This window comes from Sus scrofa, chromosome 6 (assembly GCF_054392235.1).
Source record: "Sus scrofa isolate SSC_HxYL_T2T_F1_AM1 chromosome 6, Sscrofa_HxYL_maternal_Yorkshire_Landrace_v2.0, whole genome shotgun sequence".
In the NCBI taxonomy this organism is placed as follows: Eukaryota; Metazoa; Chordata; class Mammalia; order Artiodactyla; family Suidae; genus Sus; species Sus scrofa.
Window position 1 is genome coordinate 89,687,307 of NC_139388.1, and position 130,118 is coordinate 89,817,424.

Consider the following 130,118-nt stretch of genomic DNA (forward strand, 5'->3'; position numbering starts at 1 on the left):
AGTGGGAGGGATTGGGAGCTTGGGCTTATCAGACACAACCTGGAATAGATTTACAAGAAGATCCTGCTGAATAGCATTGAGAACTATGTCTAGATACTCATGTTGCAACAGAAGAAAGGGTGGGGGAAAAACTGTAATCGTAATGTATACATGTAAGGATAACCCGACCCCCTTGCTATACAGTGGGAAAATTAAAAAAAATAAAAAAATAAAAATAAATAAAATAAAATATCAGGAACAAAAAAAAAAAAGAAAGAAAAAGAAAAGTCTTCTTTTTCTTTTTCTTTTTCTTCTTTTGCGGAACCAGAGAATGCAGAAGTTCAAGGGATCTTGGGCCAGGGATCCAATCCAAGCCACAGCAGTGACAGCACCAAATCCTTAACCGCTAGGCCACCAGAGAACTCCCTGAGCAAGGTCTTAAAAGAGATGAGGGCATGAGTCATATGGATATTGGGGCCAGGGGGGAACAACCCAGGCAGAGGAAAGAGTCAGCTCTATCTATAGGTAATGACGTGAGGTCCCCTCCACTCAGCGACTGTTAACTACCCACTCCCCCCTTTCCTTCCTCTGGCAGAAATGTCAGGATCCAGGTGACCACTTAATATACCCTCTAGCTTCAGCAACAATGACAGTCTGGCTTCAGAAGTTCAGAAGTTCTTTGTTCACGTACACCTGCCACCTGCAGGAGTGCCTTCCCTAACTCATCATAGGAGCCTCAGCCTTCGAAAATCATTGCTGCTGTGGCTTTGGCCCACATGGGGAGCACAGGAGCCCTCAGAGAGCAAGATGGGGCTCTCACTAACTGCTATGCCTCTCAAGGAACCCCTACCCCAGCACACATCATAGCTAGGATGGTGCCTAGGGTGCAGTTACATGGGGAGAGGAGAGAAGGGAAGGGTGCAGTTACATGGGGAGAGGAGAGAAGGGAAGGGACCCATTTTTACTAAGGCAAATCTGGGTTCAAATATTATTCTGCCACTAACTAGCTCACGTACCCTTAGAAATCACTGAAGCCCTCTGAGCCTCAATTTTCCCATCTGTAAAATGAGCATGAAAATATCAATTCTGCACAGTGGCTGTGAGAGCTCAATGAGATAAGATTCGTGAAAGTGGCAGCAAACATCTGGGGCTTACCAAAAAGTAGGCCCCTTTCCCTCTGTACCAAGAATGTGGGAGGCATTCACATTCTTAGTTCAGGTCCTAATTATTTTATTCACTTTGATGGGGACTGAATCTCCTTTCAAGGAGGTTATGAGGTTATAGTGAGACAGCAGGTAAAAATTATGCTTAGCATAGTTGCTGAACCAAAACAGGTTCTCCCTAGGTGTTTGGATACCTGGATGGATGGGGGAGAGAGGGAGGGAGGGAAGGAGGGATGGATGACTGGGTAGACGGGAAGATGATTGCTGCTAGGATATCAGGGGAAACATGATTTGTATTACAGAAATACCAAGTCTGCCCAAAAATCGAATCTTTCAACAAGAGGGTTTTATTGTATCTGTTTGTGGCCTTGAGTCTCAAGCACAGATATAAGATAAATGAGGAAAAACAGGCACAAACGTGCCCAGTTCTAGTCAACCACGGCCTATACATTCTACTCTTGTGTTTATGACTCACCTTGATGAGGTAAGGGGCCAGGTCCTCCCTGAGCCAATGTCCTCTAAGTGGGATCACTGGTAGTTCCCTGGGTCACGGCTGAGATCAGGAAGAAATGCAGGGGGAGGACTTCTTGATATGCAAGACGGCTTGAAAATCCTGACTGGTGATGCTTCATAGAAAGAATTACAGCGCAACCTTTCCCATAATCCTGTCTCCATTGCAAGAAGGGAGAAGCACAGCCAGCTCTGTGCTCACTGCAGCTCTGCACTATGTAATTTCTGCAATCACAGAGCCCCTCTGAGTCCCGTATTTCTAATAGCAAGATGAAGGGATTGGATCCTCCCAGCTCCAGAATGTTCTGATCCTCTAAAAATCCCTAACATCTTCCTTTAAAATATTACATGGATCTTTGGAAGAATACACCTTAAAGTCTTTCTGCATCCGTCCCTAAAGAGTCTCCTTAAACCCCTTCAAGTAAGTGCATGTATATGTCAATGAGTCTGTTTATGCATTACCTTGGGGGAACAGCAAGCTTTGAGACACACACAGCTCAATTCTAGGCCTTGCGTGGATACATTGATAATTACGATTCAATTCCTTCAACTACACTTCAAAAAAAAAAAAAAAAAAAGATTCGGTTCCTATCCCCAGGAAAGACAGATGTTGAAATGGATAAACTTCAGTAACCATAGCAATTATGCTATAAAAAAGTTGCACCTTCCCAGACCTAAAATGTTATTAGGAGACAGCCAATTACCCTGTTTGGAGGAATCCAGGAAGGCTGCCTGGAGGAGGTATACTAGGCTAAGTCAAAAAGAAGAGGAAGCATCCGAGAAAGTCACAGCCAGGCAGATGTCACAGGGGGAGTAAAGCTGGTTGTGTTCATAGTGGTACGGAGACCAAAAGGGCCCTAGCATGGGCTACAACCTAAAATACTTCTCCCACCCATCTGGGCCCTGGGTGGGAGTGAGACCCTGGCCTGTGTGCTGGGGCAACCTTCTGGGAGAAGCAAGGGGGCCATCACAAGTCACTATCTCAGAACTGCCTTTTTATTGAGCCCTTACTGAATGCAGACTCTTTGTGCTTTATCTCCATCACAGCCATGTTCCCTGAAGTGTGCTGTGCAAGTCTATAGGGCAGGTGAGGTGACAGTAGCCAGGACACCAAGAACACTATGACTTTAACACTTATGCATTATGTTTATGTTTACCGTCTATGTGTGGCAGGTGGCACTCATTTTCATTTACAATTTAGTTCTAAAGCATCCTTTAAAACAGGTTTAAATTTTAAAAAGTGGCTTGAATTAGAGATAAATATTTATTGAATCAAAATACAGATGGAACATTGCAAAAATTACAAGGGGGATACACAAACAGCTGAAATTCCAGAATCACCGCACTTTAATATATAAGCATTTATCTCCTTCAGAGATCTTTTGCTTGTAAGAAATAGATACTCAAATCAGCATAAGCAAAATAAGAGAATATATCCTAACAAGGGAATCTCACAAGAATCCAAAGGAGGCAGTGCATGAGTTTTGGGAAGGGCTGGGCCTGGAGGAAAGGAGCCAGCAGGCCCTGGAAGTGCCACCACCTTCTCTCTCCAGGCCCTACAGTGCCCCCTGCCCACCCCCACTCCGCTTTTCTCTGCACATCTACCTCCATCTCCTTTCTGAGCAGAGCTGTTTTCTCTACAAAGTTCAGGCAAGTGCCTCCCCTACCAGCCACAAACACACACACACACACACACTCACAGCTCAAGAGTTTATATATCTTCAGGTAAGTGGCCCACGGAGCCTGAAAGAGCATCCCTTGGAGTTCCCGTCGTGGTGCAGCGGAAACGAATCCGACTAGGGACCATAGGGTTGCAGGTTCAATTCCCGGCCTTGCTCAGTGGGTTAAGGATGCGGAGTCGCTGTGAGCTGTGGTGTATGTCGCAGACACGGCTCGGATCTGATGTTGCTGTGGCTATGGTGTAGGCCGATGGCTATAGCTCAGATTAGATCCCTAGCCTGGGTACCTCCATGTGCCACAGGTGCGGCCCTCAAAAGACAAAAAGAAAGAAAGATAGAAAGAAAGAAAGAGAAAAGGAGAGAGAGGGAGAGAGAGGGAGGGAGGAGGGAAGGAAGAAAGAAAAGAAAGAAAGCATCCCTGAATCTTGCCACTTATTCCTGAGAGAGAACACGACTGGCCCCACTAGAGCCAGGAGCTCACCCTTCAGCTGCCCTCAGAGGATTAGGGGGAACAAATTCTCAAAAAAAGGGAAAATGTGGGATGAGCACTCACCCTGAGCAAGAAGTGTCTGCTCCTCGTAACAACTCTATGAGGTAGGAAATTCAGCTCACAGTCCCTGGGCAGGAAGTGGCAAAGCCCTGACGTGAAGCTTGGTCTCTGTGATACCAAAGTTCAAGTACTCGGCTCGGTCCCTCTAGTCCCTGTCTGCTCCATCCCGCGGGCAGCTCCCATCCCAGACTCAAGCAGGTCTCTGGGAGGCAGTTATGATGATCAGTGCAGTATCCAGGAAACAAGGATCCTGGCTTTGTGGGGACACTGGCTGGAAGGGGGGAAGCGTTCTCAAAAGGACCACAGGGCTCTGGAAACCAGGAAAGCCTCCTCTCAGCCCCTGGTCTGGTCTGTGCCCAGAATTCAGAGCGCCTGCCTGCCCTCGGGATCATAACTGCCCCCTCACCCCCTGGAAGCTAAGGCAAGAGGGACACCCCCCCCCCCCCCCGCAGAAAGTAAGGTAGGGAGAAGAGCTGACCGGCTCCTTCCACTCTGGAGGCCCCACCCACCCGAGATACTTCTCCGCCCAAGCGCCCTTCCCCTTGGAAGCCTACGTGCACTGCGGAGGTCTGGATGGCCCATTTGGTTTTGAGGAAGCTATGCTCACCCACAGTGGGTGGCTGCCCCACAGGAGCTATTTCATCAGAGTCCCTTGTCGAGATGAAAAAACGGATGTGGTGGTTTTATCTCTTCCACTGCCCCAGAGCTGACCCAGGCCTGTGCAGAAAGACACACCTGCCTCAGGAAACAGGCTCCCTCCCCGTCCTAACTTTCCGCCTACGTGTGGTTTATCTTCCCTGGTTGCCATGCAGGGAAGGTGAGTCAGGAGCAGGTCCCCCTAAGAAGTGTCCCAAAGACCTTGCGTGGCACCATTCTAGCTCAAAAGTCTGTCCCAAAGATAGTGCCACACCGCCTGGGGAGCACCCGTTCCATAACCCCTGATCTGTCTTGAGAGTGATAAAAGGAGTAGCTGCCCAAAATGTTAGGCTAGACTCCCAGATGAGTCTGGGACTGCTGCGCCGTTGGGGTCAACTGGGTGGCTCAGGGTCTGTACCCACGGATGCTCCTGGTCCTGAAATTCCTCCCAGTGCCATCAGACTCAGGCACTCAGGATGAGGTTACCCGCCAAGGTTATTAGGGCAAGTGCCCAAGGTGGCTGAATGGGGCTCATTCAAGCTCTGGATGTCCCAGCAGTCCGGCTCTGCCTTTGTCTCCACATCAATGAGGCAGCCTCCATACCGAAAAGGCCACCGGTGCCCAGGGAGGAGGTGCCAGGACCACAGCGGACAGCCCTTTTTTCTCCCAGATCAGTCCGTGATGTCCATGAAGGAGAAGCCTCTGGGCCTGCTACTTTTTGAGGGAATTGACAGGGACCTGGCTGAGTGGCACGACCACTTCCGTGCCCGTCTCTGTGGTGACCCGGGAGCATTTCCGGCTGCCACGCAGACTGTAGAACTTCTCGGAAAGGTGCTTGCGGAACTTCTTGGTGAGGAAACAGTAGATGATGGGGTCTAAGACACAGTTGGTACTGAGGAGGCAGAGAGTGATCTGATGCGCGTCGTTAATAGCCTGATGGAAGTTGCCGCTCTGGAAGCCCAGCTCGGCCAGGGTCCAGGGCAGCTGCACGATGTGGTGGGGGACGAAGCAGATGATGAACACAGCCAAGACCGTGCAGACCATCCAGAGTGCCCGGCGCTTGACCTCTGCATTGCGCTGCATCTGCACAGACTGTGTGAGCAGCGTGCGGATGATGACCAGGTTGCAGAAGAGAATGACGAGGAAGACGAGGAAGAAGCTGAACACGAGGAAGATGTGGATGATGAGTACGGGCATGCTGCCCTTCTCGTAATGCTCAAAGCAGCGAGTGAGGTTCCCCGCGCCGGTCTTGCTGAGCTCGATGTTGGTGGAGTCCAGGACGAAGAAGTAGGAGGCGGCGGCCACCATGGCCACCCAGATGATCAGGGACAAAGAGATGCCACGCTTGCGGGTGGTGGCCTGAGCGGTCTTGATGGGCCGTGTCACGGCCTGGAAGCGGTTGTAAGTGATGACAGCCAGGAAGGACACTGAGCAGTAGGTGTTAATGAAGAAGAAGCAGCCAGCCAGGTTGCACAGGAATTTGGGAAGAATCCAGTTGCCCTCATGGTAGTAGTAGATGATCCACAGGGGCAGAGTGACCAGGAAGAGCAGGTCTGCCATGGTGAGGTTCAACATAAAGATCTTTATCTCATTCAACTTCTTGGAGGGGTACACGCGGGCAAAGACCCACAGCACGTAACTGTTGGCAATGACCCCCAGCACAAAGATGATGCTGTAAAAAATCGGGAAGAGTGTGTATCGGAACTCAGAGTCCACACGCCAGGAATCATTTGGCTCCATCCTTATGGGCTGGAGGGGGCAGCTGGTCATAGGATCCTTCCTGTGCCTGGAAGACCCACAGGAATTCTGGTTAATTAAGGGCCAATAAGGAACTCTTATTTACTCAATTCCAAGACTCTCATTTTGCACATTTTATTTCTCTTTTTTGTTGTTGTTATTGTTGTTGTTGTTGTTGTTGTTGTTGCTATTTCTTGGGCCGCACCCGCAGCATATGGAGGTTCCCAGGCTAGGGGTCTAATCGGAGCCGTAGCCACCGGCCTACGCCAGAGCCACAGCAACTCGGGATCCGAGCCACGTCTGCAACCTACACCACAGCTCACGGCAACGCCGGATCGTTAACCCACTGAGCAAGGGCAGGGACCGAACCCACAACTTCATGGTTCCCAGTCGGATTCGTTAACCACTGCGCCACAACAGGAACTCCTCATTTTGCACATTTTAAAAACTCTAATATTGTTGGCCTCTTCCAATTAATTGGCAATTTTTTCCTTCCTACATAAAATAATGATGTTTTTAAAATAAATGGCATCAGAGATTCAGTAAAATCAGTGGCAGTTTATTTTCTTTTCTCTTGTCCCATTTAAAAATATACCTTTTTAGGAGTTGCTGTCATGGCACGGTGGTTAACAAATCTGACTAAGAACAATGAGGTTGCGGGTTCGATCCCTGGCCTCGCTCAGTGGGTTAACGATACGGTGTGGCCATGAGCTGTGGTGTAGGTTGCAGACTCAGCTCGGATCCCGCGTTGCTGTGGTTGTGGCGTAGGCTGGTGGCTACAGCTCCGATTCGACCCCTAGCCTGGGAACCTCCATATGCCGCGGGAGTGACCCAAGAAATGGCAAGCAGACAAAAAATAAAAATAAAAAATAAAAAAATAATTAAAATATACCTTTTTATTCTTGCTTTTGTTTTGGAGCCGCACCTGCAGCATATGGAAGTTCCCAGGCTAGGGGTCGAATCGGAGCTACAGCTGCAGGCCTACACCACAGCCACAGCAATGCCAGATCCTCGAGCCATATCTTTGACTTAGCACCACAGCTGATGGCAACACTGGATCCTTAACCCACAGAGCAAGGCCAGGGATCGAACCCACGTCCTCCTGGATCCTAGTCGGGTTCATTAACTGCTGAGCCACAATGGAAACGCCTAACTTTTTATTCTTTAGGTGATTTTAACTTGAAGTTTTGGATAATATATTTCTGGTGATGAAATATATGAAAATCTATATTATAAAATTTTTAATTTTCTTACAAAATTTGAATATTTTTCTTTTGAAATTTGATTTTTTTTTTCATTTTTGGGCCATACCTTCGGCATATGGAAGTTCCCAGGTTAGGGGTTGAATCAGAGCTGCAGCTGCCAGCCCATGCCACAGCCAGAGCCATGCCAGATCCAAGTCACATCTGTGACCTACACCACAGCTTGCAGCAATGCTGGATCCTTAACCCACTGAGTAAGGTCAGGGATCGAACCTTCATCCTCGTGAATACTAGTCAGCTTCATTACCACTGAGCCACATCAGAACTCCCCGAAATAAAAATTTGGATGGTACAGAGTTTCTATCATGGCTCAGCGGTTAACAAACCCAACTAGTATCCATGAGGATGCGGGTTCAATCCCTGGCCTTGCTCTGTGGGTTAAGGATCCAGCATTGCCGTGAATTGTGGTGAAGGTCAAAGATGCAGCTTGGATCCCATGTTGCTGTGGCTGTGGTGTAGGACGGCAGTTTCAGCTCTGATTCAACCCCTAGCCTGGGAACCTCCATGTGCTGCGGGTGTGGCCCTAAAATAGACAAAAAATGAAAGAAGGAAGGAAGGGAAGAAAACAAAGAAAGAAAGAAAGAAAGAAAGAAAGAAAGAAAGAAAGAAAGAAAGAAAGAAAGAAAAGAAAAGAAAGAAAGGAAGGAAGGAAGGAAGGAAGAAAGGAAGGAAGAAAGGAAGAAAGAAAGAAAATGTTGATGGTAAAATGTTCCATGTTAAAAAATAATTTTTGTGTTCATAAATCTGGAAAATACAGAGAAGTATATTCGGGTCACCCAGGCAATGAAATAATAGCCATTCATTAGAAAGAATGAGATCTGATTGTACTGACATGGAAAGTTATCCCTGGATAATATTGTTACTTAAAACAAAACAAAAAAGTTGGCATGACCCCATTACATATGTGTATATGATATGGAAAATGATCTAGGAGGATACATCTCAAAGAGTTGACAGTGGTGAGTAACCTCTGGGAAGATGAGGAGGGCTTGGTGAGAAGTTTATGTACTTTATACTTTTTGTTTGTTTGAACTTTTTAGGAGCATTTATTGGTTGAGTAATTTAGTTTTTAAATATAATTTTAAAAGAAAACTATACAGGGGTTCCCTTTGTGGCTCAGTGGGCTAAGGATCCAGAATTATCACAGCTGTAATGTGTGTCTGGTTCCTGGCCCAGGAACTTCTGCAATCTGAGGGCATGGCCAAAAAGAAAAAAAAAAGGGGGGGGGGAGTATACAGTGGAAAAACCCAGTAGACAACATTTTCACCAAGAGTAGCATCGTCATTAAGACGTGTCAACATCAGACTTTCCCACTGTGGATCAACAGTGCCTCTGCAGATTTGATCCCTGGCCCAGCACAGTAGACTAAGGATCCAGCATTGCACAGCTGTGGCATAGGTCACAGCTCCAACTTGGATTTGATCTCTGGCCAAGGAATCCATATGGCCAAATAAGGGGGGAAAAAAAGGCATGTCAACATCACATACCCTGATACGATGTACTGAAAAGGACACATCACTTCTGTGATATTCTTGCCAAAAATGCATACTCTCAATTCAGTCATAAGAAAACATCAGACAAACTCGAACTGTGAGACATTCTACAAGATGACTGATCAAAACTGACAAGGTCATGAAGGACTGAGGAATCATCTAAGATCAGAGGATTTGAAGGAGATGTGGGAAAGCTTAGTGCAATGTGGGATCCTGCGTTGTATCTGGGAACAGAAAAAATCATTAAAGGAAAAACTGGTGAAGTTCAAATAAGGTCTATAATTTAGATAGTACTGTATCCATGCTCATTTCCTAGTTTTGATCATTGTATTTTGGTTTTATAAATCAAGAATGTTGGGAGAAGAGCAGACATAAACTCTTTGTATTACTTTGCAACTTTTGAGGCCTAAAATTATTTCAGAGCAAAAGGTTTAAGTACAGTGGACCCTTAAACAACATAGGTTTGAATTGTGTGGGTCCATTTATACATGGATTTTTAAAAACTAAATGCACACTACGATACTACATGACCCATGGTTGGTCGAATTCACAGGCATGGAGCCAACTGTAAGTTAGAAGCAGATTTTCAACTGCTTGGAGGGTTGGCACCCCCCCCCACTCCTAAGTTGCTCAAGATTCAAATATATATATATGCTTTTCTTTTGTTTTTAGGGCTGCATCTGCAGCATATGGAATTTCCCAGGCTATGGGTCTAATCGGAGCTACAGCTGCCGCCCTACACCACAGCCACAGCAACACAGGATCCAAGCCACATCTGCAACCTACACCACAGCTCACGGCAACACCGTATCCTTAACCTACTGAGCGAGGCCAGGGATCGAACCCACAACCTCACGGTTCCTAGTCGGATTTGTTTCCCCTGCACCACGATGGGAACTCTAATTCCAACATATATTAAAGATTAAAACTAGTCATAATCCTGCTACTTAAAGTCTGGTCCATTCTCAACAGTTCTTCATCTCCATCCACTCTCCTTCAAAACCAGTTTTTCCCTTCCTCCCCCTTGTTCTTCCCACTATGTTGCCATACAAGAGCCTGGAAGCCCCTCTGATGTCTGTGTTGGAGCTGGAGGGAACAGGATGGCAGAGGCTCAGCTGGGATGAAGCAAAATTCAACGCTCACCATATATCCTAGTACAGTGAAAAGAGCAGGGAATTGGGAGTGAGAAGCAAGGAAGACAATCAACACTCTGGGGCACCTCTTTTGGAGCCAGGTACCCATGCCCTACCTCACCTGAGTCCCACAAAAGTCCTTTTGAGATAAAAGGTAAAATCCCCATTTACAGAACAGGAAGCTATAGAGTGCCATCCTATCTAGTGCCACCTTCTCACTAAGGCTCCAGCCAAAATGGACTTCCCACCCAGAATTTTCTTGTCTCAGCCTCCACCCATACCCCATGCCCCTGCCTTAAACATCCTTCCCCAGCCACACCCCGCTTCCACCTGGCCAACTCATGCTTCGGACCTTAGCTGAATTTCACCTCTTCAGGGAGATCTTCAGTGACCTCCAGGTCAGGTCAAGTCCCATCTCAAAGCTCCCTGTACTTGTGCGGCTTGAAGTGGGATCTCAGTTCCCAGACCAGGGATTGATCCCAGACCACAGCGGTGAGAGTGCTGAGTTCCAACCACTAGAACACCAGGGAACTCCCTCCCTGAACTTCTTAAATCTTAGTACAATTGTAATCATATTCGTGTTTGTATGATTGTTTCGTGCTCTCCCACTTAACTGTGAGCAAGATCAAGGACCTTGTCTGTCTATTCAACACTATTCCAGCACCATGAACCAATAAATAAAAGGAATGGGTAATAAGCTTTGTTAATTACACCCATCCCTTAGGAAGCCCAAGAGCAGTGAAAATACTTGGTGAAGTCTATAGATACTTACAGATGAGTTTAAAGAAAGCACTGGCTGTAATTGGAATTCTATTGATTCACAAAAATTTTGTTCTTTGCTCCATTTACTGTGGTGGTGGTTTGTCTATGTTAATTGAATAAATTCCAATTATTGCTATAAGCCATTGGGATTCCTTTAAAAACAAAAAACACTCTCAAGTCACCTTGTGAATTACATAGCTGATTTAAATTACATAGTGGTGTTTTTGGGGTTTTTTGTTTTTCCTTTTCCAGAGGTGGCATATGGAAGCCCCAAGTCTGGGGATCAAATCCAAGCTGGAGCTTCTTAACCCACTATGCCACAGTGGGAGCTCCTGAATTACAGTTTTATGCTCCTTCTCCAGAAGTAAAATTGCTAAATTCTTCTCAGCTGGGAACTTTTCCACTCCTAAAGCTGGAACTTTTCCACTGCCATCTGATCCCCAAAGTGTAGGATAATTCTCAAAGTGTAGACCACGTAAATGAGGAATGAGAGAGGTCTATCTCTGAAATTTTTCAGGGGAACTATGAGGTCAAAACTATCATAATCATAATACCAAGACATTATTTACCCTTTCACTGTGTTGACATTCATGCTGATGGTACAAAATGGTAAGCCCAACATCTGGCTCATTGGCACAAATCAAGGCAGAGACACCAGGCTATTATAAGAGTCATATTCTTCACAACCATGTACTCAGTACAAAAAAATTTTTAAAAAGCCAATTTTAGGAGTTCCCATCGTGGTTCAGTGATTAACGAATCCGACTAGGAAACATGAGGTTGCAGGTTCGTTCCCTGGCCTCGCTCAGTGGGTTAAGGATCCGGCATTGCCGTGAGCTGTGGTGTAAGGTCGCAGACACCGCTCGGATCCTGCGTTGCTGTGGCTCTGACGTAGGCCAGCAGCAACAGCTCCGATTAGACCCCTAGCCTGGGAACCTCCATATGCTGCAGGTGTGGCCCTAAAAAGACAAAAAGATGAAAAAAAAAAAAAGCCATTTTCAGGGGTTCCTGATATGGTGCAATGGGATCAGTGGCATCTCGGGAGCACTGGGACGCAGATTCAATCCCTGGTGCGGCGCAGTGGGTTAAGGACCCGGTTTGCCCCAGCTGCAGCTTAGGTTACAACCTCATATCTGATCTGATCCCTGGCCTGGGAACTCCATATGCTGTGGGGCAGCCAAAAGAGAGAGAAAACAAAAAGCCAATTTTTTTTTTTTTTTTTTTTTTTTTTTGTCTTTTTAGGACTTCATCCAGGGCATATGGAGATTCCCAGACTAGGGTCGAATCAGAGCTGTAGCCGCTGGCCTATGCCACAGCCACAGCAACACAGGATCCAAACCTCATCTGTGAGCCACCACGGAACTCCAGACCCCCCTAACCCACTGAGCAAGGCCAGGGATCGAACCTGCATCCTCATGGATACTAGTCGGATTTGTTTCTGTTGTGTCACAACGGGAATGCCCAATATCTTGTGATGAAAGGTCAATATTTGGAAGAACTGTTTATCTCAGTGAACCATTGTTTTCCAAAGAAGGAAAGTATGATGTTTCGAAATTACAGAGAGGAAAAGGATTCAAAGGGAAACAGACCAATACATTACAGTGTTAACAGATGACAAAAAGTTCATTGATATGATTCAGATTCCACACTGCAACTAACCTTTAAGAAACTACCATTTGTGGAGTGCTGATCAAAGAAGAGTATCACCAATTATACGAAAAAGCCACTAAAATAGTCCTCCCTTTACAAATACACATCTGTGTGAGGGCAGATTTCTTTCATAAACTTCAACCAAAACAACACATCATATAGACTCAAGGCAGAAGTGGGTATGAGAACGCAGCTGTCTTCTATTAAACTGAACATTAAAGAGACACACGAAATTAAATGCTACTCTTCTCCCTAAATTGTTTACGTTTTTAAATTTTCAGCTATTTTCCACAAAAAAAAATGTTATTTATGTTAACAAGAAATGAGTTTATTATCGGTCTTTATATTTTAAAACAAAACATTTTAGAATGGATAGTTTTCATTTCGAACGTGGTAAAACTTGGTGGCTATAACCCATGTAAACAAAAGCTGTCTGGGACCCTCCTTAAGTCCTGAGACCGGAAGATTTGCAAATGAATGATCCATAACCTCAGCTCACTGCCCCTCCCTCCATTTCCCTTGCACCTAAGAGGATGGTTCATTTGGGGCCGGCCCTGATTCTTTCTCCTGCCGGTCTCATGCCTTAGGGGATTGCGTTCCCAGGGCCTGAGAGGCAGGGAGGCAGCCCACAGCTGGGCAGTGTGTGATGCTCACTCCAGGTCTGTGAGGAAGTCACGTCTCTATCCATCCCCCACCCCACCCCTCACCCCCAACCATAAGTAAATGCCTTCCTCTTCTTGGGTTTAGGCTTCAGCTCAGTGAGGGCAGGGACAACTATCCTCAGAGATTAGCCATCAGGGGCTCTCAGGCCATTTTGTTTGCTTGCTTTGTTTGTCTTTTGTCTTGGTTTGGTTTTTTGGTCTTTTTAGGGCCATACCCATGGCATATGGAAGTTCCCAGGCTAGGGGTCGAATCAGAGCTGTTGCTGCCAGCCTGCACCACAGCCACAGCCACGTGGGATCCTACCCACGTCTGCGACCTACACCACAGCTCCCAGCCACGCTGGATTCTTAACCCACTGAGCGAAGCCAGGGTTGGAACCTGAGTCCTCATGGATGCTAGTCAACATCGTTTCTGCTAAGCCACCATGGGAACTCCTCTCAGGCCTTTTTGCAAGAAAGACTCAGAAATAGAAAAGTAGTAAGTGTTATAATGGTCAAGGTTGTAGCTGTCAGGGTGGTTCTGAGCGGGGCATGCAGCCCAGAGTTGAGGGTCGGGAACAACTCCTGCTGATTCTGAAGGAAGAGAAGGAGTTAGCCTGATGTAGCCGGGAGACAGAAGAACCCTGGAAGAATAGGAGAGGATGTCCCCTGTTCTCAGGGAACTTGAGACGTTTGGTTTGGCTAAAACTTAAAGGTAGGCATGGGGTGAGGAAACATAAGGCCTACCCAGTAAGCATCAGCCAACTGAAGCAGGGTCTTAAATCCTATGCTAAAGGACTTTGTACTGGATTCTGCAGAAAATGAAGAATCATTGTGAGAGTTTAGAGTTTGTGGAAGATGGCTTTGACTGCTGTGTGCAGAATAAACGGGAGGGGCATCAGATCAGCGGCAGGGAGAGAGCAAAGAGATCATTGCAACTGTCCAGTGAGTCACAGGAGGCTTGGACTGTGGCAGAGCAGATGGAAATGGATGCTTGTGAGAATGATTTGGGAGATCAAAGGGACAGAACATAGTGAGAGAAAGGGAGGAGTCAGGACTGCCGGGTTTCCGGCCCAGATGATGGAGCTGGGTGGTATCTGTCTTCACGGAGATTACACTGAGAAGGAAGCATGTGGGGTGAGGAGGATGAATTCCCTGGGAGACATACAAGAATGTTTTCCTCTGAAACATCCAAGAGGACCCAGGGTTAAACACTGAAAACTGGTGGCGAAGCAGTGGTGCACCCAACGAGCATCCATAAGGACACAAGTTCGATCCCTGGCCTCGCTCAGTGGGTTAAGGATCTGGCATGGCCATGAGCTGTGGTGTAGGTTGCAGATGAGGCTCAGATCCCTCTCGTTGCTATGGCTGTGGCGTAGGCCAGCAGCTACAGCTCCAATTGGATCCCTAGGCTGGGAACTTCCATAGGCCACAGGTGTGGCCCTAAAAAGAGAAAAAATAAATAAGTAAAAGAGAGGTCAGAGGAGAAGGAGACAGTTTGGGTCAAGCAGCAAGAGGAGAACCCGGAGAGTGTCACGCTGGAGACCCAACAGAAGAAAGTTTCACAAGCATGGAAGCAAGTGGCCAACAGTGTGAAAAGCCACCGGGAGATCCAATACAATGCAGACAGAAAAGCAAACTTTGCCCAGGGCCTTTTGGGAATCCATCTCCTGTGAAAAGAGGGAGAACAGTTTCTGAAAGCATGAGTTGAGGAATGAATGAAGGGCAAGGAAGTGGAACATCAAATTCTCATTCAGGAGGCCCAGTTGAGCAAATAAATGCTGTGTATGGATCTTGTGTGTATCCTGAGCCAAAGAAACTGTGAAAACCATTTGTTAGCCAACTGGGAGAACGCAAACACAAAGGAATAGATGGAATTAGGGAATGGATGCAAATTTTGTGAGGTGGTGATCACGATTATATATGTTTTTATATTTTAAATTCCTTATCTATTATATACACATACTGAAGTATGTCTAGGTGAGATCATACCGTATCTGGGTTTTACTTTAAAATATCCCAGGAAAGGAGTTCCCATCACGGCTCAGTGGTTAACGACTGGGAACCGACTAGGAACCATGAGATTACGAGTTTGATCCCTGGCCTCACTCAGTGGGTTAAGGATCTGGCGTTGCTGTGGCTGTGGTGTAGGCTGGTGGCATCAGCTCTGATTAGACCACTAGCCTGGGAACCTCTATATGCCACAGATGCAGCCCTAGAAAAGACAAAAAGACAAAATAAAATAAAAATATCCCAGGAAAAACATGCCTTGAGGCAGGTTCCCAGGAACCCAACCTGTGATGATATGTACTCAGGCCTCCCCCGTCCACTGGGTCCACACAGGAGGCCCAGCAGAGGTAGGCATCTTCCTTCTAAATGTAGGACCAGAATCAGTTCCTTGGGCAGAACCTCTGCCCTTGCCCAGAGCCTAGTCCTTGGTGCCTCTGGTACCTATTACCCAGGCTCTTCCTGCTTCTGCTGCCTTCCATCCAGTCATAGGTCCACATGTAACTCCCACTCCCTCGGCCTTCATCCCAAACTTAGTACCCAGATGTCCCCTGAAATCCCCCAATATGTAATCAGCCGAGTCTGCTCTGGATCCTGGGGCTCATTTACCTGCCTTCGTTCATGCTTCCCTCCCCCTCTCTGCCTGGCTAACTAGTGATCATCCTTTAAGGCTGCTCAGGCCTCTTTGCACCAAGGTAGATCTTCCTCAGCTCCCTGACTCTTTCATATCCTGCTCTCTCTCCTCAGGCCTGCTGAAGTGCCCACCCTCTGGGCTCTCAAAGCTCACTGAAACTGCCTGTGTGCACCCTCCTGCCACTAGAGCGTAACTGCTGGAGGGCAGAGACCATGTCCATCCATTCCCCTGACATCCTGCTGGGCACGGGCCCTGTGTTGGGGACACTGCAAAATAAAACAGACAAGATCCTGCCCTTAAGGAGGTTATACTCTAGTCATGGAAAACAGACAAAAATAAGCAGAGAGAGGAGTTCCTGCTGGGGGCAGTGGGTTAAGAATCTGATAGCAGTGGCTCTGATCACTGTGGAGGCACAGGTTTGATCCCCAGCCCAGCACAATAGATTAAAGAATCCAGCCTTGGGTTTCCTGTGGTGCAGCGGAAATGAACCTAACTAGTATCCATGAGGATGCGGGTTTGATCCCTGGCCTTGCTCAGTGAGTCAGGGATCCAGGGTTGCCAGGAGCTATGGTGTGGGCCGAAGACACGGCTTGGATCCCGAGTTGCTGTGGCTGTGGTTTCAGCCACAGCCTGGGAACTTCCATGTGCCCCAAGTACGGCCCTAAAAAGCAAAAAAAAAAAAAAAGAGAGAGAGAGAGAGTAGAGCGATAAATGAACAAAGTAATTTCAAATTGTGGTGAATTCAATAATAGCAATAAAAATAGTGACATGATGCTGATTGGATAGGGGGCTGCTTAAAACAGAGTGACCAAGGAAGGGTTCCCAGAGGAGGTGACATATAAATGAAATCAGAGGCAGATTTACCATCAAGTCAATGATGACAAAGCTTCGAGATCCCCTCCTGGGCCTTGCTTCTAGATGTATATTTATAATTTGGTGTCTTTTCTTCAAAGAGGGGCCCCCAAAGGGTACAAGCTTTAGGATCCTGCAAAACCTGAGTCTTCCTCTGGCTAGGATCTAAAAGGTGAGAAGGAACAAATCAAGAGAAAAATCCAGCAGTGTATTCCAGGCAAAGGACAGCATGTGCTAAGGGCCTGCAGTGGGATTAAGCTCATGACATTTTGAGCTATAAATAAATGTGTCATTTTCAAGGAACTTCTGAAGGTCATTTCCCCAGAGAAATGGAAAGAGTAAGATGAGATCATGGGGCAACAGATGCCAAATGACTCTGATGCCATGGTAAGGGGGTGGACTTTATTTTATAAACCCCAAAGGGTTGCTGGAGTGTGTCAAGCATATGAATAATGTGATGGGACTCTCAGCAGCTACTGGGCAGAGAAGGGATGGTAGGGGACAAAAATGGAAACAAAGAGACTATTTCGGAGGCAAAAGATGATGGTGACATGAACCAGAAGGTAGCATTTCCAATTCCCCTCTCCAGACCCAATTCCCAGCACAACTTTGGCTAGAATAGGAGCTTGATAAACACTTGTCTAGTGAACAAACATCTAACAGCCACCAAGATGGACCTTTTGGAATTCCCTGGTGGCCTAGCTGGGGAATTCCCGTCATAGCTCAGTGGTTCAGCGAAACTGACTGGCATCCATGAGGACATGGCTTCAATCCCTGGCCTTGATCAGTGGGTTAAAGATCTGGCGTAGCTGTGAGCTGTGGTACAAGTCGCAGACGCGGCTCAGATCTTGTGTTGCTGTGGCTGTGGCGTAAGCCAGCAGCTACAGCTCTGATCTGACCTCTAGCCTGGGAAGCTCCATATGCCTCGGGAGCAGCCCTAAAAAAAAAAAAATCCAGTGTTGTCACTGCTATGGCACGGGTTCGATCCCTGGCCCAAGAACTTCTGCAGGCCTCAGGTGCAGCTGAAAAAAGAAGACTGACCCTTTTGTGAGAGCTGCGAGAGGGCTGATCCAGGAAGAAGTAGAGGTCTGATCTCTCCAATGATGTAAAAGCACCAATGACTGCCTGCTCCCCAGAGCAGCCTCCAAACAAGGCAGAGTGAACCCTCTACAACCTCACTCCTCCAGCTGTGGAGCTTGGACCAGCAGCAGCAGCAGCATCACTTGGGAGGCTCTTGGAAATGCAGAACCTACTAACTACTGCATTTGGAATGGATAAGCAGTGAGGTCCTGCTGTACAATACAGGGAACTACATCCAATCACTTGTGATGGAACATGATGGAGGATAATGTGAGAAAAAGAATGTATAATTGGGGCACTTTGCCGTACAGCAGAAATTGACAGAACATTGTAAATCAATTATAATTTTTTTTAATTTTAAAATAAATTTTTAAAAAATTTTGAAATGCAGAACCTCAAACTCTACCCCAGACCTTCTGTATCAGAATCTGTAATGGAAGAAGAGTCCCAGGTGATTCACTTGCACATAGAAGTGTGAGCAGTGCTGGGCCTCAACACAGTGCTGGCCACATGCTTGCCTATTCTAACACCTTCTACGGCCCCCCCATGGCCCAGGACCAAGTGCAAGCCCCTTTCCCACCTTAACTCCCACCAGCCTCTACTGCCGCTTGCCCTCTACTCCAGCTACACCGAATTTGCTGCTTCTCTGAAAACTCTATTTCTCCTCAAACCTCTGTGCCTTGCACATACTGTGGCTCCTACTGAGAATGCATTTTGCCTATTGCTTTACCCAGAAAAATCTCACTCATCTTTTAAGATCTAATCTAAAGAGTGCTTTCTCTGGGACGCCTTCCCTGATTGCCCCAGGCAGAATGAGTAACCTTCTCTGGGTTGCCGTGGTACTGGGCACATCCCTCAGCAGAGCACTTGATACAGTATGTTGTAAATACTGATTTCTCTTTTTTTTTTTTTTTGGCTGTGCAACCACCCGCGGCATATGGAGTTTCCCAGGCTAGGGGTCTAATCGGAGCTACAGCTGCCAGCCTACACCACAGCCACAGCAACACCAGATCCGAGCTGCGTCTGTGACCTACACTACAGCTCACAGCAACGCCAGATCCTTAACCCATTGAGAGAGGCCAGGGATTGAACCTGCGACCTCATGGTTCCTACCCGGGATTTGTTTCCACTACGCCATGATGGGAACTCCTATAAATACCGATTTCTGTGGCTGTTTCCTCACCAGGTTGAGAGCTTCTTGAGGGCAGGGACGAGACCCTTTTTAATCTCTTTATCCTTCATGTCAGATACTGGGGATGAATGAACAAATGAATGACCAGACCACTAACAATTACTCAGAGGGAACCGGCATGAAGCAAAGTTGACCAGTCTCTCTGGGGAAGCCATGGCGGGGTAGGGAGAAGGACTTTGGAGTCAGAAAGACCTGGATTCTTACCTGGCTCTGCCATTTACTTGCTATGTGACCTTGGGCAAGTGACTTCACCTCTCTGAGTCTCAATTTCTTCATCTGTAAAATCTTATAACCCTAACAATGGTTCCCAAGATAAGCATGCGAAGTGGCCACAAATGGCCAGGCCTTCATCTCACCAGTGGCCCAGGCACTTGGACCCAGGGAAGGGGACTATGGGTCCCCCGTGACCCCAGGGGTTGTAACTCACATACTGGCTTTCCTGCCAGCTCCAGACAGGGCATCAGGCTAATGCCAATAAAGCTCTCAGCAGGTCAGGAAGGCAATGAACATTTGGAAGGAGAAGGAGGAGGCGGCTCAAACCGCTTAACATGTGAGCTGGGCTCCCTGATGGATCAAGGCTGCGCAGCAGGCCCAGGCTTAGCACTTACGCTGGGTGGGCTAGGGGGTGGGCCAGGGGGCCATAAATATTCACAGAGACATGAGAATCCTGCCATCTGGATCTCCCACCCTCTGCCCTGCAGTGTTCAGTCCCAGCCCTGACTCTGACTCCAATTCCCATCCTGTCTGGAAACAATCCCAGTCCCTAATGGACCTGGAGAAAGGGCTAGACAGTCAGAGGGGAACGACCACTGAAATCTGGGCAGAAGGACATCTGAGTGACTGATTACTTTACCAGTGCGGACCACGGATTGGGAAGTTGGGTTTACCAGTCAGACTGGCCCCTAATATTTGCGGAGCTATTTGGGGTCATGAGCGCAACTGTGTAAATATTTATAAGCTATAAATCAGTTGCATTCGAGTTCAAGCCTATTTCAAGCACCAACAGCTCCTTGCAGTGTGGGGGTGTGGGAGGGGCATAGGCTGCAAGTGGGAACTCCCCCACCTGGATCCAAGGAGGAGGGCAGGACTGGAGGGGAGCCAGAGCCAGTCCTAAGTGCAGGGCACTGGGCATCATTTACTAATTAAATCTACAAACACTTCTTACTCATGATCCTATTTCTTCCTCAAATCAGACTTGCAAGGTGAGTTTTACAAAATGCCAATTTTTCCAAGATAGAAAATGAGGTCAGAGAGGGAAACAGACTTGTCTACAGTCACACAGCTGGGAAGTGGTGGATGAAATTTTGAACTTCAGGGTCTATCCCATCTCTCCCAAGCCAAGCTGTGACCCCTGCTGGAAGCAGACCACTCCCTGGGCAACTAACTCATCCATTCACAGACCTGTCCTATGGCCTGAGGCCAGGGGCTTCAGCGGCTGCGGTTTCCCAGGAAGAGATGCCTTTGACCTGGGGCCCTCCTTTTATCTTTGCCCCCCAAAGTTGGGAATTGAATGGAGCAAAGGGAGGCGAAGGGCTGCTCTATGTCCATCTCACTCCTGGAGGCAGCATTAAAACTGGAATCAAATCCTGGTTCAAACTCTAAATTCACCCCATGACTCTGAGTCTCTGATTCCTCATTGGTAAAATGAAGATTTTAAAGTGGGCCTAATGAGTTCCTGCTGTCATGCTATAGGATCAGTTGTGTCTCTGAATCACCAGGACAGAGGTTTGATCCCAGCCCAGCACAGTGGGTTAAAGGATCTGGGGTTGCTGCAGCGGTAGAATAGGTCGAAACAGTGGCTCAGATATGACCCCTGTACCAGGAACTCCATATGCTTCAGGTGGCCAAAAAAGAAAAAAAAAAATTTTTTTAGGGCCACACCCAAGGCATATGGAGGTTCCCAGGCTAGGGGTCGAATAGGAGTTGTAGCTGCTGGCCTTCACCACAGCCACAGCAATGCGAGATCCAAGCCATGTCTGCAACCTACACCACAGCTCACAGCAACACTGGATCCTTAACCCATTGACCAAAGCCAGGGTTTGAACCTGCATCCTCATGGATGCTAGTCAGATTCATTTCCCCTGAGCCATGATGGGAACTCCTGAAAAAAAAATTTAATAAATAAATAAAAACAAAATGGGCATAAAAGGAGTTCCCACTGTGGCACAGTAGGTTAAGAACCAGACTGCAACAGCTTGGGTTGCTGTGGAGGCACAAGTTTGATCTCTAGCCAGGCACGGCAGGTTAAAGGATCCAGTGTTTCCACAGCCACTGCATAGGTCACTGCTGCCACTTGGATTCAGCCCCTGGCCTGGAAACTTCTGTATGCTGCGGGTGGGCCATGAAAAAAAAAAAAGTGTGGGGGGGTGCTAAGAGAAAAGGAAATTAAGAAAATAATCCCACTTGCAACACCATCAAAAAGAATAAAATACTTAGGAATAAACTTAACCAAGGAAGCAAAAGACTTGTACACTGAAAACTACAAAACATTGCTGGAAGGAATTAAGACACAAATAAATGGAAAGAACTGCTGTGTTCATGGATTAGAAGACTTATTATTATTTAAATGTCCATAGTACCCAAAGTGATCTATAGATTCAATGCCCTATTAAAATCCCAAGGGAATTTTTTGTAGAAATAGAAAAAAAAAAAAATCCTAGAATTCATACGGAATCACAGAGCACCCTCAAGAGTCAAAACGACCTTGGAGTTCCCATGATAGCACAGCAGAAACAAATCCGACTAGGAACCATGAGGTTGCAGGTTCGATCCCTGGCCTCACTCAGTGGGTTAAGGATCCGGCTTTGCCATGAGCTGTGGTGTAGTTTGCAGACGCAGCTCAGATCTGGCATTGCTGTGGCTGTGGCGTAGGCCAGCAGCTGTAGCTCTGATTGGACCCCTAGCCTGGGAACCTCCATATGCTGCAGGTGCAACCCTAGAAAAGGCAAAAGACACACACAAAAGAAGAGTCAAAACAATCTTGAGAAAAAAGAGCAAAGCTGGAGGCCTCACACTTTCTGAATTCAAAACATATTGCAAAGTACAATAGTCAAACAGTTTGGTATTGGCATCAAGATAGACATGCAGACCAATGGAACAGAATAGAGAGCCCAGAAATGAATCCTCACGTATATGGTCAAGTGAGCTTTGACAAGAGTACCAAGACTACACAATGAGGAAAGGGCAGTCTCTTCAACAAACAGCATTTGGAAAACTGGATGTCCCCATGCAAAAGCATGAAAATGGACCCTTACCTTAAACCACATACAAAAATTAACTTGAAATGGATTAAAGTCCTAAACGTAAGACTGGAAACTATGTTGTAAAACAACTATCTTTTAATTTTTAAAAAAGATTTTAAAAAAGAGACTGGAAACTATAAAACTCCTAGAGGAAAACACAGAGGGAAAGCTTCATGACATTGGAATAGGCAATGATAACTGGGGTAGATAACAAAAGCATAGGTAACAAAAGAAAAAAAAAAAATAGACATTTGGAACAATATCAAACTTAAAACCTTCTGAATATCCAAGGAAACAACAGAGTAAAAGGCAACCGATAGGATTGTAGAAAATATTTGCAAATCATATATTGGATAAAGGGTTAATATCCAGAATATATAAAGAACTCTTTCAGCTTAATAACAACAAAAAGCAACGAAAAAATGGGCAAGGGGCTTAAATGGACATTTCTCCAAAGAAGAAATACAACAAGCATATGGAAAGCTGCTCAGCATTGATAATCAGGGAAATGCAAATCACCACAATGAGACATCACCTCACACCCATTAGGATGGCCTCAATTGTAATGGCAGGAAATAGTTAAGTGTTAGCAGGATGTGTACAGACTGGAACACTTGCGCCCTGTTGGTGGGAATATAAAAGGATGAAGCCACTAGGGAAAACTATACCGTCATTCTTCAAAAAATTAAAAACAGAACTACTATATAATCTAGAAATCTTACACCTGATTTTGAAATTGAAAACATCCCCCAAAATTGAAAACAGGATCTTGAAGAAGTATTTGTACTCCCATATTCACAGCAGCACTATTTACAATAGCCAGGAGGTAGAAGCAACCTGAATATCCATCAAGAGATGAACAAATAAACAAAATGTGGTGTATATATATAATGGAATACTATGCAGCCTTTAAAAGGAAGGGAATCCTGGAGTTCCCATCATGGCTCAGCAGAAATTAATCCATGAGGTTGTGGGTTCGATCCCCAGCCACGCTCAATGGCTTAAGGATCCGGCATTGCCGTGAGCTGTGGTGTAGGCCAGCAGCTACAGTTCTGATTTGACCCCTAGCCTGGGAACCTCCATATGCAGTGGGTGCAGCCCTAAAATGATGGAAGACCAAAAAAAAAATTCTGCCTCTGCCACATCCTGGCCTCATGACCGTGGTTGAGCATATCATTCTCAGAGCCTCAGGTCCTTTGCCTATAAACAGAGCTGAAAATATTTCAAACACATGTCTCCCTGCATGGTATGAAGATTCGATGAATAATGTATGGAAAGTTCTCAGCACAATCCCAGGTATTCATGGTCAACAGCTCTAAAAAGCTGTATCTACAGGAAATCCAGACAATCTGCTGATCAGATTAGGCCAAATGTCTCTCAAAATAACACCAGTGTCATTGCAACGATTCACATCAAGCTCCCAGCTTGAAGACACCCATATCAGGCTTCTTGATCTATCATTAACCCTGAAAGCTTCCAGGAACCCGTCATCTTCTTATGGCAGCTGGGGACAGTTGGCAAAATACTATCAGCCAATTTGTGCCCAAGACAATTTCACCTCCAGGAGCCTCTGTTTACTGGTCTTTATAAAAAAACCAAACCAAAACAAACAAACAAAAACGACACAACAAATAATAATATTGCCTACCTCCTAGGGTTATGGAAAGAATTAAATAGAAAATACCTGATCCATAAAAAGAGCTCAGTGAATATTGGCTACCATTAGTCTTACTTCTCTACCAAAGAAAGAGTTAGAGGTTGGTCCTGTGACGTAACACATTACACTGCATCATAATGGTTATTGATTTCTCTTTCCTTCTGGTCTGGGAACGCCCTGTGTACAGGGCCTCAGGTCTCTCTCTCTCTCTCTCTCTCTCTCTCACACACACACACACACACACACCGTCCCTCATCCACCACTTCCGACCTCTCTCGCACCAGCCTCAGCTTAGATTCCCAGCCCTTAGATTCCCAGGGGCCATTAAAACACCATAGTTTAATCATTTCCCTCTGTGCATCTTAGCATTTATAACATAGAAACAATACCAACATTGATCTCACGGTACAGCTCTGAGGTTGAAGGCAGTTAAAGCTCTAAAATGCTTGCATATCTTTGAGGCTCAATAAATGAGTTACCTCCTCTTCTGATCTCATCTGTTGCTTGACCTGTTGCCCTGGCCTTCCCGCACCAAGTCCCCTCATGGAATGGTTTCATTACCATTTGTCCAGGGAGCAGAGGGATATAAGGGATGTTTTTTGGCGGGGGTGGGGGGAGTTTTGTGGGGTTTTTTGTGGTTTGTGTGTGTGTGTGTTTGCTTTTTTTTTTTTTTTTTTTTGCTTTTTAGGGCTGCACCTACGGCATATGGAGGTTCCAAGGTGAGGGGTCCAATCAGTACAGCTGCTGGCCTATTCCACAGCCACAGCAATGCAGGATCTGAGCCGCATCTGTGACCTACACCACAGCTCATGGCAACGCCGGATCCTTAACCCACTGAGCGAGGCCAGGGATCAAACCTGCATCCTCATGGATCCTAGTTGGGTTGTTAACCGCCAAGCCACAAAGGGAAGTCCATGAAGGGCATTTTAAGGGAGCAAGTATCCTGATCTCTGCACTAGGCTCCTCATGGTTTCCGGAACAAGGAGGCTAGCATCACGCCGGATGCATTTATTGGCAGATGAGTGGAGCTCTTTGTCTGGGGAGAGGTCAGGGACAGGGTTTAGGGCCCCAGAGATGGGGTGGCCTGGGTGCCAGAGTTTCCCAACTTTCTTTCTCACACAGGGCCCACCTGATCCCAGGTATGTGTATTACACTGATGAAACTCAAGTCTTGGCTCAGCTGGCCAAGCACATTCCCATGGAATTGGAGGAGCTGGAGCCTGGTGTGAGCCTCCTTCTGACTCCCAGATACCAAGACAGTATCTGTCTGTGAGTCACCCTCCCCCTTCCTGGCCTCCTGGAAGTCAGCCAGGGCAGGGAGGAGGGAGCAAGGAGGCACTTCTTCCTCTGGGCTTCCCCAGAAAGGGCACAACCCCCGTTATGCCAGGAACCACTCTGACATCTTTTGGGCGTAGTCCAAGGGAAGATGATGGGTAAAGGGCACAGGTCCGGATCTGCACCCGGCTCTGCTCTTTCCTCGCTGATCTTTGGCCCTCAGCCTCTCGTTCTTTAGCTGCAAAATGGTGATAATAAAACTTTCCTCACAGGGTAGCGATAAGTAAAATGAAGCAATGTATACATGTGATTCTTGCTCAATAACTGTGGCTCCTCTCTCCCTCTCAGAAAACGTTTGTTGAATGAATGAATGATCAAACAAATCAGCTGTATACACAGGCAGCTACATGACCTTCTTTGGAAGCTACAGCCAAGGGTGGCCGAAGAGAAATCATAGGAATTGCAATCAGAGGATCTGAGCTCTGGCCTCAGCCACGCCACCTATCACCTTGAGTGAGTCTCTTCCCAGCTGTGAGCCTTGGGACCTTTGTTTACTCGATGCCCCCAACCCCAGCTTCAAACACTGTTGTGAAAAGGAAGATTGTTGGGAGTGATAAAGGGTTTGGGAAACTGGGACTTGGGAAATTGAAATGGACTTTATAGACTGTAAAGGGATCTGCACAAAGATGTGACTTTCTTCTCTCTTTGAGCCATGAGCTCAACTCCAAACTCAGGCCCTGATTGTCTCCCACTTGTTGAATTAAGGTGGGGAGGGACAGCTCAGTGGTGGTCCTCTCTCCTCTGTCTCCGTCTCTCTCTCTCTCTCTCTCTCTCTCACGCACACACACATACACACACAAATTGGCTCTGGATTCTCTTTGGCTGAAGACACATGGGAAGAAGGGTTACCAACCTCTCGGCTGGTTTTGTTGAAGAGCATGCTTCTGAGAAGTGTTGGGCTATACCAGGCTGGTTGTACTCCAGGCACACGAGGATTTAGCCAGAGCCAAATCCCCAATCTACCCCCACACAACCTCAAGCACACATGCGCACGCGCACATGAAGTTACCCCAGAGACTTCTCTCCCCTCCAGCCAGGCTGCAAAGGAACCAAGAGCAGCTGGTCAGAAACGGGGGTCCCAAGGTTTGCCTTTCTGGAAACAGGCTCCACTCTGAAGCCGGACACACTCTTCCGGGACCTGTCAGGAAGTGCTTCCTGGCTATAAGTCAGCTATTGCCCGCTCCTGGACTGACCTGTGGAGAGCAGGGGAGGCCAGTATGGGAAAGGAGGGGCTGCCCCGGGAAAAGAGAGGCACCCCCTTCCCCTCAACAAGGGCATGTTCACAGGCCTGGGATAGGGAGGAGGAGGTCTCTCCATAAAAGTCTCCCTATAGGAGTTCCCATAGTGGCACAGTGGTTAACGAATCCGACTAGGAACCATGAGGTTGAGGGTTCAATCCCTGGCTTTGCTCAGTGGGTTAAGGATCCAGCATTGCCCTGAGCAGTGGTGTAGATTGCAGATGCGGCTCGGATCCCACATTGCTGTGGCTGTAGTGTAGGCTGGTGGCTATAGCTCTGATTAGACCCCTAGCCTGGGAACTCCATATACCGCGGGAGCGGCCCTAAAAAAGGCAAAAAAAAAAAAAAAAAGTCTCCCTATAAAGGGATAAGTAGGATCCCAGCCTCTTATCACACACACACATACACACACACAAACACACACTGGCAGTCAGGAGCAGAAACTCAACCCTGGAGGCACATTTTGTCATTAGAGCCATACTGTGACTCTCTTATTCAAATCTTCATTGGGCAGATGAGGAAATTGAGGCCCAGAGGAGAGAAAGGATTAGGGCAAGGTGACAACAGTATTGAAGGCAGAGCTGGGCTCAGATGCTGAGCCTCTGGCTCGCTGTTCATCTTCTTCTAAGTACAACATCCTACTTTACCATTTACTATTCATTTCATATCGCAAGATTATATGACATGCCAAACTCTGAGCAAGGATGAGGCTGAGACAAGGAACAAAAAACTCCTCCTCCTTGAGGCAATGACGGTAAGAACTGTAGTGTTAGTATCAGCAGTAAGACACTGACTCCCGCTCTTGCAGCATCCTACAATTGACGAAGCATTTTCTCATCCTCTTAATTCACCCTCCCTATAAACCCACAGTTCTGTTTTGTTTTTTCCTCTTTTTTGGCTGCCCCATGGCATATGGAGTTCCCAGACCAGGGATCAGATAGGAGCCAAAGTTGGCCTTACCTATACCACAGCTGTAGCTACAGCAACGCTGGATCCTTTAACCCACTGTGCTGGGCCGGGGATGGAAACTGCGTCCTGGCACTGCAGAGATGCCACTGATCCTGTTGCACCACAGCAGGGACTCCACAAACCCACAATTTATTTTTTTTTCTTTTTTTTATAGGGGAAAGAGCGAACGCAGTCCCCCACTACCACAAATTATGCAGTCGAGTTTCCCACATGTGGGGAAATCGCAGGGGTCAGCACATCCGAGGTGCAATGGATGAGCCTCGCCCTGGGAAAACCACCTACTCGATCATGGTATCTCCCCCGCCAGGTAAGTATACAAACCCACAATTTAAAGGAAGAAAGTGAGGATCCTGAGTGGCTCAAAGTCCCAGCTTATAAGCAAAAGCTGACACTAAAACCCAGTGCCCACCTCAGGCCCAGGGCTATCTCTTCACCTTTGGAGCCGACTTCTTTCCTTGGCTGGGTTGTTAGTACCTAAAAGCAAGGTGCTTTTGCTTCCCTAGCACCTCACCTCCCAACTCACACAAACACACACACACACACACAAAGCACTTGGAACACAGTTGCATATGCAGTCAGAACTAAATCAGAGCTGCCTGAGTGCTTGAGAAGAGGCTCTGCTGGTTCCCTCATTCTTTACAGTGAGCCAGTGTCGGGGCAGCAGCCACACCCTGCACATCTGGACCTCCTGCCCTTGACAGACAAGGTACCAGCCTGTGTTCTGTCCCTACCACCTCACGGGGGAAGCAGGTTTGGGGCCAGCCCTTTGTGCCAGCAACCTGAGTATCTTCATTAGCACCACCGCCACTGCCACCACCCCACAACTCCCAGGAAAACCCAGTATCTAGTGAATTCCTAAGTACCCAGCCCTGTACCAGACTTTTTACCTCTCCTGACCATCCTGCTTGGGAGATGACATTGTCCTCATTTGACAGTTTAGGAAACTGAGGTGCAGACCTGGGGGTGTGACATGGCCACAGTAGATGATAAAGTAGATGCCGATAAAGCAGATGCATCCAGCTCCCTGAGTTCTAGGTAGCACCCTCTCATCACCATCACCCACTCACAGGGAAGTCTGAGGTCACTTCAGTACGGCCTTGGCCTCAGAAAATCAGAGAAGGGAACAGTGAGACCCTGGGAACCTTTGGTCACTTGGACCCAAGGAAGATGCCAAACAAGCTCTTAAAAATAGAAGGACTTGTCTGCTTAGGCACAGTCTAGAGACATGAACTTGGCCTCCTGAGGATGTTTTCACATGCCTCCCCCTTGCCCGGCAGGGTGGGGACCCCTCCTTACCTGTCTAGAGGCAGCAGCTGCCACTGCGAGGTCTGAGTTTCTGTGTCCGCAGCCCCTGGCTCCGTGCTGCTGTCCGGAATTGCAGAAGTGAGGAAAGAGCACAGCACTGCCAAGTCACCCCCTGGAGGAAATGCTGTGACCCCAGCCCCCCCCAACAGATGCCACAGGAACCTCAGAGTTGTGTCACCCAGGCACCAGGCTCCGAGGGCTCTTGAAGAGCCAGGGGCACAGTGGGGTGTGGACAGTTGGCCACCCAGCAGGCTGAAGAGCTGGGAGGAGACAGAGAAGAGCAGAGAGGGAGAAAGAGGGGAGAGAGGTGTCCTCGAGAAAGAGAGAGAGGTGCAGAGTGAGGATGAGGAGAGAGGAGGTGTGGGTGAGAAAAGAGAATAAGAGTCAGGGGGAAACGAGAGCTGGAGGGAGAGAGACCCAGGGAGAGACAGACGGAGATAAACTCAGAGAGACAGCATGAGAGGAAGGAGGTGAGGATGAAAACCAAGAGCGTTACAGAGAGAAAGATGCGATTGACAGTGAGAGTGCCTGTGTGTGCATGTGTGTCTGTGCGTGTGTGTGTCTGTGCAGGAGGGTGAGAGCGAAAATGAAAGGGAGAAACAGAAGGAAGGAAGAGGCAGCTGGAATATAAAAGCATGAGAAGGGAGGAGCTCAGAAGAGCTGTTCTGGTCAGCGGCTCCCCTGGTGAGCAAGGAGCACCAAGCCCATGGAACCGATGGGGACAGAGCTATGCAGCGCTGGCACTGCAGAGGAGGAACGGTCATAAGACCCTGGGCGGGAATTTGGCAGTGATTGAGTTAGTAGGAATAAGTGGGGGTGAGTAGGTGTGGGCAACTGAGAGGGTGAACACAGGTGAGAGATGGGCCCAGTCCTTTTACCCACTCATTCATTCAGCCAATAAATGTTTACTGAGCCCCCTCTGGGCACGACAGTGACCACTAAGGAAGCAGGTCCCTCAGCGGTCAGCCAATCCAACAGCCTCCTACACAGGGCGGGAAGCAGGCCCAGATAGGACCAGGGCCCCACAGCAGGCAGGCGCAGAGCAGAGCTGCGAGTACAGGCTCCTGCTCCCCTTGCAGGGTCTGACCTCAGCCCCACCCTGGGTGTCTGGACTAGTTCCCTCCGGCTCCCTGGGACCTCACTGCTCTTCCTTGCCAAAGCCAAAAATAAGGAGTTGTGGCTCAGCAGTAATGAACCTGACTAGTAACCATGAGGATGGGGGTTCCATCCCTGGCCTTGCTCAATGGGTTAAGGATGTTGCCACGAGCTGTGGTGTAGGTCACAGATGCAGCTCTGATTCAACCCCTAGCCTGGGAACTTCCATATGCCCCAGGTACAGCCCTAAAAAGAAAAAAAAAAAAAAAAAAAAAAAAAAAAGCCAAAAATGGTTCTCAAAGGACAAACTACCCTTAACATGTCCTGAAAAACTAGAGCCAAATATCTGCCCCCTCTCCCAGCTCCACCCATCACACACAGGCTGACACACTCAGACCACTTATGCACATGACTTTTGCATGCTCACGCACACTCAGTACACACCATCATGCAGAGACACGCAGTCACAACTGCATGCCCTCACTCACCTGCACGCCCTCACTCACCTGCACACTCGCAAGCTCAAGTGCTACAACCGTCACCCCCTCACTCATACCTGCCCAGGGTCACATCCTTCCTCCTGCTCATTCATACACTCTTCTCAGATCCCAACATGTGGCTCGAGCCTCCTGGAAGGGACTTTGAAAAGGCCCAGGGTGGTCCTTCCCCTCATCTCCCTTGGAGGTCTTTTGAGACTTGAGCCCCTTGAGATCCGAGAGAACATGGTGGTCCGTTCATCACATTTAACCTTCGTGCAAACCGGCCACCTGAGCCGATGCCCTAGCTCTGCTCCCCAACCCAAAGCCTCTTTCCCCAAAGTGGCTTCACCTTCGGGACATGGCGGGACCTTGACCACAGACCTGAGGACACCTGGCTCAACTTCAGGCTCACACCAGATTGTTTGTTTGGTTTTCATTTTTGGCTGCCCCGCGGCATATGGAGTTCCTGGGCCAGGGATCATATCCGAGCCACAGTTTCAACCTAAGCCACAGCTGCAACAATGCCAGGTCCTTAACCCACTGTATCAGGCCAAGGCTTGAAATTTTGACCCAGCACTCCCAAGACACCGCTGATCCTGTTGTACCACAGCAGGACTCCTCACGCCTGCTTTTCATTCGTCCCTTACGTACGTGCAGGAAGCAGTTATATATATAGTTCGGCACCTCTTTGAGATTATCGATAAGCAGGGCAGGTAGTCAGGCATTATTATCTACATTTTACAGATGAGGAAACTGAGGTTGAGTGCCCCCTCTCACGCCCACATCCATTCTGTTAGCAACTCCGTCGGTTCTACTTTAAAATATATCCAAGTCTGAATCTAGTCAAGCCTTTAGATCCAACCTTCAGTTTGCAGGAAACACAGATGACAGAGGAACAAATGAAAGAACTTTTCAAGAAAGTGATGAGCAATATCCAGAGTGCAAGACAAGGACATTTCGACAGGACGACGGATCCAGTTCCTTCAACAGATCAATCACATGGGGGAGAAGTGGGGAAGGGATTGTAATCTAGGAATCTCTAGATAAAGAGAGATGTAAGAGATGAAAATTAAACGCAACCTGTGTGGCACCTGGATCAATCAAATCAGCTGTAAAAAGGCATATGTGTCAGTCAGGGTCCTGGAAACGTGAGCAATCTGAGGATGGAGGAACTCCTTAAAGAGATGTGGGCAGGGCCAGAGGACCAAAAGGAACAACGAAGTAGGCCAACACTGCCAAGAATGGGATGTCCTTTTCATCTGGGGCTGAGGAGAGGGAGCAGTTACTGGAACCCAAAGAGGGTAGCCATCTGGAGAGGGCTGCCTGGCAAGAGCTGTGACCTTAGGTAGGAAATTGCAGCTGATCCTCCATGACCAGGCAGAGAGGGAACCAGGAAATAAATACCCACATCTCTCTCTTCCTCTACCCTCTAATGTCTTACCAGTTCCTCCCACTGGCTGAGCCCAACCAGAGGAAGGGGAGATGGATAATGCAGTCCAGACAGATCAGTGCCCAGTGAGCACAGAGTACCCCCTGGAGAAGGGTGGAGAGTGGATCTGGAGGGGAGACAGTTTTCCTGGACAGACATTGGAGAAAGTGAGGGAGAATTTATTATGGACAGGCTTTGAGATGGTTCTAAGGAATTTTACTAGGTTAATTACCTAAATTAATTGTACTAGGTGATAATAGTGGTGTGGTTATATAAGAAAATGTTCATATATAGAGAAATATTTAGGGATGAAATTGCAGGGAACTGCTTTAAAATATTACAGTAAACTAAGGAGAGAGAGGAGAAAGAGAAGGGAGGAGAAATGAACGATTGAAGGAAGAAAGAGAGAGGCAAAATACTGAATCTAGGGAACAGGTATTGCATAGGCTGAAAAATGGCCCTCAAAAATATCAGGTCCCAGGAGTTCCTGTCACAGCTCAGTGGTAACGAACCTGACTAGAATCCACAAGAACGCAGTCTCAATCCCTGGCCTCCCTCAGTGGGTTAAGGATTCGATGCTGCCATGAGCTGTGGTGTAGGTTGCAGACGTGGCTCAAATCTGGCGTTGCTGTGGCTGTGGCATGGGCTGGCAGATGTGGCTCTGATTCAACCCCTAGACTGGGAACTTCCATATGCTACAGGTGAGACATTAAAAAGAAAAAAAAAAAGTTGATATGATATTGGAATTCTGGCCTCCAGAAGTGTTAAGAAAATAGATGTGTGTTGTTTTAAGCTGTCAAGCTTGTGGTCATTTGTTACAGGAGCTATAGGAAACTAATACCAGGATTTATAATACTGTTCCCTCTGTTTTTTGTGTGTTTGGAAACTTTTCTGATGAAATTGCACGTGCTCAATTCACAACACTACCTATGTAATAGTCTTGCTAAGTAAAGAGAAACAGAATCTGCAAGTTAAGCTACCAGTTTACAGGAAATGTAGAAGAGGAACAGATCATAGGAATACACTCAGCAAACTCAGACCAGAGTAAATGCACAGAACAAACAAACTGGTTCCTTCAAAAAATAAATTATAAGGGAGGAAGATGATGATGGAAGAACCTACAGATTAAATGAGAATTAAGAGGCACAGCCACCCAATTGTTATGTAGGGGCCTTTTTTGGATCCCGACCTGACCTCATCCCTGACTTCTTACCCTCCGATGCCCGTTCTAGTCACACCAGCTCTCCTGTTCTCCCGCAACACACCAGACATGCTCCTGCCTCAAGCTTCTCCACCTGCTGTCCTCTCTGCCTGGAACACTCTTCCCCAGACACCCAGGGTTCAGGTCTTGACTCAAAGCTATTTTCTCAGTGCCATCTTTCCTAATAATCCAAACAAACTGCAGCTATCTCCTGACATGACCCAGGCCCCTACCTTGCTTGATATTTCTCCACAGCAAATATCACTACCTTGTGATATTCGTTATTACATCTGATATACCACACATTTTATTTTCTTGCTTTGCTCATTATCTGTTCCTTGAGAGCAGGGATTTGTTTGTTGACTACTGTATCCCACTACCTGGAGCACTGTCCAGCACATTGTAGGTGCCCGTTGATAAAGGTTTTTTTATTATTATTATTGTTATTTGTCTTTTTCCCTTTTCTAGGGCTGCTCCCGCGGCATATGGAGGTTCCCAGGCTAGGTATCTAATCAGAGCTGTAGCCACCGGCCTACACCACAGCTCACGGTAACGCCGGATCCTTAACCCACTGAGCAAGGCCAGGGGTCGAACCCTCAACCTCATGGTTCCTAGTCGGATTCGTTAACCACTGCACCACGACGGGAACTCTGATAAAGTTTATTGAATGAATGAGTGAGGTTAGAAGAAAGGAAGTGACTTATCCAAGATAACAAAGCCGGTAGGTGGCAGAACCGGAATTAGGGTCCAGATGCCCTAAACGCTAGTTCAGTCCTGCACAGCTGTTATAAAGGCTTTGGTAAATTTCAGCCCTGGAGCTGTCCTTCACTCAGAGGGACGTGGATGCTTCACTTCTGTGATCGGTCCTTTTCTCATCTATAAATAGAGGGTAATTCAGGAGGAGGAGTATCAGAGAGTAAAGAGCGTGGGTTTAGGATCAAAGAGACTCGAATTCAAATCTCGACTGCCACCAATGCTCTGTGTGAATCTGGAAAAGCCAATTTACCTCTTCAAGCCTCAGTTTCATAATCTGCAGACTGTGACTACCATAAGTACGTCATTCTGTTGGGAGGAATGTGAGGCCCCAAAAGGTTATGAAGATTGGAGAGGAAAAGCAAAACTGTCACCTTCACTTGCAATATGATTGTTTACATAGAAAAATGAAAGCAATTCCATGGACAAATTATTAGAACCAGTAAAAGACTTCAAGATTTCTTGTTTGTTCGTTTAATGGAAGTTCCCAGGGCTAGGAGTCGAATTGGAACTAAAGCTGCTGGCCTACGCCACAGCCACAGCCACACTGGATCCAAGCCACATCGGTGACCTACGCTGCAGCTTGGGGCAATGCCGGATCCTTAACCACTGAGTGAAGCCAGGGATTGAACTAGAATCTTCACAGATGCTATGTCAGGTTCTTAACCTGCTGAGCCACAACAGGAACTCCAAGATTTCTGACTATAAAATCAATGTATAGGAGTTCCCACTGTGGCGCAGTGGTTAATGAATCCAACTAGAAACCATGAGGTTGCGGGTTCGATCCCTGCCCTTCCTCAGTGGGTTAAGGATCTGGCGTTGCTGTGAGCTGTGGTGTAGGTCACAGACACAGCTCGTATCCTGCGTTGCTGTGGCTCTGTCGAAGGCTGGCGGCTATAGCTCCAATTAGACCCCTAGCCTACTGTGGCATATGGGAACCTCCATATGCCGCAGGTGCAGCCCTGGAAAAAGACAAAAAGACTAAAAATAACTAAATAAATAAAATCAATGTATAAAAAATCAATCATCTTCCTATAAACAAGAAATAAACAGAAAATGTCATTTTAAAGACACAATTTACAATACCAAGAAAACTATTTTGGCAAATTTTTTTTTCCAAAGATGTGCAAAGTCTTGATGGAGGAAACTATAAAATCATTGAAAAATAATTAAGGAGTTCCCACTGTGGCACGAGGTCAGTGGTGTCTTGGGAGCACTGGGATGAAAGCTCAATCCCTGGCCCTGTAGAGTGGGTTAAGGATCTGGTGTTGCCGCAGCGGTCACAACTGTGGCTCAGATCTGATCCCTGGCCTGGGCACTCCATATGCTGCTAGGTGGCCAAAAAAGAAAAAGAAAGAAAAGTAATTAAAGAACTAGATAAATGGGTAGATGTAATATATTCATGCATGAGACTGTCAATATCATAAAGGTACAAATTCTCGCCAATTTAATCTATAAATTCAGTGCCAGTCCAATCAAAATCCCAATAGAGGTGTTCCCATCGCTCAGCGGTTAGCGAACCCAACCAGCATCCATGAGGATGCAGGTTTGATCCCTAGCCTCGCTCAGTGGGTTAAGGATCCAGCGTTGCTGTGAGCTATGGTGTAGGTCACAGACATGGCTCGGATCTGGTGTTGCTGTGGCTCTGGCATAGGGCAGTGGCTACAGCTCCGACTAGACCCCTAGCCTGGGAACCTCCATGTGCCGTGGGTGCGGCCCTAAAAAGACAAAAAATCAAACAAAAAAATTCCAGCTGGTGTAAAGACCTAACTATGAAAAGTGAAATAGAAAAAAATTGGGGGAGAAAATAGAGGACAAAATCTTTACAATCTAAGCATCAGGGAAATTTTCTTAAATTAAGACACAGAAATTGTAAGTAACAAAGAAAAGTTGGATAAATAATACCATATAAATTTTAAATCGTATACATTGGAAGTTCCCTGGTGGTCTAGTGGTTAGGACTTGATGCTTTCACCACTGTGGCCCAAGTTCAGTTTCTGGTCTGGGAACTAAGATCTCACATCAAGCCCCTGCATGCCTTAGCCAAAAAAAAAGAACTGTGTGCATCAAAAGATACTTGAGTTTTTAGGGAGTTCCTGATGTGGCACAGTGGGTTAAGGATCTGCAGCCGCTCCAGTCCTGCACTGGGTTAAGGATCCAGGATTGTCACTTCAGTGGCTCAGGTCTCTGCTATGGCATGGGTTTCATCCCTGGCCTGTGAAATTCCACATGTCTTGAGTGTGGCTGAAAAAACAGAAAAACAGATACAGAAAGAAGTAGCCAATTTACAAAAGAAAAAGCCTGAAGGCCAAGAAACAAAAATCCGGGCAACATTTCAGAAAATCAAGGGTTCCAGTTAAAACAGCCAATCACTAGACTGGAAAAAAATGAAAGTCTGCCAGTTCCAAGTACTAGGAAGGATGTAGAACAATGGAAACTCTCATCACACTGCTAAAAAGAGACTACAACAATGGAAACTCTCATCGCACTGCTAAAAAGAGACTACAAATGCACCACCATTTTCAAAGTTAATTCCAATAAAGTTGAAAATGTGCATTCTTCTTAGGTACACACTGGAAATACTAATATTTGTATGTTTCAGAATCCCTGGTGGCCTAGTGGTTAAGGACTCTGCATTGTCACTGCTGTGGCTTAGGTTCAGTCCCTGGCCTGGAAACTTTTGCATGCTGTAGACAGGCAAGAAAAAGAAAAGAGGGGTTGGGGGAGTTTCCATTGTGGCTCAGCAGAAACAATCCAACTAGCATCCATGAGGTTGTGGGTTCAATCCCTGGCCTCGCTCAGTGGGTTAAGAATCCAGCATTGCCATGAGCTGTGGTATAGGTCGAAGATGCAGCTCAGATCCTGCATTGCTGTAGCTGTGGTTTAGACTGGAAGCTGCAGCTCCAATTTGACCCCTAGCCTGGGAACCTCCGTATGCTGAGGGTGCAGCCGTAAAGGTGCGGCCCTAAAAAGCCAAAAAAAAAAAAAAAAAAAGTAAAAAGTATATACCTACAACATAATCCTGTACATATGTTAAAATGAACAGAGCTACATGTAATTATATAGACAGTAAACATAATGCTAAACTAAAAAAGCAAGTTTCAGGAGGATAAATATAGCATGATATTTTTAAATACGATTAAAATTTTTAAATATTATTATTATTGGTAGACACAATACATAGGCATCAATATGTAACGACAAAGATTTGGATCATGATTAATTACCTCTGGAGAGACAGGGAGGGAACAGGATTAGTGAGGATACACGGGAGACTTCTATTATATCTGTAATATTCTACTTCACTCAGAGCAGGTGCATTGGAATTTATAATACATTTTTATATATGTAAAACCTGAGCCTGAGATTTGGCAAGATAATTTGGAGAATGAGAAGTCAAGAAAGTGCCACATCATAGATCAAGATTTGCTATAAAGCAGTTCCCACAGTGGCTCAGCAGAAACGAATCCAACTAGTATCCATGAAGATGAAGGTTTGAACCCTGGCCCGAATTTCCATGAGCTGTGGTGTAGGTCACAGATGCGGCTTGGATCCTGCATTGCTGCAGCTGTGGCTTAGGCCAGCAGCTACAGCTCCGATTCAACCCCTAGCCTGGGAACCTCCACATGCTTTGGGTGTGGCCCTAAAAAGACAAAAATAAAAATAAAAAAATTTTTTTAATTAGAAAAAAAGATTTACTGTAAAGTCACAGTAATTAAGATAGGATGGTGAGGAGTTCCCCGGTGGCCTATCAGGTTGAGGATCCAGCACCACCATAGCTCAGGTCTCCAATGTGGCACAGGTTCGATCCCTGGCCCAGGAAGTTCTGCATGCCATGGGCACTACCAAAAAAAAAGATAGGATGGTATAAGCACAAGAATAGCCAAACAGTGCGAATGAACAGAATAGAAAAAGAATCACTGGAGGAGGGGGATTACTACAAAAGCACAGACCTCAGAGCCCCCAAGTCACTCGGGCAGCAGCTTCATTCTGACAGCCGAGACTGAGGTGGCCCTGATGCTCAGCTATCCTAAATCCTCTCTTAATCCTCCTCCTCAAAACCTCAGTTTCTCTCTCTGACTCTCTCTCTTTCTCATTTCCTTTTCCTCCCTCAGATTCTAGGGATCAGAATCCCAAATCTGCCACTTAACAACGGGGGCCCCTGGAGCCTCAGATTCTTCCTCTGTAAAGCAGGGATGACACCTCCAACCTTACCAGGGAATTAGGTCTAAGGACAGTGCCAGCGGCTCCTCCTCATTCTCCTCCCCTCTCCTTCACGTCCTCTGGTTCGGGCTGAGTCCCACCTGCCTCCCGTCTCCAGCCTGGGCACACCTGAGACAGCAAAGTGAGAAGCTCTCCCCTTCCTGGGCTGGATCCTGAAAGGAAGCCTCAGGAGTGTGGTGGGGCCCCCAGGGGGTATGAGATTGGGGACAGAAAATCCAGGTCCAGGGGACTCAGGGCAGGGGGTCTCCCTGAGGATTTAGGGCAAAAGAGGATTTAGGTTGGAAGGAGCCCTAGACTCTCCAGCCCGCCCCTCACCTGGGCAGACAGGCAACTGCCTGTGTGTCCAGGCAGGGGGAGGGGACAGGATGCCCCCAGAGCCTGCACACTGCACTTGGAAGCTCGGTAGTTTTCTTTTTCTTTTTTTTTTTTTTTTCTTTTTTAGGGCTGCACACGTGGCATATGGAGGTTCCCAGATCGAATCCGATCTGCAGCATAGCCACAGCAACTTGGGATCCAAGTCATATCTGCGACCTACACCACAGTTCACGGCTACGCCGGATCCTTAACCCACTGAGAGAGGCCAGGGATCAAACATGCGTCCTCATGGATGCTAGTTGGGGTTGTTACCGCTGAGCCACTTGGAAGCCTGGAATGCTTACTGCTAGAGTTCCCTGTGGCAGTTGTTACAAGAGAGACCTCCAAGGGGTAATCCAGGTCCCTCCAGAGAGCGAGACTAAGGATCAGAGAGCGTCTTTTCACCAGGCATTCTTTTACATCTACTGAATCTTTAACTTGTTCATTGGTTACCTCTTTAAAAAAATAAAATATTAATAAATAAATAAGAGATGGAATCTGAGGTCAGACTTACCTAGGTCTAAATCCCACTGCTCTCTCCTGGCTGTGGCATATCAGGCAAGTTTGTTAACCTCTCTGAGCCTGTATCGAAACAGCTCTATTTTATAGTTGTAAAATGACTCATAAAATGTATCATATAATAAAATAAGGCTTACAAAAGCATTGAGCTTGATGTCTGACCCACGGCAGCCATGTGATGTGTAGTTAGCTTTTTTATTATTATTATCAGCTTTTGTGGAGTCCCAGAGCCATTAGAAATCAGCACTCAGACAGCTAGGAGAGGGGACCCTCCCTCTGTGATGTGGCCAGGACCCCCAGCTCTGCTCCTGGCTGACCCCCCATGCACAAGCAGGATCCAGAGGGAAGGGTGAGAAGTGGGGATGGTGCCACTGACTGGGTCCCAGCCCCTGCCCAGGCTGAGTACCACCCAAGGGTCCTGGGGACGTGTGTATGTGTGTGTGTGTGTGTGTGTGTGTGTGTGTGCGCGTGTGTGTGTGTGTGTGTGTGTGTGTGTGTGTAGACATATGTTAGTGTGTCTTTGTAGAGTAGGTTTGTTTGCTGTGAGTGGAGGGTCTTCATGCCTGTGCCTGTTGTGTCCTGCAAGGGTTCATGTGGTATGTGTTTCAACACTATTGTACACGTTGTTTGTCTGTAAAGATGTGTGTTTCGTCCTGTGGGTAACAATATCCATCCCATGAAGGGATATTGTGTCAACTGTGACACATGTGTATTGTAGGTAGTGCGGGCTCATGGGTTGGATCAGTGGAGGTCAAGCTCTGTTGTACAATGGGGAAGGGCTGTGAACCATGAACTGTGTTTGTGGGAGATGTGTGAAGGAACGCCAGGTCTGTCGGTGACCATATGTGTTAACTGTGAGGGGTGAACGGATGTGTGCTGTGTCTGTGAGAGAGGAAAGGGGTTGTGTGTATGCGAGGAGGTGCTGATGGGAGGGAATCAGGCATAACCGAGCTCTGCGCACCCCTCCAGAGCCGGACCAGCCCCAAGGATCCTGCAGAGCAGCCAGACAAAGCAGCCGAACCTGGCCTTCTCACCCAGGCCGCTAGCCTCTTACCTGAGAAATTGCAGGGACAGTGGTCCAGGAGGTGACAAAGAGGCTGAGGTCGGGGCCGCTGAGAGCATGTTTCCTGGATGGTTCCTTCGGAGAACTCAGGAAGTGGGGCTGGGAATGGGGAGGAGGCAGAAGGCAGAAGGCAGGCCCAGACCCAGGTGTGTGACTCACTTCAGCTCCAATCCCCGGTGAGCAGTGACGGATAAAGAACTAGGGGAGGGCTGCCTGCAGGGTGGGCCAGGCACCAGGCCAGGAAGCCAGCTCCTTGGGTGGGGCCCCAAACACAAGATCACCAGGAATACTCACATCCAGCAGGGAGTGTCTCTCTCTCTCTCTCTGCACGTTAGCTCGGCCAGTAACACAGGGCTGATCCATCCAAGGCAAAGCCCCTCTGAGAGGAAGGGCTGGGCCTGGGCTGGCAGAGGAGGGAGGAGTGGGTCCCTGGTCTGAGGGAAAAAGGGCCCTGACCTAGGGAAGGTCCCAGCCCTGTCCTCAGGAGCCCCCAGTCTAGAGAGATGGGAAAGGGACACAGCCCTATCAGGAGCCTGAGCATCTGGGGATGCTGTCCCAACTCCAGTGAGCTCCATGCTGCTGGACAAGACCCAAAGCTGGGAGTTCCCATGGTGGCTCAGCAGGTTAAGACCCTAACTAGTATCCAGGAGGATGCAGGTTTGATCCCTGGCCTCACTCAGTGGGTTAATAAGGATCTGGCATTGCCATGAGCTGTGGTGTAAGTTGAAGATGTGACTTGGATCCCGCGTTGCTGTGGCTATGATGTAGGCCAGCAGCTGTAGCTCCAATTCGATCCCTAGCCTGGGAACTTCCATATGCCATGGGTGTGGCTCTAAAACAAACAAACAAACAAAAAACCCAAAGCAGCTTTCAGAAGATTCCCATCTGAGGGGACACACAGCCAGTCTTGCCCACAGGAAGCTTCTGCCCCATGGGTATGAGATAGCCTGTCCTGCCCACAATTGCCCCCAACCAAGGAGGAGCCTGTCTTGAGGGATAAGAAGTCTATTAGGAAAGAGAAAATTCTGGCTCTGGAAGCCAGCCCCTTGTGAGGGGAGATACAGCATCCCGGCCCTCAGGAGCCCCCTGTCTGAGGGAGAGGACAGCCCACTCTGACGAGTGCCCACTCTGACCATGGCGAAGCACCATAGTTCTCTCAAAGCCTAGGACAGTGCCTGGGCTCCAGCTTCGTGGGTTCTGGGCTGAGAGCTACTCCTTGTCTCCACCTCCCCCCACCACCCGACCTCCAGGACATAGCGAATTGGGCTTAGCAGGAAACAGAGAAAAGCAAGCTGGGCCCTGACATAGGTGGACATTCTCAAATACCAGCTCTAAGAACCCACAAGACCGAGGTCTGACCACCGCCTCTGATCTTCAGCTAGAGCGCGCCATTGAGCATCTTGGAGCCTCGGGTTCATTTCCGGGTCAGAAACAGGCGCTCATACTCCCTCCGTTATGCCTGGCGTGACATCGGCGCATATTAGGAACTCAGTAAGTGAAAATCGCTCTATTTACCCAAATTCCTACCTCCTGTTCCAGAAGTGGGGGTCAAATTCTTTCTCCATATGAGACTCAGTTGGAGAACTTGTTTAAAATGTGCATTTAAAAAAAAAAAAAGTAGTTCCCCTTGCCACTCAGCGGTAATGAACCCAACTAGTATCCATGAGAACTTGGTTTAGATCCCTGGCCCCACTGAGTGGGTGAAGGACCCGGCGTTGCCATGAGCAGCGGTGTAGGTCGCAGACGCAGCTTGGATCCCGAGTTGCGATGGCTGTGGCGTAGGCAGGCAGCTGCAGCTCTGATTCAACCTCTAGCCTAGGAACCGCCATACGCTGCGGGTGTGCCCCACCCCTCCCCCCCCCAAAAAAAAACGGGTTCTCAGATTCCACTCCAAGTGACAATCAGTGCTGGTGATAGGGCCCAGGAAGTGAATAAGCACCAGGTGATTCCAAGGTAGGAGGCCCATGTTGCAGAGCAGACTTGGAGGGAGGCCAGAGGAAGCCAGGGACTGGGCAAAGGGAAGCCCATTACCTAAAGGCTCCTTAGCTACGCTCACCTGCCCTGAGTCACAAGTGAAGGGTGAGGATTTGGGCATCTCTGGTAGAATTCCAAGCTCTACCCAGCCCATTCGTGCCTGCCTGATGTTCCAGAGCTGGCTGGGTTAACCCAGGACCTTGTTAAAGATGCAGACATCTGTCTCTTCCAGCCTGAATCCTAAATCAGAACCTTCAGAGACCAGAGAAATGTTTTTCTACAAGTTTCCCAAATGTCCTCAATCTTCTGCTCTTCCACCCAGTTCTTGGAGCAGGAACCACCCTGCTGGAGGAGAAGCAGGGAGGGAGAAATACCCACTCTGTACCCTGCTAAGGGTTTCCCTCATCCCCTTAACCCTCAGGGAAACGGATTTAAGAAATAAGGAAGCTGAGGCTCAGAGAAGTTTCAAGACTCCAGACTGCCTGACGCCAAAGGCCTGTTGACTCCATTTGCAAGGTTTGTTCTTTGTACAATAAACGGAATCTCACTTGGGTTCACAGAACAGGGACAAAGGAGGTATTTTTACCCTCATTTTACCAAAGAAGAGGCAGCTAAAACCCAGAGAGGCAAAATGACTCACCAGGACTACAAAGCTAGCAAGGGGCAGAGCAGGCGCTCTGTGAGGGGACTCCGAGCCTCTTCTGAGCTCTTTCCTGGACACTCAGGGCTGGAAGTCCCCATTGGTCCCAGATCTGAGGATGAGAAGTGCACACGGGAGTTCCCGTCGTGGCACAGTGGTTAACGAATCTGACTAGGAACCATGAGGTTGCGGGTTCGATCCCTGGCCTTGCTCAGTGGGTTAAGGATGTGGCGTTGCCATGAGCTGTGGTATAGGTCGCAGACGCGGCTCGGATCCCGTGTTGCTGTGGCTCTGGCTCTGGCCAGTGGTTACACATCAGATTAGACCCCTAGCCTGGGAACCTCCATAAGCTGCGGGAGCGGCCCTAGAAAAGACAAAAAGACAGGAAAAGGAAAAAAAAAAGAAGGGTGCATGACCTCCAGCAAGGGGGCAGATGAAACAGAAGAGCTAGGATGGATAGAGGGTGGGGAGAAAATGGGGAGGGGCAAACCCTGCCTCACTTGCGGTTCCACCCAGCATAGGCCCGGACTCATCCGCAGCCTCCCACGCACACATGCACCCTCACGGCTCCACCAGCCCGAAAGAGGACCCAGAAATGGGGGCCCAGCTGTAACCACTGAGAGGCCACAGCCATCCACAGGGGAAGGGAGGAAGGGGTGGTTGAGGGGGTTAGGGGGGCGTCTGCACAGTCAAAGGCAATGACTGATGCTTTTGGGATTTATAACCTCATTTTCAAGGGTCCAGTTCCCACTATACATGTGAGGAAGCTGAGGCTGAATTGAGGTCACTGGCCCAAATGACAGGATTCTTTTTTTTTTTTTTTTTTTTTTTTTTTGGCTTTTTAGAGTCCCACTTGCATCATATGGAGGATCCCAGGCTAGGGGTCAAATTGGAGCTATAGCTGCCAGCCTATACCACACCCACACCAACTCAGGATCCAAGCCGCCATCTGCAACCTACACCACAGCTCACAGCAACGCTGGATCCTTAACCCACTGATCGAGGCCAAGGATTGAACCTGCATCATCATGGATACAAGTTGCGCCGCAACTCGAACTCCCTAAATGGATTCTGACCCAACCCATCTGGCTGGGCCCACGGTAGCCCCCAGGCAACAATGAGCTCTGGGGGGAGGTGTGGGGGTGGTACGATCTGCTCCATTCTTCATAGCAAACTGCAGGAAGAGGAGTGAAGTGGCTCATCCAGCCTTTCATTCGCTCTGGGCCCTGGCACACCTCCAGCGAGCCTTTCCTGCCTGAGATGCTGCTTTAACCTATTCACGGATGGAGGGGCCGGACAAGCTGCACAGACACAGCCCTGGCCAGAAAGCGTGTTGAGTAATAAGGCCTCAGTTCACTGCCCAAAGCACACCTCTCTCACAGGCCAGGTCATCACTGAAAACATTGCTCTGAGCAGGGTTATGGGAATGGGCTGGTACCTCTGCTGACCTTCCAGGTGAGTCTGTGGCAAATGTGTGCCAGAAAGGAAATGGGAAGCCTTAGTTCGGTGGGGCAATGATGTCATGGCTGAAAGTCAAATTGCTTAATACGAGTTTCTCATCTGCCTGGTCTCACCTCACCCCACTTCTCAGCTCCAGGCAAGACACAGGGCATTCAGCTCTACAAACAACCTATGCTCTTATTTCTGGGTCTTTGCACACCGTCCCCTCTGATGGAAATATCTCCCCTGAAGTCCTACCCGACCTATGCCAGTAAGTCTTCCCTTCCTCCTTCCTCACCCATAAGACTTTACTGGAAACAGAAGGTGTTCAGGCCCAAGGGATAAGTCCTGGTCTATTTCCCGGGCCCACTGTCATTTGCTGTTTTCCTAAAGTTACAGCTAAAATGGCCATGTCACACATTTTCTGGCCAATGGCACCTTTGGGGGTTAATTTTTCCTCCTGGAAGGCTTCTGTTTGGCAATTGGCACGAGGTGTGGTGCTGCCACAACTTTCTCTGAGACTGTGCAACTCTAAGACGACAAGTCCTGGGAGAATGGAGAGGAGGGAAAGTAAGAGCCTGGTTCCTGGGTGGTATGGTTGATGCCACGAACAACACTTGATACTGCCTGTCACCAGACTGCTTATGTGAGAAAATAGGCCCCCATTTGTTTATGCTAGTTATTCCTTGCAGCTAAAAACATTCCTAACAGATCCATCAGCCTCTGGGTTCTAACTTTTAATAGGCCACCTTCTCCAGGAAAGCTCCTGGCAGCTAAGAACAGATCAAAGGCCCCCTCCTCGTTGCAATGGATGCATCGTGCCTTTAGTGATCTTTGTACTGGTTCACCAGCCACGTGCCCCAGGAGGATGAGGCAGGCAGCAGGGGCCCCATGAGGTTCACCAATTTATTCCTAAGCCAGTGAGGTTCACCAATTTATTCCTAAGCCAGTGTATCTGTTGAGCACACAAGCATACCCATAGCTGACTACGGGCACAACCTCCTTGAAGGCAAAGACAGGGCCTGGCCCTCATGAGCCTGCAGACAGTTGAACTGTGACCACATGACCTCCAAGGAAGGGATGGGTGTGTGTGAGGTGGGCGTCACTCTCCGCACTAGAACACAGCTCGGCTGCTTCCTGCACAGGATGGCCTGCATCACCTCAGATGGGTATCATTCCGCTGGGTGACAGTTCCCTCTCTCTGCGAGAGCCCCACCCACCCCTGTGGTCTCAGTCATCTGCGGTTTGGACGTGCCAAGCTGCACACAGGACAGTACGACAACCAAACTTCTGTCCCCTCCCAGAGCAGATGGTCAAAGTTTCAGATCTCTTGATGCAAGACACTGTGCCTTTGTGATTATTGTACCTCTTCACTCATCTGCGAAACAGTGCCAAGTCTAGCTTCAAGCCACCCGGCTTCTCCTAGCTTCCCATTTTAGGTGTCTCCTTCCTATGTCTCACCTGATGTCCCTCCCAAAGGCTGGTCCTGTCTGCCACAGCCAGCAAGACACTGGAATACGTGTCATAAGTGGGGTGCTTCCACCCATTATTTCATTTAATCCTCAAAATAATCAGTATCTTCATTTCACACAGAAATAACATTGGCAACACCCGCTGAGCACTATGGTCCCTACCTTTTAAGTGCCACAGCTACTCCTCCCTAAAAGCTGCTAGTGATCTGTGTTCCCATTTGTGGATGAAGAAACGAAGGTTTGGCAAATAAGTGGTCAAGGAGCCAGGGCTGTCCACCTCCAAAGCATTCTGCGCGTGGCCAAGACCGACAGGAGACCCACCCTTGGAACAATACCAAACGTCGGTGGTTAGGGTATAAAAATTTATTACACATACAGAATATTACCACTAACAAATGCAGACAGGCTAGGACACAACGGTACACGATGGAGAATGGCCAGCTCTTTGGAAAGTGAACAGGTTTGGGTGGCTTGCAGCCTCGTGCCACGCAGACTGGCCGGATAGGAAAGCACATGCCAAACTCCAGGGGACGTCAGGGCATCGAGTGGCTGCTCTGTGTGCCCACTGCCTTCCCCGTCTGATCTGGGGCTTGGAAGGATGCCACACCCAGAAGCAAGCAACTGAAGCAAAGGGGCTTCCTAAGGTGGCCCGGGCTTGTCTCTGAAGTCAAGGCAACACCATTTTAAGCAACGTGTTTAATTAACTGGATGATTTCCACAAACTATACACAAAGTTTCTAACCATCACAATTGAGTGGAGTACAAAACATTAAGTTACAGGCTGTGGGAGGAGAAGGCAGCACCAACGGCGGCACCTTCTGATCCTGGTTGGTCTGGGGTAGGGGTGGGGGAGGTTTCTTTTTAAACCGAGCCCCTCATTTCAATGTACAAAAGAATTACTCTGATCGATATTAAATTGTATTGAAAACAAAATGGACTAAAAAGCAAAGACTACTCTATGTTGGGGTGAAAATGGGAAAAAGAATGAGTCCTTCAGAGCAGGAAGGGGAGAGCCGAAGGAAGGTTCTGTGGCAGTGACCTCAGGTCACTCACGCTGTTCCATTTTTACTTTTGGTGGTCTCAGGAAGGTCCGGTTCTTCTTCTCTTTCTTCCCCTTGGTATTAGCTTGGAAGTTTCGCCAGCTGTCCACACGACCATCTCGACTTTCCTAAGCACAAAAGAGGTTCGAGGTGAGGAACCAGTTAAGGATGGGGGGGCCTGAGGCTGCTCTGCCATCTGGCCAGAGCCCAGCCCAGCCCTCCCCTCAGAATAATCCAAGAGCAGAGCTTTTCTCCCACTTATACGGGCCTAAGAAAGGGTCGCACTACCCCTAGAAGGCAGGATAGGCCACAGGCTGGAAAAGAGGACAAAATGAGTAATACTCATCATGACGAGGCCACCATTTGCTGGGGATCTCTGAACTAGACATTGAACACATGCTATTTCTAACCCTCCCAAAAAGCTGACTGCAGTGTGTTGTGCCACTGGCATTTCACAAATGAAGACACCAGGGCTCAGAAAGGTTGCATCCTTTTCTCAGAGCCAGCCAGCAGTATAGACGCTCTTCCCCCAACTCCTGGCACCTCCCTTCTGGCCCCTAAAACCTGGAGGGAGGCACAAAGCCAGCACAATTCCTGGCCAGCTGTGCTGGGAGGGCCATGAGGATCCCACCCCCTTACTGAGGGGACTACTCATTTTCTCTCTTTGCATACAGGCAGTGGGACAGAAACAAAGCCAGCAGCTCTGGTTAACCAATCCTTACCCTGAGTCCTAAATTTTACAGAGGACAAGACCAAATGTTGCTCAATTCAGGAAAATGGCTGAGCAACTGAAGGATGTAATGAAGATATCAAAGAGGAATCAAGTTCAAAAGCCTTGAGTCTCTCTGCAGGCAGGACTCCAGGGTAACAAAAACCTTGGTTTCTATTAACTAGAACGCTAAGGGCCCAACTCCACGTTCACCCCCTCAGTTAAATGTGCAGGCTATTTTTCTTGAGTCCACGTGGCAGCTGTGCCCATCACACCCTTGCCAAGGCTACAGAGCACAGAGGCAGCTAGGCCAGGACTCATTCCCCAGAGCCCCCACTCTTCCCCACATAAGCCATTTCCCTGACTGGCTGGCCCCTTCAGGACTGGGAATGCCAGGAACCAAGGTTCTAGGCTGGCAAGTTTTCTTACTCTGGAGTGAGAGTCCCTGGCCACCCTAGAAATGTACCTCAAAATTTTTCTGCCACTCCCTTTCTCGTTTGGCTTTTTCTTGAGCTTCAATCTCTTCTTCCCTTTGTCGCTTCCTAGGAAGAAAACCAGCCCATGGGATTTACATGATGCTTAGAGACTGTTAACCATATAAGTTAGGTATCTCCCCACAGAAGCAAGCACAGAAAGTTCCCTAGGGTTCTCCAAAGACGGCCCTCTGGAAAGGGCTCAAAGCACTTCAGGAATGTGTCATCCCAAAGCACGCAGAGGAGACCATGGGGCCAGATACAAATACTTCCTTTACAGAGAGAAACAGATGAAGTCGTCAAAGCCTAGCCAACACTAATCGGAGGTTCTGGGCTCAGTCCATGATGAAACTAATTTCCCTGCAGTTGAATGACCATTACCACAGTACAGGTTCTTATTCAAGAGGCTCTTGGGACAAAACACTCTCCCCAAACAAGGACACTTCACACAACCCCAACTAACAAAACCTACTTACTGTTAAACACCAATAAACAATACAAAATACATAAACTAAATTCATCTCAAGATTTCTGAGAAACAAAGGAAATCATATTTGTAGGACAAAAAAACATTTTGTAAGTGATTACATTCACCACACTACATACTCACCCAAACTGCAGCCGGGAGCCACACAAAACACTCTGGCCTCAATAAGCCTACTTCATTCCCAGAAATTGGGAAGAAAACACACAGCACTCTTGATTATAAACTCCCTAGGGACAGACCTATTCAATATTTTCCAAAAGTCAGAGAAAATTCCTTGCCCAGTGATTCACAAGTTTGACTACGTCAGATAACTATTTTAAACGGTCTCTTAAATTATGTACTACGTGGAGTTCCCGTCATGGCTCAGTGGTTAACGAATCTGACTAGGAACCATGAGGCTGAGGGTTCGATCCCTGGCCTCACTCAGTGGGTTAAGGATCCGGCGTTGCCGTGAGCTGTGGTGTAGGTTGCAGACGCGGCTCAGATCCTGAGTTGCTGTGGCTGTGGCACAGACTGGCAGCTACAGCTCCAACTGGACTCCTAGCCTGGGAACCTCCAAAATGCCACAGGTGTGGTCCTAGAAAAGCCAAAAAAAAAAAAAAAAAAAAAAAAAGATGTACTACATAAATTCTCATCAGGAAAATCCCCAAAGACTGCCTTGGTTAATCCAGGTATTTACATATGGCTTAAACAAATATACAGATATATACCTTTCATGCATCTCCTTGGCTTCTCTTTCTTTCCTTTTAATTTCCAGCTCAGCAAAGAGTTTCATGGTCTGTTTGTATACTGCTTGTTTAAACTAAAAAAAAAAAAAAAAAAAAAAAAAGATTAAGAACAAAAGAAAAGTAAATATTCACCAGCAACCTGAATCAAATACTTTTAGATGGAGCCCAAAACGAAATCAAATTCAACCACCAAAGAAAAAAAGATTCTTCAGAGAGAAGCACTTAATGATGCTGGCTCTCTCCTGGGAGATAAATAAGACAACCGCCAATGAGATCTTTCCATTTTCGCCACGCAGCTGATATAGAGGAAAAAGGCACCAATACAAAAAAAAAAAAAAAAAAAAAAAAAAAAACTATGCATTTATCACAACCATTGAAATTTTGGAGGGCCCATCCTCCAAAGAATTTCGAAAAATAACTTTCCTTCTTTCTTTTCACGGACACTTCATATTTACTGTGAGCTAGACACCAAGCTCGGCACTAGAGATGTTCAGGTGCCGTCAGGCACATGAGCCTCAGGAGTCCACTAACTGTGGCAGAGCTACTACTTGTCCCCACTATCTGTTCACCCTTCTGGTAAAATCCTTTATCTGTTCTCCCTTCTGGTAAAATCCTTTATCTTAAAGCACACGGCCACCCAGTATAAAAGCCTGTATTTCCCAGACTTCTTTGTAGTTAGATGTGGCCCTGTAACTTAAGCTTTAGCCAACTGGTTATAAGGAAAAGTGAGGTAGCAACTTCCTGTAATGTTTTCTTTTGTTTTGTTGTCTTTTTAGGGCCACACCTCAGGGTGCCCAGGCTAGGAGTTTAACTGGAGCTGCAGCTGACAGCCTAGGCCACAGTCACAGCAACGCAGGATCTGAGCCACGTCTGCGACCTACACCACAGCCCACAGCAATACCAGATCCTTAACCCACTGAGCAAGGCCAGGGATTGAACCCACATCCTCACGGATACCAGTCAGGTTCACTACCACTGAGCCACGACGGGAAGTCCCAAAATGTTCTTAAGAGGAAGCACTTAAGAGGGAAGCTTATCCCTTCCTGCTCCCTTCCTCTAACCTGCTGTTTGTACATGGTGCGGTGACAACACATCCTGGACTGTGAGGATGGAAACAACACTTGCTGGCAGAGCTACAGAAAGGAGGACAATGAGTCCTTGAATGACACAAGATCCAGCAGCCATCTTCCCAAAGACTGTTACACAGGAGAGAAAAAAAGGCATTAACTTGTTCAAACCACTGTCATTTGGAGCCTCAGTTGCACACAGTTGAACTTATATTCTTACTCATACACTGACAGAAAGAGCTAACCACAATATTAGGTAGAAAATAAAACTCTTATCTTTTTCTTTTTTATTTATTTATTTATTTTTTTTGTCTTTTTGCCTTTTCTTGAGCCGCTCCCACGGCATATGGAGGTTCCCAGGCTAGGGGTCGAATCGGAGCTGTAGCCACTGGCCTACGCCAGAGCCACAGCAACACAGGATCCGAGCCACGTCTGCGACCTATACCACAGCTCATGGCAACGCCAGATCCTTAACCCACTGAGCAAGGCCAGGGATCAAACCTGAAACCTCATGGTTCCTAGTCGGATTCATTAACCACTGAGCCACGACAGGAACTCCAACAAAACTTTTACCTTTAAAAAAAAACTCCCCCAGGAGTTCCCATTTTGGCTCAGTGGGCTAAGAACCTGAAATAGTATCCATGAGGATTTGGATTCGATCCCTGGCCTCACTCAATGGGTTTAAGGATCCAGGGCTGCCACAAGCTCACAGATGCAGCTCGGATCCCGTGTTGCTGTGACTGTGGCACAGGCCCCAGCTACAGCTCCGATTTGACCCCTAGTCTAGGAATTTCCATGTGCCACAGGAGCGGCCATAAAAAGAAAAAAAAAATTTCCCCCAAACATACAATATTTTAAATATATAAAAAAACATAAAAGATAACCCATCATGTGGATTTCAATGGGTTTATATCCTAAAACCAGAAACAATGGAACAAACCAGAAACATTGGAACATTTGTTCCAATGTTTCTGGTTTTAGGATATAAAAACTAAACTAAACAAACTAAAAACTAAAACTGCAGTTGACCAAGAGTCATCTGTGGTTGCTCCCAAAGCTGTCCATCCCAGTTGCAGAAAAAGGGAAATAAAGGAATCTCAAAATTACTCTCACTTCTCTTTAATACTGTTACCTGCCAGGCACTGGCTCAGTGAAAGCAATGCTGACAAATTCCAGTCCTTAGCAAGGACAAACATTGCAAAGCTGAACTGCTAGATGAACAGCTACTAGTGATTTTAAAATTTTTACATTTTCCTGCCTTTTCCAAATCATTAGCACATGTTCCTTTATAATCAGGAAGAAAGTTAAGGTTTTTAACAACTTAGGAGAACCAAGGAGTATTTATAAGAAGGTCTTCAGAAAAGTCTAAAAGGATAATTAAAGGGAAGGGAAAGTAGGACTGAGGAGAAAAAAACTAAAATACTGAAGTGGAATAAACCCCAAACAGGTGACCAGGAGAAAAGATAACCTAATAGTTCTCAAGCACTGTTACCACACAGAAGAGGGAACCAGGTGCTGTTAGTAAAACTACCAAAGGAAGAAGTTTACAGGAAGTTTCCCTAGTGGGACAGCCTCTCCACTAAATCTTTAAAAATAAGCACATGGATAAGTTACTTATTCACCTTATTTGAGGCAAAATTAAGATGACTAAATTTTTCATGCTAGGAGTTACCATCGTGGCTCAGCATAAACAAATCTGATTAGTATCCACAAGGACATAGGTTCAAATCCCGGCCTCACTCAGTGGGTTAAGGATCCGGCATTGCTGTGGCTGTGGTGCAGGCCAACCACTAAGGCTCCAATTCAACTCCTAGCCTGGAACCTCCATATACCATGGGTGTAGCCCTGAAAAAGACCAAAAAAAAAAAAAAAAAAAAAAAATTTTTTTTTCATGCTAGTGAGGCCACTGGACACAAATATTTAAGAGAACCTCTCTCTTAATCAGTCTCCACTAAAGAACCCACGGGATTAACCGATGTCCTCCACTGCTCTGGAAACACATTCCTACCGGGAGCACAATGAGTACAGGCGGCTAGGAGACTGCAGTTGACCAAGAGTCATCTGTGGTTGCTCCCAAAGCTGTCCATCCCAGTTGCAGTTACTACTGTATTTACGTGATTTAAACATCATAGAAATTGATGAACATGGCTATAAAAATAGATGCCTGCTGGTTCTTTTAAAACTAAGTGGAGAGAGATCCCATCATGGTGCAGCGGAAACGAATCCAACTAGGAACCATGAGGTTGCCGGTTCAATCTCTGGCCTCGGTCAGTGGGTTAAGGATCCGGGGTTGCCATGAGCTGTGCTATAGGTCGCAGATGCGGCTCAGATCCCATGTTGCTGTGGCTGTGGTGTAGGCCGGCGGGTATAACTCCGATTAGTCCCCTGGCCTTGCAACCTCCATATGCTGTGGGTTCGGCCCTAAAGAGACCAAAATAAAACAAAACAAAACAAAACAAAAAAATACTAAGTGGAATGCTTTAGAAAGAGCCAATAAACGTAAGTCCCTAAAAATAACTGCCGTTGAAGGTACAGGTGAGAGAGCTAGATAAGACAAAAAACAATCTAGGACTTGGCCCTTGGTTTGCTTCACAGGTACCAACAATGTCAATGTACCTCAAAAGAAATTAAAGTTGAAGTTCCCGTCCTGGCTCAGTGGTTAATGAATCCAACTAGGAACCATGAGGTTGCGGGTTCGATCCCTGCCCTTGCTCAGTGGGTTAAGGATGCGGCATTGCCGTGAGCTATGGTGTAGGTCACAGACACGGCTGAGATCCCGCATTGCTGTGGCTCTGGTGTAGGCCAGCAGCTACAGCTCCGATTAGACCCCTAGCCTGGGAACCTCCATGTGCCGTGGGAGCGGCCCTAGAAGAGGTTTAAAAAAAAAAAAAAGGAAAGAAAAAGAAATTAAAGTTCCCGTCTTGGCTTGGCAGAAACGAATATGACTAGCATCCATGAAGACGCAGGTTCAATCCTTGGCCTTGCTCAGCAGGTTAAGGATCCAGCATTGCCATGAGCTGTGGTGTAGGTCGAAGATGTGGCTCGGATCTGTGGCTGTGATGTAGGCTGGCAGCGGCAGCTCAGATTTGACCCCTAGCCTGGGAACCTCCATATGCTGTGGGAGCGGCCCTAGTAAAGACAAACAAAAAAAAGTAGACATTGTGGATAATGCTTTGTGCGTATGTTTTATAAAGTCAACTGCAAGCTCCAATGAGCAGACACACCTTCAAAGCCCAAAGCTCTGTATCAAAAAAATAAGGTGGATTTTTCAAAAATGTTAATGAATATACATTTAAATATTTTCATTAAAATGTTTCTAGCATGTATGTACCATTCTTTAGGCTTCTCTCTCCTTGACTAGCCAGTGAGTGAACTCAATCACACAAGCTGAGGTGTCTTTTCCCGTATTTAACTTACCAGCTCAGGATCATCTTCCTCCACATTTGTAGGCTTTCCTTCCTTCTTTAATTGCTTTTTTCGCTCTTTCACCTAAAAAGAATTTTTTCCCATCAAAAAGTGAGCACTCATACTTTGAGAATATTCAATAAGCTGCACATATATAATATGTACACTCTTCTATAACAAAAAAAGTTTGCATTTAAAAAAGCTGAGCCTCTCCCCTCCCTTCCAAAATAATGATGCAATCAAAGAAAACTAGGAACCAGGGGGTCTTTTCTCCAACCTCATCTAAAATCCAACACAAGGGGACCAGCAGGGGAACTGCCCCCAACTCATCAGATCCTAGGCCAGATCCAAGCAGCCTTTGATACACTGGACAGATTATGCATTTATGTTTCATGGCCCATGGTTATGTGTTAATAGCAAAAAAAGTATATCTGTCAAGTTTCAGAAGAAGCTACAGAATTTGTGGCATCAAATATAATCGTTTTCAGGCATTTCTACAACTGCATTCTGGATGACTTTCACTGTGAAACCTCCTTAAACCAATAATTTTCACATCACATTAACTGCTGTTTTTTATCACTTTGGGGCACCATTGAGATTACCCCCACAAAAAAATAAATATACCCATTCACATAAGAATGATATTACTCCATTAAACTACCATTTAATCCAGAAAAAAGTCAAGTGCCTTAAGCTCAGAAAGGCCCTACTGCCACCCTGTGGTCAGAAAGCCTGAGGATGGCTCCTTTACAGGCTAAACACAAAAGGGTAATGACCACAATTCATGGTCAGGTTCTTTTCAGGTTTCTAACAGAATTTGGCCCATAGGTGCCATTTCCAACAAAACCAGCAAGACACAGTTATGGCAGTCTGTGCCCTCTTTTTCCTCATCTAAACTGGATTCATTACTACTATTGGTTATATTGTTGTTTCAGATTCCAAAGCTCTCCAAAGAGAAGGTCACATCCATATTCACTCCCAATTGAAACAGCTCTTTTTAATTTTTTTTTTTTTTTTTGTCTTTTTGCCATTTCTTGGGCCGCTCCCATGGCATATGGAGGTTCCCAGGCTAGGGGTCGAATCGGAGCCGTAGCTGCCAGCCTACGCTAGAGCCACAGCAACGCGGGATCCGAGCCGCGTCTGCAACCTACACCACAGCTCACGGCAATGCTGGATCCTCAACCCACTGAGCAAGGCCAGGGACTGAACCCGCAACCTCATGGTTCCTAGTCAGATTCATTAACCACTGCGCCATGACGGGAACTCCTGAAATAGCTCTTATAAATGGCCTCAAGATTCTTGTCCCAACAAGTAAAAAAAAACAAAACAAAGACTTTTTCTTACCTCAAGGAAGCTATTTTAATATTTTTCACCACTCAGGAGATTTAGGTAATGCAAAAAAAATAAAGCCAGCTATAACTGAATTTATTTCAATTGAGTCTTCCCAACCCTGTTATTAATACAGACATTTACCTCCTATTTTAATTTTTTGTTAATTTACTCATATCCCCTTGTCAGCCTTTCTCAAGCCCATGTTTCAACCCTTTCACAGAGATAATAAAAATCCAGGGTCAAGCATCAGCATGGCTGCTCCACTTTTCCACTCTCTCTAAGGCAGTGTGACAACATGTGATGAAAAGGCAAGAAAAGCCTTCTTTCCACTACACGGGACTGGTAAGGCAAGAGTTAGGAGTGTTCGGGCCACAACTCATCCTGAGCTCTAGAGCTGAGTGCCGGCTCTAGGCACACACTACTCATGACACCACAGCACAGTGGTGGAGACCAGAGGAGTGGTCCCGCCAGTCAGACATTGCCATGTTAACGTTTACCCTCCTGCAAGGCTCCCAACCTTACTAATACTTCCTGTAAACACAGCAGCACTATAAATACTTACGGTGTGTTCCACGTATTCTTTTCCTGCCTGAATTACATCCAGGGCCCTCTTCTTTTGTTCCTGATCCAGTAGCAACTTGTAAGCTTTGTCCACAGCTAATGCAAAACATTGAAATTAACTGTTTCTGCAAACACCCTCTAAAAGTCTGAACTATACTCAGGCAGTGTAAATGGACTTGTGCCATCTAAAAACATTCCCTACTTTGTTAAATTATTTACTGTTGTTACACTCATTTAAAAACATACAGCTAAAGCATTGACTTTCCTTGAGAGCCTTGGGAAAAAATTAAATATACACTCAAGGCTAAATATACCACATCCAAATTTAATTCAGTGATCAAATGCTTCCAACTAACTATTTTTTTTATGTTCAAAGGAAGAAAAAAATGATCCTATACAATAACAGTCTCTGTTGGCACATAAAAGTTTTAACAAGGCAAAGTTAAGGTCTATTTCAAAACAGAAACATTTTGCTTAGGAATGACAACTGTTCTACTGAAGGCCTCAGCTTCTTCATGACCAGAAGACAAAACTAAAACATTCTTTTCTTGATCCAGGACTAGGAACAGTTAGTCCCTAGCATTGCTAATACATTACTCAGAAGCAGGTAAATTTACAAATACCTTCAAAAGCCTTTTGTGCTCTGTCAGCATCATCTTGATTTTTGTCAGGATGCACCAGTATGGATAGCTATAAGAGAAAGGTTTGTCAATAAGAACATGCAGTAATTCTGCGCCTGCACTGTCTCTTTACAATCAAAAGCCCTAGGTATTCTGACAAGCATTTTAAAAAATTAGTATCATAAAATGCCCAGAATTATTAGCCCTTAATAAAATTCAAGTACCGAAAGGTAAACGTACAAGTAGAAAACCTTTAGTTGAGAAAAAATGTAAGCCTAGCAATCAGGAGGATGTTGGGATAATTGGGGGGAGGGAGGGGAACAGAAAGTACCAAGTTCCTTTTATGTTTCTTATACTGAGCACTAAAGAGGATTAAACAGGTATGAGACAGCATCTCTCTCCTCAAAGAACTTCTGACATAAAGCAGTGGCTCTCAGTTCTGGCTCCAACCCTGTGAAGATTTTTAGGAATACAGAGGTCTACTTTCCAGCTTGAGACCTTCTGAATCAATCTCTAGCATCTGTACTTTTTAAGCCTCTACTAGACTTCATATCAGATGATAGTAAGGAATTAGTGTTAATTTGTTAGGTGTGACGAGTAATTATACAAGGAAATGTCCTTTTTTGTCCCCCCTTTATACGTAGGGTATAAGGAAGGTCCCAGCCGAGGAGTCAAATCAGAGCAGCAGCTGCAGGTTTAGGCCACAGCCAAGGCAATGCCGGACCCGAGCTGCATCTGTAACCTATGCAGCTTGCAGCAACACTGGATCCTTAACTGATTGAGCAAGGGCAGGGATTGAACTTGCATCCTCACAGACACTATGTTGGCTTCTTAACCTGCTGAGCTACAACAGGAATGCCAAGAAAATGTCCATTTTTACCTTGGCAGGATAACTGCTTAAGTATTTAGAGATAGAGAATCATGGTATCTGTAATTTATATTATAATGATTAATTGGCTACAAAAATTTATCAGTAATGAGCAGCGGAAACAAATCTGACTAGAAACCATGAGGTTGCGGGTTTAGTCCCTGGCCTCGCTCAGTGGGTTAAGGATCCGGTGTTGCCGGGAGCTGTAGTGCAGGTCACAGACACAGCTGGGATCCTGCATTGCTGTGGCTGTGGTGTAGGCCAGCAGCGATAACTCCAATTTGACCCCTAGCCTGGGAATCTCCACATGGCGCAGGTGCAGCCCTAAAATGCAAAAAAATATATATATAAATAATGAAGTAAACCATTGCATACAGATGAATATATGGGCATTCACTGATTTCTTCTTTCTTCGTTTTTTTTTGGCTGTGCCCACAGCATGCAGAAATTCCCAGGCCAAGGATCAAACCCATGGCACAGCAATGACAACATTGGATCCTTGACCAAGGAATCCCATTTTATTCTTTCTTTTTAAAATGTAATTAAAATTTCTTGGATTTCCCATCGTGGCACAGTAGAAACGAATCCAACTAGGAACCATGAGGTTGTGGGTTCAACCCCTGGCCTCACTCAGTGGGTTAAGGATCCAGCGGTGCCATGAGCTGTGGTGTAGGTCACAGATGGGGCTCGGATCTGGCGTTGCTGTGGCTATGGCTTAGGCCGGCAGCTATGGCTCTGATTAGACCCTTAGCCTGGGAACCTCCATGTGCCACAGGTGTGGCCCTAAAAAGAAAAAATAAAATAAATAAAATAAACTAAAATAAAATAAAATTTCTATCATAAAAAATTTTAAAAACAAAAACCCCCAAGGTAACTCTTTCAGACAGCCTGGGTTAAGACCACAGGTGACTCTTTCAGACAGCCTAGGTTAAGAACCACTGACCTACTCTCACCGATAAAAACAGTGCGAAAAGAGGGACTACGTTCGGGGAGGACAGCAAGTGGGAATCTAAGGCTAAATCCAGCATGACTAGAGCCTGAATCCTGGGTTCTAATTCCAACTTCAATCACCTACTAGCTGTGAGACCTCAAGCAATTCACTTAATCTAGCTCTGCCCCAGTTTCCTCCTTTGTAAATGGGACAATACTATATACCTATATCTCACTGTGTTGTTACAAGGACGAAACAAGATAATGCAAGTAAAGAACTTACTGTCTAACACGCACTAACAATAGCACATGAAACGGACATACCATATGCCAAGACCTAGTATAAGTGCGGTATGTGCGCTACACCTCATGCAAATCCTTACACCAACCCTAGATGGAGTCACCATCATCATGTGCATTTTACAAATAAGTGCATTTTACAGGGCACAGAAAGGTTAAGAGTAACTTGCCAAAGCTCACACTGCCTGTAAGATGTACAGCCAAGACTGACACTCAAGCCATACAGCTCTAGCACCCACGTTCTTAACTACCTGGCCGGATTAATGACTAAATAAGAACGTAGTTACTGAGTTATTTGTATGATTACATAAAGATCTTAAAAGTTTTGACTATGAATTTGAATGATTGCTCATTTAATTGGGAAAGACCTCTAATACATTATATTTGAAAACCTGAAATTTCAGGAAAAGGTAAAAAAGTTAAACACAAGTCCAGAGTGTAACTCAGGAAGAAAAAAAGCTATCAAGTTATATAATGGGAAATGATTGAGTAGGCAAAGATAAAAAACACCTTGGCTTAATAGTAGATCAGAAGTGATTATGAGTCAGCAATGTGGGGGCAATGACTGTACTGAACGAGCAACCACCAACACTGGATATTAACAAGTCTGTCATGCAGGCGCTGAGAATTAGAGTCAGCACTGGTCAGGCCCTATTAAAATAGGAAGTACATAAGAGATATGCTAAGGAAAAAAATTTTTTTAAAGACATGAAATACAGAGAAAATCCAATTTGCAAAGGGCTAGGGGGTTGCTCAGCTATCAAAACTGAAAGAGTGTTTTTAAAAAGGCTACTGGGAGTTCCCAGCATGATGCTGCAGAAAGAAATCTGACTAGGAACCATGAGGTTTGCAGGTTCAATCCCTGGCCTTGCTCAGTGGGTTAAGGATCTGGCGTTGCCATGAGATGTGGCATAGGCCGGCAGCTACAGCTCTGATTAGACCCCTAGCCTGGGAACCTCCATATGCCCCGGGTACAAAAGACAAAAATAAATAAATAAAAGTAAAAAAGGCTACTAATATGTAAACCAGCTATAATGAAAAAAAAATAATTATATAAAAAATGAAAAAAAAAGGCTACCATAAAACTTTATAGCATGAGTTATTAAATATTAGAAAAGGCAAGAATCAGAGGTTATAGATCTCCTTTCCTAGAAAATTTTCAGAAAGCATTCTTTATATTAAACCAAGTATCTTCTGAGTATTCATATGTAAGTTTGCAGAGGACAGAATTATTGAGGAATGAGATCTCAAAACCAGAAAACTATTATGAATTGTTTAACATGTTCTCCCCTAGAAGCTAGGGCATTTGCTAAGAATGATTCCATGTAAGCTCTATTATTCCACTTTGTACTTCTCCCACAATTAAGGGGATGGAAAGATTCTATTTGGATATAAAATTCATCCTTTTCACAGGTAAGCTATAGTCATTAAATTGTTTAAGATTTTTACACCACTGTAGACTTTTTAAAGAGTTACATAGCCTTTAAAAAAAAGGGGAGGGGGTTAAATTTTGGCCAAAAAGTCATAATAGCAAGTCCTAAGAGAATCACATGCTTAGTACATTTTCAAAAGGTTCAAACTCCATCTATTACAGGAACATAGTACCATACCTGCCGAAACCTCTTTTTTATTTCTTCATCTGTCACTTCAGGATCTATCTGAAGAACCTGGAAGAATCAAAATCAAAACTGTAAAAGAGATTTTAAAAATTTATAAACTTAAGACATGCTCAATAATTATACACATTATAATTAGTATCTAGAACAGTACTCAGCCTTCTAGAATAATGCCTGGCATATAGTTCTAAAAAATGTTTAAGAAATATAAATGAGTAAGCCAATAACAAAATAGTAGCTATAGTGTTTTAGGGTTTTCTATTAATACAGTGGTTATATTTACTCCATCAGAAAAATAATATACTACCCTACACCCAGGGATATGTTTCCAGACCATGAGAAAAATGTTCCATTCTCCTTCATTCATTAAGAAAAGTACCCACCCCCCACTTATCTTTGTATATGCAGACAACGCATAGCAACTCAACAGGGAAATAATTAGGCTGGCAACCTTTCGTCTCAATCCAAAAATGCCCACTTGGCTCCACTTTATATCTATAACTTACATGGCCCAATGGTTCCCAACCCAGAGTAGGAATCTGAGAGCAATGCCTGGGGCTCACTGTAGGAAAGTCTAATTCCACTACAGCCATGCAACTCTGAACACGCCAGATCTCATCTGATCTTGGAAGCTAAGCAGGGTTGGGCCTGGTTACTACTTGGATTGGAGGAAAATCTGATTCCAGCTCAGTAAAATTGGGGTACAACCAAATGGCAGGAAAGTCTGTATTTTTTAGCAACACTGTTTTAAAAATAATTTCATCATTCTTCTCCAAACCTGGATATCCTAGTGTTGATATTCCTCATCAAGGATTCTGATCACAGCACCAACAAACACGTTAATTCAAACATTTATACAGTAGCTACTACTTGCTGAACATGCTGCTATGCACAAGAAATGCAAAGACAAGTAAACATGGGCAACACTTTTTTAAATTACTAAATAGCAAGAATTTTTTTAAAGAAAGGATTATCGGAGTTCCCTTCGTGGTGCAGAGGAAACGAATCCAACTAGGAACCATGAGGTTGTGGGTTCAATCCCTGGCCTTGCCTCATGGGTTAAGGATCTGGTCCTGCCGGGAGCTGTGGTGTAGGTTGAAGGCACGGTTCAGATCCCGAGTTGCTGTGGCTGTGGCTGTGGCTGATTAGACCCCTAGCCCGGGAACTTCCATATGTCTCAGGTGTGGCCCTAAGAAGCAAAAATAATAATAATAACAATAATAATAATAATAATAATAATAATAATAATAAAGAAGGGATTATTATAAACTATACATTTAAACCACATGGTTTCATAGCGTAGTCCACAATTCAACCTAACGCCAATTATTTATTTACTTAGTATTCAAGGTGCAAGGAAGGCAAAGAAGGGCAAAGGGTGAGAAGGCCTGTTAGAAATTTAGATGAGTGAGTAAACCAGCTATAATGAAAAAAAATTTTTTTAATTAAAAAATAAAAGAAATTCAGATGTGCAGGCCTCATTTCAGTGTGACTAAATCAGAACCAACATTTCAACAAGATCCCCAGATGATATGAATCCTGCTAAAGTTTGAGACGCACTGCTAAGGCATGATGAGGTCAGAAATAAGTGCATTTGGGAGTTCCCGTGATGGCTCAGAGGAAATGAATCTAGTAACCATGAGGTTTCCGGTTCGATCCCTGGCCTCGCTCAGTGGGTTAAGGATCTAGCGTTGCCGTGAGCTGTGGTATAGGTTGCAGACACGGCTCAGATCTGGTGTTGCCGTGGCTGTGGTACAGGCCGGCAGCTATAGCTCCGATTAGACCCCTAGCCTGGGAACCTCCATATGCCCCGAGTGCAGCCCTAAAAAGACAAGAGACAAAAAAAAAGAAAGAAAGAAAGAAGTGCATTTGAGGTTAGCAGAACTGACCATCAGTAATTAAGGGGCACAAAGAAAAAAAAAGAAATCTTGAAATGAAAAATACATACCAAGTACAGCAGAAATTTGCACAACATTGTAAATCAACTTAATAAAAAATTTTTTTAAAGAAAAATACATACCAAAGAAATTAAAACTCAAAAGTAATCAGCCAAGCTTACTCAGATGTCACAGGCTTAGAAAAACTTGACAAGTAATGTCAAGATTTATAGCAAGCTTTTACCACATTCAAACAGCAATAGAGTTACTGGTAGGCAATGAATCTGAATCATCCCTGCAGTCAGTAGACTTTTGAAGGTTATTACAAGAGCACACCCATTCTCAAATGCCAGCCATATAATTGGGAATGAGGGAAAAGGAAGAAAAATTTTAGAACAAAGACTTTTCAAAAGTCAGTGCACCCCCTCAAACCTTCCCAAGGGAGAAAGGATTTGGGAAAAAGTCACTCAAGAGGAAAAACACAGCCATGTAAGATGTGTAGACAAAGGAAGTAAATGTATAAACACAAATATTCAGAAAACCTTCTTTCCTTGGTCCTGGGGAAAAGGAATGTCCTGGAGCAAACCAAAGTCCAGGAAACTGAACAAGATGTTCAAAATCAATGTGAAAGGATGGAAAGTTCCACTTTCACAAAAAAAAAAACACAATACCTCAGTAAAGCTATAACCTAGAACTAATCAAGCTAAATGTAGTTCATAAACCTGGACTGGTTCCCAAGTTCAAAAATAAAACAAACAAACAAAAAAAGGAAAGAAAAGGAGTTCCTGTCTTGGCACAGTGGTGAACGAATGAGACTAGGAACCTTGAGGTTGCGGGTTCGGTCCCTGCCCTTGCTCAGTGGGTTAACGATCCGGCGTTGCCGTGAGCTGTGGTGTAGGTTGCAGACGCGGCTCGGATCCCACGTTGCTGTGGCTCTGGTGTAGACCTTCAGCTGTGGCTCCGATTCCACCCCTAGCCTGGGAACCTCCATGTGCTGCAGGAGCGGCCCAAGAAATAGCAAAAAGACAAAAATAAATAAATAAATAAAATAAAATAAAATAAAATAAAACAGCTATAATTGGAGTTCCCATCGTGGCTCAATGGTTAACGAATCCAACTAGGAACCATGAGGTTGCGGGTTTGGTCCCTGGCCTTGCTCAGTGGGTTAAGGATCCAGCATTGCCATGAGCTGTGGTGTAGGTCACAGACGAAGCTTGGATCCCACACTGCTGTGGCTCTGGCAAAGGCCGGCAAAGCTTCAATTCGATCCCTAACCTGAGAACCTCCATATGCTGCAGGTGCAGCCCTAGAAAAGATAGAAAGACAAAAAAAAAAAAAAAAAAAAAAAAAAAAAAGCTATAGTTGAGATTTGTTTAAGATAACTGGAGCCATTTGAGTGTGAACTCTGTGCCAAATGTTAGTGAATTGCAGTAATGTTGTCTTCCCTAGGTGCAGCAATGGTGCTGTGATTACATGGAAATTTGTTCTTATTTTGAGGCGATCCATGGTAAGCAGTTAGTCATGAAGCATCAATGTCTGTAGCTTACTTCCAAATGATTTGGCAAAAATGAAGAGGGTATATATACAAACAAACACATACACTAAAAGTTATTTTTCCAAGAGTACACATATATATCATACGTGTACTGATCACTGGCAACAAATACTCACTGACTGCCTTCAAAGCTAGCTAATCCAACTTCTTTTCCATCTTTAAGAGCTGGAGGTGCCAGAGAGTTTCCACTGTGGCTCAGCAGGTTACACACCCAACTAGTATCCATGAGGATGAGGATTCGATGCCTGGCCTGGCTCAGTGGGTTAAGGAGCTGGTGTTGCCATGACCTGTGGTGTAGGGTGCAGATGTGGCTCAGATCCCAAGTTGCTGCGGCTGTGGCATAGGCTGGCAGCTGCAGTTTTGATTCGACTCCTAGCCTGGGAACTTTCATATGCGGTAGATGTGGCCCTAAAAAGCAGAAAAAAAAGAGTTGGAGGCGCCATATATGGCCCTGAAACACAGTAAAGACAATGGGTCTATACCTGTGGCCCAAACCTCTCTGCAGCCAGCTTTATTCATTCAGTACAAACTTGAGGAGCACCTGGGATCACTAGATACTGTGCTCACAACCATTCTCATGGAATTTAATGTCCACAAGGGAAGGAACAGATAAGTCACAAGTAATTCTCACCAAAATGATAAACATATGGCTCTAAGGAAGCACACAGGTCTATTCGATTCTTGGAAGATTTTTTTCCTGAATTCCTGCTATGTCTCAGGCTTTGGGGATACTGCAATAAAAACCCACAATCTTGGACCTCAGAAAATTAACTAATTATCACATGGAAACAAAAATGCTTGACTGTGGCATTTATATAAGTTCCTAAACTCGAACTGCAATAGTCTCCTTTGGGATCTGCAGTTTGAAAGAGGAATCCAGTCTTAGGTCACACCTGAATTCTCTGACCTGTTAATAATGTGCAAGTTCCAGAGTCCTTTGGGATGAATATCTTTCTTTCCAACGTGCTGTTTTAAACAAGATACAGAAAACAAAGTCTGTGGTGCTGCATTCTGGGGCTTTAAAGTTAAATAGAAAAAAAAGGAACAGGAAAAAGACTAAGCAAGGGCACAGGTTCACCTAAGCTTATGGAAGGAAGTGGGGGAGAACAATTTTAGAATGCCTAAGAAACATGCTTGCTTAATGGCTGAAGGTTAGAAATGTGTCCAAATAGGGAGCTGTAGAGATGGCAGGAAGAGGGGGGAAAAATGCCCCTAGATTAGGATTCCTGTAATAAGACCCCTTAGAGTCCCATTCTAATTTCTCCCTTTTCTACCTGCTGCTCAGTAAATCAGTACATAGGAACAGGACTACTCACATTTCAATTTATAGCTGAGAGGACAGCTATTACTGTATCACTTCTCCTTACTAGAAAAAGACCAGTCTGCTTACCTCTGCAGAAAAATCTGATTCATTCAGAGGTCTTGATAGTAGTACATGAAAAAACAGAAGTTAATGATTTCTTAAATTGCTAGGATCACCTAATTCTGACTTAAAAGCCAAAAAGCAACTTTTTAAGAAGACAATGACGTTGGGAGAGGAAGGAATAAATTAGGAATTTGGGGTTACTACTACTATATATTAGATATAGAAAACAGATAACCAACAAGAACCTACTTTATAGCACAAGGAACTACAGTCAATACTTGTATAATGGAAATGAATCCACAAAAGAACATACAGGAGTTCACTGTGCTCAGCAGGTTAAGGATCCAGCGTTGTCACTGCTGTGGTGTGGGAATCTGCCTGGGAATCTCTGCATGTCAAGGGCATGGCCAAAAAAAAGAATTTATGTGTACACACAAACACACAGTTCTGATCTGATCCCTGGCCTGGGAATTCCATATGCAATAAGGCAGCCAAAAAAAAAAGTATGACTTGAAGTTCCCATCATGGCTTGGCAGAAACAAATCTGACTAGCCTCCATGAGGACAGAGGTTTGATCCCTGGCCTTGCTCGGTGGGTTAAGGATCCGGCATTGTTGTGAGCTGTGGTGTAGGTTGCAGATGTGGCCTGGATCCTGTGTTGCTGTGGCAGTGGCGTAGGCCAGCACCTACAGCTCTGATTCGACCCCTACCCTGAGAATTTACATATGCTGAGGGTGCGGCCCTAAAAACACATGTGCGCGCGTGCACACACACACACACACACACACACACAAAGTACAACTAAATGGAAAGAACATGCCATCAAATTCTGTATCACCTTTCAGACATATTATCTCCCTCTATGCCCTCCCCAAATCATAGCAAAATACTCTTAAGCTTTTCACCTCCTTCTTCCCTTTCAAATACATTAGGTGGGGCAGGGCAAAGTACACATCTATTTTGGGTGGAGAGTCAAGATGGCCTAGAATAGAGAGCCCAATTGGGACAAAGACAGTAACCACATGGGAACACTGGCCAGTCACACAGTGCTGGAGCCCAAACGAGGTGAGAAAAGCATTCACAGAAGGGTAACCTAACACTGTGCCAAAACGGTTGAGGAGGACATCTCCTTGGACAGGTAGCTCGCCATAGGTTGTTAGAACCTAAGCAGGTGAAACTGTCAATATGGGAGGATAGCCCAGTGCAAGGTCTCGAAGCCCAAGAGGGATGAAGAAGGCATTTCCACGGAGGTAGAGCCCAACACAGGGTGGCTGAGACCAAGCAGGGTAAGGAGAATGTTCACAAGGGAAGATGGCCTGGCAGAGGGTACAGGAGTCCAAGCAAGGACATCTCCACAAAGGGGTGGCCCAGCATGTGATGTGGAAGCCTGTGCATGGAGAGGTTGGTGAGGTGAATGCCCGTGTAGGAGGGCATCCAGTGTAACAGGGCAGCCCAACTCAAGGTAGAGGAGCCCAAGTACAACTGGCAAAGAGAGGTGGAACCTGAACAGAGAGAAGGGGACCTCCGGGCAGGGAGGTGACCCAGAGTGTGGAATCAGAGCCCAAGTAAGATGAGGTGGGTGTACCCAGAAGAAAGTGGCCTGACACAGGATGTCAAAGCCAGAGCAGGGTAGGAAGCATGCCTGCTTGGTGGGGAGATTGCTGGAGCCCAAGAGCAATGACGAGAGCTCCCAGGGACTGAAGGGTAGGCACAGGCAGCCAAAGGCAGGTGAAAAACATATCCACAATGAAGGAAGACCTGGAAGCGGAGTTTAGAGCTCAGGATGGGGAGAAGGATTTCTGCACAGTGAGGCAACCCAGTGTTAGTGTCTGAAAGCAGCAGAATGAGGACGGCATTCACATGAGGGAAGGAGTGGCAATGGGAGATCAGCTGCATACAGGAGGATCGATTAAATATATATTACAGATAGTGGGAACCAGATTTCTCACTATCAGACAAGGGAGCTATGAACATGGAAAGTAAAAAAAAAACCTACAATAAACCCTGTTGGGGAGTTCCTGTTGTGGCTCAGTGAACCCGACTAGCATCCATGAGGATGCAGGTTCGATCCCTGGCCTCGCTCAGTGGGTTAGGATCTGGCGTTGCCATGAGCTGTGATGTAGGTTGCAGACGTGGCTCAAATCCCACATTGCTGTGGCTGTGGCGTAGGCCAGCGGCTACAGCTCCGACTGGAACCCTAGGCTGGGAGTCTCCATATACTGCCAGTGCAGCCCGAAAAGACAAAAAAAGACAAAAAGAAAAAAAAAAGAATAAACCCTGTGGTATTGGATTGAAATTCTATGTAAATATGTGTACGTGTATGTGTACACACACACACCCACACCCACACACACACTCTCACTGGCCCTATTTACCAATAGAGTCTGAGAGAAGGGACATCCCAATGGCAATGGGTATACCAAGCACCCAAATCTTTTTTTTTTTTTTTTTGTCTTTTTAGGGCCACACCCATGGCACATGAAGGTTCCCAAGCTAGAGGACAAACTGGAGCTGGAGCTGTCAGCCTACACCACAGCCACAGCAACACAGGATCTGAGCCAAGTTTGCAATCTACACCACAGCTCACAACAATGCCAGATCCTTAACCCACTGAGCAAAGCCAGGGATCAAACCCATGTCCCCATGGATACTAGTCAGGTTCATTAACCACCAAGCCACAATAGGAACTCCCAAGCACCCAAATCTTGATTTCTAAATATTACTCTTCATTAAAAGGAATCAGAGCGCCTCAGTAAAATGGTTAACTCCTGGCTAGGTCAGGAAAAGCACAATAATGCCTAGTAATCCAAGAATGAAGACATATCAAAAAGACAAGAGCTGGCTTGAAAGTAACCTACTGGCCAAATCTGGGACATTTGTGCATCAAAATAAACAACAGAGAAATATAACCTGTTGAACAAAACAGGAAACCCCAAGTCTCTACTGACAAACGTAGAGACATTTTGATAAGGAAATACTTATCAATTACAAAGGGAAAAAAAATTAACTTCATGAACAAACCTAGCAGGCATCATGTGATCAAGTTAACATCACTAGTAACCAGATAAATCAGAATCATGCACCACTTTACAAGTCACAAAGAGAGGAATTCAGTATTGTCTCTGCTATTCCTGTCAACATTGCATAAACTGAATCTAATGTGAAGAAACATCAAACAAACTCAAGCTGAGAAAGATGCTATAAAATAACTGGCCTTCAGAAATGCCGAAGTCATGAAAGTCAAGGAAAGACTGAGCAGCTGTTTCAGACTGAAGGAAACTAAAAAGACAGGACAATTAAATGTAACAGAACCCTAGTCAGGTTCATTACCACTGAGCCACTATGGGAACTCCTTGAGATTATTTTAAAATGAAAATACTATTGGAGTTCCTGTTGTGGCTCAGCGGAAACGAATCTGACTAGCATCCATGAGGATGCAAGGTTCGATCCCTGGCCTAGTTCAGTGGGTTAAGGATCTGGCATTGCCGTGAGTTATGGTGTAGGTCGTAGACGTGGCTCAGATCCCATGGTTGCTGTGGCTATGGCGTAGGCCAGCAGCTACAGCTCCGATTCAATCCCTAGCCTGGGAACCTCCATATGCTGCAGGTGCATCCCTAAAAAGACATTAAAAAAGAAAAGAAAAGAAAAATAAACAAATAAATAAGATGAAAACATTCTTGAAAAATTACTCTTCAAAAACAGAAATGGAGAGTTCCCATTGTGGTGCAGCAGAAACTAATCCATCTAGTGACCATGAGGTTTCGAGTTCAAGCCCTGGCATTGCTGTGGCTGTGGCTGCAGCTGCAGCTCCAATTCAACCCCTAGCCTGGGAACCTCCATGTATCACAAGTGCAGCCCTAAAAAGACATAAAAAAAAAATAAAAAAACTTCTAGAAATGGAGAATGGTGATGGCTGCACAACACTGTGAATGTACTTAATGCCACTTAAACTATACTCTTAAAAATGGTTAAAACGGTTAATTTTATGTTATGTATGTTTTACGATTTTAAAAAATGGGGGAAAAGTTTTTTTTCTTCCTTTTTCTCTTTTTTTGCACATCCTGTGGCATCTGGAGTTCCCAAGACAAGGATCAGATCTGAGCCTCAGTTGCCACCTACACCACAGTTGTGGCAATGCAGGATCCTTTAACCCACTGTGTCAGGCCATGCATCAAACTCAAGTTCTACTGATGATCCGGCTGCACCACAGCAGGAACTCCAGGAAAAAGTTTTTGATAAGTGCTCAGTAAGTGTTTTTTATAAGATGTAACAACACTCATTTCAAATTTATTTGTAATTGCAAACAATGAGAAACGAGTTGGAGTTCCCATTGTGACTCAGTGGTAACAAACCCAACTAGTATCCCTGGCCTTGCTCAGTGGGTTAAGAATCCGGCATTGCCATGAGCTGTGGTAAAGGTGGCAGACACAGCTCAGATCCAGCGTTGCTGCGTTGCTGTGGCTGTGTTGTAGGCCAGCAGCTACAGTTACAATTCAATCCCAGCCTAGGAACTTCCAAATGGCCTTTAAAAAAAAAAAAAAAGAAAGAAAAAAAGAAACGAGTTTATCCTACTATAAAGGAATTTTTAAAATAATAACTATAAAGATTTTTTAAAGTGTATAAAAATAGTTTCTGTAACAATACAGCATTTAAAATGGCATGAAGTGGGAGTTCCCATCTTGGCGCAGTGGAAACGAATCTGACTAGGAACCATGAGGTTGCAGGTTCGATCCCCGGCCTTGCTTCGTGGGCTAAGGATCCGGTGTTGCTGTGAGCTGTGGTGTAGATTGCAGATGTGGCTCAGATGTGGCATTGCTGCAGCTCTGGCGAAGGCCAGCAGCAACAGCTCCAATTAGACCCCTAGCCTGGGAACCTCCATATGCCGCAGGTGCAGCCCTAAAAAGACAAAACAAAATAAAATAGCATGAAGTGTATGACCCTCGTTTTTAAATAGAACTTAAATAAAACAGGTTAAGTATAAACAGGTGTTTTCTTAGGTGGGATTATACCTATTTATTTATTCCTTTTTTTGTCTTTTTGCCTTTTCTAGGGCTGCTCCCATGGCATATGGAGGTTTCCAGGCTAGAGGTGGAATCGGACCTGTAGCTGCCAGCCTATGCCACAGCTACAGCGTGCAGGACCCAAGCCGTGTCTGCAACCTACACCACAGCTCACGGCAACGATGGATCCTTAACCCACTGAGCAAGGCCAGGATTGAACCTGCAACCTCATGGTTCCTAGTCGGATTTCTTAACCACTGTGCCATGACGGGCACTCCATGCTTATTTATTCTTGCTTTCTCTATTTTTCTCATTTTTACATAAAATATAGTTTATTTTTATAATCAGGAAACATTTAAAGTTATAAAAACTAAGGAAACCCAAAAGTGTATTTGCTTGCCTAAAATCTTGTGATCATTTTATGGTGGTTAGGGTTAGGGTTAGATTTTTTACTGTGGTGAAAGAGAAAAGTTTTAACAAGCAAATTAAAGCAAAGACCATAAATTCAATCAAGGATAGCTATCCCTTCACATCTGAAAATAAATCCATATTACATTTGGGATACTAAAAGATGAGAGTGAGCTCTACACACAATAAAATCACCCAAGTTCAATTCCAACTATGCACAGTACAAATTAGGTGAGTGTTCTGATGTACGTCTGCCTGTAGTTGTGTAAAGTTCTCTACCACTGGCCACAGCAACACCAGACAGCTCACCTCAAATGGGTTCAAGTTGAAGTAGGAGGAACCAGGACGAGTCAATCTTTCAATCTGATTTTTAGACGTTAGAACCGAATCTCTCTTCTCTATTTGTTTCACCTAAAATGTAAGGGATAAAAATTTCATTAGTAAAGCTCAATAATGAACTCTGAAGTATCATCTTAACAAGTACTCATTGACATGTTCAGCAAACATTTATATGCGTGTTCACATGTTCAAGATATTTTGCTACAACAGCTACCACTTACTGAATTTTAATATAATGTAAAAAACTTTACAGGTATTTATTCCTTTCAACAATCTCATACAATAGGTACCAGCATTATCCCCATTTTGCAGATAAGAAAACTGAGAGTTAGGGTAACTGACTTATAACCATCCAAATTTTAACCCCACAGCAAACTCCAGAGTAGACAACAAGAAGATTCAAGGATAAATAAGTCACAGCCACCACTTCAAAGAGCTTCCACTCTAAAGATGGAAGGTGCACTTGTGAGCATTCATACCTAATTTACAACTTTTTAAGAGAAGAAAAATATAGTTACACTGAAATACACACTAAAAGTAGCACCAAAGAAGTATGTGGGGGGGGAGCAGATACCTTGGCCTTTTTAAGTCTATTAGAGTTAGAAAAATCCATGACCTGAGACAATGTTAAGGAGAACAAGCACCAGGTAGTCCTAGGAAAAACCCCTGGTGCCGCTGTCAGAACTGAAATTTTAGTTGGAATGAATCTCTGGTATATTATACACCATCTCTATTTCTAGGGCCAAGACAAATTTGGAAAGGATTTCAATAACATAAGCTAATCCTTCCCAACATCTTCCCTCCTCACTCTTTTGTAAAACAGCATGCCACTCCCCTCCATACTCTTTTTCCCCAGACTTATTTTTCCTCATAGCACTTACCACTTACCTGACACTACCTTGTATATACGTTCATTGTTTATCCTTCTCTACAGAATGCAAGCTGTACGAAGACAGGATTTTTTCTCTCTGTTGTTCTCTACCATATCTCCAGAAACTAAACAGTACACTAGTCCATATCAGGTGCTCAATAAACATTAGCTGAATGATGATTAAAGGGTCCTCCTTTACTTTCTCTCATCCAATTAAACCCAGGACAGCTTTTGCTTAAACCAAGAAACAGTAAGTAAAATAAGTTCCACTATAATTGCTGAGTAGTCATTAGAAGCCAGTAAACTGGTACCAGAGTATTAACATTTTCAAGTGAATTAAGCATTTCAAAAGGACTGACTACAGTGGATGTGCTAATTTCCATTTTTAAATTTAATATTTTTGGGGGGATTTTTTTGTTTGTTTTTTGTCTTTTGTCTTTTTAGGGCCGCATCTGTGGCCTATGGAGGTTCCCAGACTAGCAGTCCAATCAGAGCTACAGCTGCTGGCCTACGCCACAGCCACAGCAATGTGGGATCTAAGCGACATCTGCGACCTACACCACAGTTCACAGCAATGCTGGATCCTTAACCCACTGAGCAAGGCCAAGGATCGAACCCACAACCTCATGGTTACTGGTCGGGTTAGTTAACCACTTAGCCACCTAAACTTAACATTAGCCTAAACTTAATATTTTGGAGAAACAAATATATAACAAGCACTGTCACAAATACCACAGATAAAAAATGAATGTGACATGGTGCTTAACTCTGAGTACTTCAAAGCCAGGTGTGGAGCAACTCCATTCTTCAAATCTATGCCAACTTGAAAAGGTCCACTTTCATCCTTGTTTTAACTCCTACAAAGATGTTTCTGCTTTATATTTTATGAAAAAACCCTTTCTCATATTTAATCCTCAATAAAACTCTTGTTTTAATATTAACTCCTGTTCTACAGACGTTAAAACTGAGGATTAGCAATATTAAGGCCTTCAAATGATTCAGTCACAGTCACTTCAACTACCTTGCACGAATCCAACCCGTGATCCTCTGACTCCAAAAGCCATGATTTTCTTTCATTTATCCATTCACTTATTTATTCATTCATTCTTTTACCCAACAAATACACACTGAGCAACCATGTCCTAGGCTCTGGAGATGCGACAGTAAAGAAGACTCAGACCAAATTCACTCCTGTGCTAACATGATACCAAGCTGTTATCCGCTGTAAGAACCGAACAAATTATTTCACCTCCCTTAAGCTCAGGTTTGTCATCTGTAAGATGGAGATAATGCCTACTTGGTATGATGCATAACGCCTTGCGTTCGCAAATGGCAAAAATAACTACTAATAAAATTTACTGCAGTGTACTATGAGTAGAGAGTGCTTCCGTTTAAAATAAAAATGGGGGCCAAGCCGGTTAAGTTGTCCCCAGGAGGGCCCAGCCTCCCAACGACTAAGTGGACTTGGGGAACTCTGCACGCGCCCAGGCGCTTCGTTGGCCACACAGGCCGCCTAGCCGCAGACGCCGAACCCGCGCTCCTTTTTCGTTGTCCAGAGGATCCTCCCGCTGCATGGGGAAAAGACGTACAAACACTCCCGGCCCCCCACCGCCCCAAAGGCCAGACAGGAGGGGCAGCCCAACTGTCCAGGCCAGAAGGATCACTGCCTTCGCCCGCTGGGAGGGAAGCGCCCGGCCGAGTCGCCCCGGTGCCAGCATTCTTCACTCTGTGCTCACCTCGCTGTAGAAGGTCATAAAAGCTTCCTCTGTGCTGCCTCCGCCACCCGAAGCCCCACTCTCCCCTGGAGCCGCCATTTCCCCCGGCCCAGCCACCACGTGACTCTTCTGCGCAGGCGCCACCTCACATGAGTCTTATAGGTCGGCCTCTCTAGCCCCGCCTCCTTTCTTGCGATCCTTAAAGGGCTCGTAGCCCAGTCAGACGTCTCTAAGTAAACTCCTTTTTAAATTAAGGTAAAATACACATGATATACAACCAACCACTTTAAAATGAACAATCCAGTGGCCTTTAGTACAGAAACAGTGTTATGCAACTACCACCTCTATCTAGTTCCAAAAGAGTTGCAACATCTCAAGAGGATATCTGGCCCCTATAAAGCAGTTCCTCTCCATACTTTCCAACCCGTCACAACACCAATCTGTGTTCTGTTTCGCGGACTTAGTTATTCCCTACATTTCATATAAATGCCGTTTATCCAATATGTGACATTCTGTGTCTGGCTTACTTCCCTTAGTATGATGTTCTCAAGGTTCATTCAAGGCATTGCATATATCATGACTTCATTATTTTTTTGGTTGAATAGTATTCTACTGTATGTATATACCACAATTTGTTTATACATTCATCAGCTGATGGACATTACATTTGGGTTGTTTCCATCTTTGGGCTGTTGTGAAATAGTGCTACTATGAACATGTGTATGAGTATCCGTTTCCAATGGGGGGGGATATACCTAGAAATGAAGTTGCAGAGTCATACGGTAATTCTATATTTAACCTTTTGAGCAACTGCCAAGCTGTTTTCCACAGTAGCTAACCCATTGGAGGGCTACAATTTCTCCACATCCTCACCAATGCTTATTATTTTCCATTTTTTAAAAAATTATAGCCTGCATCATAGTGCTTGGATCAATCTTTTGCACAAACTCAGCAGGACCCTCCACTGGATACCACCTAGGAAACAATCAAAAAATAGTAGTATCTGAGGACTAAAATCAGAGTGTCTGAAATGGGAATGGCCCTTAAATATATAGAAACACTCCAAATTTTTATCACCAGGTAGCAGGCTTATGAGTGATTATTATTTGTTTCCTGCTTTTGTGTTTTTCCAAGTTTTCTGTAATGAACATTTGGAAATGTACCTTGCAGCCATTTCCTTCTACTTAAGTCATATAACCCAGGGCTGGTATTTTTCAAACCAAAAGATGATCAATAAAAACAGTTCCACACTTTCATAGAAAGCCAAGGAAGATATTTTTAAAGTCATGAATAAGATCTAGCCCAACCCTCTCATCTAAAGGAGAAAAAATTGGGCCCAGAAAAGGAAAATAACCCAGGCAAAGGCCATAAACTACTATTATCTTGATCACATTTGTTAGATGGCCAAGGAAGGTCAAGGCAAAGCCTTACCTAGACTCTGCTTTTCCTCTTCATTGCATCACATTGCCAAAAGTCCTGTTATACAGCCCATTTGATAACATATCAATGCATCCTGCAAATATTAATTCAAAGCCTACTTGACTGACCAAGGCCCTATTAACTTCATAAGATCAAAGGTGCAAGAGAGAAAGAACAAAATAGGAGGCTAAGATAGGAGGTCAGGGAAGTTTTCTCTGAACTGACATTTAAACTGAGACTTGAGAGTGAAATGCCATCGCAACTAAAGAACACTAACCATATACACATACTTTTTTAAGAAAATTTGCTCACAAGTCTTGATGACTAAGTCAAGGAATCCTGGACAAAGCTGCCCACTCTCACTAGCGTAGTACCCATCTTATTGATGCTAGTAGTCCAGGAAAGGGAAGACTTCCTTTGGGTGTTTAAAAATAACAACTTTAGGATTGGAATCGTAAGGGAGGGATGGACACATGCCTAAATCTAATAGCTTCAGGAGCCGAAATCTCGCCTTCTGACCCTCTGCTCCTGTTTTTCCCAATCTCCTCCATTGCTTTCCTCCAGTCCTTTGACCCTGGAGCCCTTGCGAGTGGTTGGCTAAGAATAGGCCCGCCTCTCGGTCAGGATTCGCTGTAAGCCACAGGAACCCCGCCTCCCCCTCTCATGATTCGCTATTCCTGGGTTCATCCCGCCTCTCCAGAGAAACAATTGGCTTCCCGGCCAGCAGCGCCGTTAGCGTACAGAGGAGCTGCACCTCGGGTCACTGGAGAGGTACTGCACTGACAGCAATGGCAGCCACGGCGTTGGCGGTGCGCTCGCGGATCGGCGCGTGGAGTGTCTGGGCCATGCAAAGCCGAGGCTTCAGCTCTGATACGGTACGCCGGCGGCAGTGCCCGCTACCCCATCCCTGAGCGGGGACTCCCATCTCTCCCTCCTCGCCTTTACCAATGCTCCGGTCTCTCTCCGCAGCCAGAGGGTGTCCGCTCCGGTGCGGGTGCAGTCCGGGACGCCGGTGGAGCCTTCGGAAAGAAAGAGCAGGCTGATGAGGAACGATACTTCCGGTGAGAGCCAAGGGGCCCAGAGACCAGCCCTGGAAGTCTCACGGCCTTCCAGTCCTTCTTAAACTGCCAACGGCCCCACCCTGCTGCCCTCCCTGGTGTTCTGTGGCGTCCCATCTCCCAACAGAACTTCCCAGCCCCGACCCACTACACTCATCGTTTGATGGCCCTACTGTTGCCACCTATAGGGCGTTCCCACTGCCCTGCCGAATCCCAAGGCCCCCAAACCCAAGACATTTCCACCTGCGAGTCTTCAGAATTCGCCAACACGGCTCAATTCTTCCTGAATCATTTACCATCTCCGCCCGTGGAGTTCTCTCCGCGTCATGCGAAACGCCCCCCAGATTCCTCCCAGAGAGTCTAGATCCGAAGGTTCCAATTACGTGCAGACCCTCTGAGCCTATCCCTCCGGCCTCCCCCACCCATCACCCAGGCCTTCGCTTTGCTAGCCCGCATGGATGGATTCCCTGACCTCAGACCCTCTCAGCCATTTCTAGATCCTCACACCTCTCCAACTTGCCTGAGCTAGTGGGTTGCAGGAGCATGTGGCAGCTGCTCCTGGTTGGAACCCTCCCCGCTTCTTGTGGGCTGGGCCTATATACTCTGTTTACCAACCTTGAGTTATCTCACAGGGACTGCTAACCACAGTGAGGAGCAGTGTGGAATTAATCTCGATTCTTGGCCTATCTTCTCACTTCTACCCTCTCCTGCTCACTCTTAAGAATTATCACCATAACAGCTACCATACCAGAGAGACAAGGTGCAGCCCTTAGAGACCTCTAATTGGCCTCCTACATTTTATAGTTAAGGAAAACTGAGGCCCATATATGGCCGAACCAACGTTTGAATCATCCCTTCTTGAGACCTACATTGGACTGCCAGGCATTGCAAGAGTCCCCTTCTTTTTTTTTTTTTTTTTTTTCCCCCTTCATTTTGACCTTTACAGTGGGCCTTGCATTTCCCAGGCAAAGAAAACTGGGATAGGACACATATATTTGTCCTTTAACGGTACCCCATTGTACATTCCCCCCACCGTTTGCTCTTTTTTCACCCCAAAAGGGATTCTATGTGTTATTCTCTAATAAGTCCCCCTATTAGAGACTTATGTCACACCTTTCTGGAGTTTTCTACTCTAAAAAGGACTCTGAAGGGAATTGCTCCTTAGTGGTGAAATTTCAGACACTGGCACCAGGAAAATGGAATCATTATGGCCATCTAGAAATGATACATCTTAAGATGGAATATTCTTTTGTAGCGGGGCCTGAGAGGGTAGAAGAGGATGACCAGCCAGACCCCAATGGGATTGGGACTCCTGTTCTTTACCTTAGGTATTTCAGGTTATGCTTAGAGATCTCTTTAGGGTGAAGGATTAGGATTAAACCAAGAGCCACTGTGTCCTTGTAGAGCTCGGGCTAGAGAACAACTGGCAGCCTTGAAGAAACATCATGAAAATGAGATCTCTCATCACGTGAAGGAGATTGAGCGCCTGCAGAAAGAAATTGAGCGGCACAAGCAGTCAATCAAGAAACTGAAAAATGATGATGATGATTAAGTGCACACAGTTACCCATAAAATGGGCACCTGTTATTGCCCACTTCTATGTAGCCATCATTCTGGTTTTAATTAATAGCTATCTGTGTGCTGCCAACAAATTACAATAAATTGTATCAGTGCACTGTGTCTAATGCCTTCTACTATCTGCAGAGGGGTAGGGGAGCACACTGCTGGACCACTAGAATAAATCAGACAGGGTTCCTGAGGTAGGGGACTGGGAGATGAAGCACAGTGTGATGAGTGCTGTGCAACATGAGGTTACTGGTGTGACACAGAATGGAAAGGCCCCTTTCCATGTCTTAACGCCAGTCAAGTTATTCAGAGGTTCCTGTTGTGGCTCAGCAGATTACAAGCCCAACTGGTATCCATGAAGATGCAGGTTCAACCCCTGGCCTCATTCAGTTAAGGATCTGGCATTGCCCCAGGCTGTGTAGGTTGCAGATATGGCTCCGATCTGGAGTCTGGCTGTGATGTAGGCCCACAGCTGCAGCTCTGATTGGACCCCTAGCCTGGGAATTTCCATATGCCACAGGTGCACCCCTCCAAAAAAAAGAGGTTTTCAGAGAGCTTGGATAAACCTCAATCCAAAGTGTAAGATCAAGAGTAGCCTGGAAAACAGGAAGGATTGTTCAAAAAGGTATAATGCAGGGCACCATCAGTAGTAACCATTTCAAATTTATAAAATGCATTAGAGAATTCTGCATATGAACTAGTTATCCTTGTTCTAATTATCCTTGTGCAGGTTGAGAGGGCTGGAATTAGAAATCACCTGTTACCTGCAGTCACTCGGTATATTAGAGGCACGATTTGGCGTCCAGGTGTTTTGACTCATAATCAAGTCTGTTGGCACAGAATTAGAATTATTGCTAAAGTTATATTTTGCTTCCCCAAATATGCTCTTGGCTCAAATTAGACCTTAAGACTGTTTAATTATATTTTACAAACTCCTCTAGACAAAAAAAACAAACCTACTTTAAGTAACATTTGGGCCAATGGCAAGACATTTTCAGTTCACCAGTTCAGTAGATCATTTGGCCCAGAATTGTGATGAGTCATTGTTGTAAGACCCTACTATACAAAGGCCTCTAGGGCTACTGAGTGATAACTGCTTGGACAAGTCACTGACCCTGCCCTTGCTGATTAGACACTTGGTGACTGTTTCTTTTTTTTTTTTTTTTTTTTTCTTTTTAACTGCTGCACTTGCAGCATATGGAAGTTCCCGGGTCAAGGATGGAATCTGAGCCACAGCTGCAGCAACCCTGGATCCTTAACCCACATCACCAGGCAGGAGATCAAGCCTGCACTGGTACAGATACAACCCCAGACTCAACCTGTTGCACCACAGCTGGAACTCCTATTTATAGATAATCCTGAGGTATGAGTGCTGAGATTACACTGGCCAGCAAAAAAATGACCTCAAAGGTGAAGTGGGAGAAATGGTCATATTAAGTCATTTATTTACTGGGGGGAGTGACACCTGCAACATGTGGAAGTTCCTGGGCCAGGGATCCAACCCAAACCACAGCAGCAACTGAAGCAGCTGCAGTGACAACAGAAGAGAACTTCTCATACACCTTTTTTTTTTTCTTCAGGGCAGCACCTGCAGCAGATGGATGTTCCCGGGCTAGAAGTCAAATCAACAGTTGCCAGCCTACACCACAGCCATAGCAACACAGGATCCGAGCCACATCTGCAACCTACACCACAGCATAGCAACACCAGATCCTTAACCCACTGAGCAAGGCCAGGGATCGAACCTACATCCTCATGGATCCTAGTCGATTTCGTTACCACTGAGCCATAACAGGAACTCCGATATACCTTTTTTTTAATTTCAGAATGTTACATAGTTTGCAGAGTTTAAAAAAGGCACACAGAATCTCAAGTTTGGAGTTCTGTTGTGGCTCAGTGGGTTAAGAAATGAACAAGAATCCATGAGGTTTGGGGTTCAATCCCTGGCCTTGTTCAGTGGGTTAAGGATCCGGCATTGCCACAAGCTGCAAGTTAAGCATGTGGCTGGGGATTCTGCGTGGCTGTGGCTGTGGCTGTGGCTGTGGTGTAGGCCTACGGCTGCAGCTCCAATTCAACCTCTAGCCCGGGAACTTCCATATGCCGCAGGTGCAGCCCTGAAAAGAAAAAGAATCTCATGTTTGAAGACAACAGCATTTTTGTGACTTCTTATAATCCTTATTGGGAATGATGTTTCTGAGTTGATTCCTCAATAGCAGTGTGCTATCTGCTCTTGTTATGTATTTTAAATAAAAATCAATCTAACTGACTGAATAAAAAAAGCAAAAAAGTTGGAACTTTAAAGTGAAGATGGGCGTTCCCGTCGTGGCTCAGTGATTAACGAATCTGACTAGGAACCATGAGGTTGTGGGTTCAATACCTGGCCTTGTTCAATGGGTTAAGGATCCAGTGTTGCCGTGAGCTGTGGTGTAGGTCTCAGACGGGGCTCAGATCCCGTTTTACTGTGGCTACAGCTCTGATTAGACCCCTAGCCCGGTAACCTCCACATGCCACGGGAGCAGCCCAAGAAATGGCAAAAAGACAAAAAAAAAAAAAAAGTATTAAAAAAATGAAAATATTTAAAAAAAAAAGAAGAAAGGACATGCACAAAAAGAAAAGGTAAAGATAAGGAATCATAAGTTTGAATTCTTGAAATGGTTGAATTTTTGGAGTAGCCTAATTTAAGACTACCTGAACTTTACAAAAATGGTAACTCAGTCTTTTTGTTAGGACATACCTGTGATTAGTTTTTCTATCATGCTGTAATAAAAGCAAGATATGACTATGTTTTTAAATATTTTAAATTTTTAACAAATATATGTTAAAATCCTAAGATAACTTATGTGATATGAACCAGTAACTACAGACATAGCACAGGTCATAAGATTCACCTCAGACCCAGTAGCACCCCCAGGTGGCTTTTAGAATTTGGAAAATACTTCAGCTGAGGTTCTCTTTTTTTTTTTTTTTAGGACTGCACGCTTAGCATATACAGGTTCCAGGCTAGGGTTCAAATCAGAGCTGTAGCCGCCGGCCTACACCACAGCCACAGCAATGCAGGATCTGAGCCGTGTCTATGACCGCCACCACAGCTCACGGCAATGCCAGATCCTTAACCCACTGAGCAAGGCCAGGGATTAAACCTGTGTCCTCATGGATGCTAGTCAGATTCCTTAACTGCTGAGCCACAACGGGAACTCCTAGCTGGGGTTCTTTATATATTTTTTATTTTATTTACTTTTTTTTGTCTTTTTTTTTTTCCACTTGCGCATATAGAAGTTTCCTGGCTAGGGTTTGAATTGGAGCAGCAGCTGCCAGCCTATGCCACAGCCATAGCAATGTGGGATCCAAGCCTCATCTGCGACCTACACCACAACTCATGGCAAAGCTGAATCCTGAACCCACTGAGCGAGGCCAGGTATCGAACCTGCATCCTCATGGATACTAGTCAGGTTCATTACTGCTGAGCCACAACAGGAACTCCCCCAACGTTAGCATTTTAGAACACAGCATTCCACAGAATACAATTTAGAAAATCCTATACTGGTTTATTGCATTAGTAAAATCCTTTTTATTTACAAGTAACAGAAACCAGCACTGGCTGGCTTAAGCAGGAGAAGAACAGTAATTTACTAGAAGAACGGGCTATTGTCTCCCAGAATCTCGAAGACTTGAACAAACAAACTCAGGAAAGGCAGGGACCAGAGAAGCTCTGAGAACTTCAGGGGCAGATCTGTCTAAGCAGCTTTCTAACCAACTGTGTCAGAAACATCTAGATGCTTTTTTCAAGAAAAGTATTTCTATGGAGTTTTACACCAGAAGATTATTTAACAGTTGCACAATGATTTGTATTTATGGAGCACTCATTATTGCTTATTAAATCATATTTCTGGTAAATAGGTCCATTCCATTAGCTTAAGTTTATAACTGAAGCAGAGAATTCTGAACTTTCTCAAGGTTGCACAACCAGGTTTGTGCTGAGCAAGGACTTTACTTCAGAATTCCTGCTCCCACAATTTTTTTGCGGGGGTAGGGGGTCACATCTGCAGCATGAGGAAGTTTCAGGTCCAAGAATTGAATCTAAGCCACAGCAATGACAAAGCCAAATCCTTAACCACTCACTAGGCCACTAGGGAACCCCTGCTCCCACAGTCTTGACTTGCAGTTCCAGTGTAGTGGTTCAGCCTCCTATTAGCTCCCTCTTCAATGTGGGACATGTTGTGGGGGGTGCTTGCCTGGACAATTGGGGATGACCTTGGGTTACTGCACTATTCTTTTATTTATTTACTTATTTTGGCAGCCCTGAGGCATATGGAATTCCCAGGCCAGGGATCAGATACAAGCTACAGCTATGGCAACGCAGGAGCCTTAACCCACTATGCTGGGCTGGGGACTGAACCTCCGACCCAGCACTCCACGAATGCCGATGATCTTGTTACACCACATCAGGAACTCCTGTTCCACTCTTGAATATTCATTGCTGCATCTCCTATGTCTTCCATTTTCTGATTTTTTTTTTTTGGTCCTTTTTTTTTTAGGACCACACCTATGGCATATGGAGGTTCCCAGGCTAGGGGTCCAATCAGAGCTGTAGTCACCGGCCCATGCCACAGCAACTCGGGATCCAAGCCGTGTCTGCAACCTACACCACAGTTCATGGCAATGCAGGATCCTTAACCCACTGAGCAAGGCCAGGGATCGAACCTGCATCCTCATGGATACTAGTTGGGTTTGTTAACCGCTGAGCCACAACCGGAACTCTTATTTTCAGATTTTTTTAATGTGTTCATTAAAAATTATATTTAATATCTACTACTTGCAGGGCACTCATACGGGGAGTACAAATACAAAATAATTTCAGCTCCTGGAGCTCCTGTCGTGGCTCAGTGGTTAATGAATCTGACTAGTATCCATGAGGACTCGGGTTCAATCCCTGGCCTCGCTCAGTGGGTTAAGGATCCTGAGTTGCCACGAGCTGTGGTGTGTGTAGGTCTCGGACGCATCTTGGATCCTGCATTGCTGTGGTGTAGGCCAGTGACTACAACTCCAATTGGACCCCTAGCCTGGGAAACTCCATATGCCACAGGTGCACCCCTAGAAAACAAAACAAAATAATTCCAGTTCCTTATGGACCCCACAGCCTAAAAGGCAAAGACAAGTGTTTAAACAATAATGTAGCTTTTTTCCTTTTTTTTTTTTTGGCCATGACCCATGGCATGTGGAGTTCCTAGGCCAGGGATCAAACCCACACCACCTCAGCGACCCAAGCTGCTGCAGAGACAATGCCAGCTTCTTAACTCAGTGGGCCACAGGGGAACTCCAACAACAATGTAGCTTTAACGCAGGTGAGTTTAGAGTGTTGGGCAAGGACATGGGACAAGCATTCCACCCAGACCCAGGACTCAAGGTTGGAATAGCCCCAGGTCTGGGTGGGGAAAGGGTAGAATTCAAGACTGAGTGACAGCATCTAAGGAATCCTGGCATTGAGAGAGACACTCTTGGTTCCTAGGGAATTGACAATAATTCAGTCTTTATCTCTGGTGTATGGAGAGAACAATAGGGGAAGAGGTGGTAGTGTGATAAATTACATGAATCTTTTAAAAAAAGAAAAAAGAAAGGAGTTGCTCAGTGGTAACAAACCCAACTAGGAACCATGAGGTTGTGGATTCGATCCCTAGCCTTGCTCAGTGGGTTAAGGATCCGGCGTTGCTGTGAGCTGTGATGTAGGTCGCAGATGCGGCTCAGATCCCAAGTTGCTGTGGCTGTGGTGTAGGCTGGCAGCCACAGCTCCGATTCCACCCCTAGCCTGGGAACCTCTATATGCAGTGCATGTGGCCCTAAAAAGACAAAAAAAAAAAAAAAAAGTGAATCTTTCCAGGGCTGAGTTGGCCACTTGTAAGCTGAATCAATCACTCTGTCCCACCCTTCAGTCTTTCCTTTTTTCTTCCTTTTTTCTTTCCTCTCTCCCTCCTTTGTCCCTCTCCCTCTTCTTTTTAGGTATAGTCCTTTTTTTTATCCCTTGTTCTATTTTTCTTTTTCTTTTTAGGGCCACACCCTTGGCATATGGAAGTTCCCAGACTAGGGGTCGAATCAGAGCTACAGCTGCTGGCCTACACCACAGCCACAGCAATGTGGGATCCTAGCTGCATCTTCAACCTACACCGCAGCTCACTGCAAAGCCAGATTCTTTTTTTTTTTTTTTTTTTTTTTTTTTTTTTGGTCGTTTGCCATTTGTTGGGCCACTCCCACGGCATATGGAGGTTCCCAGGCTAGGGGTCTAATCGGAGCTGTTGACGCCAGCCTACGCCAGAGCCACAGCAACGTGGGATCCGAGCCTTGTCTGCAACCTACACCACAGCTCACGGCAACACCGGATCGTTAACCCACTGAGCAAGGGCAGGGATCGAACCCGCAACCTCATGGTTCCTAGTCGGATTCGTTAGCCACTGCGCCACAACGGGAACTCCTAAAGCCAGATTCTTAACCCACTGAGTGAGGCCAGGGATCAAACCTGCATCCTCATGAATTCATTTCCACTGTGCCACAATGGGACTCCCAATACAGTCCTTTATTAGAAAACACTTAAACTGCTTGTACCCTACGTGGAGGAATCTTTAACCTCAAACACTGGAAAAAAAACAAACTTGGGAACAAGGAGAGGAACAAAGTACTAGGGAACAAAAGCCAACCCTTCACACGTTGGTGCCACCTAACACAGCCTCACAATTAGCAGATTCCACAGGTTCTTCCTTGCTCATCACTCTTTTCTTAAATGCATGTAACAATTCACATAACAGAAAATCAATCATTAACCATTTAAAATATAACATTCAGTGGCACTTAGTATATCCACAAGGCTGTGCAAACATGGCCTCTATCTAGTTCAAGGCGTTTGCATCACTCCAAAAGGAATTCCATACCCATTAAGCTGTCACTCTCCATTTCCTCTCCACTCAGCCCCTGGCAACCACTAGTCAGTCTGCTTTCTTGCCTGTTCTGAATGTTACATGCAAATGGAATATACAATACATAACATTTTGTGCCTAGCTTCTTTCACTTAAGTTTTTTAAGATTCACTCAAGTAGCAGGTTTTATTTAGTATTTCATTCCATTTTTGTTGTAAGATTTTTTTTTTTTTTTGCTGCACCTGCAGCATGTAGAAGTTCCCAGGTCAGGGATGGAACCCATGCTATAGCAGCAACCCTAGTGACAACACCAGATCTTTAACCCACTGCACCACAAGAGAACTCCTTCATTCCATTTTTTCAATGTCAGAATAATAGTCCATTATATGGATATACCACTTCTGGTTATCCATTCATCACCTGAACATTTGGCTTGTTTCCAGCTTTGGCTACTGTGAATAGCGCTGCTAAAAACATTCCTGTTCAAGTATTTATTTGGACACCTATTTTCAGTTCTTTTGGATACATATCTAGGAGTGGAATTGCTGGGTCATCGGGTAATTCTAGGTTCAACCTATTGAGGAATTGCCAAACTGTTTTTCCACAGCAGCTGCAGCATTGTGCATTCTCAAGAGCAACGTGCAGAGTTCTAATCTCTCCCCATCCTCACTAACATTTGTCCTACCTGACTTTTTTTTTTTTTTTTTTTGTCTTTTTTTTTTGTTGTTGTTGTTGCTATTTCTTGGGCCGCTCCCGCGGCATATGGAGGTTCCCAGGCTAGGGGCTGAATCGGAGCTGTAGCCACCGGCCTACGCCAGAGCCACAGCAACGCGGGATCCGAGCCGCGTCTGCAACCTACACCACAGCTCACGGCAACGCCGGATCGTTAACCCACTGAGCAAGGGCAGGGATCGAACCCGCAACCTCATGGTTCCTAGTCGGATTCGTTAACCACTGCGCCATGACGGGAACTCCTACCTGACTTTTTGATTCTAGCTGTCCTAGTGGATGTAAAGCTCACTGTGTTTTGTTTTTTGTGGGTTTTGGTTGGTTGGTTGTTTGTTTTTTGTCTTTTTAGTGCCGCATCCAGAACTTCCCAGGATAGGGGCCTAATTGGACTTGTAGCTGCCAGCCTACGCCACGGCCACAGCCACGCTGGATCCTTAATCCACTGTGCAAGGCCAGGGATCAAACCCACAACCTCATGGTTCCTAGTCTGATTCATTTCCAATGCACCACGACAGGAACTCCTCGTTGTGGGTTTTTTGTTTTTGTTCTTGTTTTTTTGGTTTTTAGAGCTGCACCCGAGACATATGGAGGTTCCCAGACTAGGGGTCAAATTGGAGATACAGCTGCTGGCCTATGTCACAGCCTCAGCAATGCCAGATACCACAGCTCACGGCAACGCTGGATCCTTAACCCACTGAGCAAATCTGGGATTGAATCTGCGTCCTCACAGATACTAGTCAGATTTGTTTGCATTGAGTCACAGCAGGAACTCCTGAGGTGAGTTTTCTTTCTGACTTTCTGCATTTCTGAACTCCAGAAATGCTGTACGGAATACTCTAATGATGCATGATACATCCTGTGGGTTCACGGATGGTAGTTTTGGCAGAAGCACTGCGTGCAAGGAAAGCAAATTCATAGCCAGGGTGTCCATTCCAGTAAGAACCAAACACTGCCCTTCCCATAGTGGAAGGGGTCCTTTGTAATCAACCCACCCAGCCAGGCAGCTGGCTGACTAACCTGGGGAAGGGTGCCATACCAAGGGCTCAGTGTTGGTCTCTACTGCTAGCAGATTGGGCACTCAGCAATAGCCAGGTGGGCCCCGTGGGTCCCAGTTCCTCAGACTGGGCATAACCTTCAGCTCTGCCACCATGGCCACTTTGCTGATGAGCCCGTTGGGTGATGTTGGGAGTACCTAGGGAAAGAAATTGACTGGCAGCCATACAATAGGTTATCCTATCCACTTGAATATTAAATTAATATCTTCCTCTGGTGATGTCACCCTTTGGTGGCATTCACATGGGACACAAATAGGAGTTCCCGTCGTGGCTCAGCGGTTAATGAACCCACCTAGCATCCAGGAGGACTCGAGTTCAATCTCTGGCCTTGCTCAGTGGGTTAAGGATCCAGCACTGCTATGAACTGTGGTGTAGGTGGCAGATGCAGCTCGGATCCCGAGTTGGTGTGACTGTGGTGAGGACCAGCGGCTACAGCTCCCATTGGACTCCTAGCCTGGGAAACTCCATGTCCACAGGTGCAGCCCTAAAAACACACAAAAACAGACACATGGGACAAAAATATTTTCACTTTTCCTGCCCATTTAAAGATATCTATCCACATACCTCTTCCCCAGATTTTCTTGTCACCAATTTTTCAGTCTCATTCCTTCCAACTCCTTTATCATCACAACAAAACCATTGGCCACAACCCATGAACCAGTTTATAACTGCATTTCTGACCATTTCTCCTTCCAAACAAAGTGGATGGCTTTGCACTTCTTGAAGTTCTGCCCGCTGGGAGGATTCTCATCACCATTGCCTGTGGGGATGTGCCAGAAAGAGGCTATCATGTTGCATATAGTACAGAACTCTCTCTCAACCAGGCTTGAGTTTTTTCTTTCTCTGCCAACTGGCTATAGGGAACTCTCCATGAGGCCACAGGTATAGGCTTGGAAAGAGAAGGTACTAATATTATTATTATTATCATCATCACTATTATAATTGTCTTTTTGGGGCTGCACCCACGACATATGGAGGTTCCCAGGCTAGGGATCTAACCAGAGCTGTAGCCACTGGCAGAGTCTGGACCTACACCACAGCTCACGGCAATGCTGGATCCTTAACCCACTGAGAAAGTCCAGGGACCAAACACACATCCTCATGGATATCAGTAGGGTTCTTAACCCACTAAGCCACAATGGGAACTCCTTTTTTTTTTGGCTGTGCCTGCAGTACGTGAAAATTCCTGGGCCAGGGCTCGAACCCCCACCACAGCAGTGACAATGACAGATCTTTAAACCACTGAGCCACTAGGGAATTCCTGGACCTAATTTTTATAGCTTAGCAACTTCATCAATTTTTTGTAAACCTAGAGGAGTGGATAAAATCTATCAGCAGACCAAATATGACCCATTGTATATCCAAATACAACTGGATGATAAGATCCACAAAGAGTTTTATGCTCAGTAGTGACTTCGTCGAACTATTTTCTTTGTTTATTTCTTTTTGCTTTTGTTTTTGTGGGGTTTTTTGTTTGTTTTTGCACTTTTCAGGACCACACTTGCGGCATATGGAGGTTCCCAGGCTAGGGGTTCAATCAGAGCTACAGCTGCCAGCCTACGCCACAGCCAGAGCAACATCAGATCTGAGGTGCATCTGCAACCTACACCACAGCTCACGCCAATGCCAGATCCTTAACCCACTGAACAAGGCCAGGGATCAAACACACAACCTCATGGGTCCTAGTTAGGTTCGCTAACTCTGTGCCATGACGGGAACTCCTTGGTCAGACTATTATCATGTCTTTGCTTATCTGAGCTATCCATATTTGCTTCCATCTTCCTCATCTACTTGACCTTGGCAACCAGGTATTGCACATTATTCACCTTTGTACCTCTGCCTGAAGCAGAGTGCCAGGCTCATTTTAGGGATTGCTATGGACTGAATTGTGTCCCCCTAATTTCATGAGTTGAACTCCTAACCCCCAGTGTGATAGTATTTCAGAATAGGGCCTTTGGGGAGATAATTAGGTTTAGATGAGGTCATGAGAGTGGGATCCTCATGATGGGATTAGTATGCTTACAAGAGGAGACATCAGAGAGCTTACTTATGATCTGCCATCTGTGGACACAGTGCTAAGGCAGCTATTCGTAAGCCAGGAAGACAGCTCTCCCCTGAACCCCAAAATGCTGGCACCTTATCTTGGACTTCCAGCCTCCAGAACTGTGACAAAATAAATTTCTGTTTTTTAAGCTACCCAGTCTAGGATATTTTGTTATGGCAGCTCAACTGAAAACAGGTTCAATAATATTCACAGATATAAACTTTTAAAAGTTTTTATCATTAGCATCAAGCAAAATGTATTTGTTTACAGTCTTTGACTTGTGAATTTGCTTCTAGAAATTTAGTTTCATTTGACATGTAATATAATTTTATAAACCAATTTTACCTCAGTTAAAAAAATTACTAAAAACAACATGACCTATCTGTAAAATCTCAGGTTATTATTTTTTTTAATTATGTTAAGGAATACTTAATATCTTGAAAATTATCATGAAATGTAGTAAGTGGAAAAAGCAGGCAATATAACCATACATAATTTATATACTATATATATGCATAGGTTAAAGAACATATATATAAATTTTATATTTTGTCTTTTTTTTTTAGGGCCACTCCTGCAGCATATCTCCCCAAAAAAGATTTTTAAAAGAATATATAATATATAGTAAATAAATATAACCCCCCCAAAAAAAAACCCCAATATGTTAACACTGATCCTCTCTTGGTAGTAGGATTAGAATTTTGAAAGGATTGCTCCCATTCTCTAAAAGGATCCTTTTTTATTTATTAAGTTACCAACATAATACATTTTGGCATTCATTTATTTATTTGCTTTTTCAACTGAACCAGTGGTATATGGAAGCCCTGCAGCTAGGGATCAAATCCCAACCCAAACTGTGACTTCTGGCAGGCACAGCTGCAGAAACACAGGATTCTTAACCTACTGCACCACAGTGGGAAGTCCCATCTTGGTTTTTAAACAATCATTAAATAAATATAGTGCATAAAACCTTATAATTCTCTATCATCCTTTTATTCCAGATGTAACTGGATCCTAATAGTTTGTTGCAAACTACACATCTTTCCAGACTTTTGTTGCCTCTGTATATTTATGGATGGTATCTATGACATAATTCTATTTTTTTTTTTTTGTCTGTTTGCCGTTTCTAGTGTTGCTCCCCCTGCATATGGAGGTTCCCAGGCTAGGGATCTAATCAGAGCTGTAGCCACCGGCCTACGCCACAGCAACACAGGATCCGAGCCACATCTGCGACCTACACCACAGCTCACAGCAAGGCCGGATCCTTAATCCACTGAGCAAGGCCAGAGATCCAACCCGCAACCTCATGGTTCCTAGTCGGATTCGTTAACCACTGCGCCACAACGGGAACTTCATATGACATAATTCTAAGTGCATCACTGGGCAACTTGTTTTTTTGTTTGTTTTAACCTAACATTAAATGCAGCATACATTTTCATTTCACCTAGAGCATCTACAATAGAGCACGTAGAGCTACCTCCTGCTTCTTTACTGCATGATATTCCACTGTGGAGACAAGAACAACGGGAAGTGCATTCCTGCTGGAGGGTCTTTTGGGAATCTGGTTTATTATTTGAACCAGTCCTCTTTGGTGAGCACTTTGATCCCTTCCAGTTTTACACTTTTACAATAGAATAATGAACAGGAGTAATACCAGTTTAGAGTAGAAAGCCTGAAAAACATTAGAAAACATAAAGGGGGGGAAATATTTCGAGTTACGTCTTTTGTACCTTTACACTTTCCTGTATTTTCAAAATATTCTGATATAACATATGTCATTTATAATTTGAAAAGGAAAAACATGCACTAAAACCAAAAGTTCATTAAAAGAAAATGAAAGAGAAAAAAAAAAAGAAACGAAAGCGAAGGGGATAGTCCCTGCCACCTCCCAGGGGAGGGGGCCGGCGGCGGGAGGGGCGGGCCGACACAGTCTGCACCAATCAGAGCCCGGTTGATAAGCAGAGCGAGGAGAATTTGGAGACACTCCCCGCCGAGCAAACTGTCTTGCGGTTTAGTTTCCCTAACCAGCCTGGAAACCTGCCTGGGCCTAGCCCGCATGCCGCTGCGGACTGCTATTGGCTGCCAGGCAACCCCGCCCATCTTCCTGTTCATTGGACGCCCGCGGTTTTCGTAAGAGGAGCCTGTTGCTGACCGAAAACAAGTAAGCGCAGCAGCTTTTGTTCAGGAGATTTTTGGACTGCAAACGTCCTGGGCACCCTTGGGTCAAAAAAGCAACATCACTTGGGTTCCCTTCCTGGCTCAGCATAAACGAATCTGACTAGCATCCATGAGCACGCAGGTTCTCTCCCCGGCCTCGCTCAGTGGGTTAAGGATCCGGCGTTGCCCTGAGCTGTGGTGTAGGCCAGTAGCTACAGCTCTGATTCGACCCCTAGCCTGGGAACCTCCGCAAGCCACCGATGCGGCCCTAAAAAGACAAAAAGACAAAAAAAAAAAAAAAAGCTATATCATTAACCATCGTTTATTTAGTCCCGGCTTAAGGCCGGGTTTCTAGCGCCAAACTTTTAATTTCAATGGTTATAATCACCTTTCTTGAACACAAAACTATCTGCCAGTCACTGTACTTTAAAATAAGAACAATAGTAACAATTTAAATGATACTTACAGTTTGTTGGTCTCTTAATCTTTATTCAAGCCTTGTTAAGGAATTTGTATGCCTTAGCTCTCATCCTTACAATAGCCCCTGTGAAGGTAAACGTTATCGCCCCATTTTACTCAGCAGGAACCAGGTTCAGAGAGGCGAAGTGACTTGCCTGGATTCGCACAGCTAAGGGTTAGAACTGGACCCTTCAACATTAATTCTGCTTCCAAGCACAATTTTTTCGAGGAGTGGGGGGTATACAAAAGACTTTTGAGGACAGGAAGAAGTGGATCAGGATGGTGGCAAGGCCCTGGGGCATTGCTTCAGTGACAGGCCTCAGGGTGATTGAGAATGGAATATATGGAGCCTCTAGGCGTGGAGGAGAAGGAGGAAGAGGGAAATCAGGACATCGGAGCCAATTCAGCAAAGAATTCTTCCTGGAAATGTGAGGCTCCTGGGGCCGTGTGTTGTGGTGCAAGTGGCCCTCGACTGGGGACCTGGACCCCAAGGTTCCAGGTATTGCCCTGTGACCAGCTTCCTGAGGGACCTTGAGCAAATGCCTTCTCTCTGGACCCCAGGCTTCCGTCTGTACGGTGAGAGAGTAAGCCGAAACAACGGGAAGTGCATTCTGGCTGGGGGGGCGGGGGAGTGTCCTTTGGGAATCTGGTTCCTGCTGGCATCAGGGAAACTCCTCAACAACCACACAATCTTTACTTAGCTGTTGCCTGGCCTCTTTTCAAGAACGGACAATCCTGTGAACCACCTTTTCCCCTCCCCGTCTGTTCTGAGCTATAGCAGAGTCGTGCCTGCAGGGGGCGCTGAGGGTTCATAGCTGACAAAACCTAACTGGAATTCTTAGCCAATTATCCGAAAGCACCCAGCTCATGGGTTTTGGTATATTGTTTATTAAGAGCGTTGAGCTTTTTTTTTGAAACCTGAAGATTTCTGTCCTCAGGATACAATCGACGAACCTGAATTATGAGTATTGCCCAACATCCGTTCTCTCCACAGTGGTCCTGGAGGGTTAGCATTAATTTCAATTCGTTTTCCAGGTAAGGAAACAGATTCTAAGAGCCGAAAAAATTATTTTGGGGTCACATTGCTAAAAACTGGTTGCCTGACTCCTGGGCAGTGCTTTTAGGAGATAGTTGGCTCTGTTTTCAAGAGTCTGTGGTTGTTCTGCCTCCTAATACACAACCCGTGGGGACAATTTCAATGTTGGTTGTATAATTTGACAGCTCAGGACTCGTCAGCCAGAAGGACCTCCTCAGCACCTAGCCAAATGTCTGCTTAATGAGTAATTAAATGAATGATGTGTGAATGAGCCACAGAGGTTGATTCTGTGCCTTGCTTTTATCAAATAAATCAGCTGGAGTTGGGTTTCTTTCCTGAAATTCCCCCAAGGCAGAAATTATATTCTGAGATGGGAGAGGAGGGTGTGGCAAAACAATAAGAGCTCAGAAAATTACATCTGGGCTGAGAAATCGTAGCCCCAGGTCTGGTCAGGGTATAAGATCATTCTATTATAGCAGAGTGACCCCAGAATTTGGGATTAGAAAATTAATTCAGGAAGACTGAATACAGAACACATGATAATCCCATGAGGGTTAAAATCTGTGAGAGGGTCTGAAGCTGAAGAAACCTCAACATCTCAAATCCAATCTAGTGGTAACTTCAGGACTGGAATGTGATTGAGGAATTAAAAAAAGCTTTGGCCAATCAGTGGCCTCAGCATAGCTGATGCAACAGTGGAGAGTATGGCAACAGGAGGTGGATCTTGCCTGAGCCAAAAATACAAGGTGTGGGGGAGGGGAGGAACAAGCCCAGGCCATGTCCCCTAGCCATGTTCTCCTGGGCTGGAAGCTTCACCGCTGGATTTCCAGAGCCCAGGACAGTGCCTGGAACACACCAGATGGTCAATAAATGTTTACTGAATGAAAGAAAGAGGAAAGAAGCTGGAGCCCCAGCCAGCAGGTTTGCTTTGTGGGGAGCTGGTTGAAGTGATTCATCTTCTCACAGGTTCCTTTTGCTCAGATTCCAACTGCCTAGCCACCTTCAGATGATAATTTGGCTTTTCATGGAGGCTGTTTTAGAAAGAGGTATGTACTGGCCCAGTTATAGGCCCAATTATGTTTCTCACTCCCAATTAATATATTAGAGTTCTGCTTTACACATCTGTTTCTTGTGTCTCATGCTTCATACATATCCAGGTCCTTCTCTCATCAGTGGTGGAGTGGAGTTTCTGCTTTGGAGCCATTCCTGTCTGGTTTTGAATCCTTACTCAACACATTACTGATGTTGGCCAGCATATCTCTTAAGCCTCAGCATCCTCATCTGTCAAAGAGGGGCCTAGTGCCTACTTCATGAGGTTGTGGTGAGTTACCTGGGATAACAGGTGTATCCTGGACTTTTGTTGGAGCTTGGTAAAAAGCAGTATCTGTGCCCCTTCCCAGCTTTCCTTCCAAGGAGATTGGGTCACAAAATTTCATCCAATTGAGAATATCATTATCTCTTGCTTTTCACAAATTCACTAATGAAGTGAGGCCTTAGGAATGACTTAGTTGCTTCCTTGAAGACTCTAAAGGGTCATTTCACAGAGGAGAGCAACTCATATTCATTCATTCGAAAGTATTTCCTGAGGACTCACTACATATTAGTGGGGGAGAGAGAAACTGTAAGGCACATTTCCTGCCCTAAAGAGGCTCTCACACAGTCTGGTGCAGTCAAAAGAAGACACTGTATGACTTTGACATGAAATTTTATTTTCCTGAGCTCAAATTTCCTCATTTTGCAAAAGTGGTCAGTAACCTATTCCATTGTTAGTTGGAGAGAAGGAGTAAGACATGCAGACGTGATAACAAGGCTGCATCAAATCTGAAGACCAGAGGTACACAAAGGTAACAACAATGTGTTGAGGTATTGAAGACTGGAAGAGATGCCTTCACTCTGGTCACAATTTACCAATAAAGTTAATGAATGGTGGGTTGGATTTCAGCGGGCAGAGATTTGCAGAGCGAAAGGCTTGAAGACCAAACAAGGATCGTGGAGGTGGCAGGAATAAGGCTGGAAATGTAAACTGAGGCGGATCTTGGCAGATACTGAATGTCAACCAAGGGGTTTAACCTTTATCTGTAGCTGATGAAATGCCAGTAAAGCTGATGTAAACATTGATATTACAAAGGATATTTTTAAAAATAAAAGCTGAATCTGACATAATTAGAGAAGGTGATTTAGAGGGGATTCAATTCAAAGGAAGATTTAGTTTTAACAAGGGCATGTTATTGGCAGGACATTGTGCTCACTGGCATAGGGCAGAAGACAAAGATGTCAAGGTGTGGACCTTGCCCTCAAGGAGCTTATAATCAAAAGGGTCAGATAAGACTTGCACATAGAAAAATACAATCCAAGGTAGACTTGTGATAAGTGTTGTAATAGAACCCCAGCCCAAGTGTCAGTAGAGAGTGAGATTAATTTACCTAACCCGGGAGGCTGGAGGCAGGAGACCAAGTCAGAGGGTCATCTTTGGAACCCTAAACCTAGACTGGGAAAACCCCAGGGGGGACATAGGAGGTCGTCCATTCCACCTTCACTCGGGATAGGTATTCTCTATCCTGAGTAAAAAATGACTTTAATATTGAAACAAAAAGTGGAGCTCTGAGGAAAAATTGTGAAGGAAAAGGTGGTGGGAAGGGGACAAGAGAAGATGAATTAATTAATTTTTGCTTTTTAGGGCCGTACCTGTGACATATGGAGGTTCCCAGGCTAGAGGTTGAATCTGAGCTGCAGCTGTGGGTCTACACCACAGCCACAGCAATGCGGGATCTGAGCTGCGTCTGCAACCTACACCACAGCTCACGGCAACATGGATCCTTAACCCCCAGTGAGTGGGGCAGGATCCAACCCTGTCGATCATTAGTCCTCAGAGATTCATTACTAATCAGGTTCATTACTGCTGAGCCACAACAGGAACTCCTGAAGGCAAATTTAGCTTTGAGGTGCTGAGGTACTGGTAGAAGAGACTCCCAAATGGAGAGTTGAAGGCCAGGAAATGGATGAGATCAGAGAGGGAGAGTGTGTCTGGAGAGAGAAGGGATGAAAACAGAAACTGGGGGAACACCCATGTTCCAGGAGGTAGGAAGAGAAAGAGGAGTCAGAGAAGGAGTGGCCAGAGAGAGGTGAGAAAAAAACCCAGCAGAATACCTTGTCACGAAGTTTTTAGAAGAGGGGTGGCAAGAATGGAAGACCGGGTGGGAAGGCCCCAAGGGAACAGAAGACGGAAACTGCCATAGGGATTGAGGTTCCCAAGGGCATTTCAATGAATGAAGGCCTTTCCAAAGAGTCCACAAATAAGCTGGATTCCCTGTGTCTGGGACATTTTAAGGCGGAGCGCTCCCGGAGGCCAGAGGAACAGGACTGAGTGCTGTGATCTCCAAAGATCTGGCGTTCAGCTCTGTAATTAGCACTACCTCTCCTAACCCGAACCAGTCCCTCCAGGAACTGAAAAGCTGAAGAACGTAGTTGGGAGGGATTTCACACCCGGCTCTTCGGCCCAGCCCGGTGATGTCCCGTTTCATCACGCAGCTCTAATGACTCTCCGGGCTGTCACTCTCATCTGGTATTGCCAGCAATCTGACTAATCCCTCTTGCAAAAGTTTGCAGCATTCGTCCAGACTGACTACAGCTCCCAGAGTTCCCGGGCGCTTCCCGGTGCCGATTGGATGAGCCGTCAGCTCCCGAGGGAGGTGTCGCCCCCGCCTCCCCGGGAAACAGGCATCTGATTGGCTGCGGCGCGGGGCTTTTGTGTCCCCGCCCTTCCCCGGGGACCGCAGCGGGCAGAGCGGCGCTGCTGGTGTCGGAGCCGGGTGAGCGCTGGCAGTTCCGCGGCGGGGATGCTGAGGAGCGCTGGGTTTGCGAGCAGCCCTGGCCACTGCGGACTTCCGAGGTGATCCGCACGGTGAAAACCCCTACGCCGCGGCCCATCACAGGCTCCAGAGGTCATTTACCCCTCCAGAAGCCAGACGAGCGGGGAGTCCAGCGCAGAGGCGGCGGTTCCCGGATCCTGGGCTTTCGGAGCGTTCTGGAACCCCGAGAGACACCCCGGGGGCTCTAGAACCTCCCCAGCGGCCCCCAGTCCCGGCTTCCTGTGCTCGTCCGTCCGAAACCCCCTCGGGTGCACGGGCGGTCGGCGAGCCGCGGCTGGGTCCTGGCGCACACCATGATCGTTGCGGACTCCGAGTGCCGCGCGGAGCTTAAGGGCTACCTGCCCGGGGCTGGAGAGGTAAGCAGGGGCCAAATGACGCCACCCTTCCCTTGAACCGAAGCTGCGTCCGAGCTTTGGTCTGTCCTGAGCTGAGTCTGTGAACCCCTAGGCTCGAGGACGGAGAGTGGAGCCGGTAACCCGGAGTGGGGTTGCATCAACTGGCAGCCTCGGCCCTCTCCGCCTCCTCCCCCTCCCCCCCGGGCTGTAGAGCCCTCCGAGGCTCGCTCGGACTCCCGGCCAATGAGAGGGGAGCCTTCTCGACGTTATCTTGGATTTGGGCCCTCGTCGAGGGAGTCTTCAAGTCCAGGCAAATCCCGGCGCTGCGGCCCGACCACTCCTCCTCCCCGCCCCCTTTCGCAGATCCCCTCCTCCAGGCTGGGGCTGGCGGGCAGAGGAACTGTTTCTAGGTAGGATACGTGCCCGCTCCAATGCCCCCGCGCGGGGATTGGTGCACTTGAGGCTGGCCAACGAAGGTCGACCTCGTCCCCCTTCTCTACCTGCACCCCCGCCCCCACCTGCACTCTAGATTTGGAATGGGGGCGCGGGCGTTCTGGGGCCTTGGCTGGCTGCCGGGTGCGCCGCGGCCAAAGCTCGAGGGAGAGGGGGAAAACCCTGGCGGAGGCTCCCGAAGCCAAGCGCCGACTTGGCTGCCCCCTACTAAGTGGTCTGACGTCCCAGAAGTTTGTTTCGCGGGGACACTCTTTGCAGTGAGGCTGAGAATGAATACAGCTGGACCAAATCTGACACCCCTCCCCCATTACTACCACCACGGACAATGGACATCTTACTTTTTATGCACCTACTTGATGCCAGGCTCCGGTTTTGCCTTTTCTCTGAGTCCTCAGGACTAAACTAGCAAAATATGAGCTATGCTATAAGCCCTCCTTTACAGGATGAGAAAACTGAGGCCTAGGAGGGGCTATAGAGAGGCTTCCTTCACTAATCCCACAGAGTAGCTCATTCTTTGGCTTGCATGTCTCTCGGATTGCCAAGTGTGCTTGGCATAACACGGAGCTTTGCTTTAGTTTCCAGCCTAGAGCCTGGTGCAAGTGTCTTATTGGGGTTGAGAGTCAGACAAGTGCTAGTCCTAAACTGTGACCCTGGGAAAACCTCTGCCCTTCTCTGAGCAGCATGTTTTTGGGGGGTCCAGGGTTTTCTGTTAGCTTATTATCCTTCCTACCATGGTTTAGGAGCCTCAAGAGGAGAATGGTGCCTGCCACTTCTCAGCTGTATGACTTTGACCAAGTCACCTTACTGTCTGAGTCTGTTTCCTTCTTTGTGAAAAAATAGAGGTAATTTTATTTATTAAGAGCACCTGGGCACTAGAGCAGGTGCGCTCCCGGCTCGTGTCCCAGCCCTCCCACTTATTTGCTGTGTGACCTGACCAAGCAACCATTTCTCTGATCAGCAGCTTCCTCCCATGGGGATTCAGTCATCTCCCAGGGCTTGTTGGGAGAATTAACTGGGAGTATATGCAACGGCCGATGAACAGTACCTGGAGCATAGAAACCACGTCATGCATCACACATGCTAGCTGTTGTTAGAATGTGGCCACAGTACACATTTCCCTTCCCCAGAGTATTTCACATGGGGGTGTCTCAGCCCATCCTTCCTGCCTGAGGTGAGAGGTGGCCCATCCCTCTTTGGGACAGTGTCGGGGAAGTGATCAGGGGAGAAGAGAGCACCCAGATGCTGTGAGCAGGCTCTGAGGGCGTGGCCTTTAGGTGGAAGCCAGCTGTCAACAGCAGGAGGGAATGGGGGAAGCTGGCAATGTCTGAACTCTTTCTACATATTCTTCTTGCTCAAGAAAAGAGAACCTAGGGAAGAAGATGTCTGCTTTAAGCATAATCTTTAGATGACAACAGGGTGCTGAACTTACAGAGCCAGGTACCCAAAACCCAAGGGAAGTCAGGCAAGTATGTGCAAGGAAGGTGCAGGCCCCTCAACTCCATCACTTCACCACACGCTCTTTCACCAGGTCAAGGCCTTTAGACGCTTCACTCCAGTACTGGTAGTACGTTCTCAAAGCCCTAATGGGCTCTAGAATCACTTCCTCAAACATCACTGCCTCAGAGAAGTCTTTCCTCTCCCACCAGATAAGTCTCTCTGCATACCTGCTTCCTGTCCCCCTTCTTCACTGTAGGAGCTGTTATCCCAATTATAGTGTAACAGTTGTGTAATCAGGCCTTTCTTCTCTGTCCCCCGTGCTAGATAAGAAACACTCTGTAGGTCCCATCCCTAGCACTGTTCTTAGCATCTAATAAGTGCTTGTAACTCTTTGTGCCTTGTTAGCTTAGCTGACCCTTGTGAACTGTGCAGGCTTTGAAGTCAGATCTGAGCTCTGCCTGTCTGGAACAGGACTCTGCAAGAGCCTCAAGGAGCTGTCTCTGAAGTAGGGATAAGAAGACCCATTTTCCTCCAGGTGGTTGTGAGACATCTTGATTGGCCAGATCAAGTGTGAAGCACTTAGCCTAGTGCCTAGCCCATGGTGGGCATACGTGTGTATGGCTGGAGGTCCGAAGCTGCGTGGGTTCTGTGTCTCTTTCAGGTGTAAACCCAGGCAAGTATCTGAGTTCAGCAGCCCATGGGGAGGGGAGTTTCTGCCCTTTATCAGACTGCAGAGTGACTTCAAAGGTGTCCATAGCTCAGTCCTGGGGGTTGTAGTCTCCAGATCCTCCGATCCCTAGAGTAAAGCCTGAGGCTACTCCAAGAGGCGGATCCGGGTGGTGGATAGAACCCTTGCAAGCCAGACTGAGCTGGATTCACATCTCAGATTGGCCACTTGTCAGCTGATGCTTGACCTTTGGAACCTTAATCTTTCTTTGTGTGCAGAATAGAGAGACACCCCCCCGCCCCCCACCCCCAAACTGATGAAGGTTAGCTGGAACTGGTGTGCCAGTGCCTAAGCTAACAGGAAAGGTAACTTTTGGTGAGCACTTAGATCAGGAGCCAGGCACTGAGCTGAGGTGATCATTCTCTCTTTACAACTCGCCTGAAGCCCTCTCTGTTGAGTAGCCACCCACATGGCTGTCTGACTTCAGTGTTCCCACTGCCTTGTGTGGTCCCCTCTGTTGGAACTCACTGGTTTTCCCTCTGCCCCATACTAGCTGGGTTGCCTTGGGTATGTCACCTGTGCCCTCTGGTTTCCCTTTCTTCATCCATATAGTGAGGGTGGAGATCTTACCTTTAGCAGGTGTGCTGTGCCTGCACTGTCCAATATGGTAGCCTTTAGCCACATGTGGCAGTTTTCATTTATTATTATTATTATTATTTCTTTTTAGGGCCACACCCACAGCATATGGAAGTTCCCAGGCTAGGGGGTCAAATCGGAGCTGTAGCCACCAGCCTACACTACAGCCACAGCAATGGGGGATCAGAGCCACGCTGCGTCTGCACCCTACACCACAGCTCATGGCACCACCAGATCCATAAGCCCTTGAGAGAGGTCAGGGATCAAACCTGCAACCTCACGGTTGCTAGTCAGATTCGTTTCTGCTGAGCCATGATGGGAACTCCTACACTTAGATAAATTAGATTTTTTAAAATTAAAAATTCCATTTTCTAGTTGCCTGAGTCACATTTCAAATGCTCAGCTGCTGTGGCTAGAGGCGACCATCTTTATTGGGCAGTGCAGATAAAGAGTGTTTCGTCACTGCAGAATGTTCTGTTGGACTCGCTGTGCTAGACACTGAGGTGACAACAGGAAACTAGATCCAATGTGTGTTTTCGAGGTGAGAAACACACTATATAACAAGGGGTCTGTTTGGGACAGTTAATCCCCAGAGGCTTGGGACAGGAGAAGGAGCTCCTCACTCCTGGTAAACCCCTGAGGCGAAACCATGGCGCTGCTGAGACCTTGAGAAGGTTAGAGAATGGGAATAGTTTCTGCAGTTGAAGAACCTGATTTGTAGTCTAACTCTGCTAACTCCTTCCTGGCTGAAGACCGGAAGTGACTTGATCTCTCTGAACTTCCCCATCTGTAAAATGGGAGCTCGTTAGCAGACTGCCCTTTAAACTGCCACTGGTAATCATCCTTGTTACCTACCATTATTAATGACTTCCTACCCCAGGGAATAAGGGAGGGCCGATTTGGAGGTGTCAACTCTTGGCTGTGGGTCTGCTTCCTCTCAAGGTTTGGGTGTCTAGGTTGGGGAGGCATTCAAGGTATAGGAGCTCTAGGTTAGAATCTACTTATTCTTGGAGTTCCCGTCGTGGTGCAGTGGTTAACGAATCCGACTAGGAACCATGAGGTTGCGGGTTCGATCCCTGCCTTTGCTCAGTGGGTTAAGGATCCGGCATTGCCATGAGCTGTGGTGTAGGTCGCAGATGCGGCTTGGATCCTGCGTTGCTGTGGCTCTGGTGTAGGCTGGCGGCTACAGCTCTGATTTGACCCCTAGCCTGGGAACCTCCATATGCCGCGGGAGCGGCCCAAAGAAATAGCAAAAAGACCAAAAAAAAAAAAAAAAAACTACTTATTCTTAACCTCCAGAACTTTTGTTTTGCAACTTTCTGTTGCGTCTGACTGAATTATGGTTCCCTAGATCTTTTTTTTTTTGGGGGGGGGCTGCGTCTATATGGAGGTTCCCAGGTGAGGGATCCAATTGGAGCTGTAGCTGCCAGCCTATGCCACAGCCACAGCCATGCCCAATCAGAGCCCTGTCTGTGACCTACACCACAGCTTATGGCAACACCAGATCGCTAACCCACTGATCAAGGCCAGGGATCAAACCTGCGTCCTCATGGATGCTACTCAGATTCATGTCCGCTGAGCCATGATGGGAATGCCCCTAGATCTTTAAAGGCCCTTTACAGGACCACCAACTCCTTTAGATACTTGAAATTTAGATATTTAGTTTATCTCCTCAATGGCTTTCCCTGTCTGCTAGGATGGAGATATTGCACAAACACCCCCATCATATACTCTCTCATTGCGCTCCCTCTTTTACTTTATATAATCTGTGGTTTGAAATCCGATTCATCATTTATTTGTCTCCTTTAGATTATAAATTCTAGGAAGACTAAAACTGTCTTCTCACTCCTGTGCTCTTGCTGCCTGTGATGTAGTCCTCAAAAATATTTGTTGAATGAGGAGTTCTTGTCATGCCTCGCTGGTTAACGAATCCCACTAGGAACCATGAGGTTGCAGGTTCGATCCCTGGCCTCAATCCAGCGTTGCCATGAGTTGTGGTGTGGGTCGCAGATGCGGTTCAGATCTGGTGTTGCTCTGGTGCAGGCCAGAGGATACAGCTCCAATTAGACTCCTCACCTGGGAACCTCCATATGCTGCAGGTGTGGCCCTAGAAAAGACAAAAAGAGCAAAAAAAAAAAAAAAAAAAAAATTGTTGAATGGATAGATGAATTCTGGTTCCACCAGGAGAGCATTTAGCACAGAGCCTTATACCTGAGAGAGTGATCAGTAAGAGGTGTGAAACAATGGCCCTCCCTTCCTGACAAATTATGCTGGGCTCCACCCAATTAAATTAGAATTGCCAGGGGTGGGACCTTGGCAATGGCATTTTTTTTAAAAAAAGTTTCTCAAAGGGATTGGCCCTTGTTTGAAATAACAATGAGGTTAATGATCCGCTGACTTGTTAAGTGCTCTCTGTGATAGAGGGACTGAGGTCAGGGCTGTGCAGGCATCACCTCATTAAGTCCACATGACTACCCAGTGAAAGTAGGTACTATTACCCCATAATTTGGTGAGGAACTGGAGGCTCACAGAGCTGGCAGATAAATGGGTGTTGGAGTTATCATTTGCACCTCGCAGTTTGGGTCCAGAGCCCCTGTCCTTTAATTGTCCTCTACATACTTCACCATCATCATCATCTTCCTCTTCATCAGGTGGATAATGTTGTTAGAGACCATCAGGCATCCATCCGTGTCTCCCCTTCACAGTTCTTGAGGCAGATTTTTTTTTTTTAATTTTTAATTTTTTTTTTTTTTTTTTTTTAAGGGCTGCACCCGCAGCAGTGGAAGTTCCCAGGCTAGGGGTCAAATCAGAGCTATAGCTGCCGGCCGACACCACAGCCATAGCAACGCAGGATCCTTAACCCACTGAGCGAGGCCAGGGATCGAACCTACATCCCCACAGATCCTAGTTGGACTTGCTACCGCTGAACCACAACAGGAATTCCTTGGGCAGATTTTAGAGTGAGAAAGGAGTCCCTAGTACCCAGTGGTCCCCCTCCCTGTCTGCCCCCTGCAACTCCCCAGTTCTTCCCTGCCCTTCCCCTCCCCACCTGGCTGTGGTTTTCTCTCTGTCCTCAGGTCCCCTGAGGGGGAGGCCCGGTTTGTGGAGTCAGCAATCCTTATCTCCCAGACAGAGCAGTTAGGCTTTTTCTCTTCTGTGAGGGAGGAGGGAAGCTGAAACAGGAGTGCTTGGGGATTGTTGCGGTTTCTATGCTGGACTGGGACCAGTCTGACCTGGTAGATCTCAAACGTATGGGCTGAAAGGGGCCTGAGCAGTCAGCCCAAGTACTTTCTTTGTCCACGATTAAGGCCCAGAGAGTCTAGGTTGCTTTCTCAGAGTCACACAGCAAGTGAGTGGCAGTAGAATTGGCACTCCTCCCTGTGACTTTGGGACCCCTGTTCTTTCCTTCAGGGTCTTTCAGAGCCTGAAAGCTCCGCCTCCCTTATGGAGCTTTTGGCTCTGTGAGAAGGAAGGTTCAGTTATAAATCTTTAGTCCCTGGACACCCAAGGATTCGTACGAACTCTGGATTTGAATGAGGAGGAGAGAGGTAGGAGGACCCTGTTGCTGTCCAGTGAGGGTGTGACTGATTCAGTTTGTTTCTAAGGCCAGTACTGAGAGCCCCCTCCCAGATGTCAAAACAAATGAATAAATAAAATTGGTGGTTTCCATGGAGGCTTCAGTACACCCATGTCAGAATAGCTGCTCCCACTGGCGTTGTACGCCCTGCCCTCCACGCCTCTCTGCTCTCTGTTTCTTCCGTTCACAGACTAGTGTAAATTACTTGGGCCTCTGCTCTGCACAAAATGTGATCCGGTAATAGGGAGACCTAAATCCGACAAGTAGAGGCAATTTTTCAGAAGCAAGAGCACTGGGAATTGTGAGGTCACAGAAGAGGGTAAGAAGAAGGTTCTTAGACCCTAGATGACTGTGAGTTAGCACTGCAAAAGGTGTGACCAGTGGGAGGGCGGTGGGCCTGAGCCACTGATTTATCTGGAAGGCTAGGGGAGATGAAGGCACTAAGTCTGCTCCTAGTCCTAGAGGTGAGGTTCAAGTGGGGTTTATTCATTTGTTTGGTTGACTGGGTGGAGGATGACTAGGAAAGAACAGGGCTGTGGAGGCAGGGACACCATTGGTGAGGCTGTGGGTGACTGTCCAGACAAAAGACAGGTATAGGAGGTGATGATGGCCGGTGGGATTAAGAAATGATAGTTTCTTTCATTTGGGAGTTCCTGTCTTGGCACAGCAGAAACAAATCTAACTAGTCACCATGAGGACACAGGTTCGATCCCTGACCTTGCTCAGTGGGTTAAGGATCTGGCATTGCTGTGGGCTGTTGTGGAGGTCACAGATGTTGTCCAGATCCCGTGTTGTTGTGGCTGTGGTATAGGCTGGCAGCTGTAGCTCTGATTCAACCCCTAGCCTGGAAACTTCCATATGCCAAGGTTGTGGCCCTTAAAAAAAAAAGAAATGACAGTTTGAGGCGTTCCCATTGTGGGTCAGCGGGTTAAGACCGCCAACATAGTCTCCATGAGGATGCAGGTTCAATCCCTGCCTTCACCCAGTGGCTTAAGGATCCGGCACGGCTGCAAGCTGCAGCATAGGTTGTAGATGTGGCTCGGATCCGGTACAGCCGTGGCTTGTGTTGACTCTGATTCAACCCCTAGCCCAGGAACTTACCTATGCTCCAGTTGCAACTGTAAAAGAAAGGAAGGAAAAAAGAAAGAGGGAAGAAGGGAGGGAGGGAGGAAGAAAAGACAATTTGAGAGAGACTGAAGGTGCATCGTAAGAATGGAGGGGACTTGATAACCTGGCTTCAGGATGCAAACAAGGAGGATGCTCACATAGGTTCTGCAGGGATGCCAAGAAGCTGGCCTTGTGGAGATGTGTAACATGGTTGATGCATGTGGCTGTGTATTTCATTTGCCCAGGCCCTTTCTAGGCAATAGTGGGGCTCCTGGGCCCCTTCTCATTTCCCGAAGAACTCAGCCTGTGGGTGAGCCCTCTTGCTATAGCTTATACCCACAACACTGGTGTTTATCTATCTCCACCTGACTCCTTCATGCAGGATGCACTAGAAAGGTGATTTCGAAAGCTCCATATCGCCTCTCAGGTAGAAGGAGAAAACCGGAGAGAGAACTATCTTCTTAGTCTTCCTTTTTACCTCCAACTAACAATGAAATATTTCCTTCTAGGAACAGAGGGAGAGCCGGGCTCGGCGAGGCCCTCGAGGGCCCAGTGCCTTCATCCCTGTGGAGGAGGTAAGTTTGGAAGGGGTTAGGAATTGTTGGTCCTGGGAAGAAAGGACACAGGGCATTGAGTGGATAGGGGGCTCTTGCCAGCTCTTGAAATTGCCCTTTGAAATTACCCCTTGAGGTTCCTGACTCATTTAATCTACAAAACACCCTGATGAAGCAGGTGTATCAACCCCATTTTGCTGGGAAGAAACAGGCTCAAAGAGATAAAGTGATAATAACACAGCTAGGTAATGAACAAACATGTGATTCCCAGAACAAGACGTGTTTTTCCTTAAGAAGCTAGAACTGTCTATGTTTATTTTCTCATCCTTGACTGTGCACATATTAAAGTTTTTTCCAACTTCAAAAATAATATACGTTCATTATTTTAAACTTTCCAGTGTTTCAGAAAGTTCTAGTCTCCTGTAATCCCACCCCCATGGAGATAATCACTGTTAACCATTTGCTGCTGTGCTCCAGACTTTTTTTCACACTGAACCAGGGTCATAGTTTATAACAAGGTTTTGTTGTTCTTGTTATTATGTTGTTGTTTTTTTCACTCAATACAACAGAGACATCTTTTATCTACTGAGATCATCCATTTATTTCACAGATATCTACTGAATGATTAATCTGTGTCAAGCACTGTGCTAGGTGCTGAGGATACAGCGGAGAACAAGACAGACAAAAATCCTTGCCTTCATGGAACTGACATTCCAGCGTGGGGTGGGCGGGTGGGGGAAACCGACTTCAAAACACATGCACAGGCAAATTGAAAAATAATAGTTTTCCTTCTTTTTCTTTGGCCTTCAATGAACAAACACAAATGTTGCCTTGTCCTCCTTGCCCTCCTACATGTGCAGGCCAAGTAGTTAATGAGCTGTTAGCAAATGTCTAAATCCTCCAGTTCCCTCCACCCTTTGTAAATGGAAAGCAAACAACCACCTCATTATCCACGTCTGTGGCTCAGAATTTTAAGCTCACATAGTGTTGTTATATCTTATTTTTTAATTTATAAATAACCACTCCCCTTTCTTTCCTAATAAAGGGAAGAAATATGCTTTGGGGTTCATCGGTAATTGAATCTTGGTTCTATCATTTACTAGATCTATAACCTTGGGCACAGCATGAAACCTCTCTGGGCCTTGATTTCCTCATGTGTCAATGGGGCGAAATAGTAGTAGTCACCTCCTCCCTGTAGGATAACTGGGTAGAGTCAATGCGGTAAGACAGGGGGAGCTCCACACTCAGACCTGGCATGGAGAAAGCACTCAGGAAATGTGGACTGCTTTGCGTCTGCCTCCAGTGACTGCACAGATGTGTCCATTAGAACAGATGCTCCATGAAAGCAGGAGAAACTGTCCTTTAATCTCTGCCTGAGTTTTCCTGTCTAAAATTGGAACGTCCCCAGTAGCCTGGAGTTCCCATTGTGGCTCAGCAGGTTATGAACCAGACTAGTATCCATGAGGATACGGGTTTGATCCCTGGCCTTGCTCAGTGGGTTAAGGATCCCCTGTGGCTGTGGCTGTGGTGTGGGCTGGCCCCCTAGCCTGGGAACTTTCGTATGCTGCAGGTACAGCCCCAAAAAGACAAAAAAAAAAATGAAAAAAATAGACTTTTGACTTCATAGTTGTGAGGATTAAATGAGTTAATAATATGTGAAGTGTTTGAATAGTGCTTGGCACATAGCATTATATAAATTATAAATAATATAAATTATTATTATGTAAAGTGTCTCTCATGTATTTATTAATCACTTACATGTCTTTTCCTCCCCTATTCTCCCTTTTTTGGACGTGGTGGTTGACTACAGTTCCTTGCTAGTAAAATCCCAGTGGATCCAATGTATATGTTGGTCCCTTTGGTGGGGAGGGGGGAGGGGAAGTCATCCTCACCTTTGCTCGGCAGGTCGTGCGGGAGGGAGCCGAGAGCCTGGAGCAGCACCTGGGGCTGGAGGCGCTGATGTCCTCAGGGCGGGTGGACAACCTGGCAGTGGTAATGGGCCTGCACCCTGACTACCTGACCAGCTTCTGGCGCCTGCACTACCTGCTGCTGCACACGGACGGGCCCTTGGCCAATTCCTGGCGCCACTACATCGCCATCATGGTGAGCCTGTCTGAGCCTGACTCGCGTTAGAGTGACCACATCAGGGGTGGGAGGTGGGGGTTCAGTCCTCATATCTCCTTGCTGGGGGACTTGATTCTACAGACAAGGAGGAAGGGCAGCATAGAGTGAGGCCCTGGCTTTACCTGACCATCCCCTGAATTCCAGATTTTGAAGAGAGGCACACTTAGTGCCTGCTTTACAGGTTGGGAAACTGAGGCACAAATTAGTCAGGTGACTTGCCCAAGGTCAGACAACAAGCCAGTGGCAGAGCTGGGGTTAGAACCCAAGTTTCCTGCCTGTCGGGCAACAGGGAAGCCTGTGAAGTCTTGCTCCTTGGGGTGCCCACCCTGAGCACCCCAGCTTGGCACAGAAAAAAGAGGGTGACCTGGGCTCTGTCCATCGCTCCCACAGGCTGCTGCTCGCCACCAGTGTTCCTACCTGGTTGGCTCCCACATGGCCGAGTTTCTGCAGACCGGTGGTGACCCTGAGTGGCTGCTTGGCCTCCACCGTGCCCCTGAGAAGCTGCGCAAGCTCAGTGAGATCAATAAGCTTCTGGCACATCGGCCGTGGCTCATCACCAAGGAGCACATCCAGGTACAATGAGCAGAAAGGCAGGTCCCTGAGGGAGCCTGGGACCTGGGCTGGGGCGTGGAAGGCAGCCCAGGGCAGGCACTGAGCAAGTCTGGTCTTTTCTCTCCAGGCCTTGCTGAAGACGGGCGAGCACAGCTGGTCCCTGGCCGAGCTCATCCAGGCCCTGGTCCTGCTCACCCACTGCCACTCACTGGCCTCCTTTGTCTTTGGCTGTGGCATCCTCCCTGAGGGAGACCCAGAGGGCAGCCCTGCGCCCCAGGCCCCTTCACCCCCCAGTGAGCAGAGCACACCTCCCAGCAGGGACCCACTGAACCACTCTGGGGTAAGTCACGGGTCTCAGGCTTGGTGGGAAAGGAAGCTGGCATGGCCCTTTGTCCTTAGGTAGAAGATACTGCCTCGGCTTCTGAAGCTGCTTCCCTATCTCACCCTGAGGGGTCTTAGAAAAGTTATGGGATTTTGAAACTCAGTTTCCTCATCTGTGAAATGAGGATAGACCCCTACTTCCTAGAGTGTTGTGAGGATGAGATGAAACAACCATGTGGCTGGCCTCTGCATGGAGCCATGTAGGCCCAAAGTCACTGGTTTTTAGCACTTTAAAAATACAAAGTTTGCCTCTTATTCTGTAAGATGACCTTGTTTGTTTTAGTATAGAAACACAGATACTTTAAAAAAATATTTTTTTAATTTTGATGAGACTTTGCAATTCATTCATTCATTCATTTATTTTGGTCGTGCCCAAGGAAGTTCCCAGGCCAGAGATTGAAGCTGTGTCGAGCAGTGACCCAAGCCACAGCAGTAACAACACCAGATCCTTAACCACTAGGCCACCAGGGAACTCTGTGAAAATACAAATTCTTTATTTTTATTTTATTTTTTTATAACACAAGTACTTTAAAAAGCCCTTTCCTGGAAGTTCCCATTGTGGCTCAGCAGGTTAAGAACCCAACTAGTATCCATGAAGATGCAGGTTCGATCCCTGGCCGTGCTCAGTGGGTTGAGGATCTGGTGTTGCAGCAAACTCTGGCATAGGTCACAGATGATGCTCGGGTCTGGTGTTGCTGTGGCTGTGGCGTAGGCTGGCAGTGGTAGCTCTGATTCAACCCCTAGCCTGGGAATTTCCATATGCCCTAAAAAAAAAAGAGCAAGAAATAAAAAAACCCTTTCCTGTGAGGGAGGTTGACCCTTAGAGAAGGCGTGTCTATTCTCTAGCTCCTTAAACATCCCTTTGGGAGGCACAGGCCATGTGGGCTGTCCAGCACGGAATCCAGCACAGTGGCTGGTGCAGAGGAGGCACTGGGCCTTTATGGAGGGAAGGCCTGGCATGTGGGAAAGACGGTGGGATTTCCTGGGGCTGAGAAAGAAGGGGTAGATGGTCACCACTGCGTCCCTCCTGCAGGGCTTTGAGGCTGCCCGTGACGTGGAAGCGCTGATGGAGCGCATGCGGCAGCTGCAGGAGAACCTGCTGCGGGACGAGGGGGCGTCGCAGGAGGAGATGGAGAGCCGCTTCGAGCTGGAGAAGTCAGAGAGCCTACTGGTGACCCCCTCAGGTACAGGATCTCAGGCCGCCAGGTGCAGGGCCTGCCCCCTCCTCCCACCGTCTCTGCTGGAGAGCTGGTACCCCCAGGACCTGCACCTCTGCTGCCACCTCTTCCAGAATGTTCTGAGCCTGAGCTCTGGGGTCAGACATAGGCTTGGCTCCTGGCCTGTTAGCCTGTCTGGCACTGTGACCACGGAGAAGTTACTTGCTCTCTCAGGGTCCCAGTCTCCTCCCATGTGAGAGATGGGTGTGGAGGGTAAATGGGACAACACAGGCAGAGCGCTTAGCACAGAGCCTGGCTCAGAGTAAGTGGCTCCACAAATAATCACTGCTGTTATGATTGTTAGTGTTCCTGGGGGCCTTATCCTCCAGGCCCCAGACCTGATTTACCGCCTTCCCAGGCCTGGCTCTGGCTGAAGTCCTGGTTCCACTCGCTGTGGCCAGGGGCTTTCTCTGGTCCCCTACTCTGCATTGCCCAGGCCCCTACTGGTGATTAATCAGGAGTGCAACTCCCTGCGATCCAGGCCTTGGCCTCACCATGACCTCTTTCCGATACCCTCAGCTGACATCCTGGAGCCATCTCCAAACCCAGACATGCTGTGCTTTGTGGAAGACCCCACTTTCGGATATGAGGACTTCACCCGGCGAGGCACGCAGGCACCCCCCACCTTCCGCGCCCAGGTAGGCTCTCCCCGCTGGTCTCAGCCTGGCTTCCAATTTACAGGCAAGTGGGTGGATGGCTTGTGAGGGGAGAGGTTTGGGTGCCTTCTCTCCCTCAATATTCCATGAGGGACATGGGAGACCCTGGATATGAAGGGGCTCATCTGTGCCCTAAGCTCAGGAGATCCTGATCACAGGGTGAGTCAGCATTAAGCTGCATCCTCCTCGGCTTCTCGGGTCCAGACCAGGCAGCTGGTTAGATTTGTGGGTGGAGGGAGTTCCTTTGTGGCTTAGTGATTAAGGATCCGGCATCATCACTGCCGTGACTGTGGTCGCTGCTGTGGTGCGGGTTCGATCCCTGGCCTGGGAATTTCCTTGTGCCATGGTTGCGGCCAAAAAAAAATAGATATGTGGGTGGAGAGAGGCTTTAGGGAGAGCCAAGTGTGCTCCAGAGATGGCGTCTCTCTGGCCAGTCTACTCACTGACCCCTTCCCATGTTTCCCAGGATTATACCTGGGAAGACCACGGCTATTCACTGATCCAGCGGCTCTACCCCGAGGGTGGGCAGCTGCTAGATGAGAAGTTCCAGGCAGCCTATAGCCTCACCTACAACACCATCGCCATGCACAGCGGAGTAGACACCTCCATGCTCCGCAGGGCCATCTGGAATTACATCCACTGCGTCTTTGGCATCAGGTGAGTGTGAGGCCCTTCATCCAGCGCAGGAGTGTCCTGTCAGCCCTCGATCTGAGTTCACAATGTTTTCCTTTTACTCTGTGTTTTCTTTTCCTGTCTTCCTGCCTTTATTATTTTTCAAAGCCAGTGTTTTTCTTTGCAGATTACAAAAGATAATAAGGGAGCTCCCGTTGTGGCGCAGCAGAAATGAATCTTACTAGTATCCATGAGGATGCAGGTTCAATCTCTGGCCTCGCTCAGTGGGTCAGAGATCCAGCGTTGCCATGAGCTGTGTAGGTTGCACACAGGACTCAGATCCTGCGTTGCTGTGGCTGTGGTGTAAGCCAGCAACTGTAGCTCCGATTCAACCCCTAGCCTGGGAACTTGCATATGCCGCTAGTGCAGCCCTAAAAAAGCAAAAAAATAAAAATAAAAAAGTAATAGCTGTGCTCACTTTTGAAAGTCTTTAATCAATCCCCTTGCGAGAGATCACAATGAGCACATAGAGAGAGAAAGAGAGAGAGACGGTTATGTTTGTGTTTCCATTCCAAATAGCAGTTCTTCTCTTATAATAAATTAAAAAAATAGAAATACCCAACAGTAGGGGGCTTTCAATGACATATCAGAGTTCCCTTGTTTCTCCATTGTCACAACAGCTGCTTGGGTCGCTGCTGTGGTGTGTGTTTGATCCCTGGCCCAGGAACTTTCATGTGCCGCAGGCACAACCAAAATAAATACCTCCGTGTATATGTACATACATAGCCATTCAGTGAATCTTTTATGTATGTATATAGTATATAGCTATTAAAAATTCTGATAACGGGAGTTCCCGTTGTGGCTCAGTGGTTAACGAATCCAACAAGGAACCATGAGGTTGCGGGTTCGATCCCTGGCCTTGCTCAGTGGGTTAAGGGTCCAGCGTTGCCGTGAGCTGTAGTGTAGGTTGCAGACGAGGCTCGGATCCCATGTTGCTGTGGCTGTGGTGTAGGCTGGCGGCTACAGCTCCAATTTGACCCCATATGCCACAGGAGTGGCCCAAGAAATGGCAAAAAGACAAAAAAAAAAAAAAAAAAAAAAAATTCTGATAATGGTTTATGTTGCCATGGGAAAATGTTCAAAATGTATTGAGAGAAAAGAAAGCTGGTTTCCAACCAGAATATTCTTTTCATTCCTTTTTTTTTTTTTCTAAAACTGTACATTCATGGGAAATGTGTGGAACGCTATATGCTAAAAATGTTATTGAATAATGGTTGTCTGTTGGGTATGTAATGAATTACATTTTCACCCTGTTACCTAAGTATTTTCTGATTTTTTTTTCTTTGAGTAGGTTTTTTTTTTTTTTTTTTTTTGTCTTTTGTCTTTTTTGTTGTTGTTGTTGTTGTTGCTATTTCTTGGGCCGCTCCCGCGGCTTATGGAGGTTCCCAGGCTAGGGGTTGAATCGGAGCTGTAGCCACCGGCCTACGCCAGAGCCACAGCAATGCAGGATCCGAGCCGCATCTGCGACCTACACCACAGCTCACGGCAACGCCGGATCGTTAACCCACTGAGCAAGGGCAGGGACGGAACCCGCAACCTCATGGTTCCTAGTCGGATTCGTTAACCACTGCGCCACGACGGGAACTCCATGAGTAGGTTTTTTTTTTAATTGATGGGATCATACTTGATATATTCTGCAACAAGCTTTTTTCACCTCAGAATCTATTGTGAACCACCTTCCTTGTCAGTATGAATAGATCTTTTATGCTTTTGAGCCACTGCATGGTGTTCTGTTATGGATGAATTGTTAATTATTCAACCATTTCCCTATTGTTGGATATTTAGGTGGTTTGCAATTTTTCATCATTATAAACACTATGTGCATTGACTGGTTTCATACCTAAGTTACTTGCAGGTAAATCCGAGGTGTGAAGTTACTTGTCAAGAATATACACAGAACAGGAGTTCCTGTTGTGGCTCAGCGGAAACAAATCTGACTAGTGTCCTTGAGGGCATGGGTTTGATCCCTGGCCTCACCCAGTGGGTTAAGGATCTGGCATTGCCGTGACCTGTGATGTAGGTTGCAGACGTGGCTTGGATCCCACATTGCTGTGGCTGTGACATAGGCCAGCAGCTATAGCTCTGATTGGACCCCTAGGCTGGGAACTTCCATATGCCACCGGTGCAGCCCTAAAAAAGCAAAAAATGAAAAATAGATACATGCTTGGTGTTTGTAAAGAAAAACAGCTAGCTTTTTTAGTAAGTTTGGAAAACAGATAACAAATAGAAAATAAAAATCATCCACGGTCCCACCTGCTCTTATTATTTTCAAGTATTTCCTCCTGTCTTTTTTCCATGAACAAATAACTTAAACTTATTCAATTTTGCAAAAACAAGACTTTCTTGTCTACTCAATTCACTTATTCTACTTAATTTAATCAAATGAGAGCATATTTTAATAAACATGTGATTTTTTTTCTTGTTTAACAATTTATTCCAAGCATTAAAAAAAAAAAAAAAAAATTCCCAAAGTTTTAAAAAGGTACAGGTTCCTTGTAGAAAATGTGCCTTTCTGAGTAGTACTCACAGCAAGTCATATTTCACTAAGTGGGTTGAGCTGTACTTAACTGGCCACCCTCTTTCTGGCCAACCTCACTGGCAGGAGAGGGCAGGGATGGAAGGGCATCTTAGAATCTGGCACAGGCTAGTTCCTGCTCAGGTCTAGGCTCCTCCACTCTCCAACATGGTCCTTGCTCCTAAACTGTTGTCTACCAAATCTGTCCTCTAGTCTAAAACCAGTCTTCCTCCTCCTCACTGATTGTGATGACTCACTGGCTTACTGGACTGAGGAGTGAAAAAGTGGCTTCTAGACTTGTTACCACCTTGCTCTTTGACTTTGAATAAGCTGATTGCTTTCCCTAGGCCTTAGTTTGCCCATCTGTAAAATGACTGCCACCTCCTTTCCCCCTTTCCCTCTTCCTTCTCTAGAATAAATATTTGCATTGATCTCCTGACACATCTTCCATGGCCTTTGCTATAAAGTAGTGACTATGACCTTGGAGCCAGGCAGTGCTGGTTTTGAATCCCATTTCTAGCTGTGTGACTTAGGGCAGGTGACTTCATTTCTCCAACCTCAGTTTCATCTACAAAATGAGGCTGGTGAATACAATGTATTGTACACAATACTTTTTGTATACAACAGTATACAGTAGTTTTGAAGATGCCATGAATACGTATTTTTTTATTTGTTTGTCTTTTTAGGGCCGCACCAGCGGCATATGGAAGTTCCCAGGCTAGGGGTCCAATTGGAGCTGCAACTGCCGGCCTCCACCACAGCCACAGCAACGTGGGATCCAAGCCATGTCTGCAACCTACACCGCAGCTCATGGCAATGCCAGATCCTTAACCCACTGAGCGAGGCCAGGGATGGAAACGAATCCTCATGGATACTAGTCGGGGTCGTTACCGCCGAGCCGCAACAGGAATACATGTTTACACGGCATGTAGTTGGTACTCAAAATACAGCGCGCTCCTCCTCTGCATTTCTCTGCGCATCCAGTGGCCTGTGATATATGACATCAGCTGTTTTTCTAAGAGGAACCAAGCTTCTAGTTGCTTCCTACCTCTGCCTTTTCTTGCCACTCTCTGTTCCTCCTCCTGCAGGGTGGGGCTGGGGGAGAGGAGCTGCTTGTAGGAACAGAGGGTGAGTGATGCTACTGGGGCCTTTCCATCCAGATATGATGACTATGACTATGGGGAGGTGAACCAGCTCCTGGAGCGGAACCTCAAGGTGTACATCAAGACAGTGGCCTGCTATCCAGAGAAGACCACCCGAAGAATGTACAACCACTTCTGGAGGCACTTCCGCCACTCAGAGAAGGTGTGGCTTGTGGGGCAGGAGCAGGATGGAAGTAGATGAGCCTGGCCAGCAGAGGAGGCAGGGGTTCAGGACCCGATGAGGTGTCCCCAACTAACTCTGTTCTGCCAGATGGGACACCTGGATATATTGTCCCGGGTTCAGGTCCTACTCCACTGTGTGCTTTCAGACTCCATTTACTCAGCTGTAAGATGGCAGTGTACTTCATAGGATCCTCAGGGGCAGCCAGAAGGACCTATCACTTGGTAGCGATGTGACCTTGAACCAATCCCTTTCCCTCTGAGCTTGTTGTCTTTACAATAGAAATAAAAACGGCCTGCATTTCAAGGTGGCTGGGAGGACGAAATGCATGTAAACCTCTGATCCCAATTAGATGCTCCAGAGTAGCTTTTGTTTTTAAGCTTTGGGGGATAAAGAGATTATTAGTCATGAGAGGGGTAAATGTGCTTGAAATTCTTCCATGGTCCCGGCACGAAACTGCTCAGAGCCTTAGGAAAGGTCAAGGCATCTTGTAGAAAAGGGGAAGGATGAAGTGCGTGGTCAGGAATAGTGGCCGTCTGGGAGGGAAGGGGATGACGAGGACTGACATCATTTGCCAACAAGCCCTTGTCCTTGCCCCAGGTCCACGTGAACTTGCTGCTCCTGGAGGCCCGCATGCAAGCCGCCCTGCTCTACGCCCTCCGAGCCATCACCCGCTACATGACCTGACTCGCCCGCAGGACCTGGGCCCAGCACAGCTGACCCTGGGGCATCTCTCTCCCTGCAAGGACGTCTCTGTTTGGAGACAGACCCTAATCCCCTCCTGCCCCACACCCACCCACCCTACTCTGGGGATGGGCCTGTGTGTGACTGCGCAGCCACCCCCACCCCACCCCCCGCCACACCCTCCTTCTTTCTCCCTGGAATGGACAGAATCATTGCACTGACTCTGGGATCTCAGCTCTGTCCCCTGAGAGCTGGAAGAGGACTAGTAGATGCCCAGGAGGCTGGCCCTTCTCCCTGCCCCTGCCCCCAGAGGCCAAGGGCACAGGAAGGAAAATGGGCTGAGCTCGGACTTATGTGCCAACAGGCCAGGCCCCAGGCAGCACAAGTACCATGGCCTTTCCTGGCCTGGGAAGTCCCTGGCTGGCCCCCGGGAGAGGGACAGTCACCTTCAGGGACTGACACTCCAGGCGGCTTTGCCTTTCCTCCTGCTTCCTCATCTTCAGACTTCATTACCTCCCACCTACCATTCACCCATCAATGTGAAAGTCAAGGTCACAGCTGGTCTGTGCATCCGGCTCCCCAAAAGTCTGTTCTGTTGGGCAGCCCGCAGGCGCTTGGTTCCCTGGCTGCCCTGATGCTAGTTCTGTTCCTTTGACCTCTTTCACCCTCTTACCCTTTTCTCCCACGCCTAGTGGTGTAAGGCCCCAGGAAGGGGACCAAGCACATAAACAAGTCGATTATCTCTAGAGCGTTTGGAGCCTCTACTGGTCCCTTTGCCTTCAGAAGAGGAGGGAGTATTAGAGTATGAATTCTCTGTGTCTTGGTTCTTTACAGGTGAGGTTTCTCAGGGCCTCTCCCCTAGAGCCACAGTTAGTGCCCAAGAGGAGGCAGACAGGTGAATTCTGTTCTGCCCAGGGCCACATCTGCCCTGCAGAGACTGGCATCCCACTCTCCCTCCCATCTCCATGGCTCTGCCACAGACATTTGCCAAAAAGGTGAGCCTTTCTAGGTGGTGTAGGTGGCACATGGCTCAGGGGGGAGCGTCAGGGTTCTGGTGTGGGCCAGGTGACCGTGGCTCCATGAGCAAACCTCCCTAACCTCCTCCGTTTCCACCCCTGCAGCCTGAGGGGTAAGACTAAGTTTCTGCGATGACTGAGACTTCACTCTGATTCTCAGGCCAATCTGCTGGCAGCACCCTGTAAACCTTGCAGGATCTTGGGGGCCCCCTGGGGAGCCTCACCACCACCACCATAACTCCTTGTGGTCTGTTCCTCCAGGCCACCTGCCAAGGACCTCCCCATCCCCCATCCCCACTTCTGTCCCTTCTCAATTTTAGGGAGATTGCTTGGAGGCAGAAGCAGCCAAGGACTGATCCCAGGCACTTTCTGTAGCAAACAAGCTGTGAATTATGACTTCCCTCGCCCTTCTGGCAGTATGTGCCTCCTCTCTGACCAGTTGGAAGGTGACTGAAGAAAGGCAAGGGCCACGATGCTGCTGCTTCTGCCCCTCCTCTCGGGTGGGATGGGAGAGGAGCCTGGTCATTGTGCCACATTTCATCCCCGTGCGGGCATGGGCAAGTGACTGGCACCCCCTTCGGGCCTCAGAGCCCTCCGTGCAATGAAGCTGGGCTGGAGGGAAGAGGTCCCAGCACTGGGGTTTGGATTCAAGAGGGGACTGACGACTGTGAAATTCCCCCGGGGGGTGGGGAGGGGTATCCAGTGTTCAAGTGCAGAAATCTTCGCCTTTGCTACCAGTTCTGTATGGTGAGAAATAAAAGTGCACCAAGGTTTTGTTTTGTACTTCTTGTTAATGGGCTGTTTTTCCATTTCCTAAGGGTCATGGTTCACCTCTTAGTATAAGCAGGGAGCTGTGATTGCATCATGGACCTGAGCTGCTAGCCCTTAACCCTGCTGAGTTCTTGTGCCCAGTGACTGCAGGGTTGGGAGTGGTTGGCATTGACCGTCCACTTCTGTCCCTTTGGTGTTCAGCCCTGCCACCCATCTGTGGCTGGCCTGGCATCATGGAATAATGGCCATATTGTTTTGCTCACTAAGTCTGGCCCTGAGCTGGATACTTGGAAGCCAGTTCTCTGAATCTGTAGCAAAATCCTGCAAGAGCCTTGAAGCTCAGAGGCAAAGTGACATCGCTGAGGCCACATCAGTGGTCAGTGGTAGAGCCAGGATTGCACCTGGGGTTGGTCCCCTTGATCCTGAGGTCTTGCCATTTCACCTTGCTGTTTTTTCCCACTACTGGGATCCCCCTATGGCCGAGAGAGGGTGTTTGAGAATCTCTGGGAGGAAACTTTGGGACCCCTTCCCCTTCACATTATGCTGGCTTGTTTCTCATCTTTTCTTCCCTGGCACCAAGGGAGACAGATGAGGCATAACGAATTAGATGTGGCTCAGAGTTGTGCCAGTCCCATTTAGTAGCTGTGTGACTTTGGTGAAGCTTCTTAGTGTCTCTGGGGCACCAGGAACTCTAGCAAGCTTATCAGGAAAACCACATCAAGACTAAGAGCTAAGATCTCTCCTGCTGACTTCCCACTTCCTCTAAATACTGCCGTCATGGAGTTCCTGTTGTGGCGCAGTGGAAACAAATACAACCAGTATCCGTGAGGATGTGAGTTCAATCCCTGCCCTCACTCAGATTCAGCGTTGCTATGAGCTGTGGGGTAGGTCACAGATGCAGCTCTGATCCCGCATTGCTGTGGCTGTGGTGGAGGCCAGCAGCTGTAATTCCGATTTGACCTCTGACTAGGAACTTCCATATGCCATGGGTGCGGTCCTAAAAAATACGTACATATATACATACATACATACATACATACATACCGCCGTCATCAAATGAAAACTGGGTCTCCAGGAGGGCCCTCCTGATTGAGTCCCCTATGCCCTTTCCTCTCTTTATTTTTTCAGTGTTCCTATAAATTTGTTCCTCCTTCCAGAGTCATTTGAGAAGGCGTGGGACAAAGTAAGTCAGGCTTGGAGTACAAAATTTGGGTTCTGGTCCTGACTTAGTCATCTACTATCCCTGAGAGGGAGAGGGGTGATTAATTTCACTGTGCCTCAAGTTTTTCTCTGCTTTTTTAGCTGGGGCAAGGTGTTCTCTTTCTTTCTTTCTCGTTTTTTTAGGGCCACATCCACAGCATATGGAGGTTCCCAGGCTAGGGATCACCTCGGAGCCGGAGCTGCACCACAACCACAGCCATAGCAACGCCAGATCCAAGCCAAGTCTGTGACCTACACCACAGCTCACGGCAACCCTGGATCCTTTAACTCACTGGGCAAGGCCAGGAATCAAACCTGTGTCCTCATGGATGCTAGTCAGATTTGTTTCCATTGAGCCATGATGAGAACTCCACAGATGTCTTCTTTTCCAAATGATGTTATTGAATGACTGTTGCCGTCTGTTTTTATTATTTTTATTTATTTATTTATTTTTATTATTATTTTTTTTTAGAGCCATACCTGCAGCATATGGAGGTTCCCAGGCTAGGGGTAGAATCAGAGCTAAAGCTGTTGGCCTACGCCACAGCCACAGCAACGCGGGATCCGAGCCACATCTGGGAACTACACCACAGCTCACGGCCAGATCCTTAACCCACTGAGCAAGGCCATGATTGAACCTGCAACCTCATGGTTCCTAGTCGGATTCGTTAACCACTGAGCCACAACGGAAACTCAAGCCAGCTGTTTTTAAATCTCTCCATCTTCAACCCGTGAGAAAGGAGTGGTGGCCCATTTTACAGACATGGAAAAGGAACCTCAAGTGAAAATCTAGGGAACATCAACTTAACGAACAGATCCCGGTACAAACACCAGCTTTGACATTTAATGTCTGTCTGAACATAAGCAAGTTACTTCGATTCTCCCTCCTCAGTTTTCCTTGTCTATGCAATGGAATTAATACCTAGGGTCACAGGAGGGTTGTGTGGCTTAAACAATGCACAGTTCAGGTACCCAGCACCTTGAATTAGTGAGCCATTCAGTGTTCAGATTTCTGCCTGACATCAAAAACTGAGGTAGGATTTGAACCTTTGTCAGTCTGATTCCAGAGCATTGCTTTTGTCCCCAAACTCCCTATGCCCTTAGCCTGCATTTTTAAAAATCATGTTCAAGCCAATTTACACATGGAATTGAAAACTCTTGGCTCCAGATTGGATCAAAAGAATCTGTTTTAGACTTGGGCAACCTGTAATCCAGGACCTGGGCTTATCTACCCAGGTTGGCATTTGTGGAATTTTCTGGAGGCTTGGTTCTCCGTTTGGCTTTGGAAGCCATGCTTGGATTGAGGACGGCTGAGAGTGGGTAGAAACAGACTGAGTCTCCTCCAGCAGGTTTCAAACAGTCACCAGAGCCCTAGGACAGGTGGAATGGAGAAGTGGTTCACAAACTTTTTGTGCCTTAGTATTTCCTAGAGGACAATTGTGTAGAGCTAGAGCTCAGATATTTGCAACTTTAACAGCTTCCCCGCTGTTCCGATGCTCAGGACATTCTTTGATTCGACAACAGATATTGTGCACCTAGTATTTAAATTCCCTGGACACCGAGCAGTGAACAAGACAGGCATGCTTCCTGCCTTCTTGTTCTTTATTATCTCCTGGAGGAAAGAGACATTAGATCATCACACAATTAGTTATTTAAATGATAATCATGGAGTTCCTGTTGTGGCTCTGCTCTGTGGTTAACGAATCCGACTAGGAACCGTGAGGTTGCGGGTTCGATCTCTGGCCTCGCTCAGTGGGTTAAGGATCAGGTGTTGCCGTTTGCCGTGGTGTAGGTCGCAGACGCAGCTCGGATCCCGCATTGCTGTGGCTGTGGTGTAGGCTGGCAGCTACAGCTCTGATTAGACCCCTAGCCTGGGAACCTCCATATGCCTCGGGTGCAGCCCTAGAAAAGACAAATAAATAAACAAACAAATAAATAAATAAATAAAATGATAATTGTGATCTGCACCTCAAATGAGAGATAGGAGGTGCTGTTAGAGTATTTCCAGCCTAGAATCAGAAGCTTTTCTTCCAAGAAAATAGGTTGGACTTCTGCAGAAACTAAAACACATCCTAGAAGAGTGGTTTCCACCCACGGAAGCACCTTCTTGGAAACTGAGGGCTCCATGGAACAATTAGAAAACTGCTCATCTACATTCCTCTGTAGGGGATGCTGCGGTGTGCAACCCAGGCTGTGGCACCCGTTCCTTCCCACTCCACTGGGGATGATGGTTGCTGAAGGATCTCAGCTGAGTGCCTTTCTGGGAACTGCCCTAAACCGAAGGGAGTGACCAAGCTCACAGTCATGCCCCTCCAGGCAGTCTGCCTCCAATGACTGGTTGATGGGAGAGGAGTCTACAAAGGCCTGCCCCTTTGCCTCCATTTGAAACAACTGAAGGGGGAGTTCCCATTGTGGCTCAGCGGTAACAACCGGATCAGTATCCATGTGGACGCAGGTTCTATGGCTGGCCTCACTCAGTAAGTTAAGAATCTGGCATTGCCGTGAGCTTTGTGTAGGTCGCAGACTAGGGTCGGGTCTGGCCTTGCTGTGGCTGTGGTGTGGGCCAGCAGCTCCAGCTCCAACTTGACGTCTAGCCTGGAAACTTCCATATGTTGCAGGTTCAGCCCTAAAAAGCAAAAAAAAAAAAAAAAAAAAAAAAAAAAAAAGAGAGAGAGAGAGAGAGGAAGGAAAAGGAAGGGAGGAAGAAACAGAAAGATAAACAACTGAAGGATTGTCCCAGCTCTAGTGCTCTGAGGCCAGTCTGCTCAGCCCTGCTTCTCCTGGTCCTCCGATCCCCAGCAAAACTCCTATATGCAAATTTCCACCTCAGAGTCTGCTTACCAAGGTACTTAACCTAAGACACTCTTACAGATGGTGAAAATAAAGACCAGAGAGGAGAAAGGTCTTGGGTGAGCTCTCACGAGCCTGAACCTTCAGATCCCTCTTCACAGTTTGTCACCACCCTGCGTCAGAGTCCTACAACTTCCGGTGCCAACTTTCTCTTCCTGAGATTGGAGGCAACAGCTGCGATGCTGAAGGGGCAGAAAAGATTCTCGCCCTCATCCCCAGTCCCATGACTGGAAACCTTGGGCAAGTCACTTGCCCCCTCTGGGAAGAAAGGTAAGTACTCTCGTGTTCCTGGTTCTGAGAAAAACCATGTCTCAGCAGGTTATAGCAGCAGAATTTCTTTCCCCTCATGTCTGAATCACCTCTGATCTCAATATTGGTTCACATCAGGGAGAACCTTGCGCTTCTGTCCCAATTCTCAGTTTCTTTTCTTTTCTTTCTGTCTTTTTTTTTTTTTTTTTTTTTTTTTTTAGAGCCACATCCACAGCATATGGAAATTCCCGGGCTAGGGTCAAAAGGGGTCTCGGAGTGCAGCTGCCTGCCTGCTCCATAGTCACAGCAACACCACATCCAAGCCACATCCAAGCCATGCCAGATCCTTAACCCACTGAGCAAGGCCAGGGATCGAAACTACATCCTCAAGGATACTAGTTGGGTTCTTAACCTGCTGAGTCACAACAGGAACTTCTACCAATTCTCAGTTTTTAAATTCACATTCCAAGTAGGAACCCATTTTCTTGGTTCATGCTAACATTATTGAGTGCTTTCTTTGTTCCAGACACTGCTAGATGCTGGCAGTACAGCAGTGAATAAGACAGACACCGTCCTGGTCCTCGTGGACTTAAAATCCAGTGGAAAAGATGAACATCACACAAATACTTGTGATGCGTCCCAGGCAAATAAAAGCAGAGGGAGCCATGAGATCGTGCGCCTGGGGAACCCCTACACGCGGTGTGGAGGTTCCCAGAGAGATACCTCAGACTTGAAGGGTGAGAAAGGGTTGGCCAAGGGTTCAAGTGAAGAAAGGAATGTGGAACAAAAAAGATTTCTGGCAGAGGAAACAGCATGGGAGAAGATGTGAAACAGGAAGACAGCCCAGCATGGGCAGAGGGAGAAGAGAGAATATGAAGAAGGGTGAGGTAAGAAGGTGGCCCAGGGCAGACCTGGCATGTTAAGACTTTTGGACTTTATCCTATTGGCAATGGGAAGTCTTCAAAGGATATATTAGGTTTTGTTTTGTTTGTTTGTTTGTTTGTTTTTCTTTTGTATTTTTAGGGCTGCACCCAAGGTATATGGAAGTTCCCAGGCTAGGGGTTGAATTGGAGCTGTTGCTGCCGGCCTACACCACAGCCAGAGCAACGCCAGATCCAAGCTACATCTGTGACCTACACCACAGCTCACGGCAACGTCAGATCCTTAACCCACTGAGCAAGGCCAGGGATCGAACCCGCAACCTCTTGGTTCCTGGTGGGATTGTTTCCACTGCGCCACAATGGGAACTCCCAGGATATTTTATTTATTACAGAATAGATGCTATGGTGGACTGAATGTTCATGTCCTTCTCAAATCCTTTTTCTTTTTTTTTTTTTTTCTTTTTAAGAGCTACACCTAGGGCATATGGAAGTTCCCGGGCTAGGGGTCATTTCAGAGCTGTAACTGCCGGCCTCACACCACAGCCACAGCCACAGCAACAAGGGATCCAAGCTGCCTCTGTGACTTACATCACAGCTCACGGCAATGCCTGACCCTTAACCCACTGAGCCAAGCCGGGGCTTGAACCTGAATCCTCATGGATACTAGTTGGGTTCTTAACCCGCTGGGATACAACCCTTTGGGAACTCTCCCCACCACCACCTTTTTTTTTTCCCTCTCAAATTCTTATGTTGAAACCCTAATCCCCAGTGTGATGGTATTTGGAGATGGGGCCTTTGGGAGGTGATTAGGTAATGAGTATGGACCCCTCATGATGGTTTGGGGTCCTTAAAAGAAGGGACAAGGAGTTCCCTTCGTGGTGCAGTGGTTAACGAATCCGACTAGGAACCATGAGGGTGCGGGTTCGGTCCCTGCCCTTGCTCAGTGGGTTAAGGATCCGCCGTTGCCGTGAGCTGTGGTGTAGGTTGCAGACGCGGCTCGGATCCTGCGTTGCTGTGGCTCTGGCGTAGGCCGGTGGCTACAGCTCCGATTCGGCCCCCAGCCTGGGAACCTCCATATGCTGTGAGAGCGGCCTGAGAAATGGCAAAAAGACAAAAAAAAAAAAAAAAAAAAAGGGACAAGAGAGATCTTGCTTTCTCTCTCTCTTTCTCTCCACCACGTGAGGATGCGGGCATTCATCAGGAACCAAATGGGCTGGTACCTTGATCTTGGACTTCCCAGCCTCTGGAACTGTGGAGACATACATTTCTATTGTTTAGGCCACCCAGTCTAAAATATTTTTGTTATAGCAGCCCCAAACCAGGCAATAATATTTTATTAGAAGAAGGAGTGGAGGAGTTCCTGTCGTGGCACATCGGAAACAAATCTGACCAGGAACCACGAGGTTTTGGGTTCGATCCCTGACCTCGCTCAGTGGGTTAAGGATGCAGAGTTACCATGAGCTGTGGTGTAGGTCACAGGCTTGGCTTGGATCCTGCGTTGCTGTGGCTGTGGTGTAGGCTGGCAGCTGTAGCTCCAATTTGACCCCTAGCCTGGGAACCTCCATATGCCGCAAGTGAGGCCCTAAAAAGAAAACAACAACAACAACAAAAAGAAGATGAAGAGGGAGTGGAGAAGGGACTAAGACTTATTTAGGACTTCCTGTGTGTCAGATACCTCATTAAGTAATTCACAAGCATGACCTTGTTTAATCCTCACAGCAGCCCTATACAGTAGAGCCTGTTCTTAGCTCCTTTTATTATAGATGGACATAGCGGAACCTAGGTTCAGAAGTCCCCTCAACCAGGGAGTTCCCGTTGTGGCACAGCAGAAACAAATCTGACTAGTATCCATGAGCGTGTGGGTTCGATCCCTGGCATCACTCAGTAGGTTAAGGATCTGGCACTGCTTCGAGCCACGGTGTAGGTCATAGATGCAGCTCGGATCCCATGTTGCTGTGGCCATGGTATAGGCTGGCAGCTATAGCTTTGATCTGACCCCTAAACTGAAGGGTCAAAAAAAAATTACTGGTGTCAGGGTCAAATGAGAAAATGTCTAGAGAGTGTGTGTTTGGTTAATTTAGTTCCTCCCTTTAGTGGAAGACAGGGATTGGGTCAACGTCATTCTCTCAGATTCCATATGCCACACCTGCAGTCCTAAAAATCAAAGAAAAAAAGAGAAAAAGGAAAAAAGTTCCCTCAACCAAAAAAGGTTTCTCTGGTTCCCCATCTCCACCTTGAGTGTATATCTCCCTTTTTTGACCTAAGCTTACCAAGTGCTTCTGCTTTTCGAAGGCATTTTTTTCTGTCTAATATTATAATCATATGCGTGGCTTGCTCGTTTCCCCACTCAACCACAAGCCCCATGTAGGCAGAGGTTTTTTCCTGCATGTTCACTGCTTTATCTCCAGAATCTAAAGCAGGATGTAGCATGTGGTGGAGACTGAAGAAATAAGATAGGTGTGGAATATATGTTTGTATCCACTAGGCTGCCTGGTCTAGTGCTGGGTCTGGGTAGCAATGTTCCAGAAATAACAGCCTCCCCATGTTTTGGGCCCGGAGTCTGCTCCTCTGCTCTGCCCGTCTCCCCCTGGCTGGTTGTCTGTTACGTCTGCAGCTCTCAGACTCTCAGCGTCCGTCTGGTGTCAGGGAAAGAGCTTGGACTTTGGAACCAGACAGACGAGGCTCAAATCTGAGTGCAAGTCCATCTGGAATGAGGCAGGGAATAAGTAAACAGAACCAAGTACCTATATGACCTTTGATAACTTTCTTGAATTTCCTCATCTATAAAATGGGACCTTTACCATCACAAATTATTGGTGTCAGATCTCCTGTGACTCATTGGGTTAAGGACCTGGTACGGCCACTGTGGCAGCCTGGGTCGCTGCTGGGGAGTTCGATCCCTGGCCTGGGAACTTCCACAGGCTGTGGACATAACCAAAAAAAAAGTTATTGTTGTCAGGATCAAGTGAGAAAATGTCTATAGGAGTTCCCATTGTGGCTCAGCAGAAACGAATCTGACTAGTATCCATGAGGATGAAGGTTTGATCCCTGGCCTCACTCAGTGGGTTTAGGATATGGTGTTGCCGTGAGCTATGGTGTAGGTTGCAGAGGCAGCTCAGATCCTACGTTGCTGTGGCTTTGGTGGAGGCCAGAGGCTGCAGCTCCGATTCAGCCCCCTAGTCTGGGAACCTCCATCTGCCACAGGTTCAGCCCTAGAAAGAGAAAAAGACTAAAAAAAAAAAAAAAAAAAAAAAAAAAAGAATGACTCTGAAATTTCAAAGAGATGTGAACTTAAGGAAGAAATGGGGGAAAATGATAAAGTTCTGTTTTAGGATGTCTTGTTGCTGAAGAGAAAAACAATCATATCAAACAAAGAAAGAGTATATAATCGTAAGTATGTAGTCTAAATGAAAGACTAAATGAAAGACAGTTAAGGACAAAAATTAATACCTGGATCATGTTATTGAGTTAAGTTATAGCAACTCGTTAGAGTGTTTTTTTAAAATCACTTATTTATTGGAGTTCTCATCGTGGCCCAGCGGAAACAAATCCAACTAGGAACCATGAGGTTGAGGATTCAATCCCTGGCCTTGCTCAGTGGGTTAAGGATCCGGCATTGCTGTGAGCTGTGGTGTAGGTCACAGATGCAGCTCGGACCTGGTGTTGCTGTGGCTATGGTGTAGGCTGGCAGCTGTAGCTCCGATTAGACCCCTACCTAGCCTGGAAACCTCCTTATGCTGAGGGTGCGGTGCTGAAAAGACAAAAAATAAAAAATAAAATAAATAATTTTTTAAAAATCACTTATTTATTCATGTGTTTATTTATGTATTTATTTGTGTATTTTTTGTTTATTTTTTTATTTTTTTATACCTGCACCCAGGGCATATGGAAGTTCCCAGGCCAGGGACCAAACCCTTGCCTCTGCAGCAAACAAGCAGCAGCAGTCAGATTCTTAACTCATTGCATCACAGCAGGAATTCCTTAAAAAAATTTTTTTTAATGTGAAAAATCAACGAATTATGTAAGAAAGAAAACCAAGGATTTCCCGTTGCGGCGCAGCAGAAAGGAATTCGACTAGGAACCATGAGGTTGCGGGTTCAATCCCTAGCCTCGCTCAGTGGGTTAAGGATCCAGTGTTGCCGTAAGCTGTGGTGTAGGTTTCAGAGGCGGCTTGAATCTGGTGTTGCTATGGCTATGGCACTGGCCAGCAGCTACAGCTCCGATTCGACCCCTAGCCTGGGAACCTCCATGTGCTGCAGTTGTGACCCATAAAAGACAAAAAGACCCCAAAAAAAAGAAAAAAAAAAGAAGAAAAATCAAACTGTCTTCTCATTGTTCTAATAACATCAAACAGATGCATTTCCTCAAACACAGCCTTGTATATGTAATTCTCCTGCTTCAATATCTTTGATGGATATATCTTGCCATTCCTTTTAGTTTTGCATTTAAGGACAGATTAGTTTTGGAGTTCCTCTCTGGTGCAGTGGTTTCAGGATCCAGCAATGTCACTGCAACAGTTTGGGTTGCTGCTGTGGCTCGGTTTTTATCCCTGTTTCAGGAACTTCCACATACCATGGGTGGGGCCAAAAAAGAAAAAAGGACAGATTAGTTTTGCCTGTTCTATGATCTCATGTAAGTAGAATTATACACTATGTATCTTTTGTTTATGATTTCTTTTGCTCAGCCTAATGTTTTTAAAGTGTATACATGAGTTGCCTATATTGGTAGGTCATTCCTTTTTGTACCTGAGTGCTATTTCATTGTATGAATATACACCCAGGTGATTCCTCTGTTTACCACTTAGTGAATATTTGGCTTGTTTCCAGTTTGCAGCTATTTGAATTAGGCCTCTAAAATATTCAGTTATACATCCTTTTGTGGACGTATATTTGCATTTCTCTTCGGTAAATACCTAGAAATGGAATCGCTGGGTTGTATGGCAAATATATGTTTAACTTTACAAAAAACTACCCAACTGTTTTCTAAAGTGGTTGTACAATTTTATACTCACCAGCAATATTCAAGAGTGTGAGTTGCTCCACCTCCTCTTTCATACTGGGTATAATCAGTCTTTTTCATTTTAGTCATTCTAATAGGTTTGTCATGGCATCAAAACTTTTTTGTGTGTGTCCTTCTAGGGCCGCACCCGAGGCATGTGGAGGTTCTCAGGCCAGGAGTCTAATTGAAGCTGCAGCTGCCAGCCTACGCCAGAGCCACAGCAACCCAGGATCCGAGCTGCGTCTGCGACCTACACCACAGCTCACGGCAACGCAGCATCCTTAACCCACTGAGCAAGGCCAGGGATCGAACCCACAACCTCATGGTTCCTAGTCGAACTCACCTCTGGTGTGCCACGATGGGAACTCCAAAACTTTTTTTTTTTTTTTGACCATGCCCATGGCATGCAAAAGTTCCTGGATGGAACTGTGCCACAGCTATGAGAATGCCAGGTCCTTAGCCCAATGCACCACCAGGCAACTCCTGTCACTGTACTTTTGATTTTTCTAGAATTTCACTTAAGTGGAAGTATTCATGGTGTAATCTTTTGTGAATGGCTTCTTTTGGTTAGCATAATGTTTTTGAGATTCATCATGATATTACATTTATCAGTAGTTTATTCCTTTTTGTTGTAAAATAGAAAACTAATGTATGGATATATATTGCAATTTGTTTATCCATTCACCAGTTAATGGATATTTGAGTTGTTTGCAATTTTGGCTATTATGAATAAAGCTGCTATTTGTGTGGGTATAGGTTTTCATTTTTCTTGGGTAAAAGCATAGGAGTGAAATTGTGGGGTCACGTGGTAAGTGGATATTGAGTTTTGTAAGAAATTTCCAAATCATTTTCCAAAGTGGCTTAGCATTTTGTATTCCATCAGCAACATATGAATTCCAATTGCTCTGCATCCTTGTTCAACACTTGGTATGGTCACCTTTTTTTTTTTTGTCTTTTTTGCTATTTCTAGGGCCCCTCCCTCGGCATATGGAGGTTCCCAGGCAAGGGGTTGAATCGGAGCCGTAGCCACCGGCCTATGCCAGAGCCACAGCAACGCGGGATCCGAGCGTCTGCAACCTACACCACAGCTCACGGCAACACCGGATTGTTAACCCACTGAGCAAGGCCAGGGATGGAACCCGTAACCTCATGGTTCCTAGTCGCCATGACAGGAACTCCATGGTCACCCTTTTTAATATTAGCCATTCTTATAAATGGATAGCAGTATTTCATGATTTTTTTTTTTTTTAGTCTTTTTAGGGCCACACTAGTGGCATATGGAAGTTCCTAAGCTAGGCGTAGAGAGCTGCAGCTGCCAGTCTACATCACAGCCTCAGCAATGCAGGGTCTAAGCTGCCTCTGGGACCTACACCGCAGCTCACGGCATCACCAGTCCTTAACCCACTGGGCAAGGCCAGCAATTGAACCTGCATCCTCATGGATACCAGTCAGACTCATTTCCACTGAGCTACACTGGGAACTCCCTCTCATGACTTTTTAATTTGTATTTCTGAGACTACTAATGATGTTGAGCTTCTTTTGATGTACTTATTGGCCTTTTATTTATCTTGTGTATCTGTTGAAGTATATTTTGAATCATTTGTTTGTTTTCTTTATTGTGGTGTTTTCTTATTTTTAAGTAGTAGGAATTCTTCATATATTCTAGATATTCTGTATGAATTGCACATATTTTATCCCAGACTGTGTCTTGCGTTTTTGTTCTCTATAAGAGCAGAAGATTTTAATTTTGATGGAATTCAATATATCATTTCTTTCTTTCTTTCTTTCTTTTTTCTTCAGGGTTGCACCTGTGGCGTATGGAGGTTCCCAGACTAGGTGTCGAATTGGAGCTGCAGCTGCTGGCCCATGCCACACCAATGCCAGATCCGAGCTGGGTCTGCAACCTACACCACAGCTCATAGCAACGCCAGATCCTTAACCCAATGAGCAAGGCCAGGGATTGAAACTGCATCCTCATGGATACTAGTCAGATTCCTTTCTATTGAGCCATGATGGGAACTCCCATTTTTTTTTTTTTATATTTTGGGCTTTTTGTGTTCTATTTAAGGAAACTGACTAACCCAAGGTCCCAGATATGTTTTCCTGTGTTTTTCCTCCAGGAATTTTATTCTTAACGTTTCTATCTATTATTCATTTCATGCTAATTTTTGTGCATTGTGTGAGGTAATAGTAGAGGTTCATGTCTTTTTCCTTCAAATATCCAGTTGTTCCAGCACCATCTGTTGAAAAGACGATCCTTTCTTCATTTAATTATTTGGGTACATATGTAAGTCTACTTCCGATTTCTTTAATCTGCTTCCATTGATTTATATGTCTATCCTGGCCCTGATATTTAAATTTGTAGGAGTTCCCATTGTGGCGCAGTGGTTAATGAATCCGACTAGGAACCCTGAGGTTGCAGGTTCGGTCCCTGCCCTTGCTCAGTGGGTTAACGATCCGGCGTTGCCGTGAGCTGTGGTGTAGGTTGCAGACGCGGCTCGGATCCCGAGTTGCTGTGGCTCTGGCGTAGGACGGTGGCTATGGCTCCGATTCGACCTCTAGCCTGGGAACCTCCATATGCCTCAGGGGCGGCCCAAGAAATAGCAAAAAGACAAAAAAAATAAAAAAATAAATAAATAAATTTGTAATGTATTGTTTACTATTTGATTACATGCATTTCCTGTAAGTAAATGGAGCCAGACAAGCAAAAAAACAGATATTTTCTGTTCATTAGAGAGAAATCAGAAAATACAAATAAGCAGAAATAAGGACATAAAAGTTGCTAACAATTCACCCCTAGAGTGTACTACTGTTATTTTCTGTAGAATTTATCTTCTAGATTGTCCTTCTGTGTTTAAATATGGTAGGAGTTCCCTGGTGGGTCAGCAGATTAAGAGTTGGGTGTTGTTACTGCTGTGGCTTGGGTTGCTGCTTTGGTTCAGGTCCAGGTTCAGTCCCTGGTCCAGGAAATTCCACATTCCACAGGCACAAACAAACAACAAAAAAAAATTCTTCAAAGAAATAAATAAATAAATATGCCAACAAAATGGTGATATATTAAACAGTCAGTTTACAATTTTTTTTCCCCTCCACATTATGTTGTGGAGTGTATTTGATTAAATCAGTGGTTCTCACCCTGGGATGACTTTGCCCCACGGGACAGTTGGCAAAGTCTGAAGATATTTTTCTGTTGTCACAAATGGGCAAGTGCTAGTAGCATCCAGTGGGTAGAGGCCAGGGATACTGCTAAACATCCTACCATGCACAGGACAGTCCTTTGCAATAAAGATTCATCCAGCCCAAAAAATCAATAGTCCCAAAGTTGAGAAATCCTGAATTAAATAACATACATAACGTGTTCACTCCAACACTTGGCACAAATCAATTGCTTGATAAATGGAAAACAAGTAACTTTGGGGGAAAAAATATTTCCAAGAGCAGGAATGTGAGTGTGGCGAATATCTAGCCATGAGGCTGTTATGAAGTGGGGAGGCTCACAATAGAGAAGTGGTTTTTTTCTCCACAAATTCCTCAGAAACCAAAAGGTGGGAATATAGCCAAAGACAGGAGACCTGCAGCCTTGGACATTGGACTCTTCTAGGGGGTGGGAGGAAGATGAGACGGCTCAGTCATTTCCCTTACCCCTCCAGGCAGCATCTCCCTTGGCTGGAGTTCCAGCTGTGGTCTGGATTGGTGCAAAGATCTTTGCGCTGTCCCAGATCTGGGACTTACAGCCCATGGGCTCCCCCCAGTTTACAGGAGAGCTAGAAAGACATTCAAGGTCAGCAGGAATTAAGCAGGGCAAACCCCTCGGGAGTTGGGGGGACAGTGTCACATGGTCTGATGACAAGGGTAGGATAAACTGGAGAGAGGCAAACCGTAGTCCAGGGAAAGCACAACCAGAGCAGAATTTGATTCAGTTTGTTAGAGCCAGGTATTTAGCAACTGTCATTGCACTCCTACTGTGTGCCAGGCACTGTCTTGGCATAGCGGTTTAGGAGCATGACCTTCTTAGAAAAGCACATTTCAGTCCCAGGTCTGCCAGCCCTAGTTATTTGTCCCTTATAAGGCACATCATGTCTCTGACATACATAATATGTATTCAATAAATTGTGTATGTGAGTGGTTCCGTTTTCCCAAAAAGCTGTGCGGTATGGATTACCATCACCCCTATTTTACAAAAGAATAAATCAGAGCTCAAAAAGGGGAAGGGCTTTGCCTAACGTCACCGGACTAATTAAATGGCAGAGGATTGCTGTGACAGACTTTTGGGAAATAGAAAGGTGAATAAGATGCAGTCCTTGTCTTCAAGAAGCTTAGAGTCTCCTAGGGGAAGAGAGGAGGTAAAGAGAGGT

The 130,118-nt window shown here is 46.3% G+C and overlaps 4 protein-coding genes and 1 non-coding gene across 11 annotated transcripts; 2 read left to right on the forward strand and 3 right to left on the reverse strand.

Moving 5' to 3' along the window:
• Positions 1-2,897: 2,897 nt before the first annotated feature.
• Positions 2,898-40,010, reverse strand: PTAFR (platelet activating factor receptor). Of its 3 annotated transcripts, none has more exons than XM_021095662.2 (3): positions 39,814-40,010; positions 38,755-38,822; positions 2,898-6,303 (listed from the first exon to the last, which is right to left on the reverse strand). In XM_021095662.2, exon 3 carries the CDS (start codon positions 6,285-6,287, stop codon positions 5,229-5,231), a length of 1,059 nt encoding a protein of 352 aa, XP_020951321.1. In that variant the 5' UTR covers positions 6,288-6,303; positions 38,755-38,822; positions 39,814-40,010; the 3' UTR covers positions 2,898-5,228.
• Positions 27,552-27,715, reverse strand: LOC146402626 (U1 spliceosomal RNA). The gene has a single exon (XR_014808746.1). It is a non-coding gene; the product is annotated as a U1 spliceosomal RNA (small nuclear RNA).
• Positions 40,011-45,696: 5,686 nt separating the features above from the next.
• DNAJC8 (DnaJ heat shock protein family (Hsp40) member C8) lies at positions 45,697-72,741 on the reverse strand. Of its 4 annotated transcripts, XM_003356239.5 has the most exons (9): positions 72,636-72,741; positions 69,999-70,100; positions 59,479-59,535; positions 55,774-55,840; positions 55,152-55,246; positions 53,270-53,341; positions 48,768-48,859; positions 47,564-47,639; positions 45,697-46,516 (listed from the first exon to the last, which is right to left on the reverse strand). In XM_003356239.5, the coding sequence occupies exons 1-9, from the start codon at positions 72,711-72,713 to the stop codon at positions 46,394-46,396; spliced, it is 762 nt and encodes a 253-aa protein (XP_003356287.1). In that variant the 5' UTR covers positions 72,714-72,741; the 3' UTR covers positions 45,697-46,393. The 4 variants fall into 4 exon arrangements, 3 of the variants coding, with proteins under 3 accessions (XP_003356287.1, XP_084819744.1, XP_020951323.1); XM_084963618.1 differs by lacking the exon at positions 55,152-55,246; XM_021095664.2 differs by lacking the exon at positions 47,564-47,639.
• Positions 72,742-74,791: 2,050 nt separating this feature from the next.
• ATP5IF1 (ATP synthase inhibitory factor subunit 1) lies at positions 74,792-76,761 on the forward strand. The gene is made up of 3 exons (NM_001097486.1): positions 74,792-74,908; positions 75,003-75,094; positions 76,496-76,761. The coding sequence occupies exons 1-3, from the start codon at positions 74,822-74,824 to the stop codon at positions 76,641-76,643; spliced, it is 327 nt and encodes a 108-aa protein (NP_001090955.1). The 5' UTR covers positions 74,792-74,821; the 3' UTR covers positions 76,644-76,761.
• An 18,059-nt stretch (positions 76,762-94,820) lies between these two features.
• Positions 94,821-115,597, forward strand: SESN2 (sestrin 2). 2 transcript variants are annotated; one of them, XM_003356238.5, is made up of 10 exons: positions 94,821-95,264; positions 103,630-103,695; positions 105,580-105,777; positions 106,189-106,371; positions 106,478-106,690; positions 107,765-107,915; positions 108,468-108,586; positions 109,071-109,261; positions 112,952-113,096; positions 113,715-115,597. In XM_003356238.5, the coding sequence occupies exons 1-10, from the start codon at positions 95,202-95,204 to the stop codon at positions 113,799-113,801; spliced, it is 1,416 nt and encodes a 471-aa protein (XP_003356286.1). In that variant the 5' UTR covers positions 94,821-95,201; the 3' UTR covers positions 113,802-115,597. The 2 variants fall into 2 exon arrangements, with proteins under 2 accessions (XP_003356286.1, XP_084819717.1); XM_084963591.1 differs by lacking the exon at positions 94,821-95,264 and adding an exon at positions 101,412-101,950 and having other exon boundaries at positions 102,880-103,695.
• The last annotated feature ends 14,521 nt before the right edge of the window (positions 115,598-130,118 follow it).

Coding starts and splice junctions, on each gene's coding strand:
- PTAFR (XM_021095662.2), bottom strand. CDS start 6,287: ATGACCAGCTGCCCCCTCCAGCCCATAAGGATGGAGCCAAATGATTCC.
- DNAJC8 (XM_003356239.5), bottom strand. CDS start 72,713: ATGGCGGCTCCAGGGGAGAGTGGGGCTTCGGGTGGCGGAGGCAGCACA. Junction 70,101..72,635: donor TTATGACCTTCTACAGCGAG/GTGAGCACAGAG, acceptor CTTACATTTTAG/GTGAAACAAATAGAGAAGAG. Junction 55,247..55,773: donor AGCACAAAAGGCTTTTGAAG/GTATTTGTAAAT, acceptor GTTTTGCATTAG/CTGTGGACAAAGCTTACAAG.
- ATP5IF1 (NM_001097486.1), top strand. CDS start 74,822: ATGGCAGCCACGGCGTTGGCGGTGCGCTCGCGGATCGGCGCGTGGAGT. Junction 74,909..75,002: donor GAGGCTTCAGCTCTGATACG/GTACGCCGGCGG, acceptor CTCTCTCCGCAG/CCAGAGGGTGTCCGCTCCGG. Junction 75,095..76,495: donor GATGAGGAACGATACTTCCG/GTGAGAGCCAAG, acceptor GTGTCCTTGTAG/AGCTCGGGCTAGAGAACAAC.
- SESN2 (XM_003356238.5), top strand. CDS start 95,202: ATGATCGTTGCGGACTCCGAGTGCCGCGCGGAGCTTAAGGGCTACCTG. Junction 106,372..106,477: donor TCACCAAGGAGCACATCCAG/GTACAATGAGCA, acceptor TTTTCTCTCCAG/GCCTTGCTGAAGACGGGCGA. Junction 113,097..113,714: donor ACTTCCGCCACTCAGAGAAG/GTGTGGCTTGTG, acceptor TCCTTGCCCCAG/GTCCACGTGAACTTGCTGCT.